Source organism: Hippopotamus amphibius, chromosome 11 (assembly GCF_030028045.1).
Source record: "Hippopotamus amphibius kiboko isolate mHipAmp2 chromosome 11, mHipAmp2.hap2, whole genome shotgun sequence".
NCBI lineage: Eukaryota > Metazoa > Chordata > Mammalia > Artiodactyla > Hippopotamidae > Hippopotamus > Hippopotamus amphibius.
In genome coordinates this window covers 16,613,410-16,757,588 of record NC_080196.1, presented here as the reverse complement: position 1 = coordinate 16,757,588, position 144,179 = coordinate 16,613,410, and the positions used below count along the sequence as shown (strand labels likewise).

The 144,179-nt window shown below is 40.4% G+C and overlaps 1 long non-coding RNA gene across 1 annotated transcript; it reads right to left on the bottom strand.

Moving 5' to 3' along the window:
* Positions 1-42,423: 42,423 nt before the first annotated feature.
* Positions 42,424-130,540, bottom strand: LOC130831413 (uncharacterized). Its single transcript, XR_009048050.1, has 3 exons — positions 130,434-130,540; positions 74,868-74,995; positions 42,424-42,457 (listed from the first exon to the last, which is right to left on the bottom strand). It is a non-coding gene; the product is annotated as an uncharacterized LOC130831413 (long non-coding RNA).
* Between the last annotated feature and the right edge of the window lie 13,639 nt (positions 130,541-144,179).

The following is a 144,179-nucleotide window of genomic DNA, read 5'->3' as shown; positions in this document are numbered from 1 at the left end:
ACAGTCCCCCCAGTGGGAAAAGAATTTTGTTTGCGACAAATCAATAGTCAAATCAACTACGGGTGTTATTTTCAATGTGCATTTGAAGTGTACAACAGAAATGAAGATAGGTTTGAAATTTTAGGAAAGGAATTTTAAATCCCATTTACGACTCATTTTTAGATGCCTTGGCAATTTTAGGGGGTGGGTGTACGGGAGATGTATGTAGAAGTTGCTATGAATCACTTCTTATACACATAAGCTGCCATTTTTACATTTGGAGAAGACAAACTGAAATTTCCTAATCTTAAAAAAAAGAGTAAAGCCAAGGTCACAGAATAGACCTTGTCACAAGATTTTATGGATAAACCACCACTGAGGAAGAGCTTTCTGTTTCTAAGATTGTTCTAGTTTAACGAGAGGCAAAACTCTACTCTCTGTTCCTTGAATAAGCAATGGAAACTTGATCCACTTGCAAAGCTAGTAGACATACACGGGCCGTACTAGTTATCCAAATGTCCTGTCTCCCAAAACAGGAAGTGAGTCACAGCTGAGGAACTACCCATCATTTTCAAAGGAAAACACCAACTTCAGAGTTAACTTTTTATACTGAAACAATATATTCCAAGATAGGTCATTATAAACATAATAAACAATTTGGCTGAGTCGGTTCTTACAGACATTTCATCTGAATGGTTTGCATCTCACTTCATGTGATTTGTTTTCCATATAAAAATAAGGTCTCATATTGGGACCAGCAGCTTCACAATCACATTCTCTTACATTTCCAATTAACAGGCTGATGTGAGCATAGAGTGTTTTATAACATCAATACTGTATAGTTGAGATTAAAGGAGGAAGTGGTTTTATCAGCATTATGGGTGTTCTCCACACAAAGGAGAAAGATAGAAAACTGATGAGTATGGAAAAGGACCAGGCATGATGAAGCTAGGATTAATGAGACCATTTTTAAATAGGAGTCCATAATAAATTCTGTATCTCAAGCAGTCCTGGTTTCCCTATATACTGGGTTTAGTCCTTAACTTACCTAATTATAGTTAAGTCACAGGATTTGGAAAGAAGACTAGGATATGAGTTACATAAAAAGACAACAACTACTAAGATACTTATCCAGGCATATGATTCCAATTGACAACCATCACACTTTTAGGAACAGAAGGGGGCCACCCCAGGCACCATAGAACTTGGTATAGAATACAGTGTTTATGCTTGAAACTTATCTTCTAAATTATTGAGGGTGAAAAAAAAAAAATGACCACAGGTCATACTCAGAGACCTGGCTAGTACTTGCTTGCATGTATAATATGAACAGCCAGATATCTGCACAAATAATTCCTTAGATCATTTGCCTCTTCCACACATCTGAAAATTCAGATATATTCATATATATATTATTTTTTTCAAAGAATTTTGCATTATGTTAAACATACTTTGTTATCCCTTGAGTATTTGTGACCCTTTTCTTAAAACTGGGGTCACACTGAGTGATAGAGAAAAACACATTGGAAAGAGGCTTAATGCTAATTAATGACATTCTCAGGGTCACCCAATAGGACTGTATAAGCTCTGCCCTACACAACCGTGGTCTAAGCAAAGGGATCAGAGGGGACACACAGACAGCCCTTACCTGCTCCACAACCACATGCCCTGGTGCCGGAAAGGACTTTTTCTAGCTTATTAAAATTTTCTGCAAACCTGTAACCTAAGCAGCATAGCTGGGTATGTTTTTTAGTTGCAGAAATGTCTGGAGGCAGATTACAAACATACCTACCGTTAAAAAAAAAAAAAGAAGAAAAAAAAAAGGCCCAAAATGGAGTCACTTATGCTAAGCCCCACATCACCAAAATGAGGCTTAACTTAGAATTTCGACTCTCCCAGAAATGGCATCTTAAACCATTCAATCAGGAATCACCTGATCAGCATGAGTTAGGTCAGCTGCCTGATAGACCCCTGCCATTCCCCAGAGGAAAATAACCTTACAATAACCCACTTTTTTGCCTAGTAGAAGGGAGCAGGAACAAGGAATTTCTAACTATAAAAGTCTTTCATTTTGTACAGCTCCTTAGAGCTCTTTTCTGCCTCCTACATTGGATGCTGCCTAATTTGAATCAGTTTTTGCTCAAATAAACTCAATTTTAATATGCCTCAGTTTATTTGTTAACAATACATACATATGTGTATACATATATATATACATACATATGTATGTCATTCCACTGTCAATACATTTAAGTCCACCCACTCAAATTTTGGAATGAATGTGATAACATGGAGCTTATCACCTAGTATCAATATTTAGCAGGATCTCTACAAATAGTTCCCAGGTCTAAATTATTTGGAGTAAGGAAGAACAAAGAGAAGATCCACCAAGAAGACGAGATGAAGAAAATAAGGAGATAACTCAGTATAAGGGAAAGAGAAGAAAAATGGAATCAGTATCTATGGACAACACAGTGGAGTGAGGACAAGATTGGCAGGACTTGACCCACACAAGGTTATCTTTAGCTTTCATTCCATTAACCCAGGGGCTAAGCAATTTCACTAATTTAAACATGGAGTGTTAGAGAGGCCAGAGTCAGGGGTTCATCCATGTGTGAGTCACACTGTTCCTGTTCCAGCGCCATGGATTCTGTGCTTAACTCAAATTAGCATCTTGCATATGCTTCCAACTAGTCACAAGGGAGGCAAGAGCATAGGGGTGTATCCACAGAAATCTATCATCACTCCTGCACACAGATCTCTCTCTCAAGGTCTCTGCTCTCCCTACCACAGTCCTTCAGGATCAAGTTTACCTGGAAGGGAAAGCACATTATCGAATCAAGATGGCCCCGGCTGTACGGCAGCCCCGGGTTGCACAGCACCCTCATCAATGTGTGTCAAGCTCTTGTTCCTAGCTTGGAGGAGAGAAGAGGGCTTTGCCTGAGGTCCTCAGCATTTGTGTATTTCTATGGAGTTTATAATCATGAGTCCCAAGCATGTTTGTTGCCCCACGGGATAGTTAGATAAACAAGCCTCGAAAATTATACTATAATTGAGAAGAAAATGTTTTCAATTGTTCAGACAGACACCCTTAAAAATTAAATATTCACATTGTCTTCTTCCCAAACTCCTGGAGTGACTGCTTTATGTTACAGACTAATGTCCCTGCAGTATTAAGTAAACCAAGCAGTTTGGGTACTATAACAATAATCACTAGCTTTGCTTCTTTATTAGTGGTTTTCTAGAGAAATTGCATTTTTTTTTTTTTCCATGAAAAAGTTTGCTTCAGGCTCTACTTTTACATACCAAGCTTCAGTTTGTGGTGAAACTTAACAGTCTCGTCATAAATCCTCCAATGTTGGGAATTGCGATGGAAATGCTGACACAACATTAGCCCCAGCTGGCACTGCAAAAAGGCTTTTAAACATGTTGACTCTCCCCTATGAAGTCAGTCTCCAGAGCCTATGACTCTGTGATATTAAACTGTAAAAGTGAAACTCACCAGCAGTGAAAACCACCCTAAGGGCTGGAGACCTTGGACTTCTAACTGAAGGCACTGAATGTTGATTAAGAAACATTTTTAGAAGCACTTGCCCAATTTGTTACTAAATTATCAGACGAAGGAGAGAAATACACAGATTTCATTTAAGAAATAACTTTACACTGCCACTTCTCTTAACAGCAGAGAGAAAGGAGGACAAAACACAAAACTGTGATTTTTGACATGCAGAGGTCAACAGCTAAACAGAGTCAGCCTATTTGTTTCATTTTGAAAGTTCAAATGTGAATGAGGGTAAGGAAGGAATTGCATGGGAAGGGACTATTAGGTAACAAAGCTAGAATCTCCTTACTACTGCCTCAACCCAAATGATGATCATTTCAAAGGCTAGAATATGTGTATCTGTAAGGGAAAAGAAAACACAAAGGCAAGTAAAAATCTTTTCAATCAACTGGTTTGGCAGTCTTTATGATCAATAAGCCTCATAGCCGCCATTTCTATAAACTGCACTGATTTTGTCCACTGGTGGCTGTCATCAGTATAACCTTCCTTCCTATGTCATAAACCACGTCATCAGCCTTTTCCAGGTACACCTTTGGTCCCAAGGCTGGACAGAGCAGCAAAAGCAGTGGCATATTGTATATCAGGTTTACAGGTCTCCCCCGCTACACCCCAATTAAGCTTATTCAGCAAAGATATAACTACATTCCCTTTATCTGATGGTTCAACTCATGCTGTCTTCAATAATCAAAACCACCACGCCTGGAAGGAGTCTTGAATATTCAGGGAGTAAAATTTGCTTAGAAACAGGGAGAAAAGCAAGCCCACATATATTTACTTTAATTTCAGAACTGGGGGACGATCTCTACTGCTCGAATGGCTTCAGCTACAATCTTATATGATGGATTCCCTCATTCTCATCTCTGGAAGACTGCTCTCCTAAACCACAACACATATGTTTGTATTCACATCTCCACTTACAGGTAGACAGAAACCTAAGCGTCAGCACACCCAAACCAGAGCTCACAGCCTAGCCATCCACCCTCCTCAATTCCTCAGCTTGATCAATGAGCCTACCATCCCCACGGCTGGAAACCATCTTTAATCACCGTTTATTCCTCTTTCTTTTAGTACCCATGTGCAATCACTACATTGAATCATTTTACTTTCTGACAACTTCTTTCTTCCAGGCCTACCACTGCTACGTTCCATCAGAATTTTCCATCTAGAGCGTTACAATAGAAACCTCACTGGCTCACAGCCCTCAGTCCCAAGCTCCATTTACCTACCTTCTCAAATCCCATCAGATCATTACTTTTAACCCCCAAACCTGCTTCTGTCGCTCTTTCTCTCAATTCTTAAGCAACTGTCCCTGTCTACAGGAAAGCGTTCTCAAATATTAGTGGAGTAAGAATCATGTCTACACTGGGGAGTATAGACTTTTAATACAGATTCCTGGTTTTCCCCACAAGGAAGTCAGTAGTTCCAGAGTTGGACCCAAAGACCTGCTTTTTATACGCCCTCCATGTGATTCTGACCAGATGGTGTGAGGCTCAACCTTTAAGGAACAACAGACTACAAGATACACAGCTCTTTTCAATGGTGTATGAAGTGCTTCCAGATCAAGCCAGCATTTGATAGCCTTGACAATCTCAGGTCCCATTTGCATAATACTTTGTCCCGAAATAAAATTATAACCTACCTGCATAATGTCTTAAGTATAGTCTGGTGGAAGAAAAAAAGGAGTGTACTTCACACTAAATAATTTCTTATTTATGTACTTACACAAAACTATACTAAGGTATATCACGAAGTAGACAGATGCTCACATCTACACATAGAATCACCATGAACAACAACAGCTACAAACACAGATCAGTGATATTTCTACTGGTAAGTGGGTAACTTAGCGAAGCTTCACAAGAAAAGATATACAATCTCCCTCCAATCGAAAAAATGTCTTATTCCTGGAAAATCCACCGTGTATGTTAAAACCTAACCACAAATACTCATGCCTAATGTAACGCAGAGTTAGGTTCCAGCTCCAACACTTGAGACAGATTTTGTTTCTAACCTTACATGAAGCTCTGGTGAGACCTTTGAGGATCATGTTAAGTGCAAGTCAATTCTCCTTGTGCAGGACTAGCCTGTGCATCGCAAGGTACCGGCATCCTGGCCTCTGCTCACTAAATGCCAGCAGTACTTCTCCAATCAATTACGATCAAACAAAAGCATCACACAAGTTTCCCAAACATCCCCCAATGTGGACAGCCTCCTCTCGTCAACAATCTAGCTTCCGCCCCCCATCACGCCACATGAATAATTCTAAAGTGACTGTGATCTTTACACCTCTAAATCCAGCAGACACTGGCTCTTCTCATCTTCTGTCTGCAGTTGGTCTCTCCGTCTTTAATACTCTCTTCCCTTGACTTTTATAGCAAAATACTCTTCGAATTTTCTTACCTTCCTTTCATTCCTGATTCTTAGTATCCTTTGGGAGCTCACCCCCTCCTACCTGGCCGTGAAATGGTGCAGTCCAGTGACACTGGCCCATGAGGCCTTTTTCCTTCCTTAATCTCTGCTCTTTACCCAGTCTCACCCATTGTTTCCATTACCATCTATATACCTGTAATCGCCTCAAATTTGCATCTCCCACCCAGACCTCTGCTCACAACTCCAAGGCTGTAAATCCAACCACCCACTTAACATCTCCCTGAGATACGTCCAAGTTGCTTAGTCAAATCGTTTCATCATCTGCCACACACACCATGACCACCCCTGCTCCCCCCTCGGAGCTTGGTCCTCTCCTCCTCACTCGGGAATTGGACCACCATCAATCTAGGTGTCCATGTTAGATACCTCGAGACCTCCCCTCCCAAAGGCCATCCATCTCAAGGTTCTGCGACTGTCTCAGCTTGTTCACCAGTAAAACTCCTGGTACCTAGCCCAGCACTTGGTACAATTAAGTGCACAATAAGTGAGTATTAAATGAACAAGTGAATGACTTACAGAAACTGAACTACGTGTGGACAGATCTCTCCATTCCCCCATAACATTGTTTTTTTATAAATTTATTTTTATTTATTGGCTGTGTTGGGTCTTTGTTGTTGCGTGTGGGCTTTCTGTAGTTGTGGTGAGCGAGGCTACTCTTCGTTGTGGTGCGCAGGCTTCTCATCGCAGTGGCTTTTCTTGTTGCGAAGCACGGGCTTCAGTGTCACAGAGCATGGGCTCATTAGTGGTGGCTCGTGGGCTTAGTTGCTTGGCGGCATGTGGGATCTTCCTGGACCAGGGCTCGAACCTGTGTCCCCAGCACTGGCAGGCAGATTCTTAACCGCTGTGCCACCAGGGAAGCACTCCCCCCCACCCCGTAACATTTTCCATAATATTCCTTCCACACAAAACACCCTGCTTTCACTTCAAAACCTTGCACACATTTACTCTGTAATTCTCAGCCAAAAATGCCACTTTCCCAGGGCAGTTTTCCTCGGCCTCTCCAGGACACACGCTGAGCTCCTGCCCCTCTGCTATCGCGGTACTGTATACAAGCACCACAGCAACATCATCACTGCCTTCAATGACTTGGGAGGATGACATTCCTCCTTCATTTGCCTCTGAGCACTTGACACATGGGTAGCAGCGACTATTTTTGAATGATTTCATTACTAGTTTCAACTGTCTCCATCCATCCCACCTCTTCTCCCCCGAGAGGTCAGCGGAGGGCAAAACACATTTAAGAGAAAGAGGAATGGCCAATCCTGGTGTGTTCTCATGGCTACACAAAACCAGAGAGCACTGTTTTCCCCCATTCTTCTATTAATAATGCTAGTTGCTTTATTCCTTCCATTCCCCAACTACGGTGAAGATGGCACGTGAGGGACCAGAGGGAGAGGCATGTACCCCAGCCAGCCACTTCCTGCGAGACGGTGGCCGCAGCCTCTCAGGTAAGGGTCAACACTGCAGAGGTACGTTTTCAGACTGTGGGAAAGGTTGTTAGCAAAAGACTATATACACAAAGCTATTCAACCACAAGCCTGGAAGAGAATCAAAATAAGCCAAAGCTTAATTAGAGCTGAAGATTTCCTGTTTGGGAACCACGTTAGGGTCTGAGCTTCAAATGCCATCACCAAGGAGGCGATTCCATCTCCAGTAGGACAGGCCTCTGAGAATACCAGAGGCAGAGCCAGGATTTTGTTTTGTTTTGTTTTTTATTTTTTCACATAATCCAGCATTCCCAGCTTTTGCGTGTGTGTGTGTGTGTGTGTGTGTGTGTGTGTGTGTGTGTGTGTGTGTGTGTGTGTGTGTGTGTGTGTGTGTGTGTGTTTTCCAAACCTCCACTCCAGGCACTGCTGAAACCCCCTGCCCCCAGCTCTTTGCTTCTTCACTCCTCTCCCTTTCCATAAATTAAGTTAATGAGGAGTTTTCTAAAAGAGGACATTCTCTTAAAGGGTCTGTTATTCTGAAGTTAATGGCTCTGACATGTCGCCAGGCCAAACAAGTCACAGGCAGCAATAACTCTTGCAACAGCTCCAAAACAGCCTCAAATGTCACCGAGTCCTGCCCTGATCTTTCTTCCCCTTTGATTATCACCGGTTGCCTGCCTTCCTCCCCTCGCATTTTATAGCAAACTCAAATGCATCAAAGAAACCAGTTAAGGATGTGAAGACAGAGAAACACATTCAGTCTTCATGTTATGATCTTGTCTTTCCCTTCCCACTGCTTGTCTCTAAGAGAAAAGGACAAGTGTAAATTTGATGTCACACAGAACAAAACAACAGAACATATCTAAGGCAACAAAGGGGGATGGGGCATTTCTAAATGCCGGTGTGCTCGTCTCATACTTAGTCCACACTTACTGCAAGAGTTAGGTCATATTGGTGACGGGTTAATGATTTTTACCTGAGAAATGAGTGGACGAGTTAGGTAATAAAGCAATCAAGCAAAGAAGCAATCGCTTCAAATCACCTTCCTAAACGAACACCCAGCGAGGTGATGATCAAATTATAAAAATTCAAACCAAATGGCAGGAGACTCCAATTTCAACACATATCATGGGTACAAGATCAGAATGCACCGGGGGAAATGTATTCCAGTTCTTAAGCCTTACATGCAAAAGATGATCAAACACATGTTGATACATTGGCTCACCTTGAAAATAAAAAACATCACTTTCTGGATAAAATGGGTGTCCAAATCCCTCTATCCATAATTTGACCTGGAAATTTGGGCTGATATACCAAAATTTCAGTACTTATGTTCCAGAAAGTTGGGTAAAGGAATGGAGGAAACAAGGGAGAAACAAAAAGCTGTATTTACTTCTGACCATGGCTTATTGAACCAGTAACAATTTTCAAGCCGTTTATCAGCGTACTTCACCCAACAGTCACCTAATGGCCACAGGTTCCAAAATAATAGACACAGGGATGAGACAGGTGAAAGGAGACTAACACGAAGGGCAGATACCTAGAGAAGGCAACTTCTTCCCAAGTATGTGTGCGATAAAGGGCTAGACCTTGGAAAAGCAGCACATACACCATTCTGCTTAGTCTGGGCTGCCTTTCTGTATGCATAATTACAGAACCCTATTTATAAAGAATTGCAAAGTTTCCCAAGCCATTTTCACATACATTCACCTCATTTGATCCCACAGCAAGTAAGTACTCCCACTTCACAGGTAAAGAAAATTGAGGTTCAGGAGACAGACTTTCCCAAAACAGTACAAATAACAGGTGACCAGAGAACCACAACACCTATCTTCTGATTCCTGAGTAACAGGTTCCATTTTTATCATTAACTTTCAATTTACAATAATAAGGGGAATAAAAGCTGCTGGAAAATGAACACCTAGTGAATGTGCAACTATCCCAAGTCAGGAATATCACAGGCAAAGTTACATACAAGTACGTAGGTAGTGAGCTTGCTTCACGATTAATCACTAAGTGAAAATTTCCATCTTCTGAGTCTATCTCCAAAACCTATTGCATTTCTGAACATCACAAACATTTGTCTAGGCTATGGAAGGGAGTTTATTCTGACCCTGAATTGGTGATGTTACTGGCTGTTATTTCAACTGAAAACATACTTACCAGAGTACAGTGTGTTCCTTACCAATTCATCTTGCCATGAGGTGAAAATGCCCCAGCACTCCATGCAAAGAATGGTCTGGTAATATTTAATATGAACATAGACATTTCTCTTCCAGGGCAATTCATTGTGCACACATCATTAAGGATCAAAGCACAGGCAAACCAAAGAATAGAAAAGGAATTTGAAAACATCAAAGTTAGTTATATTTGGTTGTCCCAATAGCTGTTACTCGTTCAATTAAGATGCTGCTTTGGCTAAGCTTAAGTCAAGCTGTGCTTCTCAAAAAGTCCAAGCAATAAAAGCAAAAGTCAAAACATCTGAAGCTAAAGCTTTTACCCCCCCTAATGAGTTCTCTGTATTTACTAGGGCCTCTGCAGCTCCTATCAACGTGCAACTGCCTGCTGTTCCTTCTTCACCACCCCAGCAAGCAAGGCTAGATGTCCAACACCCAGCCCCCAGGCAGATCCTCAAGCAGATGTTCCATGAAGCCTTTATAGCCTGGTTCTTCACCTATCCTATGCCAGACAGACAGACAGAAACCACACAGAGGACAGAGAAAGGCGATCAAAACAAAAGCATGAGCCTGGTCTGTTGAAATGTCTGAGATTATAGGTGGCTTTTTCATTCTTGATTTACTGGGAATAAAAAAACCTCCTCACCTCCTGATCCTGCTTTCTCTTACCCTGTCCCACGCACAAGCACAGGTGCTGTCACTGAGACAGTGCTTTCTCCCCCATTATCCCCACTTCCAAAGTCCAAAGGCAAAAATGTTCATAGATGAATCCACTCAGTGGTACCATCTAAGGCATAAAGAATCCCTGAGGCACCGACGAGGAAACCAGGCTCCTGTACAATTGCACGTCATGTGAAAAGGGAAGAGGACCCTTAGGGGTTGTCTCCAGAAAAAAACAAAACAAAACAAAACTGATAGAAGGAAAAATGTTCAAAGGCCACTGGCAGCAGCCATGCTTTAGCATTTCTGGAATAATTCCTTTTCCTCCATTGGTACATGTTTTCATGGAGTGGAACCACCTTTCTGCCAAGCACTCATTGTGCACCAGAAACTGGACAGAGGCTTCATAAATATTGTCTGAGTTCACCCTTCCCACAAGTCTGCACAATAGGGGCAGAACCTAAATGTTGTCCTGGAACGCAACAAGGGTCTAACTTCAAAGGCAGAGACAGGAATTTCAGTCACAACTGGTTCTCAAGACAAGCTGTGAATCTCTCCTGAAAATGCAACTTCCCAGAATCCACAGGGCTTGGATAAGTTCCACCAGCTTCCAGATGCTCGCCACGCCAGCCCCATCTGTATGTACAATTCTTCCAATAGCTTAGCCCAGCTCTTCCTTTACCCTACAGTTTTAAGTTCTTAGGACTTGTTACGTCAGTGCAAACAGCATACCTTGCCTCTTCTCTGGGTCTCTTCAAGCCCTTCAATGTAATTAAGAAACACACACCACTTGATCTAATGTAGCTGTGTCTTACGTCATTTCAACCAATTCTCATGACCTCGCCATCTCTGTATCAAAATAAATTAATTCTCCATACCAGGTTTCAACTTCTCAATCTCCCCCAAATGGACAAGCGTGAAGGGGAAGAACTGAAAGTTCAGTATCTTAGTCACTCTCTCCAACACATCATGCGGGGAGCCTGCCTTGCACAGTTCCCACATGACCTCTTTGTGAATGAGGTAACGGAAGCTGGGCACACCAGCTTTCTTTTTCGACTTAAATAAACTCGGGAAAATGCTTTTTCCCTTTCACTGCAGGTGCCCAACATAAGACAAGGCAACTCACTTTTTCCGCGATTAGTCAAAATCTCTCGATTTCCTTACTGATGGGTTTTCAAGCCTGTTCCCCCGCTCAAAGTTTCAGGGAGACTGGATTCTTACCTCAGAAGGGCTGTCTTTCACACACTAGGAAACCGAGAACTGAATAGAAACTCCTCATTGAACAACTGTCACAAAGGGTACAACAACATTATATGCCATTTTAGGACCTCTAGCAGTATTTCTATGGTGAACCCTCTCCCAAGACCCGTCTTCTATTTTACAAGAGAAGATGCTACACCAATCTCATTTTAAAAGCCCTCAAGGTCACCCAGAACTGAAATTTCACCTCCCAACCCACCCTGAATACTCAGCACAGCTGGCTTGGTTACCCAGATGGCATCCTCGAAGCGTTTATGTACATGAGTAGGTATGGTCTTGCAGAGCTCACAGTTTCTCCTTTCTACCTGCAGAGGTTTTCCTTGCAAATACACACCAATACGATAAAGTCTGGTAGATATAGGGCATCCCACTAGAGAGCAGGCCCACAGAGGAAATGAGTGTATGGCTTCTCCGTCTACAACCTTTATTTAAAAACTGGACCCAGAAGAGAAAAATAGGTCTTTCTCCATTTCTTGGTGTTCTCCCCACTCCGTTCGCAGCCTAGCGTGGTCCAGAAGAAGCTATAAAAAAATCAACTGCTACCTTAAGACAAGGGACAGCACCAAACTAGGAATAATGCACCAGTGCTTCTCCAATGGGAACGTGCCTGAAAATCACCTGAGTGGTGCTTGTTAAAAATGATTTCAAAATTCCTCCCCCGTGGTTTCTGATTCAGCAGGTCTACAGGTAAAGCCTGCACTGGCACTTTTATCAAGAGCCCCAAGTGACTGGATGCCGGTGGTCCCAGGGCCACCCCTCGAGCAACCCCAGCAAGAGGGGTGAGTACAGAGAATGAGACACAGAGTTGAGTCAGGCCTCTGGAATCCTGAAGTGGTTTTAGCTGTTGTTTATCGTCTGTTCCGCTGCTCCAACCGAAAGCCTGCTCGGTTAAAAATTCACCAAACACACCACAGACAGAAGTCTGACACAAAAGCCCTGATAACACTAATGGGGGTGAAGGGGGGTTTCTTTAAATAGGGTACCTTGTTTGTGCCTAGTTGCCTTCTTTCAAGATTTATCGAGGTCCAGCCTCTTTGCCTTCTTTGCTTTGGAGAAGAAAGCTCTCATCTTTGGTTACTTTCATGGGGAATGACCTTCCCCAGTGCCATCAAAATCTGTCCAGTTCTTTATTTTTGTTCTCACTTTTATTAAGATTTGCTCCAATAAGTATCGTTATGCCACTTTATATGTTGAAGTATCACATTCTTTTTTTTTAGGTGAACCTTATACAAGAGGTAGAAAAACACTACCGATAAGATAGAATCAAACTCCCCACAAATACATACACACATGCACTAAAGTGAGGACCTCAACGGGTTTAAAAAAGAACCTGAAGACTAACAGAACATCAATAAAGTGGAACAACCGGAGCAAAAGAAGTCTAAGTGATATAAAAGTATTATTTTAAAAAGGGATTAGCTCTGCCTATTAAACATTGATTCAACATTTTGTGAAGTGCTGTCAAAAGCGGGAATGGAAATAGAACCCAGGACTCCAAAATTTCCAGCTCTTGTCAATAAATCAAGCAATTTCCCTCCACAATCCAAAATAGCTGCAATGCTCTGGTTATTTTCTAACATATGGCTCAAATATTTATATTTTAAGTGCTTTCAGCTTATGCTCCACATTATAAACATCCATTAACATTTATGCAACTTCTTAAGTAACTCTAAGTCCAAGGTCAGACCAAACATACATTTGAACAAAATAAACATTCCCAATCATAGGCAAAAATGGTTCCAATGTTTACTTGATAACCTGACACCCACACTCATTTGCCTTCCTTCCTCCCAAAAATGTTCTTTAGGAGTTTCTCCTCTAGAGCAATGAAAAGACAGTGTTAGAAGCCAGAAAGAGAAAAGCATGGTTTCAAAGATACCAAGCTTAGAACCTGAAATTTAAATATTAGGAGAATCTATCTCATTGGTTGTTTCACAGAATCACGGTAACTAATTGACTCAACACATCCTTGCGTACTGCCCGGCACAGTTCCAGTCCGAACGGACAGGCTCCAAGTCCTTGTCATATAGTGCTTATACCCTAGCAGGCTGACAATAAACCCCAGTCAAGTATTTAATCTAACATCAAATAGTTTTAAGTGCCAAGAAGCAAAGCAAGATGAAATGGGGGCGGGGGGGGGGGGGGGGGGGCCAGCGGTGCAGATGGAAAGCAACAAAGGATTAGGGGAAGAGTTTTGCTTTATTTAAGTAGGGGAGACAGGAAGAGAGTTTAAATCATATTGACTAAATCCAACAAGAGTAACATTAACTCCACTCTGCAGAGTCACAATTATGGGTCAGTATGAAAACTGGGAGGCTGCTTATAAGCACGTGAATTAATGAGTATCTAGGAATTTTAGAGAAGGAAAGAAACGTGTGAGGCTAGATTATTCTGTTTGCTTGGTTGACTCTCAAGCAAAGAAACAGCGGCATGCCCTTCCTCTGGCCCTCCTCCTGTGAGCTGACCAAGATCATTCACAAGGCTGACTTACAAGTAAAGGGCTGCACAAAAGGAAAAATGAGGAATTCAAGGAAGGCGACTGGTGAATTTCTTGGGGTTCTCTTTTTCAGGGCAGCAACTGGATGTAGTAATTTATCATGTCATCAGATACAAGTTGCCTAAGTAATAAGATTTTACAAAGGTTCTATCACTGCAATTATGATCAGATATTTATATTTTATTCTTAATAAAGGACAAGTTTCAAATTCCTAGTGTAATTCTTATTTAAAACACTTTTTTTCACATCTTCATTGGAGTATAATTGCTTTGCAATGTTGTGCTGCAACATGTTGTGTTGCAATATGTATATGTTATAGATCTAGCAAAGTCAATCAGCTAAATGTATACATATATCCTCATATCCGCCCCTCTTGAGGCTCCCTCCCACCCTCCCTATCCCACCCCTCTAGATCATCACAAAGCATCCAGTTGATCTCCCTGTGTTATGCAGCAGCTTCCCACCAGCCATCCATTTTACATTTGGTAGTGTATATATGTCAGTGCTCCTCTCACTTGTCCCAACCTCCCCTTCACCCCCACCCTCCACCCCCGTGTCCTCAAGTCTGTTCTCTAAGTCTGCGACTTTATTCTTGCCCTGCCATTAGGTTCATCAGTACCATTTTTCTAAGATTCCATATATATGCGTTAGCATACAGTATTTGTTTTTCTATATCTGACTTACTTCACTCTGTATGAGTCTCTAGGTCCATCCACCTCACTAAAAATAACTCAATTTCGTTCCTTTTTATGGCCGAATAAGACACGTTTAAAGATACCAATATCCTATATTAAAAGGCAGGATGCAACTGCCTTAGAAGTCTGTAAAAAGTGAAATAAACCCTTGTATTTGAGAGAAAATAAAAACTGGAGGAGTCCGACAGTACAGGAAAACCATAATCTATTTCAGATTAAAGGACAGTTTAAAAGTCATCATTTTCTAGTAGCTGGAATCAGACTTTGGTTAGAGCCTCCATCATTCATGCTTTTAATCTGAAATTGGTCCTTAAAAGCTGTAATGAATTAAACAATATACCACCCACAGAATCAACTGTAGAAATACACTGTAACTAAAAGCACAATGACTCATTTTGCGTCCTTCCTCATTTTTCCATGATGCATTTGACCCCCTTCCCATCACCTAATCTAATCACTGGCTGGGTTTCCATTAAATCAAGATTCTCCCCTCGCTGTGTTCTCTGAAGTCATTGCATTGGTTCTCCCAAATTTCACGGATGGTTTTATAAACGTCACCTACTACAACCGAATTATTCAAAACGTACAGTAGACAGTGATTCAATTCATGGCTGTGTGTTCTGAGAGCAGGGTGGTGATATACAGGTCATTTAAAGAACGAAAGTGTTTTTCCAATGCTATCCAATAACTGGACATATTCTTAGACAAGCTTTCAAACTTGATGAACACGTATTCTCACAGCACTATGTCTATTACTACCACCTCCTCCACCATCACCTCTAAGACTGAAAATCTGCATAGCACATAAAAATTCCCAAAACATTTTCACATACATTTACCTCATCTGATCCTCACAACATCCTTAAGCCCTTTTAATTATCCCTAAATCACAAAAATAAATTGACTACACTAAGATCGTGGGTAAAGAATTGTGAGCTGGCTTTTGGCTTCATCAAATCTTAGGCTGGTTGTTACCAATGACATTTTAGAATAAAGTGTTTTTGCTGCTAAGCAGACCCTCATCTATCTTTTCTCTGGACTATTCAATTTACCGACAGGGGTACCAGCTACCCTGTGTCTACTGTGTACAGAATTATTCAAAGTTACTATTTAAAGGCAGATATTCAGATAGTTTACCACCTGCACCAATTAGCAATTTCACTTGGATCTGTATTACAAATAAAGAGAGGGACCCAATCTTTTGTCCAAGGTCATACACAGTTGATAACACTCCTTGTACCACCCGAGGTCTGTCTGGCTTCTTCACAAGGCTCGTGTAGCTGATCATTGAAGACAAGAATGGGGGAAAACATGACCTCAGGTAAGGCTTTGACTGGGCAAGTAGATTCATAACCCATCTTTAAAACTAGAATTCAAATGAAAAAGATCAGGAAGCTCATAAAGCAACTGAATTTTTTTAACTTTTAGTAGCTTTCCTTAGTGGCCATATCACAGCCTAAATGAAGTGCAATAATTGCTGGCTGATTAATTTTTAGCTGTTTCTTCCCTACCCAACAAAAGTAAAATCACATCTAAGAACACAATGCACAGAGGTTGCCCCCGCCCCCAACTTAGGAAACAGTGATCATTTGACTTCATCCTGTGCAAATGACTGTTTCTCTTCCAGATTGTGTTTGTTTGCTTTAGATATGAGAAGTATAATTACTATAAATGTAATAGGAGCTTATATTTGTATAGTGCTTTACCACTTACAAATGCATTACATTATTCTTTTTGATTCTTGTAAACTCACTGTAGTAGTATGGGAATTATTACCCATTTTCACAAATAATTAAGTGGAGGCTCAGAGAGGTTAAGTAATTTGTCCCATGTCAGTAAGACAAGAAGCACAGAAAAGGTCACAAATCCAGGTCCTTTCGTAAGTCTTAGGCTCTTTTCTTATTATTTGGTTAGAAAAGCATCATCTAAGGAAACATTCTGATGACCTGTGTATGTCACTCTACAGTAAATTCATTACTAGGTATCCTCAAAAAGTTCTGTCTCCATACTGCTTCTTTCTTATCCTTCCATTAAGATAACTGACACATTGTCTTGCAGTGATAGAAACAAACACTACAGAACTATGCAAAGATAGATGATCTCAAATGTCCAAGTTCTACCAAAAAAAAAAAAAATTAGTCCACAAGATCTGTTTAAGGAATCTATTTTAATATGCTTCAGAATTAAACTAGTCAAGGGGGTGAGATCTGTCAGTAGGTTTGTCAGAGAAAAGGAATATAGAAGGTCTGGGGCAGGAGTTTCCTGGTGGTGCAGTGGTTAAGAATCCACCTGCCAATTCAGGGGACATGAGTTCAATCCATGGTCCAGGAAGATCCCACATGCCACGGAGCAACTAAGCCAGTATGCCACAACTACTGAGCCAGCGCGCCCTAGAGCCCGTGCTCCTCAAGGGAAGCCACCCCAATGAGTAGCCTGTGCACCACAACGAAGAACAGCCCCCACTCACTGCAACTAGAGAAAGCCTATGCACAGTAACGAAGACCCAACGCAGCCCCCCCCCCCAAAAAAAAAAAAAAAGTCTGGGGCACAAGAGGGGAAAGGAGCAGAGAACAGACCCTGGGAAAAAGGGAGTGATTGATCGGAAGCCCAAGCTATTGACAGAAAAATTGTGAGAGCCTTTAAAAGCTCCCAATTCTTTCAACCCATTTGGTGGAAAACATGCATTTACATCTGTTAAGTGATTCAATTTACTTACCTACTTATCTGGCATCTAAAAGCATCTCAAGCCAAGTGAGATCTTTCTCCAGATATTTTCTTAAATGTTCTTGAAAGCTACTTGGGTTGTGTTTCCTTTAGTCTGTCTTTTAAGCACAGATTTTTTAAAAATTCAATTAGAAAAATGGGTAAAATGCATGAACAGACATTTCACTGAAGAGAATATGTCAATGGCAAATAAGCACATGAAGAGGATCAACATCATCAGTTATCAGAGAACTGAAAATTAAATCTAATGAGGTCTCACTCTGTACCTATTACAGCAGTGAAAATAAAAAACACCACCACCAAATGCTGGTGAGGATGCAAAAAAACTAGATCACCCATATTTTGCTGGAGGAGTATAAATTGGTACAGCTCCTCTGGAAAATGGTTTGGCAGTTTCTTTTAAAACTAAACATGCAATTACCATGTGACCCAGCAATTTCAGTCTTGGGCATTTGTGCCAGAGAAATGAGAACTTATGTTCACATAAAAACCTCTACACAAATGTTCAAAGCAGCTTCACTCACAATAGCCAAAAACTGGAAACAGCCCACGTATCCTTTGACAGGTGAATGGTTAAACTATGGTATACACAGCATGGAATACTATTCAACAATAAAAAAAACAAGTTATGGGTACATGCAACCACCTGGATGAATCTCCTAGGAGTTATGGTGAGTTAAGAGAGTCAATCCAAAAGGTCACAAATTATGTGATGACATTTATGTAAAGCATTTTCAGAAACGATGAACCAGTTAGGAGCTAGGGATAGGAGAGGAATGATGGGAGGGAAGTAGGTGTTACTATTAACAAGGGCAACAAGAAGGATCCTTGTGCTGCTCAGCATCTTCATTGTGGTGGATACACAAATCCACACGTGATAAAACTGTACAGAACACAATACACACAAACACACACGAGTATAAGTTAAACTGTAAGTGTAACCAAGATCGGTAGATTGCATTAATATCCTGGCTATACTACCATATCAATACTATATTTCTGCAAAGTGTTACCATTTGGGAAAACCGGTTAAAGGCTTTATTATTTCTTACAAATGCATGCGAATCTATCTCAGTTAAAATTTCCATTAAAAAACAGATCAGTGACAGGTATTTGCTAGCTTAGCCATCTCAAAATATTTTGCCTTCCTTTTTTGAAACAGCGCTGCTCTTTGCCTCATTCCCAATTACTTATCGTTACCAGCCTCCATGATATATATTATGAAAACGATTTGTTAAAATTAAGCTTATGAGTGAAAGACGCCTAAAACCAACAGCACATGTTGTGAGGCTTCACCTGTATGAAGCTGCAGGAGATGCAAAGCTAACCTCCAATGGTAGAAAGTTTAAAGGCAGAGGAACAGTTACCTGCTGATAAGGTGAGGCAGTAGATAACTAGGAAGGCACAGAAGAACTAGTTGGGGTTACAGTACCATTCTAGATCTTGACAGGATTCCAAGTTACACAAGCATATGCATTTGTCAAAATTCAAACACACCAGTAAAATTTGTGCACTTCATTGTAATGTAAACTTTACATTAAAAAAACTATGAACAAATTGAAATGCCTAAATTACTAGCTTTCTATTAGCCTCACATCCTTTAGACCAATGATTCCAAGTAGTAAGACACCACACCTTTGATATATCCAGGGTCAAACTAAATGATTACAAAAGTTTACAATTATCCCAGCTCATATTCATTCTTCTCAGGGAAAGAAAACTGCAATCAGAGTAACCATGAAGTAAATCCATATAAAAAAGTATCATTAAATCAGACTAAACTAAAAACAGATAAAACTAGGGCCCTCTGAAACTAATTTTGGCTAATACTTTGTTTACATGCAATATAGATGTAGCAACTACTGACCTCAGGCACTTTTAGCTGCTTTTATATTAATTACTACATGTGCTTTTCATACTCCAGCTCAAAATATCCTTTATAAGTCTGAGTAGCTAATATTCTTCTGCCTAGGTAATTCCAAACGAGTCTCAGATCCCAGAGATGAAAAACAAAATCCTATGAAATCTGCGTATTGATATTGATGTAACATTGTTGGGCTGGTAATACGAGTTACAGGTTTTGCTTTGCTTCACCATGATTTTGTTCTATTTAGGATATTTATTTTCTTACAATTACATGAGGGATGGTGGGCTGTTCTTAATTACAGTTATACCCAATAGGACCCAACCCTTTTCACTTAATAGGCTTACACTGCAGAAACATGTCTTCTTAATTGGCCAGACAAGTCAAGACACTGATGAAAATTATTCCCTGACCTTACCAACGATTCATGGAGAAGATAGTACGAGAAATGTCTAGTGCCTACTATCCATTTTGGTCTTAAACTTTGCTCGTGCTCCAGGCTCCATCACTAGCTCCATTTCAGATTAAATCACTCTCAGATTGATGGGATATACTGAGGCCATGAGCTCTATCACCAAAAATAAGAAAACATATACTGTTAATTATTCAGTGAAGTGAAGGAATTGCTGAAATATACATGATTCTCAAAATAGTTCAGCTACAAAATTCTGGCTTGTTTCATACTCTTTTTTAAACATATTAAGACACACAAGATTTTAGTTTCAACTCTAGGGAGAGAAGCGGGGAGAAAGAAAAGCTAGAGAAAAGAAGTATCAGAAGTTGAACCTAGAAGAGCAGTCTCCCAGGTAAAGGTCGAGGAAGGAGATGATGATTTGTTGTGAACACATGGTGCTATTAGAAAGACCCAGAAGAAGTCTTTTGGATTAAATATCAGTAATAAAATGAAAGCAGGCGCTAACACAAGAGTTAAGGCACATGGGACCAGGGCACATACAATTTCTAGGCCAAGGCTGAAGGTAGCTTCCCTATTTTCCTGCTCCAACTGTGAGAAAGCACGCTCTCATCTTTTATTATGCTTGGCTACCAATTTCACTGGGTTTCCCCAGCTAGCTGCGAGCCCCAGTAGGTTGCAGTAGAGCCATATAGGAAGTTTTAGTCTTATCAGAACTAGCCCAATCATTCGGGTTAATGCAATACTACCATGTTCACTAAATAGTACTCAATTCACTCATCAAGCAAATGGATTTGGAAATGACAGTCAGATACAACTTTGCCCTCTTTTCCTTGTCCAAAGAGGTCTCTCAACTAAGATTTTTTTTTCCTAATAAAAAAAGTATAAAAATGCCATAAATTCAGGATTGTATTCTAGCGACCAAGCAAAACTAGATCTGCCATGTTCAGGTGCTAAATAACCCTACTGCTCACCCAGGCCATCTAAATGGTCACATCCTTCCCTTAAGTAGTTATTTTGATATAATTTGCTTCTAAGATGTTACTACCAGTTTGAATCTTCAGCCTCATTTCATTCCTTCCCCTGACATCAGTGGGCACTTCAGCCGCAGAGTGCTAGACTTTATGAAAGATGCTTTGTGGTTCTGAAGAGGCCAGAGAATAACTTTACTTAAGAATCCTGCAACCTTTTGTCCTATAAATGCTGATCCAAGAACTGTTTAAGTTGCAAAGTAATTTAAGCAATTCCTTCCACATAAGAGGCTTACACATATAAGAATTGGGATATTCAGATACTACTGTGTGATGATTACCAACTAGGATGAGAAACCCAAGTGTCTCCTTCCCCATCACACGCCCCTCCCCACCCTCCAAATCCCCTCCCCTCTCTACAAACACCTCTAAATGCCCTCAACGGAGTCACGTTTTTGAGAAGCATATGCCCGTTCGCAGTAGGTAAGAGAGTGCATTGGACTACGAACGTTTCTTTTTAAAGCTCAGCATTTCTTTACTGCTGAAGATCTAGTCAGAAATCCCTCCCTCCCTAGGGCTACAGAGCATTATTCAGCCAGGGGGCCAACAAATGCTGATATTTCAAGAAATCTAATCTCTTAATGACTGCTGTCAGAGAAGAGAAAAGGGCTGTGGAAAGAGTCATCTTGAAATAAGCCTCATCTCAGGTACAGGTGAGCCCATAAACGTTAGCAGAGAAAACAGGACTGCCACCAACATGGCCCCAATGTACAGCCACCAGGCAGCCCAGGAGTGTGCTGTCCAGAGGGGATGAGCTGTCCCTTCCAACACCCAAGCTCCACACTCTTCTTCCACCCTATCAAAGTATACTCACCATGTAAAGATGAACCCAGGCTTCTGGGTGCTCCCAACAGAGCAAGTCAGACCTTTGTGTGCTCACGCAGGTAAGTAGGAGGGAAGATCTAGATAGATGGGGCTGCTCACGGAAGGCTTAGGTTCTCAGCTAGACTGTCAGCAATAGCAAAGATAAGTTACTGAACAGGGGAAGGAGGGCAACCTAGGCAGAGGGAAGAATTTGTGCAAAATAAAGTGAAAACACATGTGCTGTGTGCCCCCTCCCCCCAAAAAAACAGCAAGTCGATTCACTTGGCTTTAGCAGATTTTCAACAACTATGCGATGGCAAAGGGTGTAAAATAGAGGGTGAGCCAAGATTTAGGGAAAGTGGTTATTAATTCATCTAACATATGTATTAAGCATCAACTACGTACAAGTCACGATCCCAAGGTGCTGGAGACAAGCATTTGAGAAAAAATAAAAAAACCAGCCCTCAGACAGAGTTGATTCAAACGAGATTCTCGATGTCAACTCTGTCATTGTAATTCCTTCCAAAGAAGCAGAGTAGAGGTTTTCAGTTCTTTCAGTTAGAAAATCTGATCTGAAAGAAATGGATAGAATTTAGGGGGAACTTAGGAAATCCTCTCCTACTTCAGTTCTTTATCCTGTCACTGCTAAGATCCAACGTGAGCATAGTAAGAATGGAAAGATGGATACGAATTTGGTAGACACGATAAAATTCTCTCTTCTCCGTGTGCTTGTGAAAAGTGACTTTCCCCAGAAAGTACACAGTATAGCTCAACCAGCAGCTCAGAAGTCTTGCTCTAGGGCCTCAAAGTGGGGACAGCCTGAGCTTTGTCCTCTGCCTGCCCACGTGCACAAACCCATTCCAAACCCACGACACTGGTGTTCATAATTAAGTCTGACCTGGGGGGGAGAGGGGGGGCTTCCTAGGTGGCGCAGTGGTTAAGAATCCACCTGCCAATGCAGAGGTCATGGGTTCGATACCAGCTCCAGGAAGATCCCACATGCCACGGAGCAACTAAGCCCATGTGCCAAAAAAAAAAAAAAAGTCTGACCTGGGGGAGTCTGAATGAAAGCAAAGGTTCAAGGGCTCCACAGGGGACTGGGAAGAATGATCAGGGGATGGGAGGTAGGTTTTCCTGCTGTAAAACAAGCACAAATGGCTGTCTGGAGTGCTTTTTTAAAAAAAAATGTTACAATGGGTTGTGTGTTTTTTCTCTAGAAGTCGTCTCTGCTTTTCTTAAGTCATAAAATGACATAGGTGTGGAGAAGAAAGAAGAGGGCGGCGATTTGAAGCCAAGGAAGTTTACTGCCTACCTCTGCCTAAGTTGTTGATGTTCACAGTTAAGGTCAAGCAGTTAACACCCAGCACACTGAAGATGCCTCAGGCGTCCTCTCTGGTACCACAGGACTGTCAGTGTAGAAAGAGGGACTGTGGCTTGGAGAAATGGCCCCGCCTGATCTCCAGATACGGCATTCCTTATGAGGAATCCCTCATCTTGCAGAGAGCCAGACTCTTGGAGGGTATGGTTTGCGTCAGAGAGAAAGGGAAAAGGGAAAAGATGACAGAGCAGCAACATCTCATTCCACAAGGGAAGTCACTCAAGCCAGAAAGGCTAAAATGACCAGCCCAGAACAGACGGCAGGAAGGCCAAAATCTGATCCAAGAATGGCCTCTGGGGCCTTCCTCCAGCTCAGCAGGCCAGCTCTGAGATCCGCAAATTCAGCCAGGCATGCGTTTCCTGCATTGCCTGCAGAGGAGAGATTTTACAACTCTATGAGGTATCCCCACTCAGAAAGGTAAGTGGCACAGTCCCTCCTCCAGCAACCTACTTGCTGTTAGTGGGAGGTCCCAGGCTACCACAGATGCTCTAAGCTGCATTCCTACCTGAGAATTACTAGTGATAACAGAGGTCGTTCCCTGGTGCTCTGAATGTCTCCTGCTCACTTTCCATTTTCAATTCAGATATAGCATTATGCTCCCAATCCCTTCCCCAAATATACTTACTATATCCTGTTTATATGCCACAAACGATCTACAAAATGAGGCAGAGTGACTCCAAAACTCACTGCCCAAATCATCTCCTTCTGTTGGGTTTCAGACAACGGTTACCTATGCAACAGGTTCATCCGGTTAAGAATTCAATGTTTCTTAAATTCTCCTCTTGTGCCAAGCACTGTAAATTCTACCCAAAACGTCTCTGCTCAGCCTGAAACATTCACCAATTACCCACTAAGGAAGAATACTTTGGGCGTAACTGATACGTCCAAGCTTAACTAGTAATGGCCTTTGTTATGAAATTTGCCAAATACAGCATTTCTCAAAATGAAAGGCATTACAAGTAGATAATCTCAGATATTTATTGGTACTCACCCTTGAAATGATTTGGGAACAGAGTTGGTTGGGTAGGGGGAGATGATACCAAGAAAACTGAGGAAGAAAATAAGGGCAGATATAGGCAAGAAATAGAAATATACACCTGAAACATTCTATTACCACAGTGATTAGTGAAAACCTGACACCCTGGAGCCATCCCCTACCCTCTCCGCCTTACCTTTTGGGACCTAGGAAAACAGAAAAGGAAGAGAGATCATAAGATTGTAATTTCTCCTATGAAAGAAGGGGGAATGGGGAGAATTCACTCAACTATATTTCATTTCATTAGGTACTATGTAAAGAGGTTGAGTCAAGGCTAAAATGCATCAATAAGGGAATGATTCACTCAATTCACCAACCCGGGCGGTACCACTTCTGGCTCCAATCTTCCCTCAGACAAGATTTGGAAAGCCAGCAGTTTGAGAAACGTGTACCCCTGTGCCACACTCCAAGCGAAGCCTGATCATTTCAGACAGCAAATGCTTGAGCCAACAGTCGTGTGTCACCACTGATGAGGAGCGCTTTCTAGGAGCACCTCTTTGGGTATGAAAAAGCATCTCCATTCATGAGCGATTTTAATTTGCCGCACTTTTTACAGACACCTCCGAACAACTAAAACACTGTGCTACAAACTGAAATTGCTCATGCCAAGTTGCAAATTTTATTGCCACAAATACGGTCCCAGAGAAGCACTACGAACTTTACTGCGACTTGTGGCTCCCTGATTGTGAGTCAACGTCAGTAAAGTCATGCTGGGATCATCTCCACGGTGGAGGAAAGGAAATACACAGCAGCAACAGCAAGGAGGGTGTGAAAGATCCCAGCAGGATAAAAAACAGACACGGTGTGAACAGGGAGGAAGGATGAGTCCTCGAAGTCAAAGCAAAGGAGTCAAGTGAGCACTGAGGAGAAGGACGGGCACCTACCATGGAAGACAGGAAACATTCTATTCCCTTCCTGGAAACTGGGGTGCAAACCACCGGCACCAGGCTTGCCCCAAATGATGTCAGTTACACATAAGATTGAAAGCCTTGAAAGTGTGAATAGGCTTAAAAACACTAACTTTTGTTGAAGTCTTGCAATTCATACCTCACCTGAACTGTGTGAGAAAAAGAGACACAGGGGAAAGCCATTCTCATGCTCATTCATTAAAGTGTGTTAGCAGAAGTTTGATGTTACAGTTATAACAGATTTGCCAGCTCATTGTGGAAAACTGAGGGGAGCAAATGTGAATAATTTCACATGTTCGTAATCTGTATTCAACTATTGTTAATTGTTCTGGCATAGTTCCTGCTAAATATTCCTAAGTGCATTTTTACATAGATACTAGTGTACCTGCGATCTTAGAGTCCTCTCGCATTTTCTAATGTAAATCAAACTTTAATGTAAATTGCAAAAAAAAAAAAAAAGCCTAGTTTTAATGTCAAATATTTCTCATACACTTTAACATACATGATTATTTCTCTATTGGTGTATGATACAGATATTGTCAGTTTTCTCATTTAAAGAGCCTTTTGCATGGAGATTTCATGCGTCTATAGATGATAGAGATGTGTGTATCTTTTAAGGTCTTTAAGATGTGCACTCCTAAAAAAGAAATATGTAATATGAAAATTTAGTGTATTCTATAATCATTTAAATAACTTATTCATAACCCATTAAATAATTGATATTAACTTTAGCCCTTTTTAATTCTGCAATTTCTCATGGATCCCAGACTCTGTAACATGCCATTAATGGTACTTTTTCAAGAGTGATTTTACTTTCTACAACATGTCTAAGTATGTTTAGTTTAGTAGCTCCACTGTAAAAACAAATACACTTGGGAGGACAGAAAGAAAAATAACTGTGGAGGGAGGAAAGAAGGAGGGAAAAAGCAGGGGCGTGGGGAGGACTTGTGAACTACACCTGAAGGCCTACACCATTAGTGAACTTTAGAGTCATTTTAATTCATTTCTCAAAATTGTCCCTGAAAAATATATTCTCTCATGTTAAGTGTAACCAAAAAAGCAAGTTCAGATTTAACAGAGTGCAGATAGGGAAGCTAAGAACGGGTCCAAGAGTCCAGAGAAAAAGCACGAGGGAGGAAGGGGCAAAGCATCCCCCTTTATGAGCAGAAAAGGCCAAAGAAACATTTTCTCTTCCCCTTGGTTTCTGTTCCTCAACTCCAGGACTGAGATGTGGGACGACCCCAGAGCCAGCAGAGCTTAAGACAACCCTCCCACCCCACTCAGTTCTGCCTGAGTATACCCTCCCCAACCCCCCAGCCTAGCCCTGTCGAGTCAAGCCAGGCGGGCAGCAGCTCCAGACACCAGAAGGTCACTGCTAGGTTTGGCACAAAACTCTCACACTCAGTGAAAACAGGCCTCCAAAGAAGAAGGAAGCAACAGCCAGCAAAGAACCACTCCGCAGACTTCCAAGGAGAATGAGCTGCATGAAATCCTCTGTGCAAAAGTTCACACCATAAAACAGCTGCTGCTTAATGTCTCGGGGTTCTAATGAGCCCCGAGCTCCCGAATTTGCACAGAACTTCTGGCCAATGGTGTCCAAGCTCCTTTGCTCTTCCCTGCGCCGTTCAATCCCGTAAGTGCTCTTGGTCAAAAAACTAGGTCATAAACTTATCCACTGAGAGGCATTTACTGTCGTTTCAAATGGCGTATTCTGTTCAAGAGGTTATGATAATAAAGGAAGGGCTGCAAACATGCTTTCAAGTTCTGGCCTGAGCTTGCCAGTTCCAAATACTGGCTCGTTACCTTATCTTCGTTTGGCTCTTTTAGACCCAAACCCACTGAACTCTGACCCTTTTCTGAACGAACACAAATCATCTCTTGAATGACTATATTGAATTTTATTTATACTCCCCTCCCCCCACTCCCCTCCCCCCCTCCCCGCCCCAGTCTTTAACCTAACAGGTCCATGCCAAAAAAGAAAAAAGTTTCCTGTTTCAAAAAGTATTAACATGCTTCACCCCTGCCAAAGTTTACAGCATAGTTCTATTCTGCCACAGAAAGAAGGATGGGGTGGGGCAGGGATGACGGGGGGGGGGGGGGGGGGGGGGGAACGGAGGAGGGCAGCTGTTTTTTCAATCAACTCCAGCAGAAAACCTCCCACTTCCCCTTGAGGTCCCTTCCACACCCCCAGCAGAGAGAGAGAGTAGGCGCCAGGCGGGGTGCCTGAGAAGTCTGATTCCTCCAAGGAGGAATCAAGCTAGCTCACTGGCTTTCTGGACTCCCACACAATTGACCAAGGTCCTTCTTAATTCACCTGGGGAGAATTAAGGATGCAAGCCAAAGGGTGAGTCTGTTTCCATGGATGCTAACTCCCGTTCTGATGGAGCCCCAGAGGCTACCACCTCCTCTCCATCCATCCTCCCGCCCTCGCACATCCGAGCTCCCAGGCACACACGGCAAAGTTACAGAAGTAGCAAACTCAAAGGTGGATCATTTTTCACCCCACGGCCTTCCAGGGATAGGCTGGAACTCCTCCCCACGAGAGGACACAGCAGCTGTCAACAGTCCCTGGCTCCCCAACCAGTATATCTTCCCCTCCGAGCTCAGCAACCGGGCTGCTCTCTTCCCTTCTGGAGTGGGAAGGGAGGAAGCGAGCCTGAGAAGGGAGGAGAGAGCAGCTGCAGCCCACCCCCTCCTCAGCGGGCTGAAAAGTTCTAGTTGGTTAACCTAGAAAACCCTGGGGCATTGCCATCAAAGGCTGGCGCCACCCAAGCAGGACCTCTGATTATTTTTCTCCCTTCTAGTGGGCAAGCAGAGAAAAGGGAAAATAAGGACAAACGTGTTCAAAACAGAAATACTGCCTAACACTAACTTGGCTGTGGGCAAGGACCAGATTATAGGCCCAACACCTCCATTTCTGTCCAAGTGGAAAGAGAAACTACAGGGTGCAACCCTGATCCAGCTCTGAACTCTGCTGCTTAGAGATGCTGCCAGCCTGAGAAGATCAACAGAACCCCAAATTGTCCCTCATACCCCCAGCTGCCCCCCCTTTTTTTTTAAATTCTTGGTAAGCTTTTTTAATGCCGTGGTAATAATTCTAATTACCATGGAATGGTCTTTTAATGAACCGCACAACTTAACATTCTTGGTGTGAAATGATTCTGCATTTAAAGATGACAGTACACGTACGTGGGCTTTTCTTTGAAAAAGCCTCTCAAACCTTTCTCAAATGACTGAACTGTAGCCAAAGAATGTGTATCGATGTTGCTTTCACAGTTTGGTTTACTATTTGGGAAAAAAAAAAAATTCCAGGTTTAGGTAGCATTCATTTAACACCGGTGTCCTAACACGTTGCCCATCGCTGATTTTAAAATGGTAATAGGAGCCGGCACATCAGAGGCACTAATTCAAACAGCATCCACCTCTAAATGCAGGTTCAATGTAACTGAACTCACATTAATTGCCTTGAAAGTTCCTCTGAATTCTACAATTTAAAAAAAAAAAAATTCTATGGCTTTTTGAAAGGCATAAAATACCAAAATACAATGTTTACAGTTTTGGCCTAGTAAATATGTAATTAACATGACAAATGTTGGTGTAAGAGTTATATTTCTAAACTACATCATCTCAAATAGATGTCACACAATTTAGGTCACACTATTTATAACTCCTGCACACACCCTTTGGTTTTCTTAAAAAAAGAAAATAAGGTAATATCTAATTAAGCCAACTCCCAATTCCAATTCAGCAAAGTCTAAGTTGGAAATCTGGTTCTTCTCTTTCTCCTCCACTTCCATGACTATCTAAGCATAAGTGGAGGGTGGGAGCAGGAGAGGATCAAAAAAGAGCGGGAAAAGTCCATCTGTTAGGAACTGGAATTTCCCAACCAAAGGCCAAGACAGTGGGGTTTACAAGCTTACGGAGGGCTTGTCAGTCAAACAGACCATCCCAGGAAGAAAACCAATTAACTTCTTCAGTTTCGATGGTAGCACAGAACCAAGGTGAGGGAAACAGGAAATGTATATCCACACACAGACCCTTCTCCTCCTCTCCGCCTGCCTTTGGCTTGCTCCATGTTCGCTCACCTTCATCATCACCTGGTAAAAAATTGTTTGCAGCCAACCAAATACTTACGAACTTCATTTGAACTGTTTGCTGTGTTTCTGCAAAGAAACCAAAATACAAAACTGTTGTAGCTCAGGGAGCCCCCTAGACCATGAGGAGACATGAACCTGAAAAAAGGGAGAAAAAAAGAAAAAATCCCAAAGAGAGAGGAGTACAATGTGTTTCCAATGTCTCACTACAGAATTAAGCAGATGGCCTTTAAGTGCCATAGGATTACTGTTTGGAATGTCCAATACAGCTTATCCAGTTTTAAATTCATGAATAAAAATGAGTAATTTCTTCCAATTCATCTTTTTGAAGATTATTGACATCGCTAAACAGCCTTAGGCAGCCAATCAGAAACCACCATTTAAAGTCAATTTTCCTGGGACTTCCCTGGTGGCGCAGTGGTTGAGAATCTGCCTGCCAATACAGGGGGCATGGGTTTGATCCCTGGTCGGGGAAGATCCCACATGCCGCGGAGCAGCTAAGCCCATGCAACACAACTACTGAGCCTGCGTTCTAGAGCCCGTGAGCCACAACTATTGAGCCCACGTGCCACAACTACTGAAGCCCACACTCCTAGAGCCTGTGCTTGGCAACAAGAGAAGCCACCACAATGAGAAGCCTGCACACCACAAGGAAGAGTAGCCCACGCTCTCTGTACCTAGAGAAAGCCCACACGCAGCAACAAAGACCCAACAGAGCCAATTAATTTAAAAAAATTTTTTTTAAAGTAAATTTTCCTGCTAGTTTAAAACAGTGATTCACTCTGCCTATCTGACTACTGACCATTAACAGCATCTGCAGTATCTATAAATTCAGACTACAACAACCACTCAATCGAGCAGGATCATAACATCACATCCTCTCAACATGCAGCGAACTTCCTAAATACCTAGTCTTGAATGGTGAAGGACCTAAGAAGAGAATTTATATCCTAAGTCCAGAAAAGATAGGAGTTCTGTGAACCATGCACCACCGAAAATACTCTAGGAAAGATAAGATGACACACAAGTTCTAGACATCATTAAATATGATTATGAAAGGCATGTGCTCCACGGCTCCAAGCTACCTGAGAATCAACCACGTCCAAGTACAGTTTCATGGCTGCAAAAAAAAAAAAAAAAAAAAACAGTAGCTACATGTTTGCACTTCGCAGATGTAGAGCTGTCCTCCACCCTCTTGGCCTTCCTGCAAGAACAAACTTGAAAATAGGTGTCTATGAAGGGCCTACTTATCTCCAACTCTGGGCCTGTCCAGTCAGGGAGAGACACGTGGTTCTTTCAAGAACAGCACAAACACGATCAAAGGAATATATGGGGAGCGGTAGAAACAAGTATGCCTCACTAGATTCCTTATTTACCAAAGGCATGAGATTCCAAGGCAAAATTTTAATATTCCTGCTTAAAAACTGTCAAGGTACATTAAGTCTCTTATCACATTCAAGGCCTATTGCTACCCTTTCAGATGGTGTCCAGGACTCCCCTCCATCACTCCCTAACTTCTCCACTTGACCAGAACGTACTCTGAGTTCTTCCAATTAAACTAGGAAATCTAAATATTGGTCTCTTTCCCCCAATGTCAGGAAAAAAAAAAGCAATCTTACACAAAATAAAAATCCTTACATTGTGAGAACTACTACTGGGAAATGAAAAATTTTAAGTCTCTTATAACGTGATTATGGCTACTAGCAGGAAAAGGGATTACTCTTGACTGAAATAGAAAATTAAGCAGCAGAACTCTAGGTAGACAGAATACAAACCAAGCTGGCAGCATTTCCTTACCTGAAAAGCACTCATCCATCATCCTGGCTGGCTTGTGATAGCACTTCAGCAAACTCACCAGTCAAATGAGATTGTTGCCAATTCCCATGCATTTAAAAGAGGACAGATATGTCACCCTGTGCCAAATGTGGCACCACATAACCAGAAAGACATTTAATAATTTGAAGCCAGACAGTAAATATCAGTGAATGCTTTGGGATTGTGTGCCTCTGAAACAGACCATTTAGGATGTTTCTGAAATATACTTTGGACAACCAGTTTGTTTTTCTGTAGTTTGCATTTGGAAAAAGACTTGGGATGTAGCAAAGTCATGTGAGTGACATCATGCTTGGACATGACGTTCAGGGGATACAAGACATGCAACTGAGAAAAAAAAAAAAATGCACCAATGCATTTTCCATGGCTTCCCTAGAAAGACAGCCACTGCATTCTATCAAATCAAAAGCTCTTGCCTATGGGAACTTTTATTACAGCTGCTATCAAAAGGACAGGAAAAAAAAACAGTTTCTGGTTTTCACAGGAAAAGAATGATTCCCAGATTATGACTTTTGAGAGCTAAGAGAGGGAATGACTTATTCGTAGTAAATCTGAAACACATGGTTTTCTCGGAGGGTTTTTTCCCACCCTGAAGTTATTTTTCTTATATAAAAAGAGATAAATTATTAAGATTTAAACACAGTATCCTTCAGAACGTAACACATTTCTGCTTAAAGCCTGAGGGGCCAAGGCTTTAGAAAATGATTCCAAAGTTAAGGAGGGAAACGTCGCGCTCCTCACCCCAGAGACAAGCAGAGCACTTTTATCCCACACACCAGGAAATGCAGCTGGATGGACACAGTACTCCACAGCATCTCTGCCTGGTGGACCCTGATCCAGAACGTGAATAGAAATTTCAGCCAACTGACAACGCCAGTGGCCTCATTGGGCAGTATGGGGGCCCAGCCCCCCAATGTAGGGTGAGGGGTGTTTTTTTTTGCCCTTGTGTCATTTTGTCACAGTGCTTTATCTTTATCCCAGTGGTTCTTAACCCCAGCCGTACAGTAGAATCACCTGTAAGGTTAAAGAAAATCTCCATCTCATCTGCATCTAGACTTGAGAGCCACTGCTCCGTCTCGGCATTCAACTCCATCCTTTAGGCTTTTGGTGGGAACTGCCAAGCAAGCTCTCCTTCATGATCAGATTTTCTGACACGTCCGAGAGGCTCTCAAGGGAACATTCGTACACTTTCCATGCTGAGTATAGTCAACGCTGCTCTGGGCAGAGTGCCCCTAAGCACAGGGGGCTTCCCACACCACACGGGTGGGAAGAGAGCTCACTCCCAGAGAGCCCCTGGCTCTCCACCCCACCCCCACCGCCTTTCTAATGGATGTCACTGACTCATCTTGGGGGAAGGCAGGGGAGAGAATTTCTCAGGAAGTCCTATCCAATTTCCTAGCAATCTGTAACACAGGAAAGAGCTCTCTGCAGTCTGTCACTGTGATACAAATGCTTCTCACAGATACCTCAACTGTCAGTCTCACCCTAAACAAATAAACATCCCGCTAAGCAGAGCTAAGCACATTCTCTGAACAATTCGAAGGATGTGACTGTAATGCCTGTTGACTGCACATAATTATCTTTATTACAAAAGCTGTGTTCAGTGAGTACCCCTCACCCACACACACACACACACCAGCCACCTGCTTCTCCACTGTACGACTTCTCAGGTCATGAATGTCCACCGCTATACTGGGGTAAGATTACCAGAAGCTTAGTAAGAGCTAAGCCACAATTCTTTCACAGTTGTCCCATGTTATCGACACGAATTCTTCATTTCTGGAAAATCAACTCATTCACAGACCAAAGTCATAAACTTTGGGGGGGCGGAGGGGGATGGAACGGCAGCTTTAGATGTGAAAATACAACTTGAATGATAAATTTTGGAATTGTATAGGCAAAATGCATTCCAAATTTCTGAATGTAAAATTACGTCTGTGTAGCTACATTAATTCCATCAAAAGCACATTGTTTTGCACAACACGATCTTAATATTTGCTTAAAATGTGTTATTAGAAGTGAAAAGTCCATAAAATGAAGACTCACATATAATAGCTGCTGTTTTATTGAATGAGTGATAGGTACCAGGCACTATCCTAAGCGCTTCGTAGGTTTCATTCCATTTAAATTGCTACAGCCTGAAGGAGGAACTAGCAGAGTCTCCATGTGGTAGCTGATTACCTGAAGCATCAATAAATAAAACTGTATCCACAGTCAGCAAAGCTAGAGGATGGCTGACCTGGGATTTGGACAGAAGTCTGGCCAACTCCAAAACCCTTTACCATTTCTATAACCTACTACAGTCGTTATCTTTTCTAAGTGAGTAATGTACCGAAACACCACTCCCATCATCACGTTTTGAAAAAAAGGTTAGGTGTCAAATAAGAATTCAGATTCCCTAAGGAAAGCTTCATAATGGAGTAGTGATGTGTGTTTGGAATCTTGTCGGTGATACACTGACCAGAGACACTACCAAACCTCTGAGCACCCACGTTTTCTGTAAAATGCTCACAGCAATGTGGAGGCGAGAGTTGTTGGGAAGACAAAACAAAACAGCACATGAGATTCAGTCGCTGTTCGCTTTCTTCCCTCTCTTAGCCTCAGTTTCCTACTCTGTCAACCAGAGATGATAAACCTATCATCTCAGAGGTCCTTAAAGGGAAAAATTTATAAAAATGAAAATGCTTTGAGAAGTACAAAGTGATGTTCTAGAGAAATTGTGTTTCTGATCATCAGCACTTTTAGGTTACTGAGTCTTACCAGAAAGAAATGATAAATTATCATTTAATTCACATTGAGGAGTTCCTATTCAAGAATGTCTGGACTCATTTTGGAAAGCAAATTATCCTGACTCATTTGTTTTTCAACTCTGAATTGTCTTTTGGGCTTGGCTTTGTTTTGGTTTTGATTCTTCTGCTTCAACAAGTCATTATTAGGTACCCATTAAGTGTGCAGGCCTGCAGGGAAAAAAAAGTTTGAAAGTAAGTTTCTTACCCTTGAGGAGGGTATAATATATGGTGGGGTTGTCTTAAAATAAGCACACATGAAAAGTGTGGCTTAATCAGCAGCTGTCAGTAGTTAGAACTGGGGAAAGGGTGTGACTATTAAAAAGTAGAAGGGAGTTCCTTTGTGGGAAGGGACAACTAGTTCTGTACCTTGACTGTGGTGATGGTTACTTGAATGCATTGTACAAGGATGATAAAATCTCAGAAATATGTACCCCCCAGAAAAAAATGCATATAAAAACTGAATATAAAAATATCCACATAAAATCAAATAAGGTCTCTACCCGAGGTAACAGGACTGTACCAATGTCAGTTTCCTGGCTTTGATAACATACTACAGTTATGTAAGATTACCCTTGGGGGAAGCTGGGTGGAGAGCACATGGGAACTCTATACTGTTACCGCAATTTCTTGAGTCAAACTATATCAAAATAAAGCAGCACTTTCTTTTAGTAGGATGAGGAAGCTCCCTATAAACTGATATGCAAAGTCAACTCTCTAAGCTGAAGAGTTAAGTGAAAACAGGACAGTATTGCACAATGTATGCAACATGCTACCTTTTGTGTAAAAGCAGCAAGCACAGAAACGGTACTCATGTTTCCTTGTGGAGCATATAGGGACGATAGAAGGATACCTAAGCAACAAAGAAAAGTGGCTTCCTGTGGGGGCTGAAAAGGCGGAACTCGGTGAGGCACAAAGGGGTGCTTTTTCTACTTTTTGGATTTCTGAACCATGCAAACTTATTACTCAAAAGACAAAAATGAAAAACAATTGATAGTATCAATATAAAAACCTCTCTGTCATGAAATTGTTCTTTACTGAAGAATTTACATGTATTATTTTTAATCCTCAAAACAAAAACAAAAGTGGCTGAGTTTTCGGGGCGGGGGGGGGGGTTGTTTTTTTCTTTAAAAGGGTAAAACCAAGACTCAAGAGAAGTTTTTAAGACCTTCACCTAAGCCTATGGTCTTTACACTACAATCGACTCGCTGTTTAAGGTTTGCTGAACATGCCACCCTCCTTCTTGTCTCAGTGCCCTTGTACATGGCTTTTCCTCCACCTGACACCACTCAAACCGCCCACCCCCCACCCTACTTTGTCTGCTTGGAAAACTCCTATTCACTCTTCAAAACCAAGCTCTTACCCAGTTGTTTTCTCCTAACCTCTTTCCTCAAGAGGATGAAGTCTCCTCTTCCTTCTGTATCTCATAGGTTTAACCACACCTTAAAAGTAACAATTATTCCTTAGCTGTCTTTATAGCCCTGGCATCTAGCAAAATGCCTGGCAACTCTGTTGCTCAGTGAATGTTCCGTCAGCTATAATAAACTCTCTAAACCTCACCATGAGCATTAAGAATTAAGATCTCTCATTAAAAACTCATCACTTGCTAACAGATGTAAATAATGATAGATATATTTAAATGAAAGTGGCTACAAGTACTTTTGAAACCCCCAATATCTTCTATTAAGAGAAATCTCTTTATAAGGAATACCTACTTAGGTCCACTTATAAACTCTTTAATACCAAATTTCTGAGTGAGGCTGATTCCTAATACATACTACTGGTAATTTCTTTGCAAAACATGAATTCATAGAGAAGTAGTAACATCTTTTACAAAAATATATTAAGTTCTTTCTCAATATTCCTAAGCATTGCCTTTTTGAATATCGGTTTCTAGGAAGTGTTCATCTTTAAAGGTGAAATAAAGGTCACCATGTCAATAGAAACTTTGGTCCTTTGGTGTTGAACCTCTAAACTACTCTAGGATCATTTCATATGGCATGAGTTTCTAGATACACACACACAACTTCTAGCTTCACAAGCTGTTATTCTTCTTGAGAAGATTTTGTCCTCCAGAGAATGTTGCCCACAGGGCTCATAAGTTACATCAACTGTAAAGTATCAGGTCAGTACAGGCTGGAGGCCAAAGATACAAGGTCTGAAGTCAGATGCCTGGGTTTGAGTCTTACTCTGCCAATTCCTGTGTTCTCAGTCAAGTTAACGTGTGTCTCAGTTTCCTCATTTGTAAAATGAAGTTATGCTGGTATCAAATACATTGAGATGTTATGAAGAGCAAATAAATTACAACATATATAGAGTTTAGAACACTGCCTACTATATGCCAAGCACTGAATGAATGTTAGCTACTAATAGAGATCTGATATATGGTTCATGGTCAATAAACAGTATTAACTACAAGAAGGAGCTTGTCTCTGTCTAGTTAAGCTTAAGGCATCTGAAAGAATTATCTCATGGTTGTTCTAGAAAACAGAGAAGACACTGAAAACACCAAGCATGTGAGGGTAGGATATGCATCTCCAGGTGTTCCGTGCCAGCAATATGAGCTATTTGTCTACAGTCCAAGAGGGAGATCGGACTCTCTAGAGAAGGAGACTTACCTCCCAAACCTTGGACTGTCTTCTGCTCAGAGGATTTCAGTTAATCAGAGGATGTTTATTTTGCAAGTCATTTTTACAGTTTCAGAGGTCATGCAGCAATATTTCTTTTAACGAAGATGTTAAAAACACACATCTTTACAATAAACAATTGTTTTTTAAAGTCTCTTGCAATGGGTCTTTATCAATGAAAATGGGTCACAGTATCTAGTCAGGTGTGTTCTAAAAGGTTTTCATTGCTTTGTGTTTACCTGTCCTATATGCTTTTGGGGACCTTCATAACTCAGACTCGACATACTAATTCCAGTTAGGCTACTTAAAAGGCTTTATTGTAAACAATACTAAGTCACTAAGTTAGTGTCAAAACCAGCATCAGCATTATTACGTGGGAAAGACATTTCTCGTGGGGAAGCAACTCAAAACTATTGAGGAATTCAAACAGCTATCTGTACACCCATGTCCTTAGCGGCATCATTTCCAATAGCCTAAAGGTTTAAGAAACGCTCTTATCCCACTGGCAAATGGGAAGACAAAGTGTGGTATGTACATAAAATGGAATATGACCCAGTTTTAAGAAGGACGGAAATTCTGATACATGTTACAGCATGGATGAGCCTTGAGAACATTCTACCATGTGAAATAAGCCAGTCACAAAAAGACAAATACTGTATGATTCCACGCGTGAGGTCTCTAGAAGAGTCAAATTCATAGAAACAAAGTAGAATGGTGATTGCCAGGGCCTGGGGGAGGTCAGCGTGGGGAATTAAGTGTCTGATGGGTAAGGAGTTTTGGTTTAAGATGAAAAAGTTCTGGAGACGGATGGTGGTGACGGTTGCACACGATGAGTACTTAATACCACTGAACTGTACAAGTAACATAGTTAAAATGGTAAATGTTATATGTATTTTACCACCAAAAAAACTATGTATTATTGAGCTCCTGCAATACATACAAAGGAAAAGGAGGAGCAGGCAGATATCAGTGAACGTGGACTAAAAGAAACAGTTCATCTAGGTAATTCTGAGCAAGACAGACCATAAGGAGCTATCAATACTGCTTTGTCTTTTTAAAAAAGCTCCCCTTTCCTTTGTTGTAGCTAAAGTGACTTCGCTCTAGTATGAAAGAGTAAAAATTAACCTCCCCAAAAATTAAAGGGAAAAATATTCAAACTCCACTCGTATTCCAAGTCTCAGTCATGTAACCCACAAGCTCTGTTGGGTAACTTTGGTACCTTCAGCAGAGCAGCAACAGCAAAAGTTACAGGATCCAAAGCTAGCATCTCAAAATGGCACGTGAGCTATCCATAATCTTCACTGTCAAAGCAAAGCCTAATAAATTTCACGTTGGTGAATCCCATTAAGATCTAACATTGTTATCTTTTTTAAGTGAAAATACATTTAATTAGATCATAGGGACAAAGAGGCAGTCTGGTTCTGCCACTTCAGTATCCGTTTCTCAGGTCATATGGACATGATCTGTCCATATTCATAACTATTTTTTGCTTCTGGTCCTTCATTTTGTCTTTCTTTATCCTTCCCTACAGCCTTCTTTATTGAAATGTTCTACTACCTTGCTACCATAGAGCTTTTAAGGGGGTAGAGCTCTTTGGAAGTGAGGAAGATGAGTGAAGTATTTTCCATTCTTCCCACATCCCTCATGACACACCTTCAATGACAGAAGTTTCAAAGAAAGAGCCCTTCTGTAATGAATCCTAAGAAGTCAGCCTGCTGCAGACCTGACCATTCTTCTGAAACACTAAATTAATGCTACCCGGGCAAAATATCTTTCTCCCTAGAAAAGAATAGAAACACACATCGTTAATTTGACCTCAGGACTGAGAATCAATAGAAAATGCATGAATGATTTCATGAGCAGTAAGATGGACAGAACAGCTGACAGCCCTGTGCTGATTTTGTTAAAGCAGATGTCTTACTAAGGAGGTTACATTTTTGTAATAAATAGAAAACAGAAACTAGTGTGATATATAATTGTTGCATCTGGGCAGTGCTAGAAATGAGGATGATCAAAATCCACCCATGGGAAGTCTCTTGCAGGTCTCTAACTCGATTCACGTGTCTGCATGAAACATAATCTCTACTTGGTAGAGTCAGCTCCTGGGCATTTGTATATGCATCTGATTTAGTATGATCTGGAAGGATAAACACAAAAAAGTTTCAATAAATTTTAATTATTTTTGATTCCTCAAAGGTAAGGTATTTATTTCATTCTGATAAGTTCTGCTGGAATTAAAAACAGGTGGCCTATGAATATCTGGTAACACTGGCAGCCAGTCTGCATATCAACAGAAAACAGAAATTTTCTAATCACATAAATCACATATTGTAACCACATGAAAACTGCCTCTTTCAATGGCTTAGCGAGAAACATTATTTTAAAGGTTTAAGAGTCACCGTCAAGGCCAACACCTCCATAACCTGCAGTGTCGTGATGAGTGCACGGAACAGTTGGGGAAACACATAAATGTTTATTTTCCTGAAAGGCACATTAAATAGTCGACCGTGACCAATCAAGTTTTGAACGTCTGCTGTCAATTAAGAATAAATTCCTGAATTCATTACATTTCCCTCCCATTTTGAACAATGAAGTCGGGTCTTTATTTCTGCCACATCAGCCATCAGCAAGGAGAAGGGCATGAAATCAAATAAGCACTGGCGTCAAGAAAAGCTTACCTCCTCCCCATAATTTTTATTTGAAAAATAAAATTTGTGTTCCAGTAAGATATTTCTTTAAAAAAAAAAAAATCTGTTTCTACTCAAGGCTAAAGTTCTATTTATTGTAAAAATGAGGCACACGAAACCTCCCAAGTGCAACTCAGATTTACATCTGGCTAATCCTCCACATGTGACCCACCAAGTTCATGCTGTTTATTGCTAATGAGTTCTGTGATTTTTGGATAACACGTGTGAGAGATAGCAAATTACCTACTGCTCGTCAGCAGTTAGCAAGCAAAAGAGGTCTTGGGAAGCTAGTGTGAGCACACCCTGCAAGTCAGTTTCTAATAGCACTTGCCAGAAATTTGGTGGGGGGAGGCGATAAACCCTGCCAAGAAAAATCAGTGGTAGAACTTGTTTCCCTTTCCTTTTTCCATGGAATATTTCAACACTCAACCAACAAATACAACTCAGTCTTTCCTTTCAGTTAACTTCGGGACGGAAAGGAAGGCTCTGGCTCTGTGGATACCTTAGAAAAATCGAAATGGCCTCATGCTGCAAAATGTAGTATCAGTCCCTCTGAGTTCCTTTCCTGGAGCTATATCCACTCAACGAGAGCCACAGAGGTGAGAGGGGATGTCACTTATATGCAATAGAAACACTCTCCTCCAGCACACGACAGATGAGTAGACATACTGTAGTCAAATGCCCTCACCTAGAACAGGCCAAAAATACTGTGCAACAGATCTGCACCAGCTGAAAACAAACAAAAACAAAAAAGGGAAAGACTAGCAGAAGAACACGTCCCCATATCAGGTCTCTAATAGCTTAAGACCCACAGTTTGAAAAGCACTTACTCATTTGAGGGGTAAGATCCCTGAAAGTATACTCCTGCAGGACCTTTATCTTCTTCCTCATCTGAATCCCAAACCAAACCTGTCTTTACTCGGGGTTCTGAACCCGGACTGCAATTAGAATCACTTGGAGAGCCTTCAAACCAATGCAGCGCTGGGACACTTTGCATTCACCTCTCTCCACCCCCTACCTGCAACTCAATTGAAACTGGAATCTCTGGAAGTCAGGCCAGGTGACCAGTGTTTCTTCAAAGCCTCCACTACATAACCAATAGATGAGAACCACAGCTTTACAAGTATGCTCTTAAGAAGCTGGTTTCTCTACCAAATCCACTCAAAGACGTTAGAGCTCTAATTCCACCCAGGCTGTCCTGTTCCAGAAAGTGCTGGTATTACTTCCACTGCCTGCTACCACACGCACTTCCTAACATGGGAGCAGACTGAGTTTGAAGCTCTCCATAGCCAGAGGTGGGAGCAGCCTGGGACCGGCCCCAGGAGGCGATGAAACGCAGGACTCCATCTTGGTAATTAAAATGCAAAAGCTTGGGGAGTAGGAGGCCCAAACTATTGGGTGTAAGATAGGCTCAAGGATGTATTCTACAACACAGGGAAGAGACAAAATGTTATAATAACGAGGTAGAAAGGAACCTTTAAAAATTGTATACTTATATATTTAATTCAATAAAATACCATAAAAACGAAAAGCAAAACTCCCATTCCTCTCTACTCACACAACACTTCAGACGCCAAACGGGCAGGGTTTTTTCACACCGAGCAATTTTCCAATTCTCAACAGACACGGAGTGGGTGTCCTATAATGTAATTCAATTCTGACACTATCTGCCCGAAGTTCACACAGACCTCGCTGCTTAAGGGCTTCAACCTGCAAGACTGCTGGAAGCCAGTTCCAAGTCCAGGTTGCAGCCTGTGTTTCTGACCCACCAGCTATGAAACAGGGGTTCCACAATTTACTAGAACAGCTCACACAACTTAGGAAAACAGTTCACTTACCGGACTACTGGTTTATCATCAAGGGTACAACCCAGGAACAGACAGCCAGATGGAAGAGATGCACAGGGCAAGGTGCGTTAAGCTTCCACACTCTCTCCAGGATGCCAACCTCCCACTACCGCCACACATTCAACCCAGCTGCTCACCAAGCGCCCCTCTTACAGGGTTTTTAAGGGCGGTCTCCTTACGTAAGCACGTAAGCATGGTTGATTGCATCATTGACCACAGGTGTTGAACTCAACCTCCAGCCCCACTCTCCTTCCTGGAGGTCAGGGAGCAGGGCTAAAAGTACCAATTCCGAATCAGAAGGTTGGTTCCCCTGGCAACCGCCTCCCTATTTAGGGGTTTTCCAAAATCACCTCATTAACATAAACTCAGCAGTGGTTGAAAGGGGCTTGTTCTGAATAACAAAAGATGGTCTTTTCACCTTCACCACGCCGCAGCTGTTTCAGGTTATCTGGACAATAACCAGGTGTTAGAACAAAAGATGCTCCTATTTCTCATCTCTTAGGAAATTACAGGGGGTTTAGGAGCTCTGGCCAAAAGCCAAGGACAAAGACCAAAAAATATATTTGTTATTATATCACAGTGACCCAGGTGTAAGTGCACCATCGTAGGTATTCTGGGGGTCTCGGGATAAGTTACTGTGTTAAACACAAACATGAATTAAAATAGTGTGTAGAGAGCATACTTTTTTTTACTTTCTTTGGGCCCGCGGTTCTCCTAACTCTACCAGATATTAGAATCACCTGGAGGGCTTGTTAAACCACCCCAGGCCCAGAGTTTCTGATCCAGTCCGTCTGGGGTTGAGTCCAGCTGTTTACATTTCTAACAAATTCCCTGGTGATGCTAATGTCCCTGGTCTCACTACACTCTGGCACCTCCAAACGTTTGAAATACCAAAGGTTTGTGTTTATTTTTATTTTTTATTTCCCCCAGTTTTACTGAAATATAATTAACGCACAGCCCTGTATAAATTTAACGTGTAGTATAATGATTCGACGTACATATATTGTGAAATAATCACCACAATAAACTTACTTAACGTCCACTTAACACCCAACATCTCATACAGGTACCGAAAAAAAAAAGAGAGAAAATATTTCTTCCTTGTGATGATAACTCTTGGGATCTACCTTAACAACAGTCAACTGTACCATACATCAGTGTTAACTATAGCCTTTCTGTTCTACTTCACATCCCTAAGAGAGTTGTTTTTCCAGTATCTGTCTCTATAATAATATTGAACACGGACTAGATGTTTAATGTAAAGGAATTATTGTTAACTTGTTTTAGGTGTGAAAACAGTGTTGTGTTTATGTTTCAAAAAACAAAAAGGTCTTATCTTTAAGAGATCCATATTGAAAAAAATTTTTTTAAACATTACAGATAGTGTTGACATCCGCCATGCATCCAGCCACTTTCCTCATGGGCAACTCTTGTCCTGAAGGGTTACCATCCCCATGCATGTTTTGTATCTTTACAACATGCACTTATGAATGCACAAAAATAAAACCAAGAATGTGATGGAATAACAGAGTAAATAAGAAACTTAAACAAAGGAAAGCAAAATGGAGAAGAGACGAGGGAATGGTGGTCCTTAGGATCTTTGGGGCAGCCCAGAAATGAGCAAGAGATGAGCAGTAGCCACCAAGGGAGTCAGGGATTTATCTGGAAATCTTCCCCATCCAGGAAGCCTCTTACCTGACCATGCTGGGCGTTGATGCTTCTGTAGTCTCCTGAGAGAACTAGGAGAGAAAAGGAAACTGAGTCAAAAGTTATAAGAGTGTGTGGAAGGAGCACATCATAGAGTTAGGTTTCAGAACAGTTCTGGCTAAAGCTTCCTAGAGGAAAATCTGGAAAGCTGATTATTTCTTAAACTACGCCGCTAAGACCAGCCTTGGACTTGACTGCTCTGGAGCCATGCCAGGGACGCACTCCCACGTGCTAAACCCTCCTCCTACCTGGGGTAAAACTGAAGCATCCAGCGAGGCACGGTTTCAGCAGCAGCTCTTCTGGTCCTACGCTAAGGCACTGCAAGCACGTCACTCCCCTTATCTGGGCCCAGACTTCACTCTCTGGAAAATGCAGGGTTTTTAGATGTCCTCCAGAGTAACTCCCAAAGCTGACAGCACAAAGCTATGCTGGAAAAAAAGACTAGTCCTGGGATGTAATCAGAAGAAAAGAAGGGAGCTAACAGGAGTATACATGCTAGACCCTAGATCATCCTTTTCTGGAGCTTATTTCATTTTACCTCTAAAACCCTTTAGTAAGACTAGTCTTAATAGCAACGGAAGGCTGGGTCTGAGAGTGTGCAGGAATTTGCCCAAGGCCACAGATCCAGCAGTAGCAAAGCCACAGATCAAAACCAGGAGCTGGCTGACCCCAGAGGGGAAGTTCTTCCCACTACACCCTTGCTGATTTACCAAGTGCCATCCTGTTGCTGGTAGCATCACAGCAAAGCCCCCGTGAGCTCTGACTCCAGGACTTGAAAAAGCATACACGATTACATCAAGGGTTAAGTGTGTTTTCTGTGCCCAGACTGATTTTCAAAGAATCTGATATTTTGTGAAAATGCTCTTGACTATAAAATAATTGCCCAATAGAATGCCCTGGAAAATTAGCTTAGATTTCTAATGTTTGTATTTAAAAATGTATATTTTCCTTTCTCTAATATCCCTCATTTAACAGAAAAACATAGTTTATACCAGCAGGTTGTGTCTGGATAAAACAAGGAAGAAGCTTGGAGGTTTTGATCTCGCTTAAAATTTTTAGAGGCTACATCCCCAAATTACTTATTTTCTCTGCACCTGGTTCCAAAAGCAGAGTTCTTGGCAAGTCATAAAAGATTCAACTATTTTACATCATGACTATTTTTTCAAGGAGCAATCATTTACTAGGGATTAGAAATACGACATTCCTATTAGGCCAAGACAGTGAGGCAGCTTCAGTAGATGGATGCATTGCATAAAGCAACTGTCTGGCTCTCTGGGTTCAAGGTCATTCTTCTTTCCTTACAGAGATCCACATAATTGGCTATGCACATTCGTACAGTGAATCAGGTGGCAAGACAACCTATTAGATAGACCAGTGGTCTGATGTAAGACACAGCTGCTCGGCTCCCTCCGGGCTTAAAATAATGCAGTACTATCAACCTCCCCCATTATCTACAATTAATTTTATGAATAGCTAGATAAATAGATATGTATAACAGAATCACTTTGCTGTACATTTTGCTAACACAACACTGTAAATCAACGGTACATCAATTTAAAAAATAAATAAATATGCTTTTTAAAAATTTTCAAAATTTTCTGAAATGGGAAAAAAAAGCGTGGGTAAAAAAAAAATGGCCGAAACACAACACAGGCAGCAGAAAATACCAACTGCACTCACGACACGAGCCTCCCCGAGTGTTCACTGACCCTGAGGTGCTAATAAGGGAGTTCTGCAAAGGCTGCACTAAAAAGCATCTTCGTACACTTAGCCAGCCCTAACCCCAATCCAAACTTTTCTCCCACACCACAGCAGGAGGGCCTTACTAATTGGAATGTGCAGATCACGTGGCCTGGAATGTTTGGGTACCACACACCTCCAGAGAGCCCTGAATCTGTCTGTCTGTCTGTCTCTCTCTCACACACACACACACCCCACTCAGATTTTTAGTTCTTACAAAATCTAAATATGCACAATCAACATAGTTTTAAAAATGAAAGGACACGTTTGTATGATGGTTTAAAAAAAAAAAACACAGGTGACGATGGTTTTTGCAAGCACAGATTTCCCCATCAGACTGGTGGAAACAACCCAAGATGGAAACAACAAAGATGCCTGGTGAAAAGGGACCCTCTAATCACATTAGCCTGTAGTTCTAAAGGAAGATGGTCGCTCTGAATTTCCCTTTATACATAGCAACTTCAAAAAAATTCCTATTTTCTTAGTACATCTTTATGTAGGAAAGCCTGCGTGCCTTTGAAGCCTCAACACAAAACAAACAAGAGTCTTTACAAGTCCTGTCTGACCACCCAGGGAGAATCAAATAGTATTTTTTTCTCCAGTAGGCCACCCCAGGATACCACAAATAACAAGGAAAAGGAGGAATTCATCTTGTAACCGGGATGTATTTTCTAGTGTCATTACTACACTGTTTTAACCTAAATATTATGGTATATTTTTCACTAGCAAAGCCAAAGGACATCTAAGTATTCATCTATCTAGAAGAAGTTTTGAAATAGCAGAAAACGGGTTAAAACAGCAGGAACAGCAGAGAGGAGGAAGATTAAGGAATTTTCTTCTCAAAATCCCAAGAACTGAGCAGGGATTTTTAAAGTGCTGATGTTCAGAATGGCAGGACGGTGCAGCCAAGGCCTGGGTGCTCCTTACGACAGAAACCCTGGGATTAAAACTCTCAAGGGCTTAGACTGCAGGAAGCATTTGGGGAGGGAGTTTCTTCAGCATCACACTGAAGAGCTTAGTTGCATGAAAGTATTTTAGAATCATAGGAAGGTCTTACCATCATAAACATCCTGAAATGTACTCCTTTAATCATGTCCCATCCCTGCAAAGAATCTCCATTTGGGCCAAATAAGGACTAGATCCTGTAGCCAGACACTGGGGAGTCTCCCCAATCAGACCCCAAACTGCCTTCCCGGGCTCGGTTTCTATTACTACCCCTGGGGCTCACGGTGCTCCAGGTCCCCTGCCACCCCTGTTCCTCCTGTGTGCAGGCACTTCCACCCAGCCATGCTGATGAGGATGGCCTTTTATTCACCTGAAATGCCCAGCCGTCCTCGCCTCTCTACTCACTCAACCTTCAAGACAGAAGGATGAAACCGGGGTGAAGAGCCCTGCTCCTGGATCACAGCTCTACCTCTAAACAGCCGGGTGACTCTGGACAAGTGGCTTCATCTCATTCCCCGCCTCAGTTTCTTCATCGGCTAAATGGGGATGATAAAGCCTATCTTGCATCTATGAACCTTACGTAAGACCAGGATGCTAACCGACAGACGCTCATCAACTTAGTGTTACGTCCCTCCCCGCAAACTAAACGTCCCCCTTCCCTTAACCCCCAAGCCTTCCTTAACACCTGCGGCCAAAAATACTCTCCCTTCTCTAAATCCCCCCCCGCAATTTAACTCAGCTGTCATGGGTTCCTGGGCACCCTCTAACGGCAATTTACTACCCTTCTGTATGTCAAGACATCTACCACACCGTGTTCTTTTTGGAGGCGGCAAGACCCAGGTTTAATTCATGTATGTATTCTTTCCACTGTCTTACATATAATCAAATTATAAGATTCTAAAAGGTGTTGTCCTCTTAAATAGACAAAACCCATTATTCTATGGATAAGAAAACTGAATAGGGACTTCCCTGGTAGTCCAGTGGTTAAGACTCCATGCTTCCAATGCAGGGGGCGTGGGTTCCATCCCTGGTCTGGGAACTAAGATCCCCCATGCCACACGAGGCGCGACACAGCCAAAAATAAAAAGAAAGAAAAAAAAAACCGAGTAACCACACTACTGCTAAGTGATAGAACCTCTTCCTATAGACAAAGGGTGGATGGATGGACGGATGGAAAATGGACACAGGGACAGACCGACCAGCCATCACCTACAGCATCCAAGATACTGTCAGCAAATCAAACCCAAGGGGATAGTGAGCTGACCCACCAGCTAGTGACAACCTCACCACTCAGGCTTTCTTCATCTACTAAAAAGGTTTAAATGTCATCTATTTCTTTAAAATTCTTTATGATATCCAGATCAAGAAAATTCATCACGCAAAAGGATTTCAAACTGTAGTCCTCGTCAACAGCAGGATCTCTTAATTTACAATCTCACTGTATTCAAAACTTTTCAGATAAACAGCAGCTCCCCCTCACCTTGATGTATCCGATTCACGCCATGACTTTTACTGAGAGCCCACCCCTTGTACCAGTCACACGCTTGTCCCCACAGGAAGCCCACAGACGGACCATCCCTGTGAAGAGCTCACAGCTCAATGTCATTTCTTGCTCCTCTCCTCCATTCTGCCACCTCCATCTGTCCCTCCATTTATTCAGTGAAGTCCCGGCATGATAAACCCCATCACAGAGATAATGAGAAGAATTATGGAAAGGCAGATTGCAAAGCACTTGGCAAACACTTAAGTCTGAAGGTTTTGGATAAAGGAGCCCATTTCCCGTCACTCTCTAAGGTTCGGGAAATGTGGCAATCCTCTCAGATGGCAGGAAGCTCCGAACTAAGACCTGGGGCAGAGGAAGAATTTCCCAGAATGCCTCCCCGCGGAGCCACATGAGTGACAGGAAGCAGCCTCGGGAAACATTCTGCAGTGTTGCTGCCCCATATTTTTAAATGTTCACCTCTCTCCATACTTCTTAGAGCTTTTAAACGGACTGGAAGTGTGATGTGAGGAATAGACCAAGTAGACAATGTTTGGTGTAGGATGTCTGGGACCAGAAATAAGACATGGAAAGCAAGTTCAGAGCAATTGATGATACACAGAACAAACTGCCACAGCACTGAGCTGCCACTGTCCTTTCCCTCAGAAGGTTGTGGCTACTCCAGGAACATGTGAGGCAATTCAAGGAGGCCTTCCCTGTTGCACAGGAACTGAGATAACGATGCTGGTGGTTCAAATGTCAGAAGATGCCTCTGGACACTCCACCTAAACCCGCACTTCTGACAACACCCCAGTCTCCACACTCTGCTCTTTCTTTTTTTTTAAATATTTATTTAATTTATTTATTATTTATTTTTATTTATTTTATTTTTGGCTGCATCAGGTCTTAGTTGCGGCACGTGGGATCTTCGTGGAAGCACGCAGGATCATTTGTTGCAGTGCGTGAGCTCTTCATTGTGGCGCAGGGGCTCCTCTCTCTAGTTGTGGATCGCGGGTTTTCTCTTCTCTAGTTGCGGCTCATGGGCTCTGTAGTTGCGGTGCATGGGTTTTGTTGCCCTACGGTACATGGGATCTTGACCAGAGATCGAATCTGTGTCCCCTGCATTGCAAGGCGGATTCTTTATCACTGGAGCACCAGGGAAGTCCCTGCTTTATTTCTTTATGACATTTATTGTTACCTGACATTAAACTGTATCTTTTTTTATTTTCACCATCGCAGGTCTCCCCTGCCAAAACAAGCTTCTTTAAGGCACAACTCTGTTTTATCCACTACGATACTCCCCGTACTTAAAAGAGCATCTGACACAACATAGGTGGTGAATGAATATCTCTTAAATGAATAATTGAGATCCAGTTCCCAGATCAGAAACTATTCCTTGAGCCATGGTTATTACTAAGTTACCAACAGCAATCGCTTCTCTCTCCCAATACAACAGTATTGGGTTTAACATAACACCCACTTTGAACCTGGCCTTTCTCTACTAATACCTGAGGAAGCTCAGCAATAAACCCAGAGAATGAAAGAGGTGCTTCTAGTAACTATCCTGGGATAGCAGGTGTTCAATGCGCGTGTCAGACAAGCCGGAGTGTAGACTCGCTTTAACCCTAACGCAAAACCAGACCTGAAGAGGGACATCAGTGACCATGGTCACCGGACTATTCCAGATGCAAAGGGCACGACCTGTTTCTGGGAACAAATGGACCTACAACTGATGGCTGCTGTCCTGCCTCTGGCAGTGAGGAAACCACAACCATGACGGGTGACGTTTTCTTCCTGTGGCCACGAGGGCCCCACGGCCATCCAAAGTGTAGGACAAAGTTAAACTCGCCCGAGGGAGGACGACACTGGGGACAGAGACAAAAGTCAGCTTGGAGGCCTTTACTTTAGAAGAAAATGTGCTTGTTGACCAATAAGCAGAGTAAAAAGTTCTCACTGAACAGAGCTCTATGAATCAAATGCAGGAGAACATTTTAAAAATAAAGATATGTACCTAAAATCACAGTAATTTGTGCATGCAAAATCTTTTTTAATTATTTATTTTATTTTTTATTTATTGGCTGTACTGGGTCTTTGTTACCGCGCTAGGCTTTCTGTAGTTGCAGAGAGCAGGGGCTACTCTTCACTGTGGTGCCGGGCTTCTTATTGTGGTGGCTTCTCTTGCTGCGGAGCACGGGCTCTAGGCTCACTGGCTTCAGTAGCTGTGGCGCAAGGGCTCCGTGGCATGTGGGATCTTCCCGGACCAGGGCTCGAACCTGTGTCCCCTGCATTGGCAGGTGGATTCTTAACCACTGCGTCACCAGGGAACCCCCAAAATCTTTTTAAAAAGTATAACAAACTATATACCTTGTGTATATTTTCTTCCTTCTATTATAAATCATCTTTTCTGCAAAAACTATAATTAGGGTAACTATTAACTAGCAACATACAGGTTTTTTGATTCGAAATTACTGTAATCTTTCACAAGCACGTGTGTACAGAGTAGAATTTCAGCTCAGTTGCAATACACTACCTGAAAGAAATTTTTCTTCATTGTTCTTGCTACTTCAAGAATAACTCAACAATAAAACAACCACATACTGGATTCTACTCTCTATCTTTTTCCCCAAACTGAGAAATTTTTCTCAACAAAACTGCTTTAAATGAAAATACATTTTAAGCAATAATAAACCACAATACTTCTGAAGTTTATATTCTTCCTGTGGACAGGATGGTTCACTGATATGCTTTTCCACTAAATGGGTAAGAAAATGCAGTATGCATATGAGAAAATGTAGGCTTTCCCCCTCTGTCCATCAGCAAGCCTCAGCTTCCTCACATACAAAAACGCTGATGTGAAGTCCTTCTACCTTCCCCGAAATGGTCTCCATACACAGCAAGGAGAAGAGTGGCATTTTCACAGCCTAGAAGAGAAGCAGGCTCTAAAGAAGTTGAGGAAGGAAGGAACATAAAGGGCTAGGAGAGGAAGGGAGTTGGGACGGACCTAAAAGACTGAGCAGGGTAGGCAGACAGCAAAGCCAGGACAGTGTTCAGCCACAAATGACCTTTCACCCTCTAATCACAGTGAACATCTCAGACACCTTCCAACCAGGGACCAGTTTCCTAGCAGAAGGCCAGCACACTCCCGGAAGATCACTTGAGCCATTTTTCCTTTTTCTTCAAGAACAGCAGTAGCGTCTGCCAAAATACACCCTCGCCCTGCCCATCCCTCTTCCCCCTCCCCCCTCTAAGCGCCCCTCTATCCATCATGCTGAACAAACCCCTCCGCCCCTTACTCTCCTCCCAGTTTCAATCATCACAGGCAACAACAAAGACATTTGTGAGGGTTTGTGGACCTGTGGCCCCCTGCCAAACTTTGAACGAGCAAATGGAAGTTAACAGATTCAGTCCCATCTTTGAGGAGCTTCCCGAAGAGAATATTGTTGGATTTTATACATTTTACCACCAGAAAAACTCCAGGTACACGCTCTATTAACAGCAGGTCTGTGGCTTTGGGTACAAAGAGTAGCATGTTTTATAAGGCCCTTTAAATCAAAGGGCATTCTCTCCCACCCAAGCTCTGTCTGCTCGTATAAGTGCAAAATGGATGTCTAAACCATGAAGCCAACTCTTTTTTAAGGAATGTCTTCCTTTTTTCTTTTTCCAATGCAGTGGATTTGTTGTTGCAATCCTGAAACAGCAAGATCTTGTTCAGGACCCAGCAGACCAGGGCTCAGGGAATATCTGAACCATGTCTTACTTGCACACATTAAGTAATTATATCTCAAGATGATGATGCAGGACACATCACTCAGGAAAATGTTCAGGGGCCAAGACAAAAAGGTTAAATGGAAAAAGAAAGAGGGCACAATGATTTCTGCTTTTCAAGAGAAGAGGAGTCTTCCTCTCAGTAAATGCATACGTTAAAAGTTATTTTTTTTTTCCTCCAGACATTTCTATTCTCATGTTTTAAAATACCATAAGCTCTGAATGATCTTAGTCCAGAAAAATAAAAATTTCTGGGATTTTCTCATAAAGAAGTTCAAATGGTAGAAGAACATTTGATATTTTCAGTTTTCCTGAAGATCAGAAGGACTTTCAGAATAATGCATTTTTCCCTCAACAAAGGGCATCTGCCAAGCTTAGCCTGCTGAAAAGAATCATTCTGACAGTCTTAATGTATTCTTTTCAGGAAAGCCCTGTTCAGAGAATTCCACAGAAAAAAACATCAGGACCCCAGGAAAGCACCATCTAAAAATCATTATAGCTTCCTGTAAATAGATGAGGCCAGAGGATTTTCAATACATTTGAGATACTACATTGAGCGGGGGATAGGAGTGATCATCTTGAATATTATATATTGTTCACTTTCTCCTGACGGACTAATATTAAAACAAATATTGGAAAGGTCTGCCAGTCTTTCAAAGACCATCTCACAGGAAAGCCCCCTTTTCAGAATCCTGCTGGAAGACAAAAATAGCCCTAAGGTAGGAAATACAGAATTACATCACCATTGTAACTGAGAACAATAAACCCCAATAACAAGAATTATTAAAGCACCATATTAATAGAACAAGGCCCCTTACATCCAGGGCTCAGACTATTTCGTAAACACTCTTTCTTGCTGGGATGATACTACCAGGCAATGAGAATAAGAGGAATTTTCATGATGTGTCTCAGGTCACTGGTCAGCTGGAGTGCTGGACAAGATGTAAATACTTGATTGTGGTCTGCTGATCTAAAAAAATCAACCCCATACCTTTCAAGTAATAATTTGAAGAATCCTAATTCCAAGCCATTTTCAAGGAGACCCATATTAGTCCTTCCATTAAATTCTGATTTTGCCCCCTTTTTCTCTGTTTCCATTACCACCCATCACAGCACAGGTAAGGCACAGGATAATTGGCAAGTTCCTAAGTGGTCTCCCTGCCTGGAACAAATCTCTCGCGCGCGCTCGCTCTCTCTCTCCCCTACATCCTTTGAGTAACAAGATACAAAGCAAACAATGGTTTTATCACATCCTGCCCCAGAACAAGAAGCAAGACGTTCCCCACTGCCTATCAGAATATGTAAAGTTCTCAACCATCAATCTCATGCCTTTGTCATTCCACACTACACACCTGATACAGAGAAATCTCCAGTTCCTCCTGCCCCACTTCCCCTGATAACGTTTGTTCACTACCGTTCTCTGCCACCATACTTTCCACTCGCCTGGGTTTCCTCAATACACACCCAGTGATCACGCTATCAGAATGGAAAAACACCTTGGAGCCCACTTGGTCCAACCCTGCTACCCTCTCCACACAGCCGGCCATATGGGCATCCAAGTTCTCCTTCACACGTTCAAGGATGATGGAGTCACTGCTCTGAAAAACAGTGCCCTGTCAGACATTTTCATTGTGAGAAAACTCTTATTTGAGCTGAATTCTTACACGTTCACTGGTACCTCCATCCAGCAGGCCTGATGCCGCACCCCAGATTAAACTGTAACAAATCAACTTGTTTTGTGACAAAATGGCCTTTGCAATGTTTGAAAACCGCTATCATGTCTGTCCTTAATCTTCTCAGCTCCAAGCTCATGCTGTGGCTGCCCTTCGGCTCTTCCTCATGGGACCTGGTTTCAAGACCCTTTGCCATCCAAAAAAATCCTCTAGTTCGGTGCTGCCTTTGATTCACGTCATATGCACAGGGAAAAGGATAATATCTGTACAGCACGTTGGGGAAATAGACAAGGGTTTGGGGCAGTGCCGAGAAGCTTGGGGACTCTGGGCTCAGGCCCCTGCCCAGGGTTGTGGGCATGCAGGTGTAGCACGCTTATGACCCCTGCATGGTACCCACACGGGAAGATCGATGCTACTTGTATTGGTTACCCTTTTAAAATCTGGCTCCCCAAACTGAACACATTCTGCACAGACCATCTCAAATCCAATTTATTTCATCAAACTTCCCCCAATAACGAAAGCCCACACCCATTTTTCCTCTTCCTGGTTACTAAGGGAAAAACATCTGCTTGAACTGCACTTGACATTTGACATCATGACTTCCACTATATTTACTTTAGGATTTCCCTAAATTTGCAGCGTATGTCATGTGTGTCAGATTCACTTTCCCAAAATGACTGCAATTTCATTAGGGGATCTTTACCAGTCATGGTCGTTAGGCCCACGAGTACACAGTACAGCACATAGTAGGGCCTCCCAGAAACACCTGCAGAACTGATTCTGCAGCCTCTGGGTAGGAAAGCCATGGCTTAGAGACTATGGTCTCATGCAAAAGATATAAACCTCACCTGAAGAGGAAGTTTATCATTCTGCCTGTTTATTCAGGCAGAATCTAAACAATGACACAGACTTTCAGACTGGAAAACTTAGTACAAATAAACGCTTCCAGACAGGTCCAGATTGGGAAGGAGGGCCGTGGAATTCCTTCTCCTATCTGGGTTATTAGACCCAGACACTCATCGCTCAAGTTATAAACACGATTAAATGCTGTGGCATAGTTTTATTTAAAACTATATTTGCTTTCAGATTCGACTTTAACATTTAATAAATTTCCCATCAGAATATGGTAAGAGTGGAGAGTATTTTGATTTAAGCTTCATTTCAAGTATGAAACTCAAACTGTGCGAGTTAAAACAGGCTCTAGTTATAATTCAGCCTTTCAGGAAGGTCAAGACTCTTGGATTCCCCTAATCCTCTTCCTCTAGGGCTGAAAGGCCTGGGAATTGAGGGAATTTACATATCCTTCCTTGACCACAAAGCTAAGACACAGGGTCCTAGCCAAACTCTTATCTCACTCCTGTGGATTCAAGCAGACTTGTCCCTGCACAGCTTAGCTCACAATTCACCTTGGAGAGAGTGAACTTTAAGGTAAGAATCCTGCCACAGAAAGAGAGGCAGCACCTTCCTTTCCTGGAGAGGAGCCCTCACTCTCTTTTTCCTCTTCTCCCACCTCTTTTGGTGCCAGCCCATACATTTGAAACTCCGATAGATTAATGAGAAGTCGGCACTGGTCCCTCTGGACTTGATCCATTTTTAAGTGAGCTCTGAGAACTTGGACACTTTACAGATCCTAGAAGGATGAAATATGAGGAGAGAAAAGGAAGTTTGACACATGCAGAGAATCTGATCTCTGGGGTTAGGGAGAAGCTAAGAGAGGGGAAATATTAAGACAGGATGCAGAATACAAACTTAACTGACTGATAACACCACTGGAAGAATAAAGACTGGCTTCTCCATTAAAGTTTGAAAGTTGAGCAGTTAAGATGAACTTGTAACTTCATGCAAAAATATCTTGTGACTCAGGGCAGGCAAAGACTTCAGTGATGCCCTTGAATTCATCTTCACATTCACTCTTCTTGCCCGGTCTGTGCAAGGCAGTTGGAATAAGAGGGGAAAAGTGATTTTACGTGGATGGTAAAAGATACGGTAAAAATAATTGCACTGCAAAACAGACTGTTTGCCAGTTTTACTTTTATGAATCCCAAGCAGGAAAAAAAATGATAATTCAGAGGATGACCCTAGGATAGGGGCAGAGTAGGCCTGGGGCAAATTTTCAATGCAGATCTTCAGGGGAAAATTAAATCCCAACTCCAGTTCTCTCTCTGAAAATGACATTTCCATACAAATCTATTCTGTTCATTAACAGCCAGCATTATTCTGAAGTGTCACCAATCCATGAGTTTGGCCAGTACTGAAGGACCTATTTATTTTAATTCTACAGCAGTACCTTTAAAAGTCTGAAGGGTAGGTGGTTGGGAACACCAAAATCTACCCATTTAGTCCACATTTATATAAGCAGCAAACAACTGGTAAAGAAAACAAAAATCTCCATTCTAGTCCACACTAATATCCATTTTTTTTAATCCAGCAAATAAGACAATTTGAAAAACTGAAAATAATATCAGATTAACCACCTAATTCCATGCAGGACACTTCGTAGGTGCTTGATAAGTTATCAACGAGTGAATCACTGATTTCTTTAAAACATCAGAATTTACTAAATAAAAACAAGAAAGGGAAGATTGCCTTCTCATGGGCAAAGAATGTCAAAAAGAGAAATCAAAATTATATTACCGCTGAAATCTCCCATAAGACCATGACCAAAGGAAACGAGAGTCTAAAAGAAGTAATAAAAACATTTGACGATTTGCAGTACTTATGCTGCATCTCTTTCAAATTAACTGATTCTGTAATCAGTTGCATCATCCCTGTGAAATGAATGTGGCTCAGAACAGTAAAGAGACACTGTGTGAGCAGAACTAGCACTGTGGTGAGGCCAAAGTTCTTTTGAGACAATGTACAGGTAGATGTCAGTGCTGTAAGATAATATGAAGAGAGATGCTTTCAATCAGGCTGCCTCAGTACGAACTGTTCACCATACAGGGTTTTTCTGACTGTGCCTAATTCTCAAATTTTCTCCACTCCCGACCATGAGTAAGATGAGCTCTATCTTCTTGTATTTCCACAATCTGGTTTTGCTGAGTATTGTCTATGGGCCTGGTTTATAATTTTTCATTATTTTCTAGAGATTTCCCATTTCACAAATGTATCTTGGTACAGATATCCTTCTACATTTAGAAATAAACCAATTTCTTCTAAATTACTTAGCTATCAATCCGTGGAAATATCTCTGTTTGGGTAAGCACTTTATACTCTTCTCAAGTTCCTCTATTTAAAAGAAATAAAATGTTTATCTTCTCACTGACCTATTTTAATTTTTTTTTAAAGAATGGAAGTCATGCTGGATAAGGTTGCATTGTCCTATCCAGTGAGGTCAAACAAGGCGGAGCCAAGCGGACTTTAGACAAAAGTATCAGCCTTCACCTGAGTTTTAAACAAAAAAGAACCCTCTCCTACCACAATCATTCAAAGTGTAAGATTAATTCTGTATATTTCTGGAAGGCTTTATTTCTCAAATTACAAAAGTGACTATCTTTGGTAAACTCCTATATAGATAATACATACCACATTTTCTTCTCAGCAATGCTTGCGTTTGATTTCCCAATAAGTCCATTTCGTTAAAGCACATTTATTTCAACTTTGGGGCCAAAATTAAAGACCTCACATATTGTTCTTTGTTGCATGAAAAACACCCTTCAAATTAATTTTATATAGTGATGTTTACATAGATGTGAATGGATGAATTTGAAATGTTTGATCCACATAGGTAAAATGAAATAAATTAGTATCATTATAATCAGGCAGACCAAACATCAAGGTGTTCAAAGTGAGGGACAAGAGCAAGGATGGAAGATTCTGTGAAAACAGGACGAGGTCTTGTACCAAAACTTACAGAAGAGTGGCTCCAGTTCTACCTACAATAAAACAGCAAAATAAGTCTTAAATACAAGATGCATGGTGGGAAGGCTTCTGCAAATCTTCAGGATACCCAAACACATGCATGAGGCTAGGGAGGGAGGTGGTCCCCGCATAATACGGAGAGCAGTCGGGGAGCTAAAAGCACCACTAGAATTGAATATGCACAGAGACGAAGGCCAATGGAACAGTCAAAAGCAGATTGCTCCTTAAAAAGAATGGAGGCCAGCCCACGCTGCAGAAGACTTTCTTGCAGCCCATAGAATGCTTTGTCTTGTCTCTGTGTGTGGACCTGTAAAGACTGAACATATAGTATTTTGTTCTTTAGGGGTGGTTTTAACTTCAGATTTTCTATCTGAAAAATGTTACATGCCATATCCAATTCACACACACAGACCTTTCCCACCCCCCAACCAGGCTTATGGAATTCTTTAAATAAGTCAAATAAATCAAGTATTAAATGCCTGCTCTAACTCTAATTTAATTATGAGAACTGATAAGTCTTCCTGCACTTTTTTAAACAAAAGTCCTTAGATAAATTATGATATATCCACTCTATTCTATCCAATACTGCCATGCCATTCGTCAGAATAAGGAAGATCTAGATGTTCTGGCTTGGAAAGGTGATCATAGAATTATGAACATGTGGGGAAATAGGCTAGCAGCACAAGAAGAGGTATGGCCACCCACATACACCAGGGTAGCTTACCTGAGAAGTAGGTATAAAGCATTTAAAGGATGAATGAATGAATGAATGAATGAATGAATGAATGAACAATAAATGCTCTAAGTGGCTGCTTTATAAATTGAACAGCTGGTTCTTATGTGAACAATTTTAAGTCTCAAATTGCAAACCTTCACAAACAAGTTTAACCTGCTCAGCAGCTGTAAGAGTCCATTTCTTTCCAACTGGAAAAAAGAATCGTCTCCAGTTTTTACTTATTCTACTGATTACAACAACAAAAGTAGAAGAGGTAGCCTTTTTTGTTTCTTTTTTTCCCTCTCTGGCCCCTCTACACTCTAATTCTTGGGCAACTTTCCTATACAGACCAATTTTCAAAGAATTGTGAGAAGAATTTATTCAGACCAGCACATTCAAGAGAAAAACCAACAAGAATGTAGTCTTGCTTATTTCTAGGGATTTAAAATAGTCCTGGCCCCCTGGCCCAGGAGAACTCAAAAATCACAGTTTTATGTCATTTCTATTGCAGGCCCTAAAGCAATCCAGAGGAGAAGAGGAAAATAACCTCTAAGCGGGTTCTGCTGAGTTGGGGTGAGAATGCAGATGGACAACCCTTACTTCTCTCCTCATTAATCACATCTTGCAGTATGTCTAATAAGACAAATTGTCACAAAATAGCAAAAGTGTTTCCCCTCAATAAAGGTGTTGGCTACGAACAAATAAAATATTTACAGGGTCTTAAAAATGCATATTATTCCTATTTCTGCTGTCTTAGTAGGCAACAATTTTGAGACACTTATTCTTCATTAACAGAACAATAAGCACCCGTCTGAACCGCTAACACACAATCCTTTGCCAATATTTAGTGAATAAATTATGCTGGATCATTTTACACTAGAATTATGCCAACATCATTGATCATTTCTTCTTTATTTTGCTCTCTTTCATTAAAATAAATACAATTTCATTTAGAAAAACTCTTAGCTCCAATGTTTACCTATCTTCTGGAAGGTATTTTGTTTTAAAACAAGCCCTTTCTTACACTAAACTGAACTCTGCAGGAATCCATGGCCTTAGGACTAGCTCTCTTCTAGCTATTCTGAATCCCACTCATCCTTCCGGAAACAGTTAAATTATACTTTACTCCCTAACAATGCACCCGCACCCAGAGAATACTTTCAGGGAAATTCCCCCATCAATGTTGTTATCTATTATAACCCTTTTATCCATAACTTCAATACTTCAAACATCCAAGAACTGTCTCTCCATTGGACTCTAGTTTCCATAGTTTCTGGAAGGAGCAACTATGACATACTTTTTTCCTTTCTCTCCTTACCACATACCAAGCATTCTGGCAACACTTCTTGAATGAATGACTGAACGAAAAAAATGAATGATCGCACTCCATGCCTTTTGAAAGTGAGCTTTGGAATTAACCACCCACGTGTTGAGGTGATTCTTCCGCAGATGTTCTAAAGCCCCCTTATATTATCCAGCCGATTAAAAGAGCAATGACTAGAATGTTAAAACAACAATAAACACAGAAGATAGTTAAATGGTGCATCTTAATACAGTACATTTGGAAACATGACTGAATGTAATACAGTCCAGTAACCCTGGTGCTGTAGGGCAGGCTTTCGGTTTTGTATTATTAAGAGTTTCACAGTTGGAGGTAATGCAACTTAATGCAATACATGTTTAACTATGTATAAAAAACTATACTTCTCCTGAAAGTAGCACAAGAAGTCCCAAACAGAGACCTCTGACCCAAACAGATGAGGAGCTGCTTTGATCTTCCCTGGCTTGAGTGAGGCTACCATATTTCAGAGCTTTCCCACAAGCGGCCATGTGATGTTTACAGGTGTGCTTCCATATTGATCTCTTCAGTCCTGGGTTGGCTGGACGGGGTCTCGGTGGCCAGAGCCCTCAGAACAGCTGGAGCCCCTGGACCAGTCATCTCTGGCCACATTCAACCTTATCTGCTGAATCCTGAGTATATGCCTTACAAACATTTTATGGGCCATAATGTAGAAAAGCATGAGAGGCAACCAAGATGACTTTCCTACTTTGCCACTGAGTTGGTGAGTACCAACGCCCTCCTGCCTTGGCACAGATGTCCAAAGTAATCACAGCCTGCTGTCATGTGAAACAAAAACTCTACAGATATTCCCCAAGATAGAGAAACACAGAGAGAAAGATAGCTAATGGGCTGAGAATTTGGCAATATTTTGCATCAGTGTATTTGTTGTGGGGAAAAATAAGTATTATTGTAACGGCTGATCACAGAGTCTTTTGGGGAGGAGACTGCCTTTCTTTGGGAAAATATCTTCATGAGTCACTTGAGGGCAAGGGATACAGGAGAGAAAGGAGATAGTGTAGCTAAGCTCTCGATGCACAAATATTATGGAAATTTGAATGAGAGAGAGAGAGAGAAAGAAGAATCAGCAATTTGCAAAAATCCCAGAATCCATGGAGAAAGGATGTCCAGTAAGATACTGAAGAACAGGCACGTTTAGTATAAGTTTTAAATTACTGGTATTGCTGTGATTCTAAAACCCCCTTCATTAAAGTCTCTACATTCATAATGCATTGTGTGATTTTTTTTTTTTTTTAAATCATGGAAAGGAGTCTGAGGCTCATGTTCGAGTTTGCGCAGAGAGAAAAGGACAGCTATGGAGGGGAACATATGAGTGAGGTTAAGGATTCAGTTGGAAGAGGAGCTAAAAACAAATTGCCAAAAGAGCCCTGGATATTCAAGGAAATCTTGACAGGGGATGGTGAGGGAAGCAAGTTCAAACCTTTCAAAATCTGAGGAATGAGGATATGAGGAAATCTTAACTAAATCTTCAGAGGCAAGTCAATGGCTACATTCTGGGAGATACAGAGTAATAGATAAAGATAGGATGTAAATGAATAGATAGTAAGAGATGTGGTTGGCAGTATATAATGTTCCTATCACGAATATAAGTGCACATGAGAAAAATGAGGCTTCAGCCTCCTTTTAAATAGTCTCCTTTATACCCTCCACTTTAAAAAATTCTAAAGGCCAGATAAACAACAAGGTCCTACTGTATAGCACCGGGAACTGTATTCAGTACCCTGTAATAAACCATAACGGAAAAGAATAGAAAAGAATATATATATGTATAACTGAATCATTATGCTGTACACCAGAAACTGACACAACACTGTAAATCAACTATTAGAAAAAAAAAAATCTAAAGGCCAGATGTGATTTTTTTGTATGTGTTTGCTATAAGGTCACCAATCACCCAGACACTGAGAGTTCCATAAAAAGCCCATACTACTGAATTGAACTACACAAGTCCACTTATATGTGATTTTTTTCAATAAATACACAGAGTACTACACAGAGCCAAGCATACTGGAGGGCCAGCTATGGGACAAGAGCACCCATGAATTTTGGAATTTGCAGTCAGCCCTGAAATCAATCCCCTGCATATATACCAAGGGATGTCTGTATACATTTTTGTTTGCTAAAGATACAATATTTTTGTAAAATTATCACATTATTAATAACGGAAACTCTAAATGGCTTTGCCTTCACGTAGGGTTAATATAATGATTTCATCTTCTCACTTATGACGTTACTACTAGTGACCTGTATATTCTGAGTTGTATTTCCAACCATTATAGATACATCTGTCACTGAATTAGTCACGTTTTCTCAGTATAAACCATTGTGTTCAATGGGTGGCATGTGGCAGGCAACTGGGCAAAGACAGAGCCACAATTTCCTATATAGTCCGTGATTTGAAGCTAAGCCCATCAGGCAACCGAGACAGCTGCGTCCTTAATCTTCTTGAAAGTGTGGGGTTGTTTACAAACACCGTCAGCTCATCAACTGGTGCATCTTGGCTTTAATAGAGACTGGACATTTTCTTCTGGGGTTTAAAACCAAGGTAAAAACTATCAGGGTATTTTCCAAAGCCAAATTATAGTTTTGTGTAAACAAAGAAAAATTTGACTAGAATAAAATATTTTTAAGTACCTGTATTTTTTAGAGTTCTCAAAAAAAAAAAGATCTTTTATTAAATTAGTCTATTTCTGATCCTGCTGAACTCAATCACAACTGACGGTGTCAAAAGCTAGCAGTGAAATGGTTAAAAGCTCTACTTCTGTACTTAATTATGGTTCAAATGAATTTTAGCATGCAGACTTAGTGTGCTCACAGGGCTATGGACTAATCCACGGGTCTAAGAACCTCTAATTCCTAATTGACACAGTAGCTTATAATTGCATTTTCATAGTGTTTAGTAAAAACATTCAGCTTTTTTTTTAAAGGCCCATAATATGAATGTATGATTAAATAAACCACCTGAGATCTATTTGGAACACATATTTTCTTTCTGACAAATCACTCATTCTCACATTTGGATAACACAAGGGTGATTTTGAAAGCGCTAATGCACTTGAAAACTCTTCCAAAGCAAAGAAATCCATGTCTTTGTGGTAACATGTTTCTTCTTATATAAATATGTCACAGTAAATACTGGATATACCAGATTCCATAGCTTTCTGGTCTAAAAAAAAGGTGTCTTATACACCCTATACTGTACTAAATCTGGGACTTACATGCAGAAAAATAGATGACATCTTGAAAAGTTAAAGAAACAAATTACTTCTGTAGAAGAAAAGAATTCTAGAAGACAGTTCTGCTGAAAACAACAGCAACGGGCAGAAAAAAAAATGACAAGACATATCGCAGCTCATTAAAAATTCAGAGGATATTGGAAAAGGCAAACTTAACTTGCCCACCATCACCAAATATGCTGAAAGACGTCCGACAAATACAACATACACGTTCTGTCATCTTCAGTCAATGCTTTGAAACAGAAGCGAGAAGCTGCATTTACTAAAAGCTTACCCAGATGGGGGTCAAAGGGAATACAGATAACTGAGAACCAAACTATCGATTTATACAGCAGCAAATGCTCAAGGCAGCAGTTCTGAGTGTGCGACATGCCAAAAGGTAGCAAAGTATACTATCTTTATGTTTACCTTGCCCCATTCCCCAAGGGTATGAGCTACCTAAACTGCTCTATGACTATCATGAAGCCATAGATATTAATTATCAAAGACCTTAAATGTTCTTCTGGCCCAGACTTTGGTTTCCTGGCACACATTGCTATTCCTCCTTTAGAGAAAACGCAGACCTGGAGCATACAAGTAACTTTCATCCTGTAAGTACTGCCCTCTCCCTCCTTGTCCACAACTCAGCCCCTACCACCCAGCCAACTCCTGCGCCATCATTCATGTATATTTCACTCACAATCATAATGTCCACAGGATGAATGGTCACAGCACCAGAACACAAAAGTTCAATATCATTCAATACATTTAGAGGCTACTGTGTCAGAGTACCAAGAGAGAATAAAATATAGAATGGATAGACAACAAGGTCCTACTGTATAGCACAGGGAACTATATTCAATAACCTGTGATAAACCATAATAGGAAAGAATATTTTTAAAAAGAATATACAAATGCTCAATTGTTATGTCATTTAAAGACATCAGGTTCATCTGTTTACCAAGCTAGAAACATGTAGTTTCACTTTTTTAAATGCAACAGCTGTGCTGAAAATTTTTTTTATCATTAACACTTGAAGCAATAAAATAGGCTTCATTTAATAATAAAAAAATTTTTAAAAACAAAAAAGAATGTATATATATGTATATAACTGAACCATTAGTGGTACAGCAGAAGTTAACACAACATTATAAATCAACTACACTTCAATAAAAAAAATAATTTTTTAAAAAAAGAGAATAAAGAAGGAAAAATGACCTCTACACTTAGGAAGTGTGACTGGGAATTTTTTTAAAGGGTACAACATTGACAGAGAAATAGACCAAGAGTCAGTGATGAGGTACCAGCGGCATAAGTAAGAGTGTTCAGGAAATGCAGAACCAGGCAGTGGTCAGGATCAAGTGCTTCTGGCTAGGGAGGGACTTCCTGGCCAGGGATTTGTTGGAAAAGCAAGGAAGGGCATTCACAGGGTGAGGGAAGGCTTGTGCGAGGGTGGGAGCAGGGGAAAAATTGAATTTCCCACGCACACTTGAAAGAGCTCATGTGACCAGGACACTTGAAATAGCTCACGTGACCAGGGCACTGCTACAGTTCTTCAAACCATACAGGCAGCCCCCACACGGACCTTCGGTGGCCCTGATAATGTAATCATCCCTGTGGGTCCCAGCGCACATGGATGCAATCCTCACCTCTCACCCCCGCCTACAAGGCCCTCATGAGCAGGCCTGCCCTTCCTTCACTCCTCAGCGCCACCCTGGTTTTCTTGGGGTTCCTCATTCTTAACTCCCTCCTGTCTTGAGCCTTTGCTCTGCCTGCCCCTGCCCCTGCCGCCCCACTTCAAATGCTCTTCCCTCTGATCTTCACAGGACCCGCTCCTTCTTGCAGTTCAGATCCCCGTTTAGAGGAAGCGTCTTCAGAGGCACCTCACCCCACCTCCCAATCAGCAGCACGCACCCCGGCGCCTCTGCGTCACCCCACTTCCTCCTCTGCAGAGCAACATCTGGTAATTTTCTGGAGTATTATGTTATTATTGAAACTGGACAGTCTAGCTTCACTACTCACGGATTTTTGTGTTTATGAGCATGCCGAACTGGCTAAGATGTATTTGAAATCCCCCAAATCAGGAAGCTCTCAGTGCTTCCACATCCATTCATGCACAAGCACAGAGCAGCAAAAATGTTGAGCTGACCAAGGCACCCAGTCCCAGCTGGGGTCCAGCAAGGTCATGCTCTGTTTTTTGTTTCAGGTCTCAAACAGCAATCAAGCATCCTCTCTGTGGTCTATTTAGTGCCCGTTTTTCACATTTTTGTGCTTTTTATTGATGGTCTTGCTGCTTAGGATGCCCCCTGAGCATGGTATTGAAGTGCCGTCTAGCACAGGAAGGCTGTGGTGTGCTTACAGAGAAAATTCTTGTGTTAGATGAGCTTCTTTCAGGCATGAGTTCCACGCTATCGGCTGTGAGTTCAATGTTAATCAATCAACAGCATATATTAAATCAAATGTCTTCAAGCCAAAACACACATAAAACAAGGCTATGTGCTGTTCAGTTGACAAAACTATCGTGACCGGAGGCTCACAGGAACTTAACCTTGTATTTCCCCTAGGAGCGATGCTTTCATATTGGCAAATTCAGTGTTCTCAGTGACCTCCTAAAGCATAACTACCACAAATAACAAGAACTGAATGCATTTATTTTAAATATGGGTATTTTTGGAGTTCTCCAAAGAAAGACATTTTGGCAAATCAGTCTATTTTGCTCCTGCTAAACCAGATGACAGCTGGTGGTAACAAAAGTAGCAGAGAAATGGTTAAGAGCTCTACTTTTGTCTTTAATTAGGTTTTAAATAAATTTCTGCATCTAGATGAAGTGCGTTTATGCAGCTCTGACATCATCTACTTTTCCCTACAAGCAGGAACCATGTCTATCTTGTTCAGGGCTATAGTTCCCCCTGCCAGCACAACGTGGGCTCTCATTAAAAGTCTAAGGAATGACTGAAATACTCACTTCATGCCAAACAAAATCCTATTTCTTACACTTATTTCCCTTGCAAAAATATATACCAAGTCTGAGGTACTAAATTCTTGCCCCCACTTAACTTGAATGGGATAAAATTTGGAAGTAATGATATTATAGCAAAAAGATTGAGAACTTCAATAACAGAGTCTTGGAGTTGGATTCTAACTCTAAAATACTACCTACATGAGGTTGAATAGTTTATTTTACCTCTCAGAGCCTCATTTTTCTTGTATATAAAATAGGGATTTAATATCACCTCCAGCACGACTGTGATAAACAATTGCAATAACGTATATACAATTTCTAGTACATTGCCTCACACATAACATACACTGAATAAATACCATCCATTCAAGCTCACATGGAATCACGAGCCATTCACAGCAGCAAGGCCAGAGCAAAAGGACTGAAGTCCTCATTTGACAGTCAAGACAGCAAGAAGAGGATCGGGTAGCCTATGGCAGCCAGGCCAATTTTTATCTTCTCATAACTTTTGTGAGGACCCCCTCAGCTCTACCTTGAAAAGAGATACCTGTCTTCGGGAGTTGGTAGCAACTCTCAGGAAAGTCATAGAAGTTATACCTATCAGAAGCTACCTTCTCTCTTACCCAAGAAACTAGAAAAAATGGTGTGGATTCAGGGCTTACTTTTTTTTTTTTTTAATTTGTATTTCTTTTTTTTTTAATTGCTGTAAAATATACATAACACAAAATTTTCCATTTTAACCACTTTTAAGTGTACCCTCTTTCTTAAGCAATCACTGACAGGGGCTACCTAAAGACCTGCATGAGATCTGGCCTTCAGAATACTGAGACTGACTATAGCACTCACTCCTAAGCTTAGATTTGATTCCTATCTCCCTTCCCACCACCTTCCACTGAACGCATCACTTGAGAAATAGATATTCTCCTGAAACTTAATCTGAATTAAGGGACCTGATAGTAAAAAGAAAACAAAAAATTGTGAATGGTTCTGCCAGATCAATACTCAACTACTAACATACATTTTGGGGGTAAATCTCTACTTTACATGATCTACCTATATTTCCAAGTGAGCAGGATGGAAACAAGATTTTTAATTTCTCCATGCCTATTCATTTTTCTATTAAGTGAGGCAGCTGGATGATTTCTAAGACCCATTTCAGGTCTCACACAGTATAATTCTGTTATTAAAATCACAGGAACTAGTATATACCACACTATCTACACACAGAGTACAATGTTGCTCCAGGAAGTACAGACCAAAAAACTGGTATCACACATTGCCAAACAAAGCCTATCAAGCAGCACATAACTGCCACAGAAATAGCTGCAAGAAAAACACACAGCATTCTGATGACCTCACACAACCTCATCTTATAAACATTATGAAGACTCTTCTACACTAAGCTGTTTAAAGCATCAAGACTTAGGTTAACTGATAAAGCTTTCTCGTGTCAGTTAAATTACTTTTTTTAAAAAAACAAAGTTTCGCTGAACTTAATGGGCAGATTAATATAAGAAAGTTGAGTAACAAGCCTCCCTTTATTTGATGAATGAAGTGAGGCATGGCTTCCGGTCCCTGGCATGAGACTCCTGATTTGATCATGAACCTGATGAACTCCCCACAGATGTTCCTCCAAGTGCCACTCTTTACAGGTTGCCTATCACTTGTCTCACATGGTCTTCAAAGGTAAGTATCTTGTTCAATCGTTTGCTGTGTTCTAGCAAATCTGTCTGGGTCTGTGACATTTCAAGAGCCAGCCTATTAGCAAACAATGTCACCCACTAAATGTGGCTCAGTATTACAGACTCACACTCACACTTTTCATGATATGAGTGATGTCCAAACCCACTCTGTCAGAAACACTTTATTCCAGATATCTACTCCGCAGCTGACAATCCAGGATAGGAAGGAATCCTCCATTTGTCCACGTAATAAAAACACTGTTAAAATTTTTAAGGTATTGGATTTCTGCTTCTACGTATGAACTATTAAATATGACGACAAGAAGAGGAAGAAGAGGAGGAAAAGGGGGAATAGGGAGAGGAAGAAGAAAGAAAACAAGAAAAACAGAAAATAAGTAAGATGATAGATTTAAATCAAATCATATCAATAATTACACTAAATACAAACGGTCTAGAGACTTGTCTGGTGGTGCAGTGGTTAAGAATCTGCCTGCCAATGCAGGGGACGAGGGTTCAATCTCTGGTCGGGGAAGATCCCACATGCCGTGGAGCAACAAGCCTGTGTGTCACCACTACTGAGCCTGCGCTCTAGAGCCCACAAGCCACAACTACTGAGCCCATGTGCCACAACTTCTGAAGTCCGAGCACCTAGAGCCCATGCTCCACAACGAGAGAAGCCACCACAATGAGAAGCCCAGGCACCACAACAAAGAGTAGCCCCTGCTCGCCACAACTAGAGAAAGCCCATGTGCAGCAACAAAGACCCCACACAGCCAATAAAAAAAATTAATTTACAAAATTACAAATGGTCTAAACATTCCAATTAAAAGGGCATCTAAGAAAAATCTACAAGTAATATCATACTTAATTTTTAAAGACTTAATGCCTTCTTCTGATTTCCTATACGTTAATATTTGTTCATCAAAAGTGTTCATTAGAAAATGAGCTAACAATAGCCACAAACTGAGAGAAGATATCTTAAAAGCACATAAACACTAGTAGCTAGACTATATAAAGAGCTCCTACAAATAGAAACTACAGAGCAATAGAAAAAGTGACAAAAATACAAATGTGCACTTTACAGAAGAGAAATACAAATGGCCAATAATATATGTAGAGGTGCACAATCTCATTCATTAGCCAAAAATACAAATTAAAACCATGACAAACTACTTTACGCTCACCATGATACCAAAGGCAAGTTAACAAGGGTGTTAAATGATAGAAACATTTGTTCACTACTCATAAGTGTTGGTTACTTTCTAGAAAAGAACTCAGCATCATCTAATAAGGTTGAACACAGGCATACCCTGTAACCCAGGCATTCTACTTGGGAGTAAATCTTAGAAAACTACTTGCTCTTTGTACCAGAACACAGGATCAAGATTATCCACAGCAATAAACACCCTATCTTAGTTTAGCCTTTCCTAGAAGCAGATCCTGAGGTGAGGATTAAGGTTACTTAGAAGGAAAAATAAACAGGAAGACTGGTAGAGATGCAGAGAAGTCCTACATGGAAGGAAAGGCAGTCAATAAAGGGTACACAGTTGAGCCTTGAACAACATGGGTTTGAACTGCGGGAGTCCACTTATACGCGGGTTTTCTTCAATAAATACTGAACAGTCAGCCCACCAGATTTGACAGTTTTGCATCCATGGATTCAACCATAAAATTTCCAACTATGGTTGGTTGAACCCAGGGATGCAAAGCCCATGAATACAGAGAGCCTGCTGTACTATGTCATTTTATATAAGAGACTTCAGTATCCCTGAATTTGGGATACACAGGGACTCCTGGAAGCAATCCCCTGCGGATACTGAGGAATGACTGTATTACTAAACCAGTCACTATGTGGGTCACTGGAGTATCACCTCATGGGTAAACTATGGGGACTGGATTTATCTAAGGGAGCAGAAGTATTTACATCCCAATTCTCAAGAGTCATTGGTTGAGAGCTATTCCCATGGGTGCATCTAACCTGCTGCTCTGTACACTGGCCACACAGCTTTCTGCAGGGAGTGGGGAGAAAGGTCCTCAAGCACAGATGCAGACGACAGCATCTGGAAACCGGTGAGAGCACCAAGAAAGACCCATGGGTCATGGGTGGGGCACTGACAGTATCTGCTCCACAACTCAAACCCAAATGTCCATTGACAGTAAATGGATAAATTGTGGTCTATTCACTCAAAGCACTACTGGGTTGGCCAAAAAGGTCATAAGATCTTACAGAAACACCTGAATAAAGTTTTTGGACAATCCCATACTATACAGTAGTGAAAATTAATGGACTCCAGCCTCACACCTCACAAAACACATAATGTTAATCAAAAAAAGTTGCAACAGAAGACATACAATTCCACTTAATTTAAAGATTTAAAACACACATGAGAAAGTAATGATTATTTAGGGACACATACACGTGTGGTAAAACTATAAAGGAACACAAGAAAATGATACACACAAAATCCAGGGTACTGAATTACTTAAAATACATTGAGACTTAATGTGTCTATAATAATCACAGTAACACCTCTTTTTTTTTTTTTTGAAAGACAAATGTTAACTGAAAAGGAAAAAACTGCATCTGCAATACAAGTGAGGAGGCATGACTGGGGGTAAAACAGGTTGGGTACTGTTCTATTAAGTTGGATGGCAGATGCACAGGTAGGTATTTCACTATTTTTTTATTACAGAAATATATGTACACTTTTTACCGATAAAATATTTTTTTCAAAGTATGAAATAAAAGATACCAAAATGTTCACATAATTATCTCTGAGTGGAGAAACAATGGATTTTCTCTTCATTTTACTTTTCTGTGTTTTCTACAATAAACATATATTCCTTTTATGTTAATAAAACAACGTGAAGTCAGTTATGTCCCCATAAGCCCCCTTATCTCCCAATCCTAGCTCTACCCACTTTACATACACAGCCAACCTAGGAAAGCAGAGAAATCAGTTACTTGATTCCCTGTTGTAGTGATTAACTTATACAGAGATCCCTGGTTTGCTAATTCAGCTACAAATTTACATTTGCCCACAAGCATTAAAGAGAAAAAAAAAAAAGTAGGCCAATTCTAAAATAAATCATATGGTGAGCAATTAAAAACTTGATAGAAATTGAAGGGAAGAGAGAATCAGAACACTACAGGTTAAATCCTATTATAACAAATTTCATATGATTGTTTCTAGTCTCCCATGAAGGAATTTTGAGTTGGATTCAGGTTATATCAAACATTGCTTAAAACAACTGAAATATTTAAAATATATTGGGACAATATGTTTCAAACAATAGCAATAACAATTTTTATTTTGAAAGACAAAACTCAAAGGGGGAAAAAACTGCATAACCTCCATAACTGTGGATTATGGGAAGATGAAAGCTCCAAGATGCTTGAAATAACCAACTTGTATATTCATCGAATGCCTTGTGTATTTTGTCAAACCATAAAAACTAAAATCATTTCTGCTGTTCTCAGAAGTTAGATCTATCACACAAGACTGGTTCCACTATTTGAATGCAAATTTATCATCAATATCAATCATCCTATCAATGCTAAAACAGAATAAATGTTCAAGTGTTACAGAAACTACTATATTCACTGCTAGAATCAAGTGAATTTGTGATAGCCTAAAATGTATTTGTTCATTCGATTAGCAGAATCATGTTTTGATGATGCTCTGGTTAGGATGTCTTTCTTTCGGACTCCAAAATCATTAAGGTTTATGTATTCATAATCTGAGAAGCCTAAGTGAATAGGCTTGAGGGCCCCAGGAGCACTTAAAAGCTAGTTGGGAAGAAAAGTGCCTGCCTAAATAGCTTTTGTAGCGCAACAGACCGTGAATCTCCTTTGTGAGCTCAGATAAGCTTGGACTTAAGACTCTCATAAACTCCCACCAACCCAGACTACAATATCTGCCTCTGCAAGTTTCTAGCCTTGACCCCAACAGCCCATTCCATTGACCTGTTCCTTTAGCGTGACTGTGTATTACAAAGGTTGTGCAGGAATGTTCTGAGCCCTACAACCCAAAGCTCTCTTAACAACCACGCTTGGGAGTAGCAATACAGACTTTGTACCAAATAATATCTGGTGGAAAAGAGGCAAGAAAAGGGAAGAGGGCCTCAAAATTTGGAGGCATGACAGTGTGAACTTGGTAATGACCTACCATCTGCAGAAAACAGCACACACATGCTGGATGCTAAGAATCCAAATAGAGAAAAATCTTGTAACCCACAAAGGCTGAAAGATGAAAAATCGAGTCATCCACAAAACTAACCAGTGTATTTCTTCTACAACATTTTACTAAATCTCTACTCCACATATTACTTTCTGTTTAATAAAAGAAGAAATGAAAAATATTTTCTGGTTTTCCAATATAAAAAGCCAACTTCAAAGGAGCTTTCTAAGTGCCATAAAGTAATATTGTCACCCAGGCAATTTCAAAAGGCCTTTCAAACCACTCTCAGATAACTAATCTGTTATCTGGCAACCCTTATGAGAAAACATCTTTAAAGAGTCCATAAACAATCATTATCTTTAAACAGCATCCTTAAAAACTAAACCCCCTGGATAACATAGATTTGTTTTTCACTTTTACCTCCCTCAGACTCTACTTCAGAAGTCCTTCTCAACCTTTTTAATTACCAAAAAAAAAAATCTTTAAATCAAAAGCTAACAACAAAACAGGTATTACAACAGATTCTGTAAAAATTCACCTAGCAAAAGTGGGTTTGAGATAAAATCCATGAATTCGGAGAAAAGGCAGAGACAGTAAAAGTATACAAGCTAAAATAAGGAAAAATCTTTACATAATCATTTACTTTTCCATTTGAATTAAACTTGAATGCCAAATGATGCTGAGTTCATTAACAAGATAATTCTTTATAAGTCACTACAGAGCAAGTTCCATAAGAATGTTATGGTTTGTCAATATCAAATGGTACAGAGTAATCTAAGAATTTAGTGAGTCAATAAAATAAAAGGCAATCACAATACACCCACACTGAGAACTCTTTTGCAGACTTGGAGGGGGGGAGGGGGAGGGTGTCAAGTTACTTTCAACAATACCAGTTAAAGCAAAAGCTTCAGCACTGAATATTTCATTTGCTCCTCAATCTAGCTCATCCCCCCCCCCCCCACCAACCGTCAGTTCCATTATGTACACAGTACATATTTCAAGAGATGAAATTAGAAATTTTCAGACATGGAAAATCTTCGCAGATCACATGAATACTTATACATATCACATAATCAAAATAAATTTTGAGTCACCCACATTTACTGTTTGTTAGAATGCTTTGTTTACCCCAGTAAGCTCTGTCGACTACGTGCTATTTACAAGGCAGCCTCCATTTCCACGCTAAGACCTCTACCAAAACACAAGGTAAGGATTCCAGGTTTCCAGTGTCCTGAAACAAATGTCTTATTTTGGTTAAGCATAAATGAGTGACAGTGTGTGTACACATATGTGAAGATGTGGAGGAAGAAATTAAGATGAAATTCTTAATTCTATTAAGAAGGAATTCCCCTGAATTCAACATGAGGGATTTGGAAATTCAGGAGTTCAATCTAGTATGAAGCATCGCATATGTAAGAAGGTATCTGAAAACACATATCTTAAAATTCTCCATATTCTTGAATAAAATATAACTTTAAGATGGCAGAAATCGAATGATCTGAGGATTATAACCCAATTTGTGGCACTCTAGAGCTGGATCATGTTTTAATTTTTCTAGCAATATATTACTTTAATGTTTACGAAAAAGGAAAGCTAATCAAGTAGCTTAACTCAAAATCTTGATATTATACAGAGAAATATTTCTGTCAAAGAAAGAAAATAGCCCTGCCTGGCTCTTTCTCCTCTGAAATTACACTGATATTGACCTCTGGAGGTTTACCTGGAAGGCCAGAATGGCATTCACTGGATATGTGACTAATTCCCACTGCATTAGCGTTAATGCAAATCTGGCAACTGCTACAGCCATTTACACTAACACCCTCTTTTACACAACTGCTATTACTTGTTCCAAAAACTCAGCTGTCACAGCTACATTTCTTCTGAGGTAATAATCCCTCTAGTAGAGTCACTGAAAGGCCATGGCAGAACAACCAAATGTAGAGGGCATTGAGGGCTGAATAAGCCCATTGTCTCGTTTGGAACAAGAGGTCTGTATTCATGATGAAACCAGAGTAAAAACTAAAGCGGAACAAATACTTAAAATTCAGAAACAAGTCAAAAAGTAGCTGAAATTCCACGCAGATTTTAAAACTACCATTTCTATGCTTGGTAGCATTTTGTGTGATTCCATTACAAAATAAAAATGTGGAGATGATATACATTTATGAGGGCAGCTCTTTGATATAAGAAGTGGTTGTTTTTTCAATTTCTCCTGAACATTTACAACACCCTTTGGGGAAGTAGAATATTATTCCCATTTTAAAAACCCCTAAAGTGAATTGGAGATTAATCAACTTATTAAGCACTCAATTTTATGCTTTGGCCAAAGATACAAATCATAGTAAAAGAATAATATTATTTTGTATTTATATCTCTCTGGACAGCTTATTAAGCAGTTTCACCTAAATTACCTTCCTTAATCCTTATAACAACCTTGTGAAGTTGGAATGATTGGCCTATAATATAGATAAGAACGTTGGAACTTGGTATAGAAGATAGTTGCTGTGTTTTCTGACTGGCCAGCACCTTTTGAACACCCTTGAGGCCGCTGGGTCATTCTTGGTTTTTTGGGTCCCAACTTTCCCAAGATAGAACTTAGGAAGCTCAGCTCTCCAGACAATTTTGCAGCTAGGGTGACTTCAGCACCGCCAATTAGATTCACTCTTGCAAAACTGGGATTCACATGTCAGCATCTAGATAAAGGACACTAGATAGTGGTATGGATACAAGTTGCCTTTACTGGTCCAGATGGCAACAGAGGTCTCCCGTTTAGGGGGCCAATGCTAGTTGCAAGGCTGAGTTCCCAGAGCAGCACTACTGTTGGCAGTGGTTGCAATAAAGCAGACTTCCTGGCAGCAGTGCAAACCACCGCACCCAGTGCTCAGTGGGGAAGCTCGGACTCCTCTCTGGGCCTGTTCTCTGGCATGGTTTTGGATATTTTCCTGAAATTTTAGATATGGGTTGGCCAAAAAGTTTGTTCGGGTTTTCTGTCTCATGGTTTTGACCTCAAATGAGCTCCCAATATAAAAGACATAAATAAATACACTAGGATAACACATTATTATAAGAAGTAAGCCATCATTTTCAAAAGGACACCTTTCTTAGTCAACTCTGTATCTCTGGAATCTAGTGCCAGTGCCTAAAACACATTAGCCAAGCAATAAATTTTTGATGACTGATTGAATACATGTATGATGTAAAAGTTGCCATATAAGAACAGAGTTTATGAAAATAAATATTTTATTATAAAATAAAAATAAATCTTTTCTACATATTCAATTAAAATAATTAAAAAAATAAAAAATTTATTATAAATATTAAAAATAGTACTAGTGAAAACTAACATTTATGAGCACACCTACATGGTCCTAGACACTGTGCTTACTGCTTCACATGAACCAACTCAGGCAGTAACTAACAGCTGGATAGTGGGGAGGGAGGCCTGGGAAGATGTCACAGGAAAAGTGATGATTTTTTAAGGATGACTTGACCATCACAATTAAAACAGTCGTGTTTAACTTTTTCACTTGCATCTAGCCAAATTGTTCCCCAATTTGAATGTTAAGGATAACTTGATAAATTACAAAGTGAATTCTTAGAAATCAATCTAGTTTGGCCACGTATGGAATCAAATCCATGATAACCAAGTTTAAAACATTTCATTTAATTTTGAGTATAACTGACCACAGAACAGTGTGGAGCTGGTGAATTTTAAATATTATTAAATTAAATATCTTCTTTACATCTACATCTTGCACTTCTACATCTTCACTACATCTTCACTAATCAAGGAGCTCACACTGCAAAGCCCAACAGCAACAACTCTGGGACTCACAGGCTTAAAGGAAACATCAGAATCTGAATAGATATTTCTCTAAAGACATACAGATGGCCAACAGGTACATGAAAAGATGCTCAACATCACTAATCATCAGAAAACGCAAGCCAAAACCACAATGAGATGCCACCTTACACCTGTCCAATGGCTATTATCAAAAAGACAAGAAATAACAAGTGTGGATGAAGATGTGGAGGAAAAGGAACCTTTGTCCACCATTCGTGAGAATGTAAACTGGTGCAGCCACTATGGAAAACAGTATGGACTTTCTTCAAAAAATTAAAAATAGAACTGCCATATGATCCAGCAATTCTACTGCTGAGTATTTATCTGAAGAAAATGAAAACACTAATATGAAAAGATACATGCAACCCAGTATTCACTGCAGCATTATTTACAATAGCCAAGATATGGAAACAGTGTCCATTGGTAGATGAATGGATAAAGAAAATGTGGTATATATAAAATGGAATATTATTCAGCTATTAAAAAAAGAAATCTTGCCATTTGCAACAACATGGATGGACATTTATGCTAAGTGAAATAAGTCAGATAGAGAAAGACATACCATATGATCTCACTTCTATGTGAAATCTTTTTTAAAAGAAAAAGAAAAAAACTCATAAATATAGAGAACAGACTGGTGGTTGGGAATGAGGGGTGTGAAAAATGGGTAAAGGGAGTCAAAAGGTATATTTCAGTTAAAAAATAAGTCCTGGTGACTATAGTTAATGATATTGTATTGCATACTTGAAATTTGCTAAGAGGGTAAATCTTAAAAGTTCTTATCACAAGAAAAAAAAATTCTTCAACCATGTGTGGTCAGAGATATTAACTAGACTTATTGGGGGATTATTTCACAATATATACAATTATTGAATCATTTTGCTGTACACCTGAAACTAATATAATATTATATGTCTACTATACCTCAATAAAAAAAGAAGGAAATTTCAGACTTGCCCGAGCCATTTCTGCAACATATGAAAACCCATCATATTGAGAAAAAAATATTAATAACTTACATGACATTCCACAGCCCACCTCAGAAGGACATTCCAGTGTTTAACAACTCTCCCAACCAGACTGTGAGGAAAGCAATTGTGACCCGCAGTCAAAGACGTGGATATAAGTTTCCAAACGGCAAAATCGTCTGTAAGTTAAAAGAGAACATTCAGCCAATACTTAAAAATGGAAGTTGAAAAGAGTATTAAGAAATGACAGCAAGACTAAGACACTGTCAGGAAGAGAAGTCATTCCAAGAACTGTTTAATCCATTAAACGGATGCCCAACTATTCAAGTATATTCAGAACCGAATTTGATCATGCCCTGATCTTCCTTTACATTTTAATTAAGATTAGTTGAGCATGTAAATGACTCTTGAGCATAATATCCTAGGGTGAACAAGACTGGAAAGAATCAGAATTGGTCCATCAGAGAAGGAAAAGTGGGGAAAGGCAATCCTTGAGGAGTCTTTGCTCCTCAAGGTGAGGGCACCAGAAGGTGATTAAGGTTCCCCGCATTAAGAATTCAGCTGGAACTACTTTCCATTTAGATTCTTCCTTGGAAGGATGCCCAGTCATGATGAAGGCAAGGAAATGCTGCAAGTGTGAGCAGAACTTTTATATAAGCATTGTTTTCTTTCCCCATTCTAATCTGCTGTCCTCCTATTTCCGCATCCGGATATCATGCCTTTGAACAATGAAAAGCCTAGTGATACAGTCTTGACTCATAATTAACTTGCTAACGAGGATATCCCTGTATTATATTTTGCCTAACTTGCGTAAAACTTGTCATTCACCACTTCGCAATCTTTTGACCCGTTTTCTTCCCTGTTTGTTCTGTCCTTCACGGTTCCTTGTAAATTGTGTTTAGGTGAATGTATGTGTATCAAATGATTATACGTAGATATATGCAATCTAAACTGAACCTTATCCTAGTGGTTTAAGGTCTGCAGACTACTGAACTGAAATATTTTTACTACTTCAGTGTATAGATTTTCACAATTGTTTTCAAACTTTAAATAGCCTTAATTTTCCAGGATGTTCCCCCAAAGTCATCATTTCCTACCATCAATATAACTTTAAGCTTCATAAAAGATCTATCTAGAAGTATCTGCTAATCAACATCATCCGTAGGCCATTTACTTCTAAAAATAACCTCAGTTAATATTTATTTTATTCATCAGTTTAGGTAGTAGAGCTAAGGTATAATACTCAGAACCCAAACTCTGCGATCTGCAGAGAACAGATTTTGTCTCCGTACAATTGTTTCCTGCCAGTGGACTGTGGGGGACAGCCTTGGGAATTGAAATGACTGAATTACCCAGGGAAAGCCAGCTTATTTTTAGTAAGAGGGGAGGGAGGGGAATGTTGGTTTAATTTATTTTACTGCCTGCGAATCTACGTTGCAAAAGAGAAGCAAGAGTGGATTCATTAGATTAGCAAATTCAGTAAGTTGTTTATTCAGTTGGGTGAATCAATGTTTCTCTGAATTCACTTTAGCTTTATTTTTTGCTTTTAAATCTAGCCACTAGGTAACATGTTAAAAGCCAAAAGCCCTTCTATCCGCCATCGCTTGCAAATATCTTTTCACATGTTAATTTGATCTTTTTTGTGATTGGAGGCAGACAGATTTCACAGCCTCACCCTCTTCTCTTCCATCCCCCCACACCCAGCATATGGATAATACACATACAGATGACAGAATATTACAAATAATAAAAAATCGACTACACTGCTCTAGCCTATTTTTTATGCTGCTCAGTTTTTAGCATTTCTCCTTGCCCGCTGACTTTAGTTTTAAATTTTATTTCCACCCAGTATTAAAACCTAAAGGGAAATAAAGTGCTTCCTCTATTAAGGACAGCATATTTTAAGATTATTAGAAAAGAATTATCAGAGCAAATTGCTTTATTTAAAAAAAGCAGTTGTTAAATGTCTCAAATTTTTGCTAGTTTTTTCTTCTTCCTTCTCTTAATGACCTGTCTTTCTTAGGAAGTTCCTTTCATCTGACTTGCTCCACAAAATTATTCCTGATTCATTTGTTACTGAGATTTACAGGAGTACAGCTGTTCAAACAAAGTGCTGGCCTACGAAAGTCTGGGAAAATTGGGGAAGATAATCAAATTAAAATTCCAGCTATATATTCTTTTTAACAGACGCAGACAATTTTGATTTTTTATATTTAAAATGTATTAAAAAGGGCAAGCTCTGTAGCATTATAGATCACATTTTTCCATTTAATGACCTGGATGACACGTTCAGAAGGAGAAAACCCCATTTATTAAGCAACACATCAAATGTGCTTTCCTAGAAGAGATTGTTTTTTAATTTAAAAAAATTGAAGATCCAAGAGAATAGGGGCTTGAGATCCTAGCAGCTGGGGACCACTGGAAAATATGTGGCTCAAAGTGACAGGCATAAAATATGAGTGCTGGTGACCTGTACACAAGAGTGTTGGGGGCCTTCTGATAAACACCAGGCACCACTGATTTTCTACCAAAGGTGGAATTGGAAAAGCTTTTAATTCAGAGGCTGCAAAAATCACCTTCTCCAAGGAAGTTTACATCTCTCTAGTTCTGTGAAAATGAAAAAGATTATAGGATCACAATCTCCTTCAAACTCATGAAGCATATGTGCCTGGCCTTGAAATTCAAAAGCAGACAGAGAAAAATCAAAATGGGAGTGTGTTCACGCTTCTGAATTTATTCCTCTCCTCTCCCATGCATCTATACATTGACTGAGCGAGCAGGGAATATAAAGGTTTCCTGGATCAGTTAATACTTTTTGAATGACACTGAAAAGAATGCCCACTCCCGTAGATAAGTATTATGTTTCCTAGATGAAGAAACAGCACCCTCTTCTTCCCAGCTGCCCAAGACCCCCACCTCCAGACAGTCACCAAGTCCCATTTAAAATCTACCTCCTAGGGACTTCCCTGGTGGTCCAGTGGTAAAGAATCCCTCCTGCAGGGGTTGCAGGTTCAATCCCTGGTCAGGGAACTAAGATTCCACGTGGGGCAGGGCAACTAACCCATGCACCTCTATTAGAGAGCCATGTGCCACAAACTTCAGAGCCCACTCACTCTGGAACCTGTGTGCCACAACTAGAGAAGAGAAAACCCGCACACTACAACTAGAGAGAAGCCCACACGCTGCAATGAAAGATCCCGCGTGTGGCAACTAAGACCCGACGCAGCCAAAAAAAATCTACCTCCTAAATATCTTTGGCCTCTAGCCATGCTTCTGCATTCTGACAGCCTCTCCCCCAGTTAGGGCTACTGTTATCTCCCAACCAGACTGCTGCAGAAACCTCCTAACTGGTCTGTCTTCAACTTTGCCTTACTCCATCCATTCTTCACACCAGCTAAACCGATCTTTCCAGGAAGCAAATCTTCTTAGTGGCATTAGGATAAATTCCAGACACCTGAACATAGTTCAAATCATGATCAGGCTCTGAGCAATGCTTCAGTCCAATTTCTCTGCTTCCCATCACACTCCACAGTACTGCCAGGCTAAATGCTTCTCATTCTAGACACACACACACACACACACACTCTCTCTCTCTCTCTCTCTCTCTCTCTCACCCTACACATGCCTGTAGCATCCCCACTGTGCCATCTTCCCTCTCCCTCTTAAAATTTAACCTATAAGAGTAGCACTTAGTAGATGTTCAATAAATGCTTGTTATCGGATAAAGGCATGAACAGGCGACAATGCTACGAGGTATATGACAAAGTGAAGTTTTTGTTTTATTTTGTTTTTAATTAAAATTACTTGTTAGACTTTGAATAGGGGGCCAGAACATGGAAATCTAGTTACACAGGTTATACAGGTGCTGGATCTAGTTTCCTTATCCCACCAAGTGCAAGGCGACCTAGATTCAGTACTCAATTGTTCTCTGTTGCTCCTATACCACTGCTCTTTGATGTCAGCCCCATACAAAGCCAGTTAAGAAAGGACAGCACTGATTACACCAGTAGCCTAACTCAGATCCCAAGTCCAATGCAAAAATGAGAAACAGAGTTCACCTTTATTTCTCTTAATTCTAAGCAAACAAATAAACTTATATTCAAGAGTATCTCTCCACTTTCTAAAATGGTTCTGTGGTACTTTGGCAGTCAGCCTGCCCAACTCTGAATTTTGTTTAAGCTCCCCTGATAATTTGTTGGAGCGTGATGAAATAGTTCCTCTGGCCAATTACAGTCTCTATTTACTATTTACCCCAGGCAAGAACTGAGATCTGGGTGTAGATGTTTACTCTAAAAAAAACTGGTAGTCAGAACCGGCTTTTCCCCATTCAAAAGCACCGGTGCCTGCAAGAGAAAGTCCAGACGACTCCATGTGGGAAGGGAGGCAGGTGTCTACACACCACCTTTCCACTTCACCCAGCCATGCTGGCCCTCGCCCCCTCCGCTCCAGGTATACCACTCAGAGAGATCTCCAAACCTTCCTCTATGCTTTGCACTGGCTCTGCCCTCTGCTTGGAATGTTGCCATTCCAGTCTCATTCCTAACTCTGTCCTGTGCCTGGCATATTCCTCCCGCCCCCAGGCAGAATCAGTCCCCTCTTTGTGCTTCTCTTCCTTACCTCTCTCAAGCCACTTAACATATTAGATATGGCAGTCACTACTCACATATGTCTCCCCTACCAAGTTGAGAGCTGATTATAGGCAGATGTCACATCTTACTCATGTTGAGATCCTTGGTGTATAAGATAATACCTAGCACATGGTAGTCAATGAATGGCAATTTAATGAATGAACCAGCTTCATCCCTGCCCACAACTGAGGCCAAACAACAAACATCAGAATCTGACTGCAATTCCATCATCATGATTCTGTACATCATAAACAGCAATGGAAAACCAAACATGCAAGGACTACAATTTACTTGCACTGCAGACTCTGGGTAACTTACAAGACTAATTGTCATAATGACAAGCAAACAGCTCCGCCTCTGACAACATAACCTTGAATTGCTGTCCCAACTTGATCAGCAGTTGGATACAATTCAAAAGAGAATGTTTAGAGCTTTTAAGTGACACTAACTGGCCTTTTTAATATTTGCTCAGCAACTATTTGCTGAACACCAGCAATATGCTTGGCTTGCTTTACTAATAAAAGGACTACCAAGATCCCTGATCTTAATTTAAGGGCTTTTCAGTCTGGTAAATGAACTAAGGCAACTCTAAGGCATTACGTGTAGATGTCATGAGAGTGGTATAAACAGGGAATTCTTGGCATTTCCAGGAGGATAAAGATAAGTTTTTTGTTTTATGGCCTTGTACTGTGTATTGCTGGGAGGATGGTAAATGTGGTCTCAGATGACAATTTTGGCTCCTTTTAGGTGAAGGTCTGCACAGAGCTTGTTTAGCTGCAGTTCTCACCATAGCAATTCAGGAGCTGGAGAATAAAGGTGCTTCTACCATGAAGAGAAAGGAGGACAGAGAGGCCTCACAACTCTTCTAGGTTTTTCTCCCATCCCAGGTGGTTTATCACTGAGATGCCTTGAGAGAAAAGCATTAAATCCAATAAGCTTCAAGATGAAATTCTGACCCAAAACTCATCTCCTCCCAGATATCTAATGAAGACTGGCCTCTTCCACTCCCAGAGCTAATTCCTCAGTCACATATAGGAGCTCCCTGAGCATACATCACAGGGCCATGTCCCTGCCTTCAAGGACTCCCATCCTTCATTCTCAAGGTCTAACGTGGCTGTAAATATTTACTTGTGTGTCTTCATTGTATTTGTTATTGGAAATCCCCAGGTTGAGTGTATGTTCCAAGTTTTTCTTAAAAAAAGAAAAAACGAAATCATTAATTATGCCTTCTATTACTTCTCTCATTTCTCACCACCCAACATCCTCAGGATACACACTCTCAAAGTCATGTTCTTTCTCTACCACACTCTCTAAGTGTGGCTTATAGTGTATTTGCTTGAAATCTAGAAATCTCCAAATCTCCTACTGTCTCATACAACCACAAACGTCCACCTTTTCATGGGGAATGCACAAATAGCCAGTGGCCAAAGCCAAGTATATTTAAAATGACTTTTGATATTTCAGAACAAAGGATTCATAACCAAGAGTTCAGGGATGAATCCACCATTTGAAATTGTATGAGAGAATCATGGCATGTGAATATATGGATTTTTTTCTTGGGGCAAGTTTCCATTGCTTTTAAGAAATTCTCACAGGGGCCTCACACACACACACACACACACACACACACACACACACACACTCCTAAATATATAACATCCTGCTAATATCGGTAAAGAACACATTTTTGTATACAAATACAACACAATTTCTATTTGTCTAATGAGAAGTGTCAACACCTTTTCCCATGCCTTTTCGTATGAAATATGATTAAAATATCCATATTAGCAAGTGAGGGCTAGAACACAAAGATCCTGGGGGAAGAGGCGGCAAAGAAACAGAGCCAAAGCCCCCCAATTATTTCTGCCTGAAAAACTTGAATCATGAAAACCATAAGCAAAAAAGAAAAGTAGGTCATTGTGATGTGACATTCAGAAATAAGCAGCAACATTTTATCCCTACTGACCTATAAATCACCCTCCAGTCCTGAATTTCATCACCGCCCTACAAAAGATTGCTGAACTGCCTCAGCATTTCTCACACACTACATCACAGCTAGAGAACGAAAGAATGGTGTCTGCCAGCTCATCTTCTAAAACACTGAGAAACAACAGTAAGAACACACTACCCACATTTTATTCCAAAAATTAACAATAAAGTGGTAAGAGGTTCTATGAAAAGAAGCGTTTGGGTTTTTTTTTAATAAATTTAATATATAAAGGTAAAATAGCTCTTGACCTATAATATCATTTGTATGCCACAGTGTACCTCAAAATAGGAATATGTATGTGAAAGGCCCATTCTGAATCTGTTCTGCATTTTGATCCGACATAACCAGTGGAGATTTATATGCTTTCATTGTCATAGTTCTCTGACGTGCTTTTCTGAATGAATCCAGATGGAAGTGTCTCTCTTCTGGTTCTCTGTTACTTACTGCTGCAGTTTCCATCTGTGGTGCTAAGATCCATCCCTCATTTTATCCTGGACACCAAGCAACCTTCACTTCTTCACACTCCCTGGTCCCTTCTTAACAGCTCCATGTGGGAATCGCTGGCTTGCTTCAAACTTATCCAAGACTTCTTTCTGATTATTTATGTTGGTGACACACTCTTTCTCACCAACTGTCCAGGGTCACTACTACGCAGAGGCACTTGATTTGAAAAAGCATTCAGTTTCCCAACCAATATTTTGGTAGCTCTAGAGCTCCCCACTTCAGCTCTGCCATGTTAGCGCATTGTGGAATGGAACTAAATCTTACATTTTATCTGAGATTGCCTTTAACACCCATAGGCTTGAGTTGGGTCAGCATCGGTTCTCAAGTCTAAAGAACATTAATATCAGCAACAATGCCAAAAAAAATGAATGTTGCTTTTTAAAAAACTGAGCACTGATATCACAAAAAGGACACAATCCCAGATCTGCCACTTATTGTCATCGTGACATGTGAGCAAGTCTCCCAACGTCTCTGAACCTCACTTTCCTAGTCCGTAAAACAGGGAGACTACTGCCTCCCTCACCACGGGGTAAGGATTAATTACGACAATGTATATGAGGCTTAGCAAAGACACTGCTGCCCCAAAGCCAGTGCTGGCAAGTGTCAGGTATTTATTTATTCTGAGAGCAAAGTCTTAATTACCTGTGTATAAGACTGAACATTAGCATGAACTTTTCCTGTGTTTTTTTACTGGGGGAATGGAAATAATTTACATATTAAGAGCAAGCAAGGACTTCCCTGGTGGCGCAGTGGTTAAGAATCCACCTGTCAATGCAGGGGGCACTGGTTCGAGCCCTGGTCCGAGAAGATCCCACATACCACAGAGCAACTAAGCCCCTGAGCTCTAGAGCCCGCAAGCCACAACTATTGAGCCTGCATGCCACAACTACTGAAGCCTGCGTGCCTAGAGCCTGTGTTCCACAGCAAGAGAAGTGACTACAATGAGAAGCCCGTGCACCGCAACAAAGAGTAGCCCCTGCTTGCCACAACTAGAGAAAGCCCGCGTGCAGCAACGAAGACCCAACGCAGCCAATAAATAAAAATAAATAAATAAATAAATAAATTTATTAAAAAAAATAAGAGGAAGCAAGCATTCCTGTGCAAAAATATCAACGGCATATTGTGACAAGTCTCTGATCTGCAGGAACACTGAACTCTTCTGGTTGATCCTTCTCCTAATTCTGGTTTTGCTTCCCTCCCTCAGTGTAAATGAAAACAGCTCATGGGAGGATGTTGTGTGATTGCTACCCAGCAAGGCAACAGCAACTGATAAGGACCGTAGCAGAAGTCTACGGGTGAACCGGTTGCTACTCCTACCCTCTTGACAAGACTGATTAAAGATTTTAATTGTGGCATCCGTGTAAGAAACACACATGTAGTTTTAAAATATCTGAATTCCATTGCTCTGCTCTTTGTAAAATCCCTGGAGACCAAGGAAGCTGACACATTCAATAGAACACATGGGCCTCCACTGTATCCCAGACCCCTCCAGGTATTTTAAGCACCAGAATCAAAACAAACAAATAAAAACAAACAAAAGCCCACTATCTGTCCATGCTCCATCTTGCCAGAAAAAAAGAAAATGTATTATTCGTTTAAAATAAAGCTGTCGTAGGATGTGTGTGGACTTTTTGGCCCATTCAGCAGGATTTTTCACTGAGCTGCAACGCAATAGATTTATTTCGTCATCGTCCAACACAAACAATTGAAGAAACTCAGCCTCATGTAAAATCCCCAGGAGAAATAATCTGCAATTTAATTAGTGAATAATGGAAGCCATTTAAATACAATTTCAGGCCTTTTTTTAAAGTAATACTTGAATAGACATCTGCTGAATCTACGAAGTGTCTAGGCAAAGCAGAATAATTCCTGATCTGATGAGAATGCCCAAGGTTATGAACAAGAATGTCTGCTGTTAGGGCAGGACCCATAATTTAAAACAAAACTCCAGAAATACACCTTCTGGACACCTACGTCATCACTAGCAAACAAAGATATAGACAGATAAGGAAGGAAGGAAAAGAGGGAGGGAGGGAGGAAGGGAAGAAGGGGGAGAGGCAGGGAGGGAGGAAGGGAAGGAGGGAGGAAAGGAAGGAAAGAAAATACCAGTCACAGTCTTTTGAAGTGCAGCATAGTGGAAACAGAAAGGATTTAAGAGCAACGGCGTTAAGCTGGAATTCTGACTCCTTCATTACCTCTCTATGACCACTTCAACTTCTGCCCTTATAAAATGGGAATATGAATGTCTACCTCACATGAGTTTTGAATATTAAGTGAGAATATTTACAATAAAACACCATACAAATGTTAGCTGAAGATTTTGAAATGTTGAAGAAGCGGAGATTATGAATCTAAGTAGTTATACGTCACTACTGTAACTTCAACTGTGAGAATTTTACTATTTCAGCTCTATGGATGGATTTGTATACACAATACATTTTACCATTACCAGAGTTTCAGTTTTCAAGATGAGAAGAGATCTGGAGATGGATGGTGGTGATGGTTGCACAATGAAGCAAATGTACTTAATGCTACTGAACTCTATACTTAAAAATAGCCACGATGGTAAATTTTATGTGTATTTTACCACAATTTAAAAAAATTAATTTAAAATATTTACCATGATATAAACCAGCAACAAAACAAAAACCAACCTAGTGAATGGGAGAAAATGTTTGCAAATGATATGACCAATAAGAGATCATTTCCAAATTATATAAACAGCTCATACAAAAACTCAGCATCAAGAAAACAAACAACCCAATTAAAAAATGGGCAGAAGACCTGACTAGACATTTTTCCAAAGAAGATATACCAGATAGCCAAGAGGCACATAAAAAGATGCTCAACACCACTAATCATTAGAGAAATACAAATCAAAACCACAACGAGATATTACTTCACACCTGTCAGAAGCGCCATCATCAAAAAAAGTCTATAAATAACAAATGTTGGCAAGGATGTAGAGAAAAGGGAATGCTTGTACACTGTTGGTGGGAATGTAAATTGGTGCAGCCACTATGGAAAACAGCAGTTCCTCAAAAAAATAAAACTAGAACTACCGGGACTTCCTAGGTGGTGCAGTGGTTAAGAATCTGCCTGCCAAAGCAGGCGAAACAGGTTCAATACCTGCTCCAGGACGATCCCATATGCCACAGAGCAACTAAGCCCATGAGCCACAACTATTGAGCCCATGTGCCGCAACTACTGAAGCCCACGTGCCTAGAGCCCGTGCTCTGCAACAAGAGAAGCCACTGCAATGAGGAGCCTATGCACCACAATGAAGAGCAGACCCCACTCGCCACAACTACAGAAAGCCTGCACGCAGCAAAGAAGACCCAACGCAGCCACAAATTAATTAATTAATTAATTAAAAACAAAACCAAAAACTAGAACTACCACATGACCCAGCAATTCCACTCCTGGCTATATATCTGAGGAAAACGAAAACACGAATTCAAAAAGATACATGTACCCCAATGTTCACAATAGCAGCATTATTTACAACAGCCAAGATATAGAAACAACCTAAACGTCCACCAACAGATTAACGGATAAAGAAGACATGAAATTACACATACACACACACACACACACACATACACACACTGGAATATCATTCAGCTATAAAAAAGAATGAAATTTTGCCATTTGTAACAACATGGATGGACCTGGAGGGTATTATGCTTAGTGAAATAAATCAGAGAAAGACAAATACTGAATGTTACTACTTATATGTGGAATATAAAAATTAAAATAAACAAAAGAACATAAAATAGAAATAGACTCACAGATACAGAGAACAAACTAGTGGTTACCAGTGGGAAGAGGGGAGAGGGGAGGAGCAAGATAGGGGTATGGGCTTAAGAGGCACAAACAACTATGGATAAAATAAATAAGCCATGAGGACATATTGGACAGCACAGGGAATACAGCCAATACTTTACAATAACTTTAAATGAAATATAACCTATAAAATTATTGAATCACTATGTTGAATACCTGAAACTAATATAAAATTGTAAATCAACTACACACATACACACACAGTGTATACATATATATATCTGCTGTGATATAATCCACTGGCAGCAGGAAAGAAATCCTCTTTCATTAACCTTTAGCTTGGTCAGATGAAGAAGCCAAAAACAGGGACTAAGGATACTAGATACAATATATAGTAGGAGCATATTGCAAAGTCATGTACAAATTCTAGGACTTTAGCCAAGCTTTCGGAAAGGACTTCCTTTTAACCTTTTGTTAATTGCACACAGAACAAATTTCACAATAAAGGTACCCATGCCTTGGTTGACAGGCCCTCACTTCAAGGGACAGAAATGGCATCTGTACTTATGAGTCTTGATGAATACAAATACTTGAAATTATTCAACAGTTTACATTTGACAATGTTCAACAGACTCCCAGCATATGCGGCAACAAGCGTATTAAAAATAAGAAGAACCACACAAAAAAAGAAGGATCCACATTATAGTTCATCATAAAGAGGGTGATTGTTCCTGTTCTCCGTGCTCAGTGATGAGCTACATGCATCCACGTATGATTACAAGTCCAGACACAGAAAGAACTACAGGTAGGAGAAGGGAGGCATGGTCAGGCATCACTTCGGGTGAAAGGAATCCTCAGGAGTCCCAGCTCTGCTACTACCAGTGGGGCTACCTCGTGCAAACCACCAAGACTTGCCAGGCCTCAGTCTTCAAATTTACGAGGCAACTGGGTAGGACTGGACGATATAGAAGTTCAGCAACTCTTCGCTCATGGTAAGCTTTGTCTGGGAAGTATAATAACACAATATATTAACCCATCTGTTTTGACTGACTGTATCCCCTGAAAATTCATGAGTTGAAACCTAATCCCTAGTGTGATGGTATCCGGAAATGGGGGCCTCTGGGAGGTGATTAGATCATGAGGGTGGAGCCCTCGTGAATGGGATTAACGCTCTTATAAAAGAGACACCAAAGACCTCCCTTGCCCCTTCTACCTTGTGAAGACATTTGTGAGAAGACAGCTCTCGATGAACCAGGAAGTAGGATCTCACCAGACAGCAAATCTGCTACCACCTTGATCTTGGACTTCCCAGTCTCCAGAACTACGAGAAATAAATTTCTGTTGTTTAAGCCTCCTAGTCTATGGTATTTTTTTTTGTAGCACACTGAGACACCATCCCCTGTGCATTACAACATGCATCTGTGAGGAAAAATAAATAATATGACAAAACAACTAAACATGCAAGGATGCCAGAGAGATAGCAAAGAAGAATCTAAATGATCAAGGCTGGGCACCAATAGCTCAAATACCAGGAGAAAGCACACAGCAGTATCTCAATGCAGGAGAGGGGTTGGGGGACCAATCTCAAAGCTATAACCAGAAGTTAGTTCAGTGTGGTACTGAGGCAAAACAGGAAAGTGAACTAATTAAACAAATTAGAGAGCTTAGAGACAGACCCATATACAGTTGACCCTTGAAAACGTGAGGTTAGGGGTGCCAACCCCCAAGCAGCCAAGAATCATACATGAGGGGATCATGTCTCAATGAAGTGGTGACTGTAGAAGGCTCAGTCTTAACAACAAAGCAAATAATATGACAGGCATATTACAAAGATAATAGAAAGGAAGGAACCTTCTTTAAATATTCTGTCTCTAAGATTCTGAACGAAAAACTGACCATTTGAACAAAGATATATGCATAGACAGTGTTTTTGTACTTTGGTATTTTTCCACCTTTTCTGGCTGTGATTTAAAGATGCAATAAGTAGAGACCGCTACATGTTTTAATACAATGAAACCAAAAGTTTTGTGAAACACTGAGATATATCATGATATTTTTTATTCAGTTAAATTCTATCCTATTGGTTTTTTGTTTTTAAAAAAGAATCATATAAACTTCACAGTTGGCCCTCCGTGTCCACAGTTCTACGTCTGTGGGTGCTGCCGACCAAGTATCATGAGCAATGCAGGACATATTTACTGAAAAAAATCTGCATGTAAGTGAACCTGCGCAGTTCAAACCTGTGTTGTACAAGGGCCAATTGCACATAGGAAAACTTACCATGTGGTTAAAAATAGCACCGTAAGTCAAAGAGAAAAAGATGGAGTATTTAGAACATGGTGTAGAGAAAACTGACTCATTTTATAGAAAGAAATAAAACTAAATTCCTACCTGGAGGTAATCTAAAGATAGGTTGATTAAAGATTTACATACAAAAAGTAAAGCTATAAAGTCAATAGAAGAAAATATAGGATAACACATATGATACCTAGGAGTGGGAAAGCACTTCTTAAACAAAAAGTTAGTTTAAAAAAAAAGCACACCACAATAAAGATACACAGCACAGGCCCAACTGGCAAAACATTAAGGCAACACAGCCTCAGCCTTTGGCTGCAGCTCAAGGCCCAGCCCTGGTCCCACCACCTTTGCTATCTCGGAAGTCAGTGGAAACCTCAACAGCCACAGGAACCCCGCTCAGAACTGCCACTTAGGCCTGAAAACTCCGCAAACTGTCTCCTCTTTTGGAACATGGATTACGATGGTACAAATTCAAAGAAATCAGGTGAGGGTAGACTGTCATTTCATGAAGATTGGAATTACAGAATGATTTATCATGAAACAACCTTTCTTTATATACTCTGTGTTTTAAACTAAGGTGCTAATAATGGTGTAAAATAATGATTTTAATTCAGTTCAAAACAGGATATTTCATAAAGACCAAAGAGGACTATCAGATCCTTTACAATAAAGCAATTCACTGAGACACTTAACAGTTCATGTTAAACTGAAAGATCCTTTAATCTTAAACTCTACTGGGCACTTCGCAATTTTATATTTCTTTTATGTGAAATTTCAAACTCTACAAGTCAGTAGGAAAGACATTATTTTAAACTGGTTAGAACTCCCTATTAATGTTTAAATGATCCCAAATTGCAATTTTGTAAAATCAGTTTTTATACAAAAAATTTTCAAGTGAAATGATAGAATGGTAGAGTCTGAGACTTTTCACTCCCAGCTTCCTGTAAAATGAAAACTTACCAACAGAGGGAGGATTCCTCTCATGAGGAACAAAGACAGGAAGCAGGCATGATCATAATCTGGAGACATTTTCTCACCCCTGCACTGATTGTGGTGAGATTCAGAAACAGCATTTTGCAATCCACCTCCTGGGTTACAATGTGAGGGATGGAAATGAGAGGGCTTCACTAACCTTCACTCATGGCACCTGAGTGAGAAATGACATTATCCTGAGAAAATGGACAACCTGCCAGGTCAGTGACCCAAATTCGCATCTCTCAGGTTTCCTTTCTCCACACCTAATAACAGTATTAGAAACCTCCAGCAGCAAAGAAAGAGGAACTTTGCCAGAGTCCATGGGGACTGTGAGGGAACTGAGGAATCCAACATCAAGCCAGATAGATACCTGAGGTCCGAGTATAACAGGAGATGAGATGTCTGGCGCTACATGTGATGGGAGAAAAGAAAACGTTTGCTACCGTCATCTCTCTCCTGGGCTCTAAGTCCTAGGGCAGGTGCCTGAGATAAGTTTGCATCTTGCAAAGACTGCTGGGAAAAGGAGGTACATATGGTTATAAGAATTCAGACCTAATTAAGTTTTGGCTTTAAGATCCCCAAAATCCTACCCCTTTGTAGAAGATTATCTCTTTGTCCTAGGAAAAAAACAGCCAAATAGGCAGTTTAATTATGCAAAGACCTCTCAGGAAATGAAGATCTTTACAAGACTAGGCAGAACTGCATCTCTGCAGACTCTCATCCTGAAGAAATGTTTCTTGTCCGAGAATGGATTTGGACCATATTGTTCCTACAAACTATTCCATGGAGATATCTGTATTTGAGCAGTTTTTTGTAGAAGATCAGAAGCTATCTGGACACAGATGTCTGGAGAGAAGATATGAAAGCCCCATCTCTATGTGCTGATGGAGGAAGGACTACAACTGAAGCCCCATCTAGAGGAAACCGTGGATGTCCTACCTAATTAATCCTGACTGGAAGCACACTACTGAAGCGGTTCTTAATCTTTGGGGAGATGCCAGATCACGTTAACAATCTGACAAAGGCTGTGAATCTGCTCCCCAGGAAAAGGCGTAAGCTCACAAAATTTTGCACAGCTTCATGGTGTTCATGGATCACTCAAAGCCTGTTTCCACAAAGCTAAAAACTTATGGACCACTGGATTACATGGTGGTCTAGCTAGAGCTTTAGGTTAAGGTAATAACACTCTGCATAAGCTGTGATGTTTCCTTTGATGGAACTGAGTATTTTTTCCATCAGTCATGGTGGGAAAAAACAGATCCTAAAAGGGGAAATAAAGAAGAAAGGCCTTGGGACTTCCCAGGTGGCACAGAGGTTAAGAACTCGCCTGCCAACGCAGGAGACATGGGTTTGGTCCCTGGTCCAAGAAGATCCCACACACCACGAAGCAACTAAGCCTGTGTGCCACAACTACTGAGCCTACACTCTAGAGCCCTTGAGCCATAGCTACTGGGTCCCTGTGCCACAACTACTGAAGCCCGCGTGCCTGGAGCCAGTGCTCCACAACAAGAAAAGCCACCACACTGAGAAGACCTCGCACCGCACCTTAAGAGTAACTGCCACTCGCAGCAACTAGAGAAAACCCCCACACAGCAATGAAGACCCAACACAGCCAAAAAATAATAAAGTTCTCTTCAAAAAAAGAAGAAAAAGATGAAGACGAAGAAAGGCCTTAGGCTAAGAAATTCCCCCTTTTTTTTTTTTTCTCTAATTCTACTGAGACTTTGACCTGGACTCTCAGGAGTAGAGATTCACTTACGGGTACCCAGAAACAGAGGAGAAAACCCGACTTCCACCCCCAAGGAAGGCAGCCAGAGACGGGAGACACATCAACCTTAAGATAAAATCTTATGCATGAGCTAGACCTGTGGATCCCCATAATAATCATATCTCGCAGCTGATTGTAAGTTATTCTCTGTGCTGTAATTCTCTATTAGCCTAAACTCTGATCGAGCCACGTTAAATGTTATAGCCTCAATTTAGAAGTCTTTGAGGAACTATGGGGGGCGGGGGGCCTACGTCCAATCTGGGACTGGAGTGATAAACGGGAGGGCATGCCTTTTTTGAACCCAACTCAGTGACGGCTGCTGTAAACCATGAGCCTACAAGCAGCAATGGTGCTGAGAGTCGAAGGCAGGTTGATGGGAGAGGTGCAGGAAAGAGCCAGACAGTCACGAAAGGCCGGGAGTTCTTACATCCTTCCGCGGGAGAATGAAGGAGACACAGACCCACAGAGCAGGCAAACGCTTTCTGTGCCCAGGGCGGGGCCACAAGCCGGCGGGTTTCGGACTGACCCCTGAACGTGATGCCACTTTATACCGGAACGCGAGCCACTGAAATACGTACAATAGGAAAGCGGAAGGAGAAGATTAAAGATCGCATCAAAAAGTAAACAGAAAACCAAAAAGCCTCAGAGTAAATAAAGGAATCCAAGAGCTCGATTTTTGTGGGGGAAGAGTATATAGATCTAATCAAATAAAAATAGAAAACACCAATAAAATTAGAAATACTTATGTGTTTAAGTTTTTATTGAGTAGATTACGATTATCTAATGTGTACTTTCATGGCAAAATTTTATCTTTTTTCTAGCTTTACTGAGATATAACTGACATGTAACATTGTGTAAATTTAATACAATCTGATGATTCAATACACATACATACTGCAAAATGACTCATGGTAAGTTTTTAAAATCTTAATGCAACTGATGGTTTTCTATATAGATTTCAAATCTTGAAAGTAAACCAATAAATGGAAGAAATTAAGAAATCATAAAGTAATTTACACCAATAAAAATGCTCAGTGCCCATTTGGTTTTACTGGCCAATTATTTTAAATTTCAAGGACCAGTAATTTCTATGCTATATAAACTGTTACAGAACATTAAAAAAAGAAATCCTCTAAAAAGATGCAACAGTAAAATATAATTTACACCTTTAACTACAAAACAGAGTGTAAAATAAAATTAGAAATATGAATGGTAAGACTGTACTTTTGTTCCTCTCAGTTGCCTGGTAACCATTTTAACTTAAATTGAGATTATGGGATGAAACTTAAAAAAAAAAATCTCTGAATATACCAATTCTAATATCTACATTTCTTAACTGCTCAAAAATCTTCCTTATTCTGTTAGTATAGTTGAGCTACATAGAGTAATTGAACCACAACTACGTATTATACACAGTAAGTATACCCGTATTTTTACTTCCTTCTATCCTTTCACTTTATGTAAGTCTGGAACGTGTATTTGGTCCCAAAGTCTTTGATAAAATGCTTTGCCATTCAATATTTTAAATGGGAATAAACTACTGCATCATGTATTGATTTTATTTCAGATGCAGTTTCTCCAATGCCTTAAGAATAGTCAAGTCTATATTACATGTCATTCTCTTAAAGATCATTTTCTTGGAGAGGAAAAAGTGGTCAAAAGCGTGATGGATTTTCTTCCTCTGATGGATATGGGGAAACTCACAGTGTAACAACTGCTATGATAGATCTGTACAGCTAAAGCATTCTCAAGTGAAAGAAATAATAATGGGACATCAGATCTTGCCACACTGCAGTTATAACAAGGCTTGGATTGGCAGAGACGAGGCTGAGAAAACAACCCTGAGTCTGATAACCTGATTTCTGTCTCGTTTTTAGTGCCTTAAACTTTAGTTCCCATCAATATGATAAATTCTATACAAATTCTAAAAGAAAAAATTACACAATCTAAAGTTAGAAAAAATTTTCAATGCATCTCTTGATTTTACAGATTAGAAAACTAAGGCCCAAGAGACTAACTACTTCCATTTTGTCTACTGAATTTATCAGGGCCATAAACGACATCTAGTAGTGGCTGTAAAAATGCTTAGAACTTTCCATTTCCTCCATGCTGTCTGCATTAGACCAAAAAAAGAGGAACGACTGGTAAAGGGATCCACAAATCATTCAGTTTCAAAATATAGCAGCATACACACCACAGGCAAGAAATATACCCTAGTTTCACATTATTAATAATTTAGGGCTTAATTCAGAAAGATTTTAGATCCAAACCCTTCAAGAAATCTTTATGGGTTTCTGACGAAGCTGATACTATGGTATAAATTATTTATCCACTCTCACCAGCTCAGCATCAATGGGCACTGTAGGCAGAATGAAAGGTGACAGTTGGAAAAGGGGGAAGGTGTGCACTTCCTCTAAACTCTCTCCTAATATCTGGGGAGGCCAGCAAGCTGATTTCTAAGCATCTGCTCTTGGACCCGAGAGACGGCCTCCTGGCCTCACAGAGAAATACCTACCCTTCCGGGAGGCCTCCACGTGCTTCAAAAAGATAAAATTATTACCCAACATGTTAAAGAAAATGCTTTATTTTTTACATTTTCAATTCTAGATATTATGCAACTGCAAATCTCAATGTCTCATCAACTATTAGATGAGGTTAAAAATTTTTTTTCTTTAAGCGTGCAGGGCTTTTATCACACAAAACCAGTTGAAGACAAAAGCTGTGAACCAGATCTTGAACAAATCTATCAGAATGCCAGGGCCTTGTTTAATGTACCTTCATTATTAGTAAGATTTACAAGGAATTTGGAGTAAAATGAATGAAAAGGCATAAAAGGGAAAGATTATACTCAAAAATGATATATTGTGTTTCACAAAAACATTCAAATATGTGGTATTAAAATATCTCCCTCACATTAACAATATACACTCTTGAAATGTAGCAAGTTCACAGTACACTACTGTTTTAAAATATGAATGTGCGTCACACATACTCACACACATACATGCACACGTCAAAAGAATTAGGTAGAAGTTTCTAGATTTTAAAATATAATTTTTCCATAAAAATGAAGAGGAAGTTTGACATCATTAAGCAAAAACTACGTGCTGCAGGTTTTTATCCTGAGTACCTCTGTTTATCCTTTTGCTGTACCTATTGCCCCTCCAGCACTGAATTATGCTAAGCGATGTAGTTTTCATGAACTTTATCACCCTCTATTTTTCACACCTGTCAGGATGAGGTACCTTTAGGGTCCTCCCAACCTGTTCTTCTTGCTAATATAAATTTTCAGCTATCCTGGTCACATACTCTTGCTATGTGCTAGACCATGAGGAATGCGATAAAAGGGTGACCTTTCTCCCATCGTTTAAGCTGTTTTAATAATAAAACATAGGGTGGGTGTGCAGGGAGGTAGAAGGTGAAAGAAAAAAGCAGAAGAAAGAGAGGGAGGAATGGGAAAAAGAGCAGGAGGCAACAGAGGGAGTAGAGAAGGGTGAGTTGTTCAAACTCGGAAGATGGAGAGATGGGTTAGAGGGTTAATCCCAACCAGAGGGGACGGAAGATGAGAGGGAAGAAGCCTAGAGGAAGAGGACAGAGCAGATCCACGAGCAAGAAAACCACCCCCCCCACCCCCTGCCCCCCATGCCTGGTGAGGAAGGCTGCTGGGGCAGATTAATACCAGGGAGGAGGCAGGGAAGGTACAGGCCAAGGGGGGGCAGGTTCAGGCCACACTGGATGCTACCCCATAAGTGATGCCAGGCATTTGAGAGTTTTGGTCCCGGGCAAGGAAATGCACAGTAACAGTAACAGCCAAAACAGCTAACACTGGTAAAGCACCTACTGTATGCCTGGCCTAAGTGCTTCACATATATTAACTCGTCTAAAACCCACAAGAACCCAAGATGTCAGTACTCTGATTATGCTCATTTTACAGACACCTGAGGCCCTGAGAGATAGGTGATCGCCTAAGGCCACACAGATCTGCGGATTTTAAGATGTTTCAATAGGAGCAATCTGGATGAGCCGGATGGGTGAGGAGAGTGGGTCTTGGTTCTACAACGAGAAAGCTCTGGGAGTGTCCTGGGGTGGAAACCCACATGAAAACATTATGAAGGCAGTATGAATAGATAATACAATAGACTTGAAGGGGGTGAAGGAGGAAGAGAGAGAGCAAGAAGGAATGGATGTCGACAAGATCAGCCCTACTCTTACCGCAGAAATCCGTTCAATCCATTCCTCTGGGGCACCACCTCCACCTAAGGGTTTTTCTTTGTTGTAAAAGGAGTATAATAGTGTACTTCGTAAAAGGAAATAAGCCCTGATTTGCATTTTAGCGCCAACTACACAGAGCCAGAGCTCCCTGAAAGAATACAGCAAGTGGCCCCAGAGCTGAATGTTTCCCATTCCTCCCCACTGTGTTCCCCTTACCCTGGCCCCAAGGTGCAGACCAGCAAGAATGCTGGAGGAAAGGGAAGCTCAGGAGCCCCCCCACGGAGCCTCCCACCCACACCCCGAGCCCAAACCATTAGGGAGAAAGTGCTTCCCGTGCTGATGGGCTTACCCATGGGTATTGGCAGGCAAGATTCATTCACCATCCAGTCCCAAATTTGCACAATCCCACCAAGCCAAGCAATCGTAAACCACACTTTTCCTCCAATTTAGAACGCATTCCCTAAACACTTACATTGTTTCTCAAGAACTCCCATACGCCCTTTCAAACATGGGCTATCCTTTTTCCTAAATTTGAAATGCATTGGTAAAAGGAAAGAACACCTCCTCCCCAAAAGTGGTGTCCATTAAAGATCAACCAAGGCATTAAAAACACTGACACACAGAAACATAGGAAATTACCCTCCAGATTTCTTCCATTTGCCAAAAGACCAAGTTATGGCTTCAAGTCCAGTCATTGTATGAGGCCTGCCACTCCAACGTTCAGGTAGAGAACAACATAGAAAATTCTGGATGGTTTTTATTGATGGTCCAACACATTTTTCCTGATAGCCAAATAGAAATAAGATTCTGCTCCTAAAATCCAGATATTCTTTCAAATGTAAGCTTAGAAGCAATAAAGAAGAACAGAGTCAGGATCCAGGACCCTGAGAGCTACATCAGTGATACAGGGGCCGGTGACTTCACGCCCGAGTTCCAGGGTCTTCACCTATAAAATGGTGACACAGCTGGGGGAGATCAACTGAGAAATGTAGGCAGGTGGAGTTGCGCTCGCCTCAAAGCACTAATTCATCTGAAAGACCACCCTGTCTGGAGAATACGTATTCCTACTATTTTTTTCAGACAGATTTTCCAGCCATCATATTTCCAAAATGAAAATGTAACAGCTTGCAACCACGGCAATATACTTAAGATGTAATAATGGAAAATGAGATGTTATTGATTGGAGAGGGAGGAGAAGTAACCACAATGGTGTCATCAAGTCAAAGAAAGAAAGAAAATTAACAGATGAATTCTTCAAGACTGAGATTTGGTTGCCACCCACTACAGATGGCAGAGTTCTGAGAAGCAGTCCCCAGACAAAACAAGCTATACATTAAATATGTGAGGCAGTCCTCAAAAGAATACTCCACATCCTTTCAATCATCAGGGAATTCCACATCCTAGAGTACATCGCAGCTAGAAACTTATGTACTGAATCCATTCTGTTCAGCAATAACACACACACCCAACTGTGTCTTACAACTGTGTGTGAGGCAGACAGTTTCCTTTTAACTTCCAATGAAACAAAGCGTACAATGGAGCCATGCTTTTCAAAATGCTTAAATAAAACAGTGTAGTGTTAAAGGAGTAACTAATATTAAACTGGCATGCCATGTCCTCAAGGGGAAGGCACTCAAGTGTTACTAAGTTAGAACCCCTCTTTTCTTTGACTTTGCACCCAAAGAATAGGAAGGAAGCCTTTAGAGATACCTGTAGAATAACAGGTATAGGAAGTACAGTTGACCCTTGAACAACGCAGGGGTTAGGGGCACCGACCCCTTGCACAGTCGAAAATCCAAGTATATCTTTTGACTCCCCCAAAACATAACTACTAATAGCATACTATTGACCAGAAGCTTTACTGATAACATAAATGGTTGAGCGACACATATTTTGTATGTTTTATGTATCATATACTGTATTCTTGCAATAAAGTAAGCTAAAGAAAAGAACATGTTATTAAGAAAATCACAAGGAAAAGAAAATACATTTCCAGTACTTTACTGTATTTATCGATACCATAAGTGTCTGCTGTCTGTTTACAAGATGAATCATCTATCAGTACCTACATCATTATTGTCTTATATGATACAAAACACTGTAGATATTATACATATTACTAACACTAGACATCAAAAATGAAATGATTAATGTGAAAAAGAAATTCATATTTACGAATATTTACTGAAAAAATCCTCATATATGGGGACCCATGAAGTTCAAATCCATGTTGTTTGAGCATCACTGTACTGTCTTGGTAGATGTTTTCTGCTAGTGATTCTTGCCATCTTATTAGTCTGTCAAACCCTCAATTTATCAAGCTTATGGCTACACGTTACATTAGAGAAACAGTAAATTGAGATAATATCAAACTTTGAATTCTTAAAAGGAAAGTGATACCTTTAGGAGGTGTATTACTGAAAATTATCTCATTCCTTTTTAAAGATTTAAAGAAAAATTAGGTTTAATTTTCAAGGTTTTTTTCCCAGAAGAAAATAAGTATCTTCTCTTGACACCAGGCTAATATGTTTGTATTGATGAAAAATGACTTACAGTTCCACAGGGTCTCAAGAAAACCAAGATTTGTTTTTTCCCAATTAAGCCCTACATGAAGAGAGAGCACCGTGACCCAGATAAGTAGGTACCCAACCATTCAAGGAAGAAGCAGGAACCGGTGGCAGGGATGGACTTTGCTTTAGAGAACTCTAAAATTCTGCCGTCTCAGCTCTCACCCTCACTAGGGCATGGCCTGATGGATTCCAACAGCATCTATAAGAGTGCAGGGTGTGTGGTAACAGGAGGCAACTTGGTTTAGACCAAAGAGCATTTGTTAGTCAATGTGACCTGGGGCTAATCTTGACTCCAGCTGTGGGCCTTTACACAGCTTATTTATACTCTCAAAGCTGGAGTTTCCACATCTACAGAATCTTTCTCACAGGGCTGTTCTAATCAGTAAGTGGGATAAGTAAGTGCCTTACACTCTAGAGACTAGACAGCATATAAAGGGCCTCCTATAGAGACTGGTTAAAAAAAAAAAAAGAACAAGTAATTCCTAAATTTAGTGTCTTCTCATAAGCTTACATCCCTTGGAGAAGAATACATTAATTCATTAATTTTGTGAGCACCCTCAGGGGTGGGTGGCTGCCTTATTCAAACCCACAGCCCCCAAGTCTAAGAGAGCAGCTAACACAGAACTGGGGGGAGGGCCACCAGTGTTCACTGAATTGTGAATAAATGTTTCCCGATGTCCCGTCTCCAATTTTCCCATAATGTGCTCAGACCTGTATTGTTGAGCAAATGTATTTGTTTTAACAATTGAAAAGGTAAACCCAAAATTGCTAAGGAACTGCTAAAGCACATCTCCAGTTGTCTTCTTGAAGGAAGACTTCCTCTCTTTACCATGTTTCCAGGTTGGAAATATTTCCTGTGCCACCATCCTGGGTTACAAATGTATGGTGACAACGCACTGCAAAAAGAGGTTAACTGTTGCCAATGCCAACACAGACAAATATAGTGTGCAAAATTACAGGCTACAGTAATTTTTAAATACAGAAAAGAGTTTCTGGGGCCGATGAGTAGTTTTAGCCTAGGAGGGAGTCCAGAAGCACGTTTCTATCTTTGTATCACCTAGACATGGGCAGTGCCGGCCTTCTGGTTACCCTGAGAGAGTAATCTTTACCAGCAGCTTCGGAAAGCACTCTGAAACTCACTGAAATGCAAAAAGAAAATGCCATCCTGGAAAATATACTGGAAACTGACTCCAGTATGTTTTCAATAAAACAGACTCTTTTTTGGTGGTAAGCTTCACTCTGGAAAGAGAACTGTCACTCTCTAGCGAGGCATTCCAGATAGTGTGGGGAAAGTTTAATACTCTTTCAGTGACACACACATAGCAAATAATGCCGCAAAGATTCATCAAGCATGCACTCAGCAACTAGTATTAAGCAGTTACTATTCACCAGTGATGCTTCAGATAACGGGAAACTACAACACACAAAACAACATCTGCCTCGCCTCACCTTTTCACCCTTAACCCATTCCATTTTCAACAAAGATGGCTTTCCCTTAAATGAACCCTTCCATCATTCACAAATCTGACCTCTCCACAGGACACTCTGGAATGTGCAGTTTGCCAAAGAACAAAAGACTCCCTTCTGTTCGCTGAAATATAGTCTGGAATTCTGTGAAGAGAAGCTCACTTCTGGGGCTTTGCATAAAACTAGACACAGGGCAGCCCCCACACGGATGGAGGCATGTCCCCCCCAGACAGTTCCCCATGCATCTCACCAGCCTGGGGATAACTCTTCAGCCCCAAAGTTTGACTTTCCCTGTTCTCTCTTTAACCTCTGCCTTTCTTTCTCTGGTGCCAATTGACAAGAATGTCTTTCTTGTATCCTCTGTACATTCCCGGGTTCTTTTCCATGGGGGAGAATAACCACACACATAAGCAAAGCGTTCAGGAGCTTGACATGCAGAGGAGACGGTTCTCTAATTTTTTTTTTTCTCTCATTTCAACTAGCATTTGAGTACCAACTCAATTCATTGGTCCACAGCCATGAGTACTTTAGTGGGAGTCATCGTTTCAGAGACAACACAGAGGTAGATGGGACACAGTTCATTCTCTTAAATAGTTTGTAACATGGTTGGAGTGATAGCATACAGCAGTGCTCTAAGAACATGAACCTCCTACACCAAATTATTATTTTCTTAAAGGTGGAACACATTCCCATCAACCTAGAAGACTGGAAAATAGGCATTTAGCTTCATCACCCTTCAGCTCCAGATCTCGGAGCTCCTGTTCTGTATTAAATCTGTAAACCATGAAGATGTTCCCTGCCAAAGGGTACCCAGGACTGCATTTCCGGGCAAGGCACCTTCCTCAGGAGAGCCCTATGCATAAAAGCCCATGTATCCACCCCGGCGGTGCTCAATTAGCAATGCTTATCCTAATTCTTATAGTTAGTTCTCTCTTTCCAAACTTCCACCCCAAGAAGATGCAAATCACACAGCACTTATAAAAGGCATCGCTGCCTTATGCAAGCTTACTGGTAGTTAAAAGGAGGCATCTAAAGGGAGGAGAAAAGAACCACACCATGCATTTATGAAGTGAGCAATTTGCAAAAGAAACCAGAAACAACACTGCAGCAATCTAAGCAGGAAAGAGGAGATGGTAAGGTACATAAATGGTGACTTGGGGTCAACAGGAAACCCTGCCCAGAAAGTAAAATGTCTTAAGTGACAATTGAGGTCTCACATTCTTCTTTCAGTTTCCTCTATTCTATCTTGCCAAAAGGGTTCTGCCTCCTAAAGGGCCTTTGTTGGAATAGAGATGCTATTGTTTTCAGCCAGCAAATATAACCAAAAAAAAAAAAAAAGTGGATCATCACAGATAGTAAAAAAAAAAGTCATAATCCCCAGGTTGACATCACATGACTAATTTTTTGGTATATAAGTACACATGAACAGGATTTCCAATATCTCACGCTAGGGATTCTAATAAATTGAAAAATACAAATGAAGAAAATATACTATACTATATTCCCATAAAATGCAAATTTTCTTACCAAAAATGTAAATAATAAACAGTCCTTAAAAATCAATTCCAGAAGTTCAGTGATGTCAATTTCAAAGAAAACTATTCTTATGTGACATCCACATTTTACATACAAGTTTGGTGTCCTGAGTTCTACAAATATACCCCTTACCACTGAATACGTTACAAAATTTATCTCTGTCTCCAAGCTTAACTCTTTCCCCCTCAAGATTATAGCGCACTTAATAAGTGGAATTTACATTGACATAAACAGGCTCTTTTCTAGGGTTGCTTGTACAGCATTTTAGTAAATGTGATTTTGCAAGCCCAGAGCAAGCTGTTATGTGTTTTGAGTGCCATTGGAAGGCAGTCTTATGCCCCACGTAATCTTGCATTTCATTGGGGTGAACTTCAGTAAATGATGTTCCTGGGGGTCTGTACCCCTTTTAATGTTGCCTCCTGTACCACTGCAGATAACTCTCATAGAGCATTTGTGGTTTGCTGATGGGAATGATTTTATCCACCCTAAGTCAATTTCCATCCCCAGTTACATTCTTACTCAGAACTACCCATATATTAGTCTTTCATTATAAAATAATGCCCTGCTTTCAGACGCTCACTCTATTTTGGTACATCCTTTTAAAGTAAAATGCATGCCATTAAAACACATTTGTTCCATTGAGTCAGATTTTTAGACTCATTATGATGCTCTTTGTTGACACAATAGCTCCTTCAGATACACAACAATCTGTCATAAAAGACCCACACTTGGATGGGTGACAGAAGTGTTTTGCAAAGGCTGTCTTCTCAATGCACTTGCTGTCAAAGACATATATTAATATCGTCCTAGTTAAAGAGTATTTAGTCTAAAGAGTGTGGACCATTTAAATAGAAAATGACTTCATGAGCTATTTCTGCAAGTTCAGTTACTTCTGAGAACACAGGGTTATTACATATTCAGTGGCAGAAATGAAGAACAACTAACAGAAGTTTGTAATCCTGAGCGCCCCACCAGGAACATAATCTCTGCCCAACTGGACTGTGGCGTGGATTCCTAGTCATTAATTTTCCATTTGTTTCCATAATCAAAAGCATTTCAGATTTCAACTTAAGTGACCTCTTTCCTTATATCAGTAGGAAAATTAACAGCCTATGTGAAAACACTACCAGGTTCAAAATATTAAAGTCATCTGTTATAAAAATAAACCCGAAAATAAAAATGTGTTCTCCCCATCAGAAGTGTTAAAACTAGCATCTAAAATAGAAGGGTGACATAGCCTTCAAGAGGGAAGTCATGCTTTATTCTTAATCACACTTCATAGACTTAGGACCCTAAGTTAATATTTTGGGCAATTAAAATGCCAAATTGAGATTATACCAGGTAAATAGGAAGAAGAGGAAACACAGAATATATTTCAAAATTTCATTTCTATAACATCTTATTTGCTCTGTTACCATTTAAATTCTTATTTCCCCTCTTTCTAGAATATAAACTGTAAGACCGAAATATTTTGAGGGCCTATTATATATCTAGAAATATAGAGCCAGAAAGAACACTAGAGAAAAACAAAGTCCTGAAACATTAAGTGGTTTAAGATTACACAGCCAGTTTATGACAGAGACGAGAGTTTAATGTTTAATAAAATATCTAAGAAATAACAAGAAAGATGCAGGGCCTTTACAAAACTTTATCTGAAAAACATAAGAGAACATTGTTGAAGGGTGACACCTTATCCATTACTGGATGAGAAGAATAAATAATGTGAAAATATCAAATCTCTCTTAAATAAATCTGATATCATCCCATTCATTACAAGAAAATTCTTGTTGAACCTTAATAAGAGTGAGAAAGACATCTGAAAGATTAAAAGGGTGGGGGGAAGGAAGGGATCCAAGACATTTCTTTTTTTAATAAAATAAAATTAAATATTAAAAAGAGATTATTGATACTACATATAAAAACAATCTATATAGTTGCAAGGCTTAAAATACTTTTAAACTGGCATAAGATTAGCTAGCATGGCATTAAAAGAGTATACCATGGCATTGAAAGAGTATACAAAGCCCACATATAAAAAATTTTAATATATGAGAAAGGTAGTAATTCAAACTAAAGAGAGAAGAATTGTTCAATTTATGGAATAACTGGTCACTACTAAAAAAATGGTAGATCCCTAATCTAAACAATATAGCAAAAATAAGGTCCTTGTGAATGAGTCAAAGGTAAAAGAAGAAAAATAACAGGAAAAATAAAAAGCAAATACAACAATTTTGAAATGGAAAAGGACTTTATAATACCAAACAGAGACTCCAGGAACAAAGAGATTAATCAATCTGAGTATATAAAAATATGAAGTCTATACCAGAAAATTCCATATGCTGAATTTAAAAACACATAGGGAAAACTGTTACAACATGACTGGCAAGGTGATGCTGTCCTTAATATATAAAGAGTATGTATAATCAATAATTAAAGAAATGCACAGATAAAAAAATACACAAAAGACATGTTTGGCAATTGAAAGACTAATACAATAATAAATAGGAAAAAATGTTCAAGCTCAAAAGTAATCAGAGAAATGCAAATTAAAGCATTTTAATACCATTTTCATCAACGAACTTGCCAAAAAAATTATAGAAAATATTCAGAATTGAAGAGGACACAGAAAAAACAGGATACAGCTTATGGGAGAACAAACTGGTGTCAACATCTTGAAGGATTCTGTATCAATTGCTTAAAAATACATGCTCATTGACCCAGCTATTCAACTGTAAGAATTTACTCTAAGAAAATGATCAGAGTGTGGACAAAGATATATCTATAAGGCTATTTATTCATTAGAGCATCAATAATGGTATAAATTAAAAAAGACAAGAGACAAAAAAACCCTAAATATTCAACAAAAAGGAACTCATTAAATAGATTTTGCCGTTAATGCCTATATGATGTAATACTAAATGGCCACTAAAATTAGTTTATAAAATCATCCTTAATGCTTTGGGGAAATGCTCACAATAGACTTTTAGAAAAAGAACCAAGGAACTTGCCAGATAATCAAATAATTTTATGACTAAAATTATACTTAATATGTACATATCCTTAATCAGACTGGATACCCAAAAATATTAACTATAGCTCTGTCTAAGGTGATGAGATTATTAGTGCTATTTATTGTCTTCATTGGGTTTCTCCCAAACATCCTAATTTCCCACAATTAACAGTAATTAATTGTGGATTAATTGTGGTATAATTAACATTAATTAAGTAGCACTTAATTTTCCAAAAGACTAATCATTCTAAGGGGCATTAATATATACTAACATATCAAGATATTAAAATTAACATATTTAAACATATTAATACATTAAAATATGAATAGCTGATAAAATTTCATCTTGAATATACTGAGAATTTGGGGGGTGAGGAGAAAAGTCAACCCAAGGTGATCTCTCTTTTTCCCCTATAAGTTTTCAAAACTTTTTGTCATGGAAAATGCCAAGCATAAACAAAACTAGAAAGAAAGTAAAATGAACTCCCATTGACCCATCACCCAGCTTCAACAATCATCCACTTTTACACCCCCCTGGAAGCAAATCCCAGACATCACATCATTCTTTTCATAAATATTTCAATATGTATCTTTAAAAGATAGGGACTCTTTCGGTTGCCATTCTTTAAACATAATCAAAATAACATTATTACACAAGAATTATTAAACATGAATAATTCATAATACTCCCTTGATGTCACCCAGTGTTCAATTATCCCAGTTCAGCCAGCGTTCAAATTACCCCACCTGTCTCATAAATGTTTTGTTTTATTTTACAGTAGTGTGTTCACACCAGAATCCAAATAGGATCTATACATTTATGTAAATCTTCTAATCTACAGGTTCCCCTCCATCTTTCTTTTTTTCCTCTGGCAATTTCTCTGCTGAAATAAACCAGGGGTGTTCATGCTGTAGGGTCTTTGGGGATCTGGATTTTACTTATTGCATTTCTGTGGTGATGTGGACAGCATATTCCTCTGCCCCTAACAGTTCCTGAAAATATGCTAGTTAGTTCTAGAAGCTTGGTCAGATTCAGGTTTGATTTCTTAACAAGTCTACCAAATGGTGCTATTATATACTTCCAGGAATGATGTACTATTTGCCTGTATCTCTTTTTGTAATGTTCACAGCTATTGATAATTATTGCCTAAACATTCATTAAGGACTACAAATGGTGGTATCCTATCACTCCTTTTCACGTATTAGCCAACCCACTTCTATAGAGAAACTTCTCTTCATGTGCTAGCTGCCTTGAGATAAATTGTACAGCACAGTGAGTTAAATATTTGATTCTTTCTCTTTACATTTGCAAAATTATGAGCTAGTTCCTTGCACAGTGCAAATCTATACCTATAGCACTCCTATACCTTCCCGCACAAGCTTTAAAAGGCAAACCATTATTCTTGAAGAAGAGCATCTTCAATGAAGCCTGCTTAGCCAGGAATAGTCTAACCATGGCCTGTCTTCCTCTTTTTTGGATAACTCTGTGGTCTAGCACACACCTGTTCCCTCCCACCACAGAGCCACTGCACAAGCCATTCTCTTAGCCTGAGATGCTTTCTCATCTGCCCCACCTCCTGCTTTTAGTTAATTCCTACTCATCTTTCAGATCCCAAGGGCCACTTTCTTTGGGAAGCCTTCCCACCCTCCAAATCTGGGTCAGGCTTATTTGTCACAGCCTCCTTTGTGTCAAAGCACTCATCTCAATTTGTAACTAAACACCATTTTGTGTGACTACCTAATTTTTGTCTGCTCCTCACCCCACAACTCTAAGCCTATTGAAGCAGTTGGCATATCTATTCCAGGCCACACTTATCCACCCCCAGTGCCTAGTTCTGTGCCAGGTACATTACAGTTTCTCAGTAATTACATACTGGGTGGAAAGGAAGAATGAATGAATGAGTGAATGTTATTTGCTTACCCTCAATTCACTTAGAAGACATTTACTGACTGGCATCACGCTAGGTGCCAGGAATTCTGAGTTGGTCACTATCTAATCTAGGAGGTGGACAAGTAAGCAGACAATTCTAAGACAGTGTTTATGGCTCAGTCACACGGGGGAGTGAGTACAGAGTGAGAGCTAAGCACCTGGGCAGATGTGACAACAAGACACGTTTAAATTAAAGTAGGATTCTCTGCTGGATAAGAGGCAGTATTAGATTGCCTTTTTAACACAGCTGGATTCAACTGAATGAGGACATAGGGACCAGAATGATTTTTTTAAAAGACATTTAGTTCAACTCATTAAGACCAGTTTCTCTTACTATAACTCAAGGGTTTAAAGCTTGTGTCTGCAACATGAGTTCTATGAAGCTGTTGATGATAGAATTCTCTGGCCATAAAGAGACAACGCAGATTAAGATCTTGAGACAAATGGAGTGCCAAAAGGGATATTTTTTAAATTACTGCCCTTACAAAGCTAGAGGAAAACATACAGTGAACTCTTTCAGTGATTCAGACCAAACATAATTGCTAAGTCGTATAAAATATATCCTAAATCATCAATACAAGCTACTGGGTATAACAAATCATTTCATTAGCATAGATGTTCTTTTTGCAGAAATCTAGCTCCACTGAAATTTAGAGTTGTGATTACAGAGCTGTGATTGAGTCAGGTAAAACAGTTCTTCTATAATATAATGTTTTCTTCCACAATAGTTAGGACCTTAAGGGTAGGGATGCTTTATGTATCTTTACATCCCCAGTGTTTATCACACTATTAGCATAAAGTAAGAGCTTAGCAATGATAGAGTAAGTGAACAAGTGAAATCAGATAGAAAAGCTTTAAAATAATGCAGAAGAGGATGATGGATATAAATAGGATGAACATAAATTTATTGTCCAAATTGGGACACTGTGAGAGTGAATCAGGATTCTCTTAATAAGTATATACCTAGACTCCCCCAAACAAACCAACCGCTACACCCTAGCAATAAGGAACCAAAATGTGCAAAAAGATCAATCCATTATTTGTCTGCTTAAGACTTAGAAGAGTTTTGGGAAACAAGAGGGGTGGTTTAGTGGCCATGATTATTGTAAAACACTTCATAAATGAAGATATTTGAATGATCAAAACAGATGAAAAGATAAACTCATTTGTCATCAGGGAAATGTTTTAAGCTCTTTATTGGAATATAATTGCTTTACACTGTTGTGCCAGTTTTTGCTGTACACCGAAGTGAATCAGCTGTATTTATATATGTATATGCCCATATGCCCTCCCTCCCGCGACTCCCTCTCACCCTCCCTATCCCAGCCCTCTGAGTCATCACCCATCATCGAGGTGATCTCCCTGTGTTATGCACCAACTGCCCACTAGCTATCTATTTTACATTTGGTAGTGTATATATGTCAATGCTACTCTTTCACTTCGTCCTGGCTTCCCCTTCGCCCTCCCACCCACCCTGTGTCCTCAAGTCCATAACTACATCTCCATCTTTATTCTTGCCCTGTCACTGGGTTCATCAGAATCATTTTTTTTAGATTCCATATATATGAGTTAGCATATGGTATTTGTTTTTCTCTTTCGGGCTTACTTCGCTCTGTTGTCATCAGGGAAATTTAAAATAAAATCACAATGAGATTCCAGTAATCATCCGAGAGAATGGCTAAAAGCTAAAAACTGATGATAGTATAAAGTATTAGCAAAGCTGTGGTAACACTCATACATTACTGGTGGAAGTGTAAATCAGTACAAGTGCTTTTAGAAAACCGTTTAATAGTATCTACTCAAGTTTAATATGTGCCCTACGATCCTGCAGTTTCATCCCACAAAAGAAATGTATATACGTGTTCAACAAGTCACATTTACAAGTTCGTTCATAGCAGCACTGTTCATAACAGTCAAAAACTGGAAACAATCCAAATGTTCGCCAACAGTAGAATAGATAAACATGTTATGAAATATCCAAACAGTTGAAAACTGCACAGCAATGAAAATAAAGAAACGATTGCTACACTCGGCAACATGGTTGAATTTCACAAACAAAATGTTGGGCAAAAGAAGCCAAACACAAAAAAGTACATAGTATATGATTCCACTTATATTAATGGAAAAGAGTATAAAATGTCTATCTATGGTGACAAAAGTCTTGACAATAGTTACCCTTGGGAGGAACAATTACTGAGAGGAACAGAAAAGGAGCTATTAACATTCTTAATCTAACAGTTCACTTTGTGATAACGTATTGAACTGTGCACTCAAGGCTGGTGATTTTCTTTTCGTATATTATACTGAGTAAAAAGATTATGAAAAAAAATATACCCAAGAGATGATATTCTCATGCCTTCTTTTTCTCCCAAGAATCCTTAACTCAGCAGACGTGCTGAGAGAAAAAAATCACTTCATTGACCCCAGGCCCATTTGAGAAGGCTTGTGTGGAAGGTACTCAGTGTTTCAGCAGGAGGATGTGCTCTATAAGGAATGACCCAACATTTTATCCTTCAAATATTTTTTCCTATTTTTATTCACTTTTGTATTCAATACCAGACCAATAATGACCACCAGAAAATAACAAATGATAAGTCACTGAATTTGACCCAATGATGAGGGCTACAATAGAACTTTAAAACTCATTGAGAAACTCTAAGAGCGATGTCCAGATCATTAGTACAGAAGCATCTAAGAGAAACTGCAAAACGTTGAAAATTCTGACTTCTCAGATATTTAAAAGAATAAAAGAAAAGAGAAATGAAGTATGCGTGTTAGTATCCAGGGATAAGTGCAACCATTTGTTATGGGTTGAACTGTGTTTCCACAAAATTCACATGTTAAAGTTCTAACTCCCAGTATCTCAGAACGTGACTATTTCAAGACAGGATCTTTAAAGAGGTAATTAAGTTAAAACAGTAATTAGGACGGGTCTTAATCCAATATGACTGGTATCCATATAAGAAGAGGAAATTTGGACACAGACACCCCCAAAAAGAATATGATGTGAAAGACACAGGGAGAAGATGTCCATCTACAAAGCCAACGAGAGAAGCTTCCAATGGGTCCGTTCCTTATAGCCCTCAGAAGAAACCAATCCTGCCGACACTTTGATCCTGGACTTCTAGCCTCCAAAACTGCGAGAAAATAAATTTCTGTTGTTTAATCCACCCGGTCTATGGTACTTTGTTATGGCAACCAGAGCAAACTCATACACCATTCATAGTGCAAAATTCAGAAACATCATTGCGTCGATTCATAAGTTCACTTCATAGCAACATCAATTCATGAGTTGTTATTACAGCCTGTCTATGTGGGTTGTAAGCTCCTCTAAGGTAGGGGCTGCATCTACTTCATTCATCAGTTCTACTTACCAAGCCTTCTCCTGCAGGTATGCGCTCGACACCTTGTTGTTGTTTGTTTGTTTGTTTGGAACACTAACTTATATTCCTCTCTCAAGGCCCACTTTTGTTTCATCCTCTCTTTATATCTCTGTGACCCAGGAGGCCAAGAAATGAGACAAGTCCTCCTGCTTCTACAAACAATGGATATGAGAGGTGTCTGTCATGAAAACACAAAGAACACTTCTTTCCAGAAGACAAATGAATAGAGGTTTTACCTTCCCACTATGAAGAGAAAATGAAAAGGAGAGAAAGTCACAAAGACAGAGAAAAAAAATGGATTACACTAGAAAGTAGAGTGCTTCATTGAGGAATATTAAAGCTTTAATTTAAGCTTTCGTGAGCATCACTTATCTGCCCGGTGGGCAAAGATCCTAGTCCCACCGTGAGCATCCCTAGTCTTCCAGTTCTACTTTAGCCAGAGCAAATGCAGTAAATCTTTCCTAAAATATACATCTGGCTATACATAGCATAGAATTAATTCAACCGCACCTGTAGCAGACCTTCCAGAAATAATTTACAATAATTTGTCAGGATTAACCTTTTTATAAAACATAAATTTGTCAAAATGTAAAGCACTTTAAAGAGGTGAAGAGGTCCATTTTTATTAGACAAATGCTGCATCAGCAAGTGGAGGGAGGCAAAAAATACTGGTGCTGAGAGTAACAACGACTCTGTTGGACTTCATCTTTAGAGCTATAAAACAGAAGCTTGGCATTTCAGCATGGGAGGAAGTGATTCACAACCAACTGCATCTTCCTTGGTTAGTCCTGGAAATGTCAAGCCCTGTAATTAATGAGGGACACTTGCAGGTCCACACTCAGTACGTAATGACGAAAGAAGATTCTTCTGTATCCCAGCTTTTTTAAATGTTTGCAGACATTTAAAAGTATTGAATATGTTTTTAATATTCAGTAGCCACCATCTGCAGAATTCGAGGATATCAGGCATTCCTAGAGACCATCCAGTAAAACAGAAGAATCCAAACTGCCTAAGGGATAAAAGCTTTCAGTGTTGGAAGCCGCTAACATACACTCAATTACTTTCAAACACTGGCCAATAGCCCACACCCATATTGTTCTTTCTTGAAAGGGAGCGGTAGGGGTAAAATCACCACATTATTCTAGATACTTAACTCTACCAATGTGGCTTTTTAAATTAAATGCGTAAATGACACATAACCAAATATATAATAACTGAAATTAATCCAGTGCTCCCGCTACAGAACTTCTATTTCAGGAACACAGACTGTCTAAACCAGAGGACAACAGTATGTCAGTGCTAACAGTAGTCTTTGAGAAGCCAGGATTTCACAAAGGCAGTATTGTGCCTTGTGGTGGCTCTTCTATGCCTGCAAGAAACCCTAATCATTAACGGCGTTTGAGTGCTTTGCTTTCAGTGGATGCAGTGATAACTACAAAAACTTTAGCATATTGGAGTATACATAATACTTACAGAGTACTGAACATTTGTATGTTATCTTACTGCAAGTCTCTGGTGCTCAAAAATGTAGGTACCTGACCAATTCTTCCACCATAAAATGTGAAAGAATCAAGGCTTTTACGAAAAATTTCAATTTTTCTAAATGGAAAATATTCCTTAAAACTGATGCCACTTTCCCCGTGGATGACCATTTGAATCATAAAGCAAGGAAGGGGTACTACTGTCTGCATAGCAGGGTAAGGCTTTATCTCAAGCTGTGTAAATTACCCCTTAGGCAAATCACTCAGCTTTGGTGGAAAGAACCACTCTCACCCTTCTCACAATGCAAGGACCTGTTCCAGAATAAATCATCTCCAAGAGCATCAAGCAATGTTAAAAACATCAACTGAAATGCTCTCACAGGGACTGCCCTGGTGGCGCAGTGGTTAAGAACCTGCCTGCCAATGCAGAGGGCACGGGTTCGAGCCCTGGTCCAGGAAGATCCCACATGCCAAGCAGCAGCTAAGTCCATGTGCTGCAACTACTGAGCCTTCACTCTAGAGCCTGTGAGCCATGCGCCACAACTACTGAGCCCACACACTGCAACTACTGAAGCCCACGCGCCTAGAGCCCATGCTCTGCAACAAGAGAAGGCACTTCACTGAGAAGCCCACACACCACAATGAAGTATAGCCCCTGCTTGCCGCAACTAGAGAAAGCCCGTGTGCAGCAACGAAGACCCAACGCAGCCAATAAATAAATAAATAAAAAATAAATACATTTAAAAAAAAGAAATACTCTCACAGATCATAACCAGTAAGTAAATCAGCTCTTGCCTCATTTCAAAGAAAGATATTTGAAATCTGTGTTAAATATATTTATCCATCTAACCGCCAGGGCTTTTGAATGAAGCTTTTAAGAGCAAGTAAATAAAACCTTATTGGCTTAGTAAAGACCAATGGCCAGGGATCTATAGTCACCATTATTATTAAGAACAGAACTCCATTCACTTATGAAATAAAAGTCAAGTATCCCCAAACTAAAAAAGTGACACTGGTATTCAACAGCATCATCATTTAGTATAAAAAGTGAATTTTAAACCCAGGATCAATAATCAGAAAAGGAAAACAAAGAAGCCCTCTAGAAAAGTAACTGAGCTACAGTTTTTCTCCTTATCACGAAGAAAATTATCTTATTCCAGGATTTCCCGCTAATCCATCAGTTGAACAGTATTTCATATAATAAATATTTCCTAAGTTTGAAAATGTTAGCTAGATCTGCCTTTTGGCTCCTTTTGACAATGAGGTTTCTTACCAAATGATTAAGAGAGCACAGGTCCAAGGAGGAAAATTACTTGATTCCCAACCACTGTCATAACAAAGCTGAAACAAAGGTTTAAAAAGCACAATCACAAGATGAAGAAGTGACTCACACACCTATTAGGTTTCTTTACAAACAAAACAAAGGAAAAACCAGATTTGCAAGTAGATACAAGAAAAACAAATATTTCTATTTTCAATTCACGAGCTCTTTTCTTCTCCTTCTTCTTTTTCCTCCAAATAAACTACCTCATTTTTCTTAAGCTAGATAGGATATCTATAGCTTTGTAACTGCTTCCTGACTCAGGAACACTGCAGAGTGATTATCTTATTTCCGCAGGAAGGAAAATATGTACCTATCCCAACACCCCTTCAATACCACAGGGATACGACTTGTCCCAGAAGTTCTGCAGAGGTGGTTTCCTCTCTGTGAGCATTTTCTACACAGGATAAAGTGTGGTGCCAAACCAGGTAGAATTTCTTCTCTCTCAGAGAAGAGTTTCCAACCTTTCCATTTAGGTGGGTTATGTCAAAGAAAAGCTCAGAAAAGAGGTCAAGTGCCCCGGACCTCACAGCCAAAGGACACCTCAGACTGATTTCCCTTTAAAAAAAAAAAAAATTAACGAGGATATGTGTATAAAAACAGATGATTGAACTTGGTGTACCCCCCAAAAAAATAATTAAAAAAAAAAATTAGGTTTGCCACCTTTCGTCTATTCGAAAATAAGCCAAATTATGGGTTTTATAATCAAGAATTCAGAAAAAAGGAAGACCATTACATTCAATGATCCAGGCTTGGCATCACTCCATTTAAATGAATGACTATTTCAACTAAATAGTTATCTGTGTTGTGCAAGGTAAAAAAATGCAGGGCCAGTTTTGTGTATTTTTGTGTATATTTTTTTCAATTTACATTAAAAAAAGCAAAAAAACATTATATTCATTTATTTACTTATTGGAAAATATATTTCGGAAAGGTATGCAGCTTTCACTGAGACAGTTTAGAGCTCTGTTTTCAACCACAAACTTAACAATTCTTTTCCAGAGTTCAACTGTGTGGAGGCCACAATTTGATACTAACCAAAGGTTTTTTAAAAAGTTGAAAATAGAAAAAAAAAAATTGAAACTAGAAGAATCTTAATCGACACCAGCCTCAATAATAATATTCCCCCTTAGACCGTCAGAGGTTTGTCAAGTATTGTTGAAATTATACATTCTTCCCTTGATGAGTGTTTTTCCACAATTAAAGGAGGATCAGAACTCTGCTTAATCATTAGTGCAAGCAACAGGGAACTGACTGTAGATTCCCCCCCAAAAACTTCAGCTGTCATCCACTTTGTATCATGAAGATCATCTTACTTAGAATAAGGGACAACATGTAAATAAAGGTACTTAAGTTATGAAAAAATTCCTAGGAAGTGCCAGAGGAAATTTTACATATTATATCATTTAAAACTAGAAAACAAGTGTTTGACCAAGCTTAGATGAGCTTTGGTAGGATATTAAAAGAATATTTAGCTATTATCTCCAGTGATCTATTACTATACGTTTCACCCTTACCTAAAGCAAGGTAAGCAAGCAATGGCTTAGTACATTTTTCTACCATAAATTTCACATTCCCAAAATGTATAAAATCAGTAAAGTACAGAGGGCAAAATAGTCCTTATGTAGAACGACCAGTCTAGATGTATCTATATAGTTAATTCTCTACCATGATCACCTTTCCCCACTAGATAATAGATTTTGGCTTGTTATTGGTATAGTTTCATGGAAATGCATTCACAGAATCTTCAGATTCATTCAATAGCTCAAGAAGTCAACTAAGGGTCTCCCAAGTTTTCTTATCTGTAAATGCCAGTCATATTTTCTTGGCATCCAACATAGCCCCCTGTACAGGAGCTACCTGGTGCAGCCCAGGTTGAACCAATTTAAAGAAAATGTCAATTATCTTATATTCATCAAATAATCACATCAAGTTCTTGTCACAATGGGGAGCTGACTTTGGGGAAAAAAATATTATGAAAAGATTAGCAAATATTGAGGAGAAATCATCCATTTTTTTTCCTGGAGTTTTGTGTGCAAAAGAAAATACTGAATAAGAATTAATTCCAGCTAACAATGAGTACTCAGGGCTTCATCATTAAATCCTTTGCAAATGTTAATGCTACACCTTAAGATAAATGTTACTTCCATTTTACAGATGAGGAAGTTGAGGTTTAACAGAGGAGTAACTTGCTCCACTACAGCATAGAAGAAAATCTGAATCTCAGAACAATGGAAGCTTGGTCACGGACCCAAAAATTTAGAGGGCATTACATATTTTACACAATCTCTAAATGATTTTTTTTTTAATTTTGTAAATTTTGTTTCAGTTGCATGGCTGATACAATTTTTGTATCAGTTCATTGACAGGACTATACATGTATCCCACTCAATAGCTTATAAAATCCAAACTTTACATCTAGTTAGCAAGAATAATTACTTAAAATAGGAGCCTCCAGATGGTATAAACATGCGTTATCCAATATGGTAGCCACTAGCCATATGTAGCTTTTGAGCACTTGAAACAAGGCAAAGCCAATTTGAGAGGTACTGTAAGTACAAACACACATAGGACTTAAAAACTAAAGAAGGTAAAATATCTCAACTGTTATTTTGATTCCATGTTTAATACTTGAGTTAAAATACATTACCAAAAATAATTTCACTCGTTTCTTTTTCCTTTTTTAATGGGACTATTAGAAAATTTAAAATCACATATGCGGCTCACATTCGTGGCTCGCATTACATGTCTCTTGGACAGCAATGGATACATTGTTAAGAATACCCTTTTGTTCTCACCTTCAGCACAAGATGAGTTACAAAGTTGATGCGTGAGCCCAGGACACCTAATTTGCTAGTTAAAGCTTTGCGGACAGCAAAACGTGCGGATTTTAATCATTATTCAATTATTCAATCATTAATCCATTCAGTTAAATAATTATTTACTGAGCAACTGCTATGTCGTAGGCAAAATAAGACAAAGCCTAGGGAATTTCATAAGGAACCTTTTAGGCAAGGTCCCAATCACATCACTTAATACTTCAGTGATAAGGCTGTAGCTATTAGCAGTAAAAACCAAACGGCATATTTGGAGCATATTTAAAATATGGCAGCTTGGGAAGGGGATGGTGTCAACAGCAACTCAAGGATGTCATTAAAGCTAAAACAGTCTAATGTCAATTTCAAGCTTAATCAGAAGATAAAGTAATCATGCAAATATACTTTCAGTTCAAGGGGGGACAAGATCTCTTTCAAATCTAATCCTCGCCCCACCCACCGGCATAGCCATGGTGGAGATTAACTGCATTTCACTTTAGCCATACTACTGTAATTATCTGCTAGACTTTCTTACTAAAAATCAGTGAAAGTGGCAAAATCTAAAGTCTAGGGGTATATTAACATTTCTATGTGGTATCAGGCAATGATATAAGTGTTTTAAAAAATGAATCTCACAGTAAATCCATAAAGAAACCACTACCTACACTCTATAGATCGACAAAAACAAAAACAACATATTTCACAATGCTGCATGGTATGTGATTTGCCTTTCCTCTGCCATTAGTTTAATAATATCGGTTCAATGTTCTAGCAATTTAACTCCTGTGGGGCTTTATAATGTAACTGAGATTCTAGAGGAATGTCCTTAGAGAAGACCTTGTTTCCCTACAGAAGGAAAATAAAGAAGTGCCATTATATGGGAGAATAAGGTTCACCACCAGGCCAGTCTACTGAGTCAAGATTCCCAATTCTTTTCTACAGCTTCCCTATGTGTAAAAACAAACTGTTTCTATTTCCCAAAGAACATGAGCCTGCAGGGCCCATTCAGCTAAAGTCCCAGTAAATACACTAAGGGTTCTGCTTGAATAAGAACTAAGCTCATAGCTTCAAAATGACATTTCATGGAAGATTTGAGCAGAAGACATTTTGTGTTTGAACCAGAAATCCCAGAATCCTGTCATTTAGATATTGTCAGTGCAAAAGAAAAGAAATCCAGCACCAAGGTAGTATCTAATTAAGACGTCAAACCATTGCCTGGAATGACTTGCTTTTCTTGTTCTGCTAGATGAAGTCTTCTCAGTGGTATTATTAATATTCCAGCATAGCAAAGGAATCACTACATTAAAAGGCAGCGTAACTCCAAGCTTTGAGAAGCAACAAAACTCACCAGAGACTAAGCCTCACGGGAATTAATTTCTTCTTTTGCAAGTGAATATCCAGATCTTGCTGGTCTCACTTCTCCTCCAATAAAATTTTAAATTCTAGTCTAGAGGCTCTGAATGGCTTAAAGCCAGTTCAAGTCCTCGAGTATCTGCATGCCTATTATGTACAGACCTCTGAATACTGAGTAGCAGTCCAGTACAGAGACGAAGACATTGCCTGGCCCTCAGAGTTAACAACCTTTATTAGTGTCCTAGGGCTGCTGTTACAAATTATCACAAAAACTCAGGCTTAAAACCACAGAAATTTATTCTCTCACAATTCTGGAGGCCAGATGTCCAAAATCAAGATGTTGACAGGGCCATCCATGCACCCTTCAGAGGCTCTGGTGGGGAGTCTATTCCTTGTCTCTTCTACCTTGTGGTGGCTGCTGGCATTTCTTGGAATGTGACCGCATCACTCTAATCTCTGCCACCATCTGCTCTGCTCTGTGGGGATGACCCTTGGCCTCTCTCTTAGAAGGACACTTATGATTGGATTTAGGGCCACCCAGATAACCCAGGACAATCACCCCATGTCAAGATCCTTAACTTAATCACATCTGCAAAGACCATTTTCTTTATATGGTAATAGTTACACTGTCTAGATATCAGGGCCTGATCTCTCTGGGAGGCAGAGCTACCAGCCAAGAAACTGAAATGACTGAAAACCAAGCAGAGCCGCCTAAGTAGGTGCTACACTGGGTGGTAGCAACAAACTTTCTGAGTTCAGGGAATGTGGTCCAGGTTGGCAAACTGGGATGGTTCTCCTGGGACTAGACAAGGCTCTGCTTATCTCCTTTCAGATGTTCTCAAATGATGGCATGAGCTTCTGAAGGGCCATTCTCACCCTATAGTATTTCTCACTCTGGCTGTTCTTATGGTCTCTTGCTTATTACATCATTTTTATTTTACTGCACTCCTTCACGTTTTTGTCCCACCCCATTATAATTTGGTACATTTTTTTTGTTCCTGTGTTTGTTTTTATTGTTGTTATTGTTTGTCTTGGGGTAATCTTTTTACAGCGGTATTGAGCAACTTTCTTATATGACCTGAGAGGCACAGAAAGGTTTCTACTGCCCCCAAATCATTACACTCCAAGACACATCACAGTGCCTAAAATCCCTCACATCTCTCCTTTGGACTAAAGCCTACCTCTTAAATTCAAATATTATTTTGTAGTAATTACACATTAAACTGTGAAGTCACTGAATCGTCATGAAAAAAACCTTCAGATTCGTTATTTCTGAAATCCATGTTTGTCAAAAGATTAGTTCTGTGGAGTTTTGTTAATGAATGCTCTGTGAGTTTAAAAAAAAATGAAAGCAAACAAAGAAAATAAAAAACTAGAGGGACTATGATTCCATCTTAGAAAAGTTTTTAAAAAAAAGTGAAACTCTAACCAATGGACATCTCAGGGTGTTTAGAGGGCCTGCTGAGCCTCCAAAGAGGTCTGCACAGTGTGTAGACACAGATACCTCTTTTCCTCTTAAGCTACATGATAGCAGGAACCATGTCCGTTTCTGCTCAACTTTGTGTCTCCAGCATCTAGCTCAGTTCTTACATGTGGATGGATGGATGGGTGGGTGGGTGGATGGGTGGATGGATGGATGGATGGATGGATGGGTGGGTGGATGGATGGATGGGTGGATGGATGATGGAATAACATCTTAAGAGACTCAACTGCTCTGGATGCTCAAGAAAAAGAAAGAGGACAAAGAGCAGGAGAGAAAATGGCAAAGGAAGAAAAGGCGGTTGAAAGAATGGGAACTGCAGACAGCAGCAGTCAAATTTCCACTACTAGACAATTTTGCTTGAAGCCAGTTTTGATCAGGGAGTTGACACTAGAGAACATTTACAGATCCCTTATGCTGTATCTTTGTTGGAGAGGCAGTGCTATGGACTGAATGTTTGTGTCTCTCCCAAAATGCATATGTTGAAACCCTAATCTCCAGTGTGATGGTATTTGGAGGTGAGGCCTTTGGGAGGTAATTGGGTTTGCATGAGGTCATGAGGGTGGAGGCCCAATGATGAGACTGGTGCCATTATAAGGCACCAATGCCTTATGAAGAGGCCAGAGATCTCTCTCCACCAAGTGAGGATACAGCAAGAAGGCAGCCAAATGCAAAACAGGAAAAGGGCCCTTACCAGACACTGAATCTGCCCACACCTTGATCTTGGACTTGCCAGTCTCCAGAACTGTGAGAAATAAACATCTATTGTTGAAGCTGCCCAGTCTGCAGTATTTTGTTATAGCAGCCAGAGCTGAGATAGGCTCATGGCACAGTGTTTGGAGTGAGACACACCTGGGTCCAACTCCCAGCTCTACCCTTAACAGCTTCCATTTCCTCACTTGCAAAATGTGGACAAGAATGCCTAATTTATGGGGTGGTTGACAGCTTTAGAGATCATTTCCCTAAAGACTAGCAACTAGGAATCTCTGAAGAGTTCCTTTCACCATACACTTTTATCTCCCCAGAGCTTTGAAAAAGTGCTTCATAGAAGCACATGACTTAGAAATATTACTTAATTGATGTATTGTTCCCTGTAATTTGTTTCTTTCCTCCCTTCTTTCCTTCCTTTTTCCCTTTTATCCTCCTGTTTCTACTGGGTACAATATAGTCACATAGTTCAAAATCCAAATGATACACCATGAATATACCATGAAAATTCTCCCTCTTTCCACCGGACCCAGGCATCCAACCCCTTTCTGAAGTGTCCAATTTTACCAGCAAGAGATTTTCAGTCAACAGATGCTTGCAAGTTAGGCTCATTCTGGGTTCAAGCAACTCAAAACAAAATGCCCTACTCTTATTCATCACTCCAGAAGGTCTCCCACCAAGGTTAGCTTGTTGCAGCTAGTTTGCTACCATTCCTTATGTGGATTCATCCAGTAGCTTGGTTAATAAAGTACCACCACCTACAGTAGTCATCCATTACCAGTTTTCAAAGACTCAGAATACTCAGATACATTTGACATAAAAATGGTACTCAGGGAGCCTCCCTGGCAGTCCAGTGGTTGAGACTTCACGCTTCCAATGCAGGGGGCGTGGGTTCGATCCCTGGTCAGGGAACTAAGATCCCACATGCCATGCAGCTCAGCCAAAAATAAAATAAATTAAAAGTATTTTTTAAAAGTGTAAATGAAATGGTACTCAGCACAGCTTAATTCTTTTTAGATGACTGAGAGGCTCTGCATTTCACCATACTTCAGGGATGTCATTTTTCGTATCTGAATCACAATGCCCTGGAAAAGAGGGGAAGTGATAGCAATGGAGAGTTCTGATTGTGGAAATATGCTAGATTACTTTTTTTAGCAACATATGAGGGTCCAATATTATTCCGTAAGAACAGGAGGTAGAACCTGAGATCACTTGGGATTAGGCAGGAGCAGCTGAAATTGACCAGCTCTGAGGAATGAGGTCTAAAGAAGGACAAGAAGCAGTAGCAGGATACAAACAGGCAGAGTCAAGGCCTGTGACCCAAACAACTGAGGAGCACAAGTGGCCCGGATATGCAAAGATAAACTATTTGAATCTATGCACCAAGTCATGGAATTTGCATAGCCAAGTTGAATCAGTAGGTAAATAAGAATTAAATTGATGCAAATTCAAGAGTCAGAAAATAAGATGGGAATAACAAGATGCTCAGAGTCTGAGTCCCTTTTCTGGGCACCTGGATCCCTGCCTATGCTCCAAGGTGATCTGGATAGCAAGCCAGAGTTAGCCAAGCCCATCCCTGGCTTCAGAATCCCTGGCTTTCCCACACCAACCCTGGGAACTCAGGAGGCCACCCCACACAGCAAGAGCTTGCCAGTAGAATAATGACAACATGAGTGCTTCTTGCTCTTGTTTATTTGCTTGCATCTCAAATGCACTCTTACAGCTATTTAGTTAGAAACCTACACAACATATTTAGGTATACTAACTTACTCATCATAGTCAGATGAGAATTTTGAATTTGGCTGCAGAGTCAGGCAGAATTCAACAGAAATTTTTGAAGAAAAACATTCCATGAACTTTCACCCAAATTCCCATGCTGAGACAAATGCTGAAAACGTATTACTATAGAACCAAGGTTTATTTATCCCAAAGACAGAATGACAAGTGCTTTTTTTTTTTAAGTCTTTTGACTATACTCATCTACAAAACATAAAAGAAGCTGAAAACATAGGCTAGCAATTTTTTTGTTGCATTGTCCTCTCTTTATTATAATCACTGAGGTCAAAGTAGGAGATATTTCAGCAGGGTTGTCACATAACTAATTGTGCCAACCCTTGATGGGCTCTCCACTCTGTACTAATTCACCACTAGGAACTAGCATCCGTGATGTGCTCATGCAGTGTGAGATTCTTCCAGAGGAAGGGGGCAGATAGGAAGGGACAGCTCTCCGGAATGTCAATTTGAGGTGGGGGGCTAAAGAGAATTTGAGTTGGAAACATGGGCTCACTGTGCAAAGTGAGAGCCAAAAGCTGTCCACCTTTGGGTGTTCTGCGTTTGGGGACAACTTCTTTCTTCTACATCTTCCTTGCATCCCAATGAAAGAATTGAAAGGGGCTCAGTTATGGACTCTGCCTCACCCATAATATCTAGGGTTCATCCTTCAATTCAAATAGAAGCTATGAAGACCTGCGTCTAGGCTAAAAGAAGCCTTGGGGACACAAAATGAGTGCCACAAAAAGTATAGGCAATGGAACTTCTGCTGTGAAGTGTCAAGCGAGGTTCAGGTTTCTTCCTCCTTCCAGTATGGAAAAGCCTCTGCTTTTCAGGAAGTCTCCCAATGAAACACACGCACAACTCCTAAGCGGGAAGTTTTCCTCCACTTGCAACCCAAAGCTTTATCCACGTCTTCCTGTCCCTAGAGTTTTCTTGTGCCACTAAATGTGTAAATGTGTACAGACAGAAGTTTACCACCCCCTAGATTCTCCAATTGTTTAATATATTCCTCAATGTCTAATCCATCACATCCTTAAAGCTGTCCAGCCATTCATCTTTACATTTTGAAAATCTGAAAAAGAGGCCATCATCTACTTATGCTCAGTATTTAATGGTGAAATTTAAATGTAAGTACAATAAAATATAAACTATATACCCTTGCCCCCCCAGAAAAGACACCCAAAGCATCAAAAAGCCAAGTTCAAACAGGCCAAGTCCAAGAGAAAGGAAGCAAAGCATCTCCAGCTTGGCCAATTCTGCTCTAGATTTTTAGAGAAGTCCTATTCCCCCTCTCGAAGCCGTAAGACCCAGAAAGCTAAGAAGACCAATCCTGGGATGAGGGAAAGAAGGCTTGGACCAGGTCACTTAGGCTGACCTCTGGCCTAGGCCCCAAGAAGGGCCCCTAGAGCCTTACCACAGTCCAGAACAGCTGCTCGCCAAAGTAGACAGCCCAGAACAAGAGCTAGATCTACAGATAAAGACCATGTCATTATATACATCATATATAGAGGGAGAGAGGCACCTAAGGGCAAGGACAAAGTAAGCTGAAGTCGCAGGGAGGTCCTCTACTCAGGGTTTTCGATTCAGGAATTGTGAGCCTACCCAGAGCTCTTCCTTGGGCATCTTCCTTGAAGAAGAAACAGAACGAAATGTTCCAAAACCTATTTTTCTTTCGCTACAGAAAGATGACTCTATGAATATTTGTCACGCATCACCTTTGATACATCATTTGCAAAATCCAGGACGTTACAATTATTTATGCATTTTATACATTATAAATAATGTATAAAAATACATTACAAGTAATGATACCATCCTATTAAAATGCGACAAGTAAAACTCTGGAATACCGACTAGTTTTACCATCTTGCCGGCTTTTCACCTGCCACTTGCAACACAATCAGGAATCTAAAGCACCAGCAGAGCAGAGGGTCTGTTTTTAAGCCTGATTAAACGTTTGGGTCTCAAAGTATATTCACAGAACTTGCAGAATAATAGTAAATCATATCAACGTGAAACCAGAAAGGTTATCAGGTTCAGCAGAACCTCTCAAAGCGATACTGTTTCTTGTCTTTATTCACACCACTGGTCCCTGATGAATGGATTTGTCATATTCCATTTACCAGTTTGGTTACTTGCGCCAGATACTTCTCTGAACCCCAATTTCTTCACCTGTAAAATGAGAATGTCACTAACACCTACTACATTGGGATTGGAGCGAGGCTCAAACAAGAGGTCTAAGATATTGGGGCACAAATGTCTGAGGTTTCTGTGATAGCTGTGAGATAGCTGTTCTCTGAGAAAGAGAACACTGACCTACAAATTTTAAGATGTATGCTTTATACCCACTCAGACCAATAATCAAGAAACTTAAATTTCTCTTCCTGCCTTTCTCCATCTCTAAAATGAAATGACTCATTATGAGAAAACTTCTGGAGTTGTTTGGATTTTTAAGTCACTGTATAATTCAAAATGTTAGTATTAAAACTACAGTACAAAATTTGAGGTATCATAGTCCACTAGATGCCTACTCTAAGATTTGAAGAAAGAAGAAAATAATTTTACGAGCAAGAGGGTCACAGAAATCAATTTCAAACATAATTTCCCTCCACAATTATCTGTAGCAGCCTAAATTTTTATGTATATATGTATGTACTTTTATTGGAGTATAGTTGACTTCCAATGTTGTGCCAGTCTCTGCTGTACAGCATAGTGGCTCAGTTATACATATACATACATTCTTTTTTCATATTCTTTTCCATTATGGTTTGTCACAGGACATTGAATATAGTTCCCTGTGCTATACATTAGGACCCTTCTAAATGTAATGGTTTGTATCCACCAGCCCCAAATTCCCAGTCCATCCCTCCTCCCACCTGCCTTCCCTTGGTGCCTACATTTTTAGAATTACTTATTTATACATTCTAATTATCAAATTTTTCTGCTTCAGATTTTCAGGGACTTTCAAGTCTGAATCACATGAAACCCCATCATTCACTGACATGAACATGTTGACCCACGTGCTCTGGATTTTGTGAGACACGGGAGCCTCAGTCTCCTACACACATTGCAGGTTTCTCTCTCCTTATGTACGTCACACCTCCAATAAAAGATATGTTTTTAAAGAGTTAATGGAAGAATAAGTTAGGACTATGAAAATATAGTCTTGTGGGTTCTTTTTTTTCCATCCAAGCTCAAATAATTTTTTCAAGGTGCTGCCAGGTTCTCCAACACTTAACATAGTCTAAATATCTTTCTATATCTTAAGGATATAAACAGGATTTGGTGGCTGTTAACCTACACTTAACCGAGATTATTTAAAAAAAACTGTTACTGGGATGCCAAAACAGTTACACGATACTTCATAGGAAAGGAATGCTGGGCCTTAGCAACTGCCCACAGAGTCACTCACCAAGGCGGTGCTTGTTTGCTATTAGCTTGGACAGGTTAATTTTCAAAAATTCTTCACATGTTAAGCAGAGAATAACCCGAGTTCCAAGAGAATGGGTTATTTCTGGGTTATGTCAGAGAGTGTTCTGCCTATGTTTTCCTCTAGGAGTTTTCCAGCTCGTAGAGCCTCACATTTAGGTCTTTAAACCATTTTGAGTGTGTGGATATCTTTTAAATCAAAATTGTCATATAAACACAGCATTTGGTTCTACTTTGTATGTTCATATATCAATCACAGGTCCTCAGCCTGACACACGGACTATTGGCTGACTCTGTTGGTTACCTACCCGTGAGCCAGCCCCCTTCAATTTCGTTCTGACACTGGGCACTGACAGACATCATGGGCACCTTCCCAGGCCCAGGGTGCTGGCTGATCAGTCTGAGCCTCTCAGGGCAATCGCATTCCCCTTGTAAGTGACTAGTTTTCATCATAGCCTCCTGTAGTTACTCTGGGAAGCCTTCTCATGGATGGACTTCTTTGAAAGTTTTCCTCATTCCTTAAAAGATACAAAAGGCCAGGATGTGGAAAAACTGGAACTCTCATACGTTACTGGTGGAACCCTCAAACCTGCCAAATACCGTTACCACTCTGGAAAACATTTTGACAGTTTCACAAAAAAGATGGATATAAATGCACCATACAATATAGCAATTCAAGCCTACCTATCTACCCAAGAGAAATGAAAGCATGTGTCCACACAAAAATGTTTCTAGCAGCAATATTCATGATAGTTAAAAAATAGGAACAACTCACATGCCTTTCATCTGAGGAACAAAAAACATTCAGTATATCCATACAATAAAACACTACTCAGCAATAAAAAGGAACAAGGTACTGATACGTGCTACAATATGGATGAACTTCGAGAACTGTATGGTAAGCAAAAAGAAGCCAGACAAAAAGGTCAGTATTGTATTATTCCATTTATGTGTGAAATGTCTAGAAAAGGCAAATCTAAAGAGACAGAAATTGCATTAATAGTTGCCTGAGATCAGTGGGTGAGAACAAAAATTGACTGCAGTTGGGCACAGGGGATATTTTAGGGGTGATAGAAAGTTCTAAAAATTATGATGGTTGCACAACTCTGTACATTTACCCAAATATATATATAAAGGATTCAATCCTTCCTATCTAAGAGTCCCAAGTGGGAACATGATGGATGGTTGAAGCTACAGCAGCTCTCTCAGGACCAGAAGGAGAAAGCCTTCAGTTAACCAGTAACCATGCATGACATTTTGTTAAGCTGTTAAATTAGACACTCTTGAAATACCCCTAATCCAAATTTATTTAAGGTGAAACCAAAAAATAAAATAAAATAAAAACCTTTACTTTTTAACCCACTTTTGGTTAAGTATTTCTTACTTGAAGCCAAAAGCATCCTGATTGATATAGACTAGAAATACAGTCACCAGAGCTTCTTCAGTGGTATATGATTCACAAAAGAATAGAATTTTGAAGATGCATATGCAACAGACTGAATGTTTGTATCCCTCTAAAATTCATATGTTGAAATATAAAATATCAAAACTATGGTACGGTATTTGGAAGTGGGGCCTTTGGGTGGTCTTTAGGTCATGAGAGTGGAGCCCTCATGAATGGGATTAGTGTCATTATAAAGAGTTCCGAGAGATCCCCCTTGCCTTTTCCATCACTTGAGGCCATGGCAAGAAGACAGCATCTATGAATCTGGAAGCCAACCCTCACCAGACTCGGCACCTTGGTCTTGGACTGCTAAGAAATAAATTTCTGCTGTTTATAAGCTACCCAGTCCATGGCACTTGGTTATAGCAGCCTGAACTGACAAAGACAATGCATTTGTGGCGATAGACATATATTTAGACATTTCTAACTAGGTTGCATATCTTACATGACATGAGATACATTTAAGACGGCACCTAGTATGTTTTATTAAAACCATACTTCAATCCAAGCTTGAACTAGCACTTGGTATCATTCCAGCCTATCTCTCCTCGACTCCCTTTCATGTTCAGCATGAATCAAATGGCTTAAGCACCCCAATTACATTCTAGTTGTCACCCCATGTTTCATGCCTCCACGTTTTTGCACATCATATTTTCCAAGCCTAGAATGTTCTTTCCTTTGACTACATGTTAAAATGCTATGCATCTTTTCAATCCCAACTTGCGAAAGTCTTCCCTGACCCCAAAAGACAATCACTCCCTGCCCTGATTTAATTCTCTACCTTGTATATATCACTATTATCACCTCTGTCACATTGTATTGGAATTTTTTTCATTATTACTATCTCCCCTATTGTGGATGGCAAAGGGTACAAAGTTAAAAAAAATCTTATATTTGGAGGACTTTGAACAAATCACCTTACTTCTGAGTCTCAATTTCTTCTTCTGTAAGATAAACATGGATATTATCATCCCATCTCTCTCAGGCTACTATGAGACAACTAAGATAACATATGCGAGAGCATTTTATCAATTATAAAGTACTAACAAGTCTTACTTTGAATAGATAAGATTTTTTTTTAAGTACGTAATGGCCCACACAATAATTAGGAAAAAGATGTGATCTCTCACCATTTATCAAAAGGGCTCTAGCCAAGACTACCAATGAGCCTAACCTCCCAAAATCCTAACCTGGGAGAACTATTCTCAATTGTCATCTTGCTCAATCCATCAGCAGCACTTGACCCAGATGACCTTGCCTTCTTCCTGGACACACTCTCTTCACGGGGCTTCCACCTCAGTGGCAGCCCATTCTCACTATCCTTTACTTGACCCTTCTCATCTTCTCCACTTCTAAATCTGGAGGGCGCCAAGGCTCAGTATCTAGACCTCTTTCCTTTCTATGTTCACTCCCTTGGTGATCTCACCCAGTCTCATGGCTTTGCATAGCATTTAATTTTTTTTTTTTCGGCCATGCAGCAAGGTGGATCTTAGTTCCCCGACCAGGGATGCAACCTGTGCCCCTTGAAGTGGAAGCACAGAGTCTTAACCAGTGGACCACCAGGGAAGTCCCTAAACAGCATTTGATTTCTTCCAAATCACTAATTTGTAGACTTCTTCCCTGAAGACCAAACTTGTGTTATCAAACTGCCTAGATGCTTTAAAAGTATCTTAATATGTTCAAACTGAGCTCCTAGTCTCCCCCACCCCAAGTCCACACTTCATCTCAGTTCATGGGCATTGGGCCCATTTAGGTGCTCTGGTCAAAAAAAAATCTCAGACTCAACTCCTCTCTTTCTCTCATACTTCCTATCCAATCCACCAGAAATTCCTCCAACCAAAATATCTTCAGAATTCAATCCCTTCTTACTTCCAGGCTGCTTTTACCCTCACCCAAGTGGCCATCATCTCTCACTTGATGCCTGAAACAGCTTCCAAAACGGTCTCCCTGTTTCTGCCCTTGCCCATCTTTGATCTGGTCAAACCCACCAGCCAGAGTCACTCTGTTACAACATTAGTTATATCAAGTCAATCATTGTTGAAACCCCTTCAATGGTACCCCATCTCCCTCACTGTAGAATCACAGTGGCCTTTAAGGATCCAAGGGACCTGATCACCATACTCCTATTTCCTTTCTGACCTCATCTCCTACCACTGTCCCCTTTGCTCAGTCTACTCCAGCCACTATGCCTGCCTTACACTCTGTCAATAAACCAGACACTTGCCACGCCTCTGCCTGAATGCTCTGCTGCCTATCATGCAGCTCATTCCTTCACTTCCTTCACATCATTCCTCAAATGTCACCTTCTCTCTGAGGTCATCCCTGGCCATCCCATTGAAAACTGCAACCCCTTTTCCTCCTACTCCCATCTCCCTTTCCTGGTTTATTTTCCTCAACAGTACCTGCCACCTTTTAACATATGTTTTACCATCACTAGTAAAATCTCCAAGAGTACAAGAACTGTTATTTCTTTTGTATCCTCCGTGCTTAGAGCACACAGATGGCAAATTACTTAAAAGAATGAATGAGGAAAGAATGAATGAACAAAGCAGGTTTCATAGATTCATCATAAATGTATTTCTAAGCACCTGTATCTTCAACAATAATGGGCAGAAATACCATCAAAGTTCTTAGAAATGACTGACACTTAAAAGTCAGCAAATTTGAGACCATAAAGAACAAATCAAAGTAAATTTGGGAACACTTAATGTTCCTAAAGAAAGTCATACCAAATAAGTAGCTATACTTCAATTAAATAATATACAAGTAGAAATGGTACTCAAAATATAACAAAATATTCAGTTGATCACCTCCTAGGCTTATCACAAAGTTCAAAGTTAAATAAACGCTTTTTATTTACTTATAAGGTGCTTAGTATGTGTTGTATTTGTCATTTTAGAAGGCAGAGCTGAACATTTATTTAGATTTTCTTCCTATGTAAGTTTCTTATGAGTACCTTGGCAGATTTTTCTGGTTTCAATAATTCAAACTAATCATGTCAACAAACAGTTGTAAATAACCAAGACTATAAAATTTGATCCCTAGAGTAAAATTATTAAGTATATTTGGTTATAACCTAAGAATTAACATCACACAGAAAAACTTTAAGAAATTTATCATTTTAAACTTTGTAATTATAAATTTTTATATTAGTAGCTGCTATACTAAAGATATATAATCTGCTGATTAAAACAGATGTTGTCCACAAACAGAAAGTTGTGGATACATCTGGGGTAAAAAAAACTTTTCCCATTTTAATATTGATTTATCCCCTATTTTTCTTTCAAATTATTATCATTTCCAGGCAACTATCTGCTGGTAAATTACAAATGAGAAGGAGCAGTACTTTAACATTCCCATCAGAAACTTCCTAAGGGTAAATGAATATAATCTTCCTCCAACTAAATCATCACTCACAAATGGCAATGTATTTTGCTAAATTACAGATCTAGAAAATGAAAATCCAAGACTTTAAACTTCATTTCACAACGATATGCTATTCTTCTAAGTGTTGTATTTATATATATGAGGGGTTTTTTTAATTTAAAGACCATTCTATAAAAACTAATACCAGAAAATGTGCTATAGTTCTTGATTTCCTCACCAAGAAATCACTGAACCATCACTTTATATCATAGCTGAAAAGTGAATAAACAAAATTTTTTAAACTATATCTAAGTTTACTCCTCATCAACAACACTGAAAATAGAGAATTTGTGTAAATCAATTCTAGAAACTTGCTCTTATCTCAATTTACAGAAATTTCTGTAAGGAAAAAGGAAAGACCACATAGTCCAAGAGGAAGTCATGACCTTCGGCAAACTGCTTATACGTAACAAAACAATCAATGTTTGTCGAAGTGAATTAATCCACACTTAACTGATTTTTTAAAAAGTTGAATAGACCGTATTTTTTAGAGCAAGAACATATCTCAACATGTGAAAACTTCTATCCGAACTGACTTCGAATATTTCAGTGAATACTTTTGGTTAATGTGGCTTGAAACTTGCAAGGCAGTCAACAAAGAAAGTTGGAAGTATCAAAAGATTACAGATTCATTGTGAAAGGCAACAGTAGTTGCTTTTACTACATTTAAACATATTTATAGATGCTTATCCCTCTGTTAAGTTTTTTCTTACATATATGGTTTTAAAAAATACATTCCTCACAACAACTTCATGGGATAAGTGTCATAATCCCCACTTACAGATGAGAAAACTAAGACCGCAGGAAAGCAAGTAAATTGGCCAAGGTTATCAAGATGAGGATTCAAACTCTGGTCTGTTTCATTCCAAAGTCTGTTTCTACACCTCTGAACACAGCGCTGGGTGGCCATTAGAACAGATTCAAACATACCCACTTCAGGCATTTAGGTGAAACATTTGTTGGGAAATAATACTGCACTCTACACACCCCCTAAAATATTCCAGCAGATAAACTTCTGTTGAAAACATTTCAGGAAATCTGACGTTTCCATGCAACACACTTTGCCGAAAGTATACTTCACAGAAAATATAAAGCCTATTTCTTGAACTAACATTCCCTGAGCTAAACAATTATACAAAATAATTGACAGACATAAAGTTTTCCACATCAGTGACTCTGCTGTTCAACAATTTAAAAATGATCTTCGCAAGAGAGGATGCTCCTTAGTTACAGGAGCAATCAACGAATCATAAACATTTTAAAGCTAAAAGATTTCTTCAAAGTTCTTTAACCGAACCCTTCATTTTATAGATGATAAACTAAAGTCCAGGAAGGTGAAGTAGTTTATCCAAGTTTCTACAACTAAAACAAACAAAAAAAGCAAATCATAATACTTTTTACTTACAGCAAGATAAAAATATTTCCAATTCCCAATTATCTTTTTGACCATACTTTAACATTTCTCAATTACAGTAATATATCAATGATCTTCTCCATCTGTAGCATTTAAAACCACCTTGAACTTGAATCATTCTGAAGATCAAATCCTACAGCTTAAATCATTTCAAAGCAACCTATCCTAAACAAAGAGAACTCTCACTTTCCATGACAAACTGCTAAACAAGGAAAGTAAATACTATATCAAAATACTTTTTATATTACCCATAGTATGTATGTGAACTTCGAACGGCTTTCTCACAGAGATGATCAAGGATGAATTATAAGATGTAAAAGAAGGCATATAAGACTCTTAATGACCACTATAAAAACTTAATGTCTACCATAAAGATTAAACAAATGTACAGCCTCTTGTGATTACACAGTAAAGTTTTTATTCTAATAGAACTTATTGTACTTTATATTGATTCCCAGCTAGTAGGAATTCATTTTCTTCTGGCCACTTTTGGATTTTGTTTACCAAAATGAAATGTCAAAAGTGAAAAAGATAAAAAAAAGAATGCTAACTACCAAAGTTCTGCTACTATAGAAACATCCGCTGTGATAGTTAAAAGCAAAATCAATCATAAACAAAATAGGATATTTGCCTATTGGAACCATCGTTACATAACCTTCCTTACGAACTATATAATCCACATTCACATGTGTGATAATGGTAAAGACATTGTCAAATTAATAAAATTTCCTTAGAAGTACCCAAATCTGCATTCCAGATGAAAATGAACCTACAAAAACCAGTTCAAAACCAGGAAATCCAAAGTCATAAATCACTTTGATCAGGCAACAGCTCAAAATAACTACGCAATTCTCTAATGGCATAAGCACCAGCCCCAAAATGAAGTGCTTGTAGAGTATTTAAAAAGCAACGTACCTTCTTTAAGGTGGAGAATTCCTAGTGATCAAATTGTAGTAATCCACATAGGGAAGGCATCATCAAAAATCCCAACGACATTTAAGCAACTCCAAAGAAAAAAGTTTGGTAAGTTTTCATTCAGGGATGACTTGATGTTGTCTTGGTACTTCCACAATGTTCACTGATAGAAAGATCCAGTAAGAACAATGCAGTACGGAGGAGGTCAGTGCACGCATGATGCTTTCTAAATGCTGACAATGGTAATCATACCTATACAATTGAAATTAATCAGTGTTAGCTTCCGAATCATTCGACACGCTCAGTTTCTTTTTAAAAAGTAAACTTAGCGTTAATATACTTCTTTCTTGGACATGAAAATTCAAAACTACTTAGTTCTGGCACTTCAATCATTTCTAGCTGCATGCCTTAATAAAGGAAACTACTATACAAAATCATAACTTTAAGAAGTTCACATAGATTGTATCTGGCTCTTTCCTCCAGGTGTTAGGAGCACAGTCTGATGTCAAACTGTAAAGGTGGGAGATAAAGGCAAAGGGTGTGAGGAAAGCTTCTAGCTCTAGGGTGAGGATAGGAGAGGACAGTGGTGATAAATCACCTTGGTATTTGGAACAATCTCACAAAACATACCTGAAGATAATGACCTAAACTTGCATTTTCTAATTCGAGAGCCCTGTTCCACACATTCCTAATGCTTAAACATTGCTAGAACATGCTACGTTTGCCCACTTTCAGCAAAATCCCAACTTCTGTCCCTGAGTATCTTCCTATGAACCAAGCGACTGGGTGGATAAACAACTTTTGTGATAAAGTGAGAAAGTGCTGAAAGAAATGTCCTATAAATGGGAGATGTTTACTAGCTGTACAGTGTTCCCCTCATCTGAGCAAGAACCAACCTAGAAACACTGCGAAGTGAAGCTACTTGGGAAACAAAGTTAGGGAGCCTCCTTTTGCCTATAAACACAGAATTGCGCTGACTCTCCACCCGGCAGAATCTGCTACAACCATCCCTCTTTCGGGCGGGCGTGGCAGACAGAAACAAAAGGTTAAAACACAAAAGGCGGGGCGGACCGCTGGATCTGAGGAGCTTCTGGCGCTCGCCTTCTCCTTTCTACTCAAACACACTGAAATGGGGCGGGCATGGGGACTGCGTTAAGTGAGAGAGGTGATGATGGATCGCCAGGACCGCATAGGTTATTCCGCGTGGGTCGTGAAACTGAAAGGGGCGGACGGGATGGCCGATTCTAACTAGTGGTCCAGGCCCCATCCCTCCATCCCTGCATCTCTTGACAGTTGAGAACCTGTGGCTTCTTCCACCACCCTACCCCAGCCCCAAGGAAAACTTTCTTAACTCTTACCTGTTTGCTCTAACCCCCTTGACCACAAACACAAGAGGCCAGTCCCCTACTCCCCAAACCTCTTCTGCGTTCTATTGTTGCTTTGGGTATGGTACGTTGGATCAGCACAGCGCTCCGCAGACTAAGTTATAAAACGGTGAGGGAATGACCTCCACTTCCACATCTCTTTCCTTAGCAAGACCAAAGTCAGGGCTGGGGTGGGGGTGAGACCCGGCACGTCCCCAACCGCTTCAGCACGCTTGCCTCGGGTCTGCGCGCAGCTGGGAGAAAGCGAGGCAATGCCCCCTTGAGATACCCTGCCCCCATCCCCCCCCCCCCCAGCTCCTCCTATAAAGAGGCACTTGAGAGAAATGCCCGCCTGGCTTTTGCCTATTAGAAATAAACAAATAAAACAATCCGTGCACGTTCCTTAAAGAACAAAAGAGAAGGGAATGGGGGGGGGGGGGGGGAAGAGGTACAACTTAGCCAAACTTCGCCACCGGACTGCTCCTCTGTCCTCCGAAGGGCGGGGAGCGGGGCGCGTTGCGGGGGAGAGAGGTAAACAAGACAACAGTCCCCACTCACCTTCTTCCCCACTTCGTCTTACTTTTAAGAGACATTTCCCTTGTCGCGGTCCTCGAGGCGCTCGGACACTGTTGTGTGGCCTGACAGCGGAGAAAGTCGCGGCGGCAAAGTTGCGAGAGGGAGATACCCGCGCGTCCGGGGGAGAGGGGAGGAGAGAGAGTTCATCAGAGTTCCCCCTTTTGTTCCAAGTCCCGGAGCAGACAAAGAGGCGGCGAGCGGCGGCAGGTTTCTCCCTCTCACCCCTTCTTCCTCTCTCCCTCCCCTCCCCTCCCCTCCCCGCCCCCTCCCTCTCCCCGCATCTCCCGCCCGGCTCGGGAACCTCGGAGGCGAGCCGGGGCTGCTCAATCCCCAGCTCATCACGACTCTGCCCCGACCCTCTCCTCCCACTACCTCGCTCAAAACTTTCCCCGGGAGATGCCTGTCCCGGTCCCCTCCACACCCACCACCCTTTTACTGCCTCCCTCTCTAACGCGCTCAAGTCTACGCGGGGAGAGGGGGAGGAATCTCCAAAATCATTGTTTCCGGGAGATGCACCTCTTTGTTTGCACTTTCCCTGCCAATCAATGTGAGCAATCCACTTTGGCATCGAGTTTCTGTCAGTTTTTCCTCATCCCAAGAGACAAAATCCGAAGGGTAAGGGGTCAACCCCAGAAGATAAAGGCCCTTACACAATTGGAGGTGGGGTGCACCCTAGGCTCTCCATCCTGGTTCCTCCACTCGGATCACCCCCTCCACCCAACACACCAAAACAACTCAAAGGGGCATCAAGAAGTGTTAGAAAACTCTCCCACCGCCCGTCCACCCCCACCCACTCTGACCCTTGGGAGCTCCCTCTAATCCGGAGGACAAAACCCAGCTTTCCCACCGGAACCTCCACCCCTCGGGGCTACCTGTTGCTGCAGGCGCTTTCGCGACTTGGTCCAGGGGCGCCTAGGGCGGATTCCCACCTCGAGCATCGCGCCCACTCCTCAGATCCCAAACTTCTCCTAACCTCAGACCGTGACGGCAAGGCTCTCCGGGTGACCGCGCTCCCTCTGACCCTGGAGCCAAGCGCTCCTCACCGGTTCCCTTCTCTGCACCGCTGCCTTGTCCTCGCTCCAAAGATCAGACTCAGGGTCGCTAGCCGCCTCCCCATCCTCTACCCCCTGGCGAGTCCCAGCATCCCATTTCCCTCTCCTCCCCCACTGCCTTGCCCCAGGCATATAGGGTGTCTCGGACCAGGAACAGCTCCGGACTCTTTCTCAAGTCCTTTACCAGTCGTTCCCCAACCTCCAGAACTGGGGACCCCATCCTCATCTCCCCCATCCTTAGACCCTCATCCCAACTTAGGGCCACATTATTGGCGCTCTGAGTGACTCACAGTAGCGCTAAAATTTTCCTTCTAGATCTTACTAGGATTGAAGAGGAGGAAAGCCGGAGGTGGGGGAAATGGGAGAGAATGGGGGCCCACAATGGAATGCAGTTTCTAGGGCAACGGAAAAACAACAACAACAAAACAACAACAACAGCAACACACCCGAACATTCCAGAGCAAACATCCACCCTCCAGAAGGAATCCGGCGCATCGCGCACCTTAGCCTCCACCCTTTCTCCTTCCTCATCCCAGACTTGGGATCTTTGGGTTGGTGAAATTTGGGGGTAAAGGGATGCGGTAGAAGGAGGCTTGGGAACTTGGGACCAGTGTCCGGGGCTGGGTTGGGGGTGGGGGGTGCCTGAAGGAGGGGGGGCTGGGGGGGGGAGGAGCGAAGAGCCCCTGCTGAGTCCGGAATGTCGCGGCTGACGGTCCCTGTACTCTCTCGGCGACTCCTCGCCAGGTCTCTCCCCCGGAGCAGAACAAAGACGCCGCGAGGAGCGCTTGTGTCCTCGCCTCCCGGCGCCCGCACCCCGCCCTCTGCTTCGCTTGCACAAGCCCACGCCGCTCTCGGAAACTTTGCAACCAACTTCCCCCAGAGTTAGCGCGCGCGGCGCAGGGAACAGAAGAAGAAATGGGGACAATCCCACCCGGGGACCAGAGATGCCTTCTTCCCTGTCCCCTCCCGGATAAGGAGCACCACTCCTGGCGCCGCCGGTCCCAACCCGCGCGCAGGGCGACCCACGGTGCCAGGGCCAGAGGAGCCCACGTTTTCCCCGGCTCCCTTAAGAGGACGTAGAGAGTTGCTTTAGTCTGGACGCGTGCAGGGCTGGGTAGTGAGGTCGAGGAAAGCGGTGGCAAATAGACAAGCTGGCGGAGGGAAGGCGGAGGGCGGCGGCTCGGACGGCTGCGGGAGGCGAGAGCGCGGGAGCGAGCGCGAGTGTGAGCCGCGCCCGTCGGGCCGGGTTCCTGCGCGCCCCGTCCCGCCCTCCGAGCTCCGCGAGCAGCCGCGAGGCCGCAGAGCCTGGGCCCCGCCGCCCGCCCCGCCCGCCTCCTGGTGCATCGGCCCGCTCACCTGCCCGGAGCCCCGGCCACCTGCGCCGCCTCCGCCTGGAGCCTCGGGTCTCCTGGGCGGCTACTCGCCTACTGGAAACTCAGAAGCCTCATCTTAGGTCAGGGATCTTGAACGCACCACAACCAACCACAAAGAGAAAGCAGCCCCCACCCACTCCTGTCTGGCACATTTTCCTCTTTGTCTAATTATGATGACTTCCAGAATTCTCTTTTTAGGAGAAGTCAACCCCCCCCCTCCCCCCGCGACAAACCCTTTCCAATATCCAAGGGATCTGCTTGGAATATACTGAAAAGTCAGTACTTTTGGACAATTCAATTCCGCTGCCTCTCACTTGAGTTACGGGGTAAATCAACGAAGAGCTGCTAACTTCTAAAGACTACCCAATACTCTGCTGACTGTTATAGTGGACTAACTGAACCTATTCAAACATTACCAAACCGTCTGAAAATATCTACTGCTTGTTCCTCTCTTTTCTCAAGGAATGAGGGGGAAGGGCCACTGGCCAGGTAAACAGTCAATAGGGCTTCAAGAAGGCTTTCTCCCGGTTTTATGAAACACTCAGGGCTGTTTGGGGTTTCTCTCTCTCCCAACCTGCTTGCGAACAAAGTGATTTCCTCCCAAGAATCTGGGTCCTTAACTGGTCAGAGCTCCCCCATCTCCACTCCCGGGCTGCTCTGTGTATGACAATAGCCACTGCTACCTTTGAAAAGGATGCCATCTCTTCTCAGATGCCACCACAGTATTAATATTTTAAAATTAATTAAAACCTAGGCTCAAAGGTGGATATACCAGAGCAAATGAGCTTAGAAACCCAGTATCTACCCCAGCTTCCCCACCTGGAGGTAAGACTAGACTTACTAAGTTGTGTTCCACGCTGTCTCTTTCCAACTTTGGGCCTCAGTTTCCCAGAACAGTAACTTTGTTCTCTAAGGAACCCTATGTTGGCTACCTTCCTTACCTGTCTCCCTGTACTTCTAGAGCTTTCTGTCATCACATCCCAAACAGGCCACAGTACTTGCCCTCAAATCCAGATCTCAGGGTCAGCTTCTGTAGGAACTCAGCCAAAGACACCTCTCAGATATGTGCTTTTTAAAGGGAGGAATCTACTCTATTCAGAGAACAAAGCTACAAAATTAGATTTTCCCTGGAAAAGAGGTTATTCCAGCAATTAAAAGTATTTAAATTACCTACTTTATTTTCTACGCAATAGTTTATAATTAGATATTTTACTAAATATAGTATAGAATTGTATCTCATGTGTGAAATTTTGTACATAGATTCATAAGAAAAGAAGTTTGTCTAATGCCAGCAGACAGCAAAGCAACAGCAATTCTATTAGAATCACGTATTTAAAAATGAGTTAGAAGTAACATGTATTTATTGAGCCTCTGATGAGAGTTAAGGAGGATGACAAACACATCTTACGCTATGTCTCAGTGTGACCTAGTCAGCAATATTTCCAGTGAGAGCTTCTATGGCATTTTTCACCAAAGTTCTCACAGCATAAATTGGCCAACCATTGCTACAGTTTTTATGAAATTATATATTAAATCTTATTCTCCTCTTAGCCATCATTATGAATAAGTCCTCAAGTATCCACATAATTATAAGCACTGGTGCCATCCCTAGCTCCTAGAACTTTCCTTCTCAGGTTGCTTTCACTGCTGTTTTACTTAAATTCTCCCTGTGATGGTCCTCACTGCCATTCACCAAATTTTTGTTGTTCCCCCTCTGGGCACATGTTAGGAATGCAATTCCCTACTCTCCATGAATCAGATGTGGCCATGTGATTTGCTCTGGGCAATGAAACGTGAGCAGAAATAATATGTCTTTTGCAGGTGGATGCTCTAAGAGCCAGGGTATGATTTCATGTGTCCCCTTTCCATCTGCTACCATGCTGGATAAGGTTGCTGATTTAGCCTGGGTACCAGAGTGAGCCACCCGTGCCCCCCCCCCCCCAGGTAACCTCAGTGGTCATTTTGTGTTAGCAAAAAATAACCCTTTCTTGTCATAAGCCACTGAGATTTGGGGGTCGTTTGTAATCACAGTATAACTGGCTGATTCTCACTTGTTCAGATATTCTCAGTCATTTATCTTTGCAAAGTTATACTCCTGGTTTCCTCATGCGTTTGGGATCTTGGAAAGTTTATACAGTAGCTCCCATGAACCTCCCATAAATTCCCAAAAATATTCCCATAATATTTTCCAGCTGGACTTCAAGTTTAATGGTACTGTGCTGGGTAACTTGTTTTCTTTAGGAAAGATTAGTTTATCTTCTTGTTTAAAACAAAATAGCCTACCAACAAATTTCGAAGAAGGGGGCAGGATTTTGTGGAGTCTGATACACTTCGTTTTTGCATCTGCCCCCAGAAAGAGTTAACTCTCCCCAGTCTCTGTCATTAGTTTACCAACTTTCAGAACTTCTTTAACCAACACCATAAACTCCAGGAGTGGCTATCATGCTACATTTTAAACTAAAACTCTTTCACCAAGTCATTTAACCTTTGCTGAAGTTGTATCGGTTTTATTTACCTCATAAAACTGAGAAGTAATCACCTACTTCATGGGTTGTTATGAGAATTAAATGAGATATTAAGGCCCTTAATGGAGGGGCCACATGTAATAGTGGCTACTGTTCAGTTTTAAATACTTCATAGCTGGTCTATCAATTTCCCTGGTCAGAAACGTTAATAAGGAGGCTTGACTGTTCTGCAGTGTTTTCCATTTTCTTAATATCCAAGCAATAATCAATATATGGCAAAAATGTTAAGAATAATGAACAGCGCCCAAGAAATATCTGGAAAATTGAAACCCTGCTTTAATTCTAAGCCCTAAGGATTGTTGGTTTTACTTGTACTCTTGTTGTTGCTACTGTTATTGATTCCAATTATTTCCATTTCCGCAGGTAAAATCCCAAGCTCCATAGCCTCGAGTATGAGGTCCTCCACATAAAGCCTCCCCACCCCCTCAATCTGTATTTCCCATCAATCTGACTCATGCCACACGCCCTGATACTACTAAATTGCTTGCAGCAATGCCACCTCAGGCTTACATGCTTTAACTCATGCTGTTCTCTCTGAAGACATTTATCCACCTCTTTCCTATTTCTAATCCTTACTCACCCTTCAGATGCTTCTACACCAGCATCTCCGGTAATAAGTCCTTCCAGAAACCCCAAGTTGGACTAACTGTCCCTCCTTCATTTATCCCATCAAATATCTCTATCCTTTCAGGAGGTAGTGGAATTTTTATTAAGAATGTGAGTTTTAGAATCACATTTTAGAATCAGCTTGGTGTGTATCACCTGGCTTTGCCACTCAGTAGCTGTGTGACTGGGATCAAGTAACTTCACCTTTTTGACCTTTTTGACCCATCATGGGATTGCATGGACAAAATTTCATCAAAAATGTAAAGTGCTAAGCATAAAAACCTGACAGTAATAAAAAACAGCTGTCATTTATTGAATGTTTATTATCTCTAGTAGATTTAAATAAAGTAGTAAAATAGCAGATGGTGAATTTCATTTTGATTCTCAGCTTTCCTTCTCAGATATAAAGGTCTGGAACTTCAGTAAATTATCTTCCTTAAGGATGCTGAGCACTGAAAACAAAAGCTACCCAAACTCTCAAGAGACTGTTGTGCTATAAGAGTTATACCAGAAACTAGATTTCCTAATCAACAGTGATTCAGTTTTTATATCACTATATAAAGGCCACAGTAGACCATTAGAAGGTTCCGAAAGAGCAAGGAATCTAGCATATTGTCCATGTATTGGACTGAAGAGTATTTCATCCAGGCTGCAGTGGAGTTCTGCTCTATGTACTGTATATGACTGAATAATATAAAGTGATTCTTCATTTTCCCAATAAGAAGATTGTTTTAAAACTTTCTTGGCCAACTTGAAGATACACACTTCTAGATCATGTGCCTGCTTATTTAATATGCTTCCATATTTTAGTCACATTAATAGATTTAGAAATAATAACTCATATATTTCTCTTTTTGCCACTCACAATTCATAAAACAATTTTACTTTCTCTTTTCACACATTGTCATCCCTGTAACCACACTGATTCATTTCTCTCCATTTATCAGAGCCCATCATCTTTATTTCTATTTAAATTCTTGAAAACACAGCTCTTCTGAAGCTGACATTGATACTGAAATTGGAAATTTTATCCCAACCCACAAATATCATTCACATAACATTAAAAAAATTAGTCACCTTTCCTACAGATGTATAGCTGAGCTGGCCACAACATGACACTTGCTTTACCTTGAAAAGATTTGTTTACAAAGACAGCAAAATTTGATGATCATGAGATCATATCCCCAGGATCAAAAATTTTTAATAAATAAGTCTGTATTAAATATGTTAGCCTCCGGGGCTTGCTAGGCGGCGCAGTGGTTAAGAATCTGCCTGCCAATGCAGGGGACACGGGTTCGATCCCTGCTCCAGGAAGATCCCACATGCCGCGGAGCAACTAAGCCTGTGCGCCACAACTATTGAGCCTGCGCTTTAGAGCCCGTGAGCCACAACTATTGAGCCCATGTGCTGCAACTACTGAAGCCCACCCGCCTAGAGCCCATGCTCCACAACAAGAGAAGCCACGGCAATGAGGAGCCCGTGCACCACAACGTAGAGTAGCCCCCACTCACCGCAACTAAAAAAAGCCCGTGCACAGCAAAAAAGACCCAACACAGCCAATTAAATAAATAAATAAATAAATTTATTAAAAAAAAATGTTAAGCTCCTTCATTTCTAGTGTGTTAGATGACCTCCATTAGCATTTGAAACCAGCTTGAGGCCCAAAGATTGAGGGTAATGTGGCTTTGCCCAGTATAATTTGTTGTTCGAAATAAAATAATTGAGACATTGAAAAGATTACATCGTAAGGTCTTTTGGGTAAGGCAAATTCCTCTTGTGAAGGATAATTTGGGGGAAATATCTTTCCTTACATTTAGGAAGATACTGGTATAAATCTGTCTTGTCACACGTGTCACAGGCAGCCTTTTTCCATATTAGAGAAAGAGAGAGCCTGACAGCTTCCACCCTCCATCTGTCCAAGACAATCCATCAGCGTCTGCTTGCATTTCTTAATGCATTACAACTCCTTAGTTTCTGTCTTCCCATCTGAACCAAGGATCATTTCCATGTCATTATTCTAGAAGATTCTAAAACAGCATGGCATCTTTTAAAAACAGATTTAAACATTTCCCTCTGTGGAGGTTTATTTCCTTCTCTTTCCAGCAACTTTGCACATTCTGCTGTTGCTCGCCCAGTTCCTATCACCTAACCATCCCTGCCTTTGCTCAGTTATAATGTATGCTTCCCAGTGGAATCAAGTTTCCATCCACTATAGAGCTTTCCCTGAACCCCTCTGCATGAATTAGACGGGTGGCACCTTTTTTTAGGAAAATGTACATCACAACTTCTGATTATGACTCATGCTCTTGGATGATTACCCTGTGTATAAAGCAGTCCTTCAGGCTAACATAATTATGCAACAGTAATAGCTGTAACTTCAGGGGGAAAAAGACTGACGCTGTTCCATGTGAAATGGCATAATTTTTGGTTTTAATTCCCGATTCTCTGTTTCATGACATTTATCCCTTATATCTAACTCAGATAAAATCTTTAACCAAAGGCAATACAGTTTAATGGAAATGATCTTACCTGTTTCCTTTCAATTTTGCAATATTTTTGGCTCCAAAATTCATGTAACTTTGCCATTGCTTTGTATTTCCTGTGGAAATACTTATTTGAGATAATAACAGCCTTACACAAGAATAGAACTGATGAATATTTTGCTTTGTGGAGAAAGGTATTATTAGACTTTCTCCTCTAGGCTAAAAAAAAAAAAAATCAAGGTCATCCTAGTCATAGAAGTTTCTCAGAAAGACATTTTTATTATAGCTTTGACTTACTCAATGCAGGAAGCCTATCACTAATAGATAAAATTAAAAAGCACAAGGGATAAACAAGATGGCTTTTTCCCCAGCCACCGGCTTTCTCTCCCCTGCTTTCTATTTTATTGCCCTGTATATCAATAGTAACACTGATTATACTTTCTCTACCATGATTTGGAATAGGCCATCTTTTAACTCTGCCTGGGTTATCACCTGCTTTAGGATTGGAGGCTCTACACACTCAGCTTAGATACTCCTTTTTCATCTCAGTTTATGTTAGTTCATAAGAGACTTCCTTCATTTCTGTAGTATTTTCTTCTCTCATTATTCATTTAGTTTGCTTTTTATTTGCTGGCAAGTTTAGACCTCATAAAAAGGGCTAGAGACAGATCCCTTGATCCAGAGCACAGGCAGGAACTCTGATAACAGCACTTGCCGCCCTGTAAGAGGAACCACTTGGCTCCTGTTGCAACCAGGATCGCAGCTGGCCTCATAAATGGTTGCCAGTAGCCTCCATGGAACAGACCCTCACCTTTAAGGAACTGTGCTAGAGCCATCATCCTATTCAAACTAGGGCAAAGAGGCAACCATTTGTCTTCTCCTTCAGGGTCAGCAATTCTTCCCTGTAATAAATGACTTCATTTTGCCGCTGGAGTTACAGAGGTTAAATTTCCAGCTAAGTGCAATCCTTTACTCGCTACAGCACCTTCCAGAGAATTTGCTCATTTATTAGCAAAAGTATCACTTTGAGTCAGCAATAAAGGCATGGATGTACAGAATTACTAAGAATAAGGGTGAGAGTCTGATGTGGAAAAATATAAATAATTACACCAAAAAGTACTTCTACATTTTCTTCTCCTAAAAGAAAGTAATGAGACATTTAACAAGGGGTTTTGGTGTCTCCATGCCCAGTTTCTTCCCAAGAATTAATCCTCGGTTTTCTTCTCCTCTTGTACTACCCTTGCCTATCCACGCTGATCTATCCACTGTGGCTTTGAGTTTCATGACCTCCATCCCTGTACCTTCAACTCAGATTGTTCTTCCTTGACCCAAACACCTATAAATTCAACTGCTCACTGGAGGTTTTCACCCACAGTTTCCACAGATACCTCTCATTTAACATAGCTTAAGCTAATTTTACCAGCTTTTCCTCAAAAATCAGAAACTCCCCCACAATCCTTCTTATTAGCACTACTACCAATTAATCAATTGTGATGGACAATTTTATGTCAACTTGACTTGGCTAACGGTTGCCCAGATAGCTGGTAAAGCATTCCAGCGTGCATCTGTCACGATGTTTCCAGAGGAGATTAACATTTGAATGAAGAGACTAAGTAAAGAAGATCACCTTCACCAGTGTGGGTGGCATCATCCAATCTGTTGAGGGCCTGAGTAGAACAAAAAGGCACAGGAAGGGCGAATTTGCTCTTTCCAAAGAAGCTGGGACATCCATTTTTCTCCCGCCCTCAGACATTGGTGCTGCTCGTTCTCGGAACTTTGGATTCAGACTGAATTATACAGCTGGCTTTCTTGGTTCTCTAGCTTATAGTCCGCAGATGGTGGGACTTCTCAACTGACTCACAAGATTATAACCTATATGTGCTCAGGGTTCTCCAGAAAAACAGAACCAATAGGATATATAGATATGTACACTGGTAAATGAAACAAAAACAACAAAAATGTGGGAGTTACTCTATACTTTTCCCCTCTCCCCTCAGTCCGCAACTAAATGCCTGAACACTCAAAGAGAATGGTCAATTGTATTTCCTTAGCCTCTCCAACATCCTCCCCCTCCGGCCCCATAGCTACTACTCAGTTCAGGCCCTCAACAACTTTCAACCAAACAACTGTAACAGTCTCTCTTATAGATTGAACGTTTGTGTCTCCCTAAAATTCCTGTGGAAGCCCTAACTCCCAGTATGGGTTTATTTGGAGATGGGACCTCTAAGGAAGTAATTAAGGTTGAATGAGGTCATAAGGGTGGGGTCCTGATCTGATAGGATTAGTGTCCTTGTAAGAAGAGACACCAGAAATCTCTCATTCTTGTTTTCCATGCATGCATGGAGGAAAAGTCATGTGAGGACACAGCAAGAAAGAGGTCGTCTACAAGGCAGGAAGAGAATCCTCACCAGGAATGGACTTGGCCAGTACCTTATTCTAGGATTTCTAGCCTCAGGAACTGTGAGAAAATAAATGTTCTGCGGTTTCAGACACTCAGTCTATTTTGTAATGGCAGCCCAAGCAGACTATATAGTCTCCAAACTCGTCTCCTCCTCCACTGTCACCCTGGTGCCATGTCCAAACAACTTGAAGCACTGTTCCCACAGCGACTTTTATAAAAACGGCATGTTGATCACATTATTTATTTTCTTCGGAAAAAAAGAAAATTAGTAATGGCTCCCTCCATTGCCAGAGTCCAAACTCAGCTTCCTCTGTGATGTAGCCTTGTCTACCACCTTCCCCTCATTCCTACCATCTCCCCTCCCTATACATAAACATCTCCATCCATACTAAGTAACTTAAAGCATCCTGTGTCAGTTTTCTGTCTTGTGCCACTCCTACCCTCTACCCCTCTCTTCTTTAACCTGACTTCTCCTTCTCACTGGAGCCTTCCCTGATCTTCAACATGCAAGAAACCAAATGTTCCCCACGCGTCATACAACACTTGAATCTCATTCACATCTCCATACCAACTGTCTAGCAGGGTTTATACATGTCTTCCCTGCTAGGTCCTGTGTCTCATTTATGACTGCATTTCTAGTGCCTAGCACAGTGCCTGGCATACAACAGGCACTCAATATTTGTTTAACTGGAAGAATTACATAGGTAAAATATCAAGACAGTATTTCCCCTTCTACTACTTCAAAAGTAGATAACCTCATTTTATCTCTGTTAACTTTGATCTTGCTAGAATTATCTCATCACTCCAATCTGTCTAGATCTGGGGTGGGTGGTGGGAGTGTTGGCCATTAGACTTAATATAATGGATCTACCAATCACATATTCTGCACCTTCAGCTAAGTTATTGATTTCATAAAGGGATTAATACGTCCTGGTAAGAGCCCTGAGAAAGGGCATTAAAACTCTTCCTCTACTTTGAAATCAATTCATTAACTAATTACTTTCACATTTCACCTGCTTATGTATCCACCTAATTCTACTGCCATCCAATCCATTATAACCTTTCCCCCTAAACCATATCTGCCTAAGGGTAAACCTGGTCATAAGAACATCCCACCCATTCTGTCATGCTTTAATCTGTCAAGTTATTGTTTCTTCTCTTACCTCTTCCCTTACTGTTTATGATATACACCAGTATTTAGTCTGCATACACTTGGGATTTGGTAAAGTTTATTCTAAACATTTTAAGCATTTTAGACACACTTTGAAATTGAATTTGAGCTCAAGTTGTATTATATTTCCATTATTTTTACTACATGTGAAGCTGAGACTTTCAGAACACAGATTCTCAGTGACCTCTAGTAGAA